This window comes from Carcharhinus amblyrhynchos, chromosome 18 (assembly GCF_965287045.1).
Source record: "Carcharhinus amblyrhynchos chromosome 18, sCarAmb.v2.hapA, whole genome shotgun sequence".
In the NCBI taxonomy this organism is placed as follows: Eukaryota; Metazoa; Chordata; class Chondrichthyes; order Carcharhiniformes; family Carcharhinidae; genus Carcharhinus; species Carcharhinus amblyrhynchos.
Genome location: NC_137341.1, coordinates 20,190,278 through 20,334,456, shown reverse-complemented (window position 1 = coordinate 20,334,456; position 144,179 = coordinate 20,190,278). Strand labels below are relative to the sequence as shown.

At 41.7% G+C, this 144,179-nt stretch overlaps 4 protein-coding genes across 9 annotated transcripts in view; 2 read left to right on the top strand and 2 right to left on the bottom strand.

Moving 5' to 3' along the window:
- The window catches only part of tom1l2b (target of myb1 like 2 membrane trafficking protein b), a 79,970-nt gene extending 68,022 nt beyond the window's left edge, over positions 1-11,948 (top strand). For 3 of the 5 annotated variants that reach the window (XM_080206487.1, XM_080206484.1, XM_080206483.1), the window contains 3 exons: positions 1,770-1,826; positions 7,416-7,452; positions 7,929-11,948. In XM_080206487.1, the coding sequence (XP_080062613.1) occupies positions 1,770-1,826; positions 7,416-7,452; positions 7,929-8,080 (246 nt within the window). In that variant the 3' untranslated portion in view covers positions 8,081-11,948. Of the gene's footprint in view, positions 1-1,769; positions 1,827-7,415; positions 7,453-7,587; positions 7,665-7,928 lie in introns of those variants that run through there. The other 2 variants (XM_080206485.1, XM_080206486.1) reach the window with 2 other exon arrangements.
- Positions 11,949-35,485: 23,537 nt separating this feature from the next.
- Positions 35,486-80,352, top strand: srebf1 (sterol regulatory element binding transcription factor 1). 2 transcript variants are annotated; one of them, XM_080206480.1, is made up of 19 exons: positions 35,486-35,755; positions 38,090-38,488; positions 45,869-46,038; positions 50,421-50,576; positions 54,178-54,396; positions 55,228-55,342; positions 57,117-57,301; positions 60,612-60,804; positions 63,703-63,884; positions 64,950-65,211; positions 66,440-66,606; positions 68,449-68,617; positions 69,125-69,233; positions 70,348-70,457; positions 70,953-71,085; positions 72,222-72,384; positions 74,881-75,066; positions 79,003-79,117; positions 79,758-80,352. In XM_080206480.1, exons 1-19 carry the CDS (start codon positions 35,623-35,625, stop codon positions 79,976-79,978), a joined length of 3,387 nt encoding a protein of 1,128 aa, XP_080062606.1. In that variant the 5' UTR covers positions 35,486-35,622; the 3' UTR covers positions 79,979-80,352. The 2 variants fall into 2 exon arrangements, with proteins under 2 accessions (XP_080062606.1, XP_080062607.1); XM_080206481.1 differs by lacking the exon at positions 35,486-35,755 and adding an exon at positions 37,247-37,459.
- A 3,503-nt stretch (positions 80,353-83,855) lies between these two features.
- rai1 (retinoic acid induced 1) lies at positions 83,856-101,961 on the bottom strand. The gene is made up of 4 exons (XM_080206092.1): positions 96,655-101,961; positions 92,732-92,825; positions 85,429-85,478; positions 83,856-84,065 (listed from the first exon to the last, which is right to left on the bottom strand). The coding sequence occupies exons 1-4, from the start codon at positions 101,959-101,961 to the stop codon at positions 84,042-84,044; spliced, it is 5,475 nt and encodes a 1,824-aa protein (XP_080062218.1). The 3' UTR covers positions 83,856-84,041.
- Positions 101,962-142,967: 41,006 nt separating this feature from the next.
- The window catches only part of LOC145355182 (IQ domain-containing protein E-like), a 38,581-nt gene continuing 37,369 nt past the window's right edge, over positions 142,968-144,179 (bottom strand). The window contains exon 15 of the mRNA XM_080207095.1: positions 142,968-144,179. This exon is cut by the window's right edge and continues 2,036 nt beyond it. The gene's annotated coding sequence lies outside the window, so the exon portion shown is untranslated.

Here is a 144,179-nt window from a genome sequence, read left to right as displayed (position 1 = left end):
GCAGGGACGCAAGGAGGAGAGCTGGAATGGAGAGGTGAAAAAATGGAAGTGAGAAGGAAGGATGATAAAAATGGATGAATGAGTTGAAAAGAAACAAAATGAAATAAAATAAATGGAAATGGAGTAAAGGTGGAGGGGAGAATTTATGCTCTGAGGTTGTTGAACTCCATGTTCCACCTGGAAGGCTGTGAAGTGCCCAATCAGATGATGAGATGCTGTTCCTCCAGCTTACATTGGGGTTCACTAGAACATTGCAAAAGGCCAAGGATGAACATGCGGACAGGAATACAGGTGTGTTGAAGTGGCAAGCAGCAGGAAGGTCTGGATCCTCCTTGTGGATGAACTGAAGGTGTTCAGCAAAGCGGTCACCCAGTCTGTATTTGGTCAATTTGGATGCAGTTGAGTGCCCTGTCAACCACCCCTCTCCTCGCCCTCTCACCCCCGCCCTCCCATAGCAATCCCCGATCTGTTTACTGGGACACACACACACACACACACACACACCCCCCGAACATTGGACCCTGCATCGGCAGCATGTTTCCCCAGCCCCTTCCTGACATAGATTTCTGGCACTGGGACCCTGACATGTCCCCCTCAGGCCCTTTGGCACTGCCCTAGCACACCAGCACTGCCAGGTTGGCAATGCCCATTTGACAATGTATGAAGAGGCCACTGCCTGATGGGTACTGCCCGGCCGTATCCCTGACCATCAATGGCTTCTAAGCCCCCTAGTGTGGCCACCCGCTAATGGAGACCAGGAGTGATTCTCGTCCATTTCACATCACACGCAAAGATTGGAAGGTCCTAGAGAATCCAATGTTGAACAGGCTATGCATATTTAAATGCTACTTTAACTCTGCCAATCGGTCTCATACCCTGATCCAGTTTGTGTCATTAGAGGGGGACTGGAATGATTGCAAACTGTTTGGCACGGGCACAAAGCCAATTTTTAGCCCAGCACTCTGTTCTCCGGGACTTGTGCCTAGTGTGGCAAGGTCAGAAAATCTCCTAATTTGTTGCTTTTTAGAAATCAGCAACACACCATTTCTATGGGGAAATGCCTTCCTGCGCCATCATGCCTCACCTAACATCATGGGTCACATTAAAAACTCACTATATGGGGATCTCAAAGTGCATACCATACACTCTCTGGCTCACTGCTTGAACCCTAAAATGCTGTATCACCCATATTTTCTTAATACAGCACCTCTGAGTAACGTTATAATACAAATGCCACCTGCAACTCAGTATCAGGCAGCCACGAACACATACCAATGCTATGTTCTGGAAAAAGATACAAGCAGTGATACAACTGTGCAAAGCCCATCAAAATGGAGGCAGGAAACTTGATATCCCTCAACATAGCTAAACCCCATGGATTGTTGACAAAACAATCCCATTCAGTATGCTGTTTCCAATTTGATGGTAACCGTATAAATAGAGTAGCTTTTCAAAATACATGTACCATTCTTTATTGTTTTGAAGAAAACTTTTTAAAAAAGTGGCCATGCAGTGTTTTCTCCGGTGTATTCCTCATTGAGGGTCATCTTTGTTTCTCTCCACAGTTGTGCCCTCAGTTGGTTCATGTACCCATTTTCATTGTTAAATCTTGATTTTTTTTTTTAAATTATGAATTCTATCATTGCTGTTTTATATTTCCGTGAATTATCTTTTTTGTGGATCTTGAATTTTTGCATTCCCATTTATAAGTTTCTTTCTTTATATGTTATGTTTACTTTGTCTGGTTTGGTTTTCCCGTCACTGTGTAGATTCCTGTCGCACAGTCTATCATGGATGACGTTGAAGAATGGCTCAGCACTGATGTGGTGAGGGGCTTTTTGTTTTTTGTTTTGCTTTGGTTTGAAATTCTCTCAGTACTACTTTTTTTTTCTCTCTCTGTTCCTGCTCCCACCCCCCAAATTGTTATATAGGAATGATTACATATGAACGGTACTTCTACCTAACCCTGTATTTAAACAAAGAACTGGACCATGCTAGAACGTGCAATACATAGACTTATGGTTTGAATTACATTCTGTTCTTTAGATATTGATTTGCAAAAGAATATCCAGCCATCTGCTGGAATTTCTGCCTGTTAGTGTGTATATCTTGCTCATGCACAAGTCGCTTGTATAGAATTAGACATTCAAAAACCACCCACGAGTCTTGCTGTGTACCTTCTCGACATTAAAACATGCTGTGACATAAATTGAATCTGCTGTCATTGTGAGAGAGAAAGAAATTATAACACTTCTGTTCCAAACCAAGATCCAGGTGAAAATCTCTTTCTCCTCATGGCATGAACTGTTCACAGACTGTTTTTGACTAATTTTAGACATAATTAAATACATTTTCCAAAATTGCTGCCAATATGTTTATAACCCATTACGTTGAAAGTTTCAAAAATAAGAGATTTGTTGATTTTGTTTTTAAAATAGTTCCACCACCCGGTGGAAGAGAAAGATTGACAGTGATTGAAGCACAAAAACAGCATGCCAGAACAATTTTTTTGCACTTTGTATGTTCCCACTTGGTTTTATTGTATAGATCAAACCACTCTGCAAACTTTCAAATTCATTATTTTCTAAATAAAGGTCCTGTTTATAGATAAAGTCCTTTTAAAGATGGTGATATATTGCCAAATCATTATTGTACCAAAAAGATCAACAGAGGCTTAAGGTGCTGGCATAATCTAATTGGAGCGACTTTATCTGATGTGAGGTATATTTTGCTTGCATACTTTTAGAACTGGAGTCAGTAAAATCAGAAAATAGATTCAGATTTTAACTGTTGGAGCTGTCAGGAGCTAGTGTTGACTAGCACCCCAGGGTCGGGGATCGGATGGGGCTTCTGCTTCTGACTCCTAACCATCAACCCCTAGAAAGGGCATTCTTTTGCCAGTTTATTGAAAACAGGATCAAGTTCAGGTCTAATGCACTCCATGATGAAGGGGAGGTGAAGGCTTGATGGTATTGTTGCTAGAATATTAATCCAGAAACTCCTCAAATTTTCTGAAGACCTGGATTTAAATCCCACCACGGCAGATGGTGCAATTTGAATTCAATTTTTTTTTAAATCTGTAACTAAGAATCTACTGATGAACATTAAGCCATTGTCGATTGTCAGAAAAGCCAATTTGGTTTACTAATGTCCTTCAGGGAAGGAAATCTGCAGTCCTTAACTACATGTAACTTCAGACTCACATTTATGAAATAAGGGACATTTATGTGGATGGACTGAAGAAGCTGGCATTGTTCTTGGAGCAGGGAAGGCTAAGGGAGACTTGATGGAGCTACTGAAGTCCTGATGGGTTTAAATAAAGGAATATTTGAAGGGCTGATAATTGAATGGCAAAAGAACAATGGTAATGTGAGGAAAAAACATTTTTATGTGACGAGTAGTCAGGATTCAGAATGCACTACCTGATGTGGGTGGTTGGATAAGTATTTGAAAGAGAAGCAATTGCAGGGATATGGAGGAAGTGCAGCACAGCGGGAGTTAATTGAATTGCTTTTTAAGAGCACTGACAGAGACTCAATGGACCGAGTGATAATTATTATAGCTATAATTATGCCGAAGACCTAGAACTGTGGCTTGGGAATGGACAGCCTATCTGCTGTCTTGCCCACAGGAACTACTTAGCCTGGCATGAAATATTAAGGGAGCAAAAAAGGGCAATACGTCCACCAATCTTAGACAAATGTGAAATAATTAATGGCAGAACTAAACGATGGAATTCAAGTTGATAAAATTGTATTTGTTTTGAATCAGTTTTGTTTCTGGAATATCTTTGCTCATTCTTGTATTTCTTCATTGAATTCATTGAATGAATCCTTGTGCATGAGTCGCAAAAACCCAGCTTGCAGGTGCAGCAGGTGGTCAGGAAGGCGAATGGGATGCTGGCCTTCATAGCGAAGGGGATTGAATATAAAAGTAGGGAGGTCTTGCTGCAGCTGTATAGGGCATTGGTGAGGCAGGCTCGAGGGGCTACTCCTGCTCCTATTTCTTATGTTCTTATTATGTTTGTGTATCAAGATTTGATTTGTTAGTTCCCATTGGTGCCCTGATTTATTTGCATCCCAATTTCCTTTTCCATTTAATTCACTCTCACCATTTCATGGTTACTTTTTTTTAAACAAATCATTCTAATCTTATCACTATCTCAGCTTTGAACATATTTAATGACATATAGTTTGACATTCAAAAAAACATCAAATATTGTTGCTGTGTATTCCCTAGATTTCAATAATTGTGATATGAATTGTATCTGACATTGTCTGTGCATGAGGAAAATATTAGAACCACTCACTTCAAGCTGAAATCCAAGTGAAAACCTTTCTCCTTATTACATCAGTCGTTCATAGACTGAAGGTAATTAATCATTGACATAATTAGACTGACGTCCTAAAACTATTGCCAAGGTATTCCATTCTGTTAAAAGTTTCTAATATAACAAGGATATATTGATTTATTTTTGGAGGGATGGTGTGGTGAAAAAGAGACTCACGATTGACAATGGGCGAGGCTTTATGTCCTTGCTCATCCCAAAATCATAAAATCCCGCCCGAGGTCAACAGACCTTTCCATTTTCTGCCCCTTGCCTGCTACAATTCCCGTGGCAGCAGGTCAGTAAAATTCCATTCCAATGAATGAGGCACAGAAATAGCCTATGTTGCTGCTTGTAACCCCACTGGCACAGAGCACAAATAAACACTTAAATATTTAACCTGCCCTGGAGTGAAAAAGTCATTTGGAATAGTTTATGCATAGTTTGGTTTAAAATAAGTTCTCAATATAGATCTGAACAAAATACAGCGTTTAACCAAATTTCTGATCTTATCTCCCTTAAAGTCATAGAGGTTTACAGTGTGGAAACAGGCCCTTCGTCCCAAATTGTCCATGCTGCCCAGTTTTTATCATTACACTAGTCCTAATTGCTCGTGTTTGGCCCATATCCTCCTTCACCAATCTTATCCATGTAACTGTCCAAATGCTTTTTAAAAGACAAAATTATACCCGCCTCTACTACTACCTCTGGCAGCTTGCTCCAGACGCTCACCACCCTCTGTGTGAAAAAATTGCCCCCTGGACACTTTTATATCTCTCCCCTCTCACCTTAAACCTATACCTTCTAATTTAGACTCCGCCACCTTTGGGAAAAGATGTTGACTATCTATCTTGACTATGCCCCTGATTATTTTATAGACCTCTATATGATCACTCCACACCTCCTACATTCCAAGCAAAAAGCCCCAGTTTATCCAGCCTCTCCTTATAACTCAAACTGTCAAGTCCTGGTAGCACCCTAGTAAATCTTCTCTGCACGTTTTCTAGTTCAGTAATATCCTTTTTATGATAGGGTGACCAGAATTGCCCACAGTATTCCAAGTGTGGCCTTAGCAATGTCTTGTACAACTTCAACAAGATGTCGCAACTCCTGTATTCAGTGTTCTGACTAATGAAACCAAGCATGCCAAATACCTTCTTCACCACCCTGTCCACCTGTGACTCCACTTTCAAGGAGCTATGAATCTGTACCCCTAGATCTCTGTTCTATAGCTCTCCCCAGCGCCCTATCGTTAACTGAGTAAGTTCTGCCCTGGTTTGATCTACCAAAATGCATCACCTCGCATCTATATAAACTCCATCTGCCATTCATCGGCCCACTGGCCCAATTGATCAAGATCCCATTGCGATCCTAGATAACCTTCTTCACTATCCACTATGCTACCAATCTTGGTGTCATCTGCAAACTTACTAACTATGCCCCATAAATTCTCATCCAAATCATTAATATAAATAACAAATAACAGTGGACCCAGCACTGACCCCTGTCTTCTGTTATCAAGCCAATCTTGTATCCAATTGGCTGTCTCACACTGGATCCCATGAGATTTAATCTTATGCAATAATCTACAATGCAATACCTTGTCAGTGGCTTTGCTGAAGTCCATGTAGACAATGTTGATTGCACTGCCCTCATCTATCTTCTTGGTGACCCCTTCAAAAAACTTAGTCAAATTCGTGAGACATGATTTTCCATTCACAAAGCCATGCTGACTGTCCCTAATCCGTCTTTACCTCTCCAAATGCCTGGAGATTCTGTCTCTCAGAATACCTTCTAACAACTGGGCGACACAGTGGCACATAATAGCACTGCTGCATTACAGCGTCAACAACTTGGGTTCGATTCCCACCTTAGGTTACTGTCTGTGTGGAGTTTGCATGTTCTCCCTGGGTTTCCTTCAGGTGCTCCAGTTTCCTCCCACAGTCCTAAGATGTGCATGGGCTATGCTAAATTGACCCTTAGTCCTGGGACGCGTAGGTTAGAAGAATTAGCGGGGTGACTACATGGGGTTACGGGGATAGGGCCTGGGTGGGATTATTGGTGCACGCTTGATAGGCCAAACGGCTGCCTTCTGCACTGTAGGATTCTATGATTCTAACTTACCCACTACAGACTTTAAACTCACTGGCTTGTAGTTCTCAGGCTTTTCCCTGCAGCCCTTCTTAAATAAAGGCACTACATTTGCCACCTTCCAATCTTCAAGCATGTCATGGAAATATCAAGAGTCAGATTTCTCCAATCTCCACAAGTTTTGCCTCATGCTCTTATTCAATGGGGATTGGGCAGGACTGTGGTACAGATTTTTTTTTGTGTATTAATTTGTGAAACATGGGCATTGCTGGCTGGCAAGCACTTATTGCCCATCCCTAGTTCTCCTTGGAGGGCAGTTGAAAGTCAGCCACATTGCTGTGGCTCTGGAGTCACATGTAAGCCAGACCATATTTCCTTTCCTAAAGGGCTTTAGTGAACCAGATGGGTTTTTCCAACAATCAGCAATGGTTGCATGATCATCAGTAGATTCTTAATTCCAGATTTTTTTAAATTGGATTTAATCTCCACCATCTGCCCAGAACATTAGCTGACTTTCTGGATTAATAGTCTCACGATAATACCACTAGGCCATTGCCTCCCAATTGTACTCTCAACAACATTGCTTTGTCCTTTTGGGCGGAAGAAAATAACAGATTGTAAATTACATTTGGATTTACCCTCTGGTTTCCAAAAGCAGTAGCTTTCATCTTTTGAGTGGCTACACATTTCAGTGTTGTCTCTTAATCTCTTGAATCTGCTTGCATTGAATCTCTTGGTATTGCATTGTTTTGTTACACATTTTCTAAATAATCAGAGAATTCTCTAAATAATCGAGAGAGTGAGAGTAATAGGAGGTAATCTTCTGAAATATTAAAAAGATAACTCAAATTGCTATGGATTTTTTTCCAGCAAATGTAATTGTTCTGTTTCAGCTTTTTTGAGGAAAGATTAATAGAATAATTTTATTATCCGTGAGATATGCTTGAGCTGTAGAGATCCAAGCCACAGGTGTCATAAAGACTTTTTTTAATTTCAGAAAGGAGATGATGCAGAAGAAGGAGTAACAAGTGAAGGTAAGGTGCTTATCTGGTATCTTCATAAACTGTAGTTTGCAGTATGTTTTAGATAAGCTTTTAATATGCTAACCTCATATAGTGTTAGTGTAACGTTCAGGATTTCTTATCATATTATCTGTTCATAAACCCTAGAAATAATCAGTGAGGGCAGAGAGATTGGAGCACCAACATGCTGTTCTGGTGATTCTCCATAGAGGTGAGTTCACAGGCTTGGCTGTGCCATTGGCAAAGAGGCTAAACAGAGTCAACACATTCCCAAAGGGAAGAAAAACTGACAAGTGAGTCTCACTGGGTGACTCTCCCATGCTCACTTGCAGCTGCTTTGAGGGGCAGTGGTATAGGAGCAGGTCAGCTGCCCACGTTCTCACCAAGGGTTGATGCATGGCTACAGGTTGAACCAAAACAAAACCCAACTGTCTTTAAGAATACACTAAATCTTACATTGAATTTAAATGTGTACTTTTTTTTTCCAGAATTTGATAAATTTTTGGAAGAAAGAGCAAAAGCAGCAGAGAGAGTCCCAAATCTACCTTCCCCTCCCTCCAGTAACTCTACTCCTTTGGCAGTGCTTGCTGAAAGCGTAAAGAAACCAGACCGTTCCAAGGATACGCTGTTTGCTTTATAACTGACGTGTGTAATTTTGGGTGTGTGTATGTGCGTGCTGTTAATCTGTTAATGAGCAGGTTGCTGCTGTACAGTTTGCTATGGCTTCTCAACACATGGCTGGTGATGCACTTGCATTTTGTGCATTTCCTTTCATTCTCTTCCTGCCCCTCCCCCCCACTAAATAATTCATAAACTGGTGTGCACTCTTCAGTTTGAAACTGACATTTTTTTAAACTATTGGCTTTTAGCGTTCTCCACATAATGCATAATGATGTATTGTGCACATATATCATTGGACTTGTAACACGTCTCTGCAGTTCATAACTAAATAATGGTTTAGAGCCACTACCTCCGAGAACAGTACTAGCTCAAAGGACCCTACTTCTTGATTAACATGTATCTTGCCAAAGGGAATTGAAATAACTACCTGTTCTGGCATTATTACAAAGTGTTAATTATTAAAATTTCAGCAAAAGTACTTTCTTATTTAAAAAAAACCTAAATTTCCAAGTGAGCTGATTTCTCTGGCCAGAGCTCAGTTCTGTTAGGACATAGCACCTTATATAATGCAATAAGCATCATATAAGTTTTCTGTATGATAAGGGACATTAGAGAAATTCACAAGTTTATTCTAAACTATATTTTAGTGCTGAACTATACTAATTGTATTTCATGTATAACACTAAAACGCAATGCATTTCAGCTAGAAATGCATTGGAAATGTGCATTAAATGCAGGATGAACCCTGATGTAGCCAAGAGAAGATGATGATTGCTGCACAAGCATCCACTTGTGCATGCTTTTGCAAAGTGGTTAAATGAGAATTTCTGAAGTAATTGTGTATGTGTGTGTAGTCTTATTTTGTTTTAGTTAAGTCCTGCTTTGTTGGTGTTGGGAAATTTTTCCCCACTTAGGAGCAGTGTTTTTCCTGGAACCATTATTGAAACAATTCATCAACCGCTCAGAAACATATCTGTTGTCTGTGAGATTGTGTAGATGGTTATCCTATGAGGATTCACTGAGATATAATCCCATTTCCTGTAGTCAGGTCTATGTAAATCCTGATGTTTACTTTGAGTTTGTTGGTAGGGGAGGAAACAGATTATAGGTTTTGTACTTTTCACCTGCAAGCTTGGGTTATATACAAGTTAACGGAGGCCTTTTATTCTATCCAGTTCATTCTTCCACAGAAATCTAAACCCTAATGCTGAAGCATTTAACCGTCTCCTCATTTATGATTCCAGAGTTTCATCCTCCATTTTCCTATCTGCAAGGCTATTCCAAACATTAAACCCTTCAACTGATTCCAAACCCTGTCTTTACCATTACCATCTTGTGTCCATGGGTGTGATCTTATCTGCAGTTCACGCCATGCTCCTGCTTTAGCAAGGTCGGAGAATTTGGTGGCCAGCCAAACCTCCATTCACTGCAGCAGGATGGAAAAATCCCGCCGGTGTGAATGGTGATAAAATGAGGGTGGCACAGTGGTTAGCACTGTTGCCTCATAGCGCCAGGGACTGGGGTTCAATTCTGGCCTTGGGTGACTGTGTGGATCTTGCATGTTCTCCCTGTGGCTGCATGGGTTTCCTCTGTGTGCTCTGGTTTCCACCCAAAGTCTAAAGATGTGCAGGTTTGGTTGAGTAGTTATGTTGTCTCTTAGTGTCAAGGGGTATGTATGTGGGGTTACGGGGATACGGCTTGAGTGGGATTGTTGTTGGCACAGGCTCAGTGAGCCAAATGGCTTCCTTCTAAACTGTAGGGATTCTATGATTCTAAGATTCCAGCACTTGTCATTGTCCAATAGTTGTGCTCCAAATTTGCCTTCTCTGTTTTTGCCTTTCTGAAAGGCTGGTGAGTCTGTTCTTTCGGTACTTGAATCAGACCATTTGTCTGGAATTTTTTTGGTCAATGCTTTGGCTATTCCAGCTGCACATTTGTTCCTTGGATGAGTTAGAACATAAGAACTATGAGCAGGATTAGGCCATCTGGCCCATTGAGCCTGTTCCACCATTCAAAAAGATCCTGGCTGATCTTTTCGTGGGTGCAGCTCCACTTATCCGCCCGCTCACCATAACCCTTAATTCCTTTACTGTTCAAAAATTTATCTAATCTTGCCAATTGACTGGCATGGTAATTAGAGCTGCAGGTGCTGTAGATGGAAGGTCAGAGCACTCATCACGTTATTTTACTACTGACACTGGCTAGTTTTCCATTTTCATTTTTTAGCAGTAACAATACCTGTGCTGCGAAAAGCTGGTGATTAGAGATTTGTCTTATTGGTAATACTTGGTAAAACTTAAGGATTGTTATGATTTATTTCTAATGTTCCCCTCAGAACTATGGGTAAAAGACCTACAGTGCATTTAGAAATTTTATCCTTTCCAAACTTGTACTGCCTCTACTGAGTTTTTTTGAACTGTAAAGCAACAGGGTAGAATTGTTTTCATTAATAATGAGATGAAAATGTATTAGCTGATATAGACAACCCCCCGCCCCCAAGCCATGTCTTGGTAGCAGTGCCCTACGTGAAACAATTTATAACATTGGATGTTTCCATTAGTGGTTGAGATCTACAAACACCTCAGCCATAAACTCTGGAATTCTCTTCCTAAGCCTGTCTGCTTCTCTCTACTTTAAGAATCTCCTTGAAACTTGTCAAACTATTAAGTCACCTGACTGGATATGTTATCCTCTAGCTTGGTTTTTTTTATCTTATTACACAATAATGTATGTTTTCCTACATTGAAAGAGCTATGAAAATCCAAACTACTGTTATTCTTTTTCTAATGAATAACATTGCCTCAGCCTTTTGAATATCTGTATTTTCTGAAAAATCCACGGAATTTTTATTCTACATTCTTTATCTAAAGCATTATGAACTGTTTTAACACCTACCCACCTCCTGCTCCACAATACATCCAGGTTTTAAGTATAGAAAATCACTTAACATCCATTGGTGCTTTTACATTTGGTGTTTCTGTAGTTCAAGTTGTGGGTAAATGATATTCATGTCATGAATAATTCAACAGTGCAACTTTACAAGTATATCTCCATGTCAACTGCATGTGCTAGATCTGTTTTTGCATTCTGTTTGTTCGTAGTAGAATACTGACTTGACCCATTCCACTGTCATTTTTTTTTGTCCTGGCATGTGGGTAAAGAGTAGACCATGGTTTTTCTCTCATTAAATAGTGCTGCATCTATTGTGATGTAACTAATTTTTAGCCTATAGCCAGGCTGGCTAAATACTTCATCAAGATGATGAGCTGTGGGAACGTTAAAAGCCCAACTTATCAGTGTTATTTTGAAAAGTTGACTTCTCCATAAACCTCTCAATAATTTTAAATCCAAGGTGGAAAACAGCAGCTGTCTGATATCCAAAGTAAAAGCTCTCATCAGCAGATCAGACAACATCTGCTAAGAGAAAGAGTTAACATTTCTGCTGAAAGGTCATTAAAACATTATTTCTTACAGATGTAGCTTGTCCAACTGAAGCTTTCCAGCATTTTTTAGTTTTTATTTGAATTATTTCAATTGTTATGTTCATTATTTTTACATATTCTCAAACTCTAAATATTCTACTGTGGAAAAATATTTCAAACACCTAACATTATAAAGTAAAACAAAAATAATTGAGTCTCATCTGTTGAGTTTGCACCCTAATACCAGGGATGCACAAATACATACGGTTTTGTGATGAATATGTGTATGGCTTGCACTACAATTCAAGTAAATGTATCTATGTATGGTTAGGGTTAGCATCTGTATGTCATACATGGTTAGGTAGTAGTAATGTCCTTTTTTATAAAGGAATATGAATCTGTGGATCTTATTTTTCACAACACAATTGCTAAATTTAGTAATAAAAATAAATTCTTTTTCCTCTCGATCAGTGCTCTGACCCATAAAGAACTGTTGTAAGACTGACAAAATGTAGTTATGTCCAACTCACTGGTCATTTTGTTTTCCACAGCTGAGATACCAGTATTTCGGGTACTGGTCTGTTAGACACTATGGCTGTTAACTTAGCTTTGTGTTAAGTTTTCAGATCTATTTTACCATAGAAATACGAACTCTAAGGTGGGATATGTGGTTACTTATATTAAGCACCTTTTATAATATGTAAGGGAAGTTTTAAGATTTCTTTCCAGAGCTGTTCCCAATTAAACTGCCAAAGTAACTTCAACGGGCTTTGCTGGTAGAAGCTTTGTTTGTTGCTTTCCAGACCCAATAGATCTACTTTGCTCCGCATTTGTACATTCCCATTAATGCCTGATTTAACATCTTGAATAGGAGTCAAAGCTAATAAAACAGAAGGAGGAATCCCCTTTGTGATGTGTGAATATCCATATCTATTAAACTGAGGATTTGGGCATGTTCTAATCAGTGCAGTTTCTTATCTCCTATTTATCTACAGGTTTGTTCCATCTCTCGGTTTTGCTGAGGGATAATTTAAAAACTTTGTTGCTTCTCCCTTTCCAGGTTAGTGGAATAGATTAAACTGGCTTGGTTTGTGAACTAAGTACTGAGTCACTTGAAACTGCCAGGAGTTTAAAAATAAATCTAGTTCCTTCTTATAACATTATATCACTATTGTAGCAAGGAAAAAACTGGAAAAACAGCCCTGCAGATATAGATAAAGAGTATTATACCATCCTGGAGGAACTTTGTTCAAATGTGTACAAAAGGGTTAGCATCTGTTAATATGAATATTAATGTACAGTTCAATGGATTTATTGTAAAAAGATACTTTCAGTAACAGAAATTCTGATACTTTGATAAATAGACAATGTGTTGGTAGTATAAGGAATGTGTAATTTAATAAACCTGCCAAACATGTTAATGTAACAAAAATTAAAGTAATATGTACATGCAATTAGCAGCAATAGAATTGAAATGTAATATTTCTCATTGTTGAGTAGCATGGTGTGTAATAATGACATTAGCATTAAGATCCTTTTGATCAGCGGTGTTTAATACCAATCTGATCATCATCTCAAATGGTGTAGTAATTAATGACCCCAATTAACGTTGCCTCCTTAACTGTAGACCTTCTAGGTGTTGCCACTTGCGTAGTAGCAGAAAAGTCCTCCTGATTTGCAAATCACTTCAACCGTGTGCTTGTTAAAAGAATGGGTCGGAAGTGTGTGTATTTTGTAACAATGAAATTGTACTTTCACAGATTCTTATGAGTGTGCAGTGGTGAGTTTTCTATACCACCAGTGTTTCGGCTTGGAAAACTGGTTAGATGTTTTGACCTGTTGAGACACATATTTTGAGTTGGTACCCTTTATCCATTATTAAATCTATTGTAAATTTGCAGATACTATTAAGATGGAAGGATTATGGATGCTGCAAATAATGATTGGATATCTATTACTAAAAAGTGGTATCAAAAAATATTTTAAATATAATGAACAGATAATGTGGGATAAACATTGTAAATTGTTCACTCATGTTTTCTTACAAACATTCACCAATATCAGAAATTATTTTTACTGTTCTTTTACAACCTTGGAAATGCTGCCCAATGGAGAATGTTGTCCTGTGAATGAGCTTGGAATGAAAAGTTCTGTTCCACATTGGATTTTTGGGAGGAGGAGCACTGTAGGACAGGAGGTGGGTGAATTGAAAATGAGTGCTATAAGGAAAAGAAATATGGATACCTTTTTCAAAATAGTCACGACCACAACAGCACCTTTTCACTATACTGTTAACCCACCCCTATCCCACTGCCAGTAAAATAATAACATCACTTGAATTCTAGGTGAGGCAGTTAGAAATGTTAGCTGATATGGGGCTGTTTTTTCTGAATTTGAGGTTAGTTGGGCAGTGCAATGTTAAAGGAGTTCTAAACTTGACTGGGTCCATTGAGAGTACTTGAGGGATAGTACAGAATTTCCAGGGAGAATGAGGTTCTGAGATGATTTAAGAACAACGCTTTCCCTCCTGTCACATGATGAACCGCTTTGGATGTTACATCTAATTATACTTTTTATTGAGCAAAATGTTGTCCAACTACAGACTTTCCTTTGTCAGGCTATGTAAAACAATTTAAGATTTTTAAAAGTAGAGTAGCAAATATAAAATGCTGCAATATTTAATGAATAAAAATGTATAAATGCACAGTACCTAAGCTAATGTTCTGATATGTTCTTTCACTTGTTTGGATATATTAGGACAGCATAATGGCAGTGCTTAGCACTGCTGCCTCACAGCACCAGGGACTTGGGTGCGATTCACGGCTTGAGTCACTGTCTGTGCAGAGTCTGCACTTCCTTCTCGTGTCTGCGCAGGTTTCCTCTAGATGCTCTGGTTTTCTCCCACAGTCCGAAAAACGTGCTGGTTAGGCATTGGCCATGCTAAAATTAATCCTCAACATACCTAATCATGTGTCGGAGTGTGGTGACTGGAGGATTTTCATAGTAACTTCATTGCAGTGTTAATGTAAGCCTCCTTGTGACACAAATAAATAAACTTTAGAAGAGGATGAGAAGTAACTATACACTACAATGTACAATTACCTCCCCAATCCCATTTTCCCCTTCCCCTAAAAAGCTGACGCATCTCTCTCCTCGCCACAATGTATCAAAATTATTTTGGCCACTATAAGATCAGTCATGATCTTATGAAATGGCAGGGCAGGCTTCGGGGGCCAAACGGTCTATTCTCACTCCTATTTCTTGTTCTTAACTTCTCCCCATGGCACTTAGTGCACACTCACTGCCTCCAAGTGTGTAATCCTGATTTTTATGATTCAGCTTAAAATTGTATATGGATTTTTGTGTGCATTTTCCCCATTTTAAGAGGATGTTCTTTCTAATCCTGGCTTAATTCAGACTGGCATATAAAACCTATTCTAGTACAGGGTGTACATGCGGAAAGGTCTGGGGTCTCGGTGGTTGACATGTGCAAGGGGTGTCAAACTATCAATGTCAAAAAAAATCAAGAAGGTTAAATATCGTTTTTGAGTTTCTACTTTTAGTAAATGGAAAGGGGATGAATTAAAGAATGAATCCAATCTTTAGATCCAGGACCTAGTTTGTTACAAGTAAGATACATGATTATAATTGCAATTCAGTGTTGGGTTGGTACTGCAGAGAAGTGATTACTTTGTAAAAGCTTGTTAAACATATAACCAACTCAAAATTATGGAGCTTAACAGTGTGACCTCAATCACATTCATATAACACAATGCATAACCTTGTAGGCTGTAAGAGCTAAACCCTTGTATGTTAGTCAATCAGCACAGGAATGTAGTTTAATATTTATTTATAAACATTTTGGCTTTTTTGGGTTTTGTTTCCACATAATGAGAATATACTTCATATATATTTGTCTATAACCTGGTATTTCACTAATTTGTGTTTCTGCACAGACTTGTGAATTATGTCACATTGTGTAAAAAAATTGTATGAATGTGTGGTTTGTACTGAACTGTTACTACTGTTTAAATTCTGTAGTGCTTGATTCTTGCATGTAATGTTACAAATAAACACTATTGGTGCGTGTACGTGCTTTTTTTTTGCTTTGGCATTCTGTTCATTGCTTAATTGTGGGTACTCATGATTAGAGCTAGTTCATTGTATTCTGAAGGCACTTACAGGTGAGTCAAAAGCCTTCATGAACTGGAAGTGGTTTCACTCAATAACTGTGCATATCATTTGTGACCACAAGACATAGATCCTGTGAGTCTGTGCCCATGTCATGCGTACATCCTGTGACACAGGCCATGCCAAGGCTCCTTGTTGCTTTTCCTACTTTGGAAGGATGGCTTCTGGGTGACAAGGGCTATCCCTTGAAAAGGTGGATCAGGACCCTACTCTGTCACCCAAGAACAGAGGAAGAGAGATATAAAAGTAGTCATGTCTCCACAAGGATGATAGAGGGAACTATTGGCCTGCTAAAGATGCATTCAGAGGTCTGGACTGATCAAGGGAGTACTGCTGTATCCTCCAGAGCATGCATCCCCAATAGTCGTTGTCCTCTGCACAATCTGGCTCTGGCAAAGGGGGTGGGGGGGGGGGGGGGGGTCACTGGTTGCTGAGGATTGGGGGGCAGTTCCGGATGCTGGAGTGGATGAATCTACTGATGGGTCTGAGGAATTTTGGCAGACATGGGGTGAGGTCATGGAAGCAGATGTCAGGAACCTTCAGGAAGGTAGGGACTTCAGGAAGGCCTTGATAATGTGCACCTTCAACTAAGCTGCCATGGCATTGATTCCAGCTCATACCAAGGGTGCTGCCACCATAAAAGACACTTATGATTTGCAAACCCAGAAACCCAAATTCCAACCACAGTTTATACAATAAAGTTCAAAGCCCCTGCCATCGCCACCTATTTTTTAAAAAAAATTACACATACTCTGGTCATCAAAAGAGTTTTGAAATATGAACAGAAATAATGACACCCATGAGAAGCCTCTGTTATGCTCAAGGTAGGTCAAATTTACAGGTGCTGTGTTTTTGTTTCCCACTCTTGCCAGCAGTGGCATTGGAAGGAGCCTGTTGTCTTTGTTGTGGTTGGCAATTGTTTTGCTGGCTGAGCATGTGCAGACATTACTTGGAAAGAAGTTGCAGTGTCACAGTTGGACATTCAACTGTCATGGCCCTTTCAGATGCAGCAGTCATTGGCAGAAAAGCTGCTGCCCTCTGGAGTAACCTGAGAGGAAACTGCCAGGTGACATTCAGTTCATCTGCCAGTATGAGGTTCAAACCTCCCTTTTTCACCATTAATCAACAGGCATTTAGCATGGAGACTAGATGCGTCATCCATCAGCTGAGGACATTGTCTATGTAAGGGCTGCAGGTCCAAGCATAACCCCTGAAATCCCAATTCTGTTTGGAAACTGCCTCTCTGTGAGAGTCACCACTGTCTCATTGAAGGAGGCAGTATGCTCAATGCTCAGAGTAAACACATTGCTCATGTTCCCCATGGACTCCTCCGTGACAGAGACCATAGCACACAGCCCTTGGTCTCCAGCAGATCTTCCCACACATCCCACTGGACATCCAGCATCTGGCATCCCGTTGACTCCAGAAGCTCATCATCTGCCTCAGACTCAGCATTGCCTTGGTATCCATCCCTCCGCCATGCATGGAGTACTCTCTTCCTCTGCCAGCTCCTTGCGCAAATGTGGCATGCCCTACCTACAGTGCACTACCATCTCGGCCAACAATGAATGCCCTCTGATGTGTTTGTATCTACACTGGTCTGGAAAGGGTGTGATGCAGATGCATCTGTCTGTGTGTCCTCCTTAATAGTTAAAGGGGACTTCTCTCTGGAGCCTCTTGAAGATGTTGCATCTAAGTGAGGAATATGTCAGTGCATTCAATCATCACACAGTCAACTATCATGCTAGTGGGCTGGTGATAAAATGGGGAGCTGCATCATGGTGCCGTTGTGATTGGAGAATTAATGGGTATTCTTGCTTTGACAATTCCATTTCAGATGACAACACTGTTTTCACTCCCTGCCAATCTCATATCTGTGCACTGCACTCTTGCCTTCGTCCGAGATGCCTGCCTCTCCATGACCAGTGGAGCAAGCTCAAGGACATTCATCTATTAACCCAAACCTCTCCACCTTTATTTCCTTCTTTAAGATACTCCTCAAAGCTGACCTCATCTGATCCATTCTTACATGGCTTAACATCATTTTGTTTTATACTGTTCCCACACAATGCCTTAAGATGTTTTATTACATTGAAGATGCCATATAAATTGATGTTTGAGTAACAACAGCGACCATTGTAGTGATTTTATATATTGAAATTATTAACAAATGATTCATGATTTTATTTCAAATTATTCCTTGTTCCAGCACCTTTTTGGTTTCATAATGAGTCACTGAACATCTGCCCCACATCCATTCTGTAACAAATTAGGTATCGAAACAAATTCACTTCTCTTTCATCCCTCTGCCATCCTTTATACTTGTAGTAAATAGGAAGTAACCATTTTGGGAACAGCAACTTGATTTACAGTATGCAGTGACACTTTCTTAAGGAGCACTTCTGGTCATTATTTGTGTGGCAAGATCCTGACCAAAGCCTAGCACAATACTATTATTGTGATGTTAGTTTTGTAATGAATAGTCTATGCCACACATTCCAGGACTATTTGCCCTAACTGCAGCTTCCTCCACCAAATGAATTTTGAAAGAGCACTCAATTAACATACCAATGTCTTTCTCCCTTTCATACCATAGTTTGTAACTTAAAGTTGCTGTATAGAAATGATGTCAACATTTATTTGTGTGTAATAACAGCATGGCATATAACGTGTGTGTATAATTCCACACCAAACTGAGTCAAAGGCCTTTTGTAGATAGTTTGGGTCATGTTGAGATCAAAAAGGAGATGGTATTCTGGATCTTGAGAAACATTAAGGTAGACAAGTCCCCAGGGCCTGATGGGGTATAAGCATAATCCCATTCGGCCCTGGAATCTAAAGTCAAAAGAGAAAATGCTGGAAAATCTCAGCAGTCTGGTAGCATCTGTAAGGAGAGAAAAGAGCTGATGTTTCAAGTCCAGATGACCCTTTGTCAAATGTCTGCAGAGGATGAAATGAAACTGCGGACAGGGACAGCTTTGAGAGAGAGAGTAAGACGATGTTGTTGGACAATCATGTGCTTTGACAAAGGGTCAGCTGGACTCAACATCAGCTCTTTTCTCCTTACAATGCTGCCAGACCTGCTGAGATTTTCCAACATTTTCTCTTTTGGTTCCTGATGGGAGATACCCCAGAATACTGAGAGAGGCAAGGGAGGAAATTGCTGGGGCCTAGAGAGAAATCTTTGTATCCTCACTGGCGACAGGGGAGTTCACACAGTAAGAAGTCTCCCAACATCAGGTTAATGTCCAATCAATTTATTTGATAGTAAGCCCACAAGCTTTCAGGAACACTGTTCCTTTGTCAGGCGTGTGGAAAGTTCTGATCAGAGAAGGGCATATAAAGGCACACACAGTTTACAGAATACTGATCAGAATGCGAGTCTTTACAATTAACCTGCTATTAAGACTTGAATAGCAGGTTAGCTGTAAAGACTCATTCTAATCAGTATTCTGTAAATTGCATGTGCCTTTATATAGTACGAAGTCTGACGACACCAGGTTTAAGTCCAACAGGTTTATTTGATAATAAACTCACAAGCTTGAGGTTAAGCTCTACTTCAGGTGAATGGAGAGTTCTGTCCTCAGAGCATATAAAGCACAGACAGTTTACAGATTACTGATTAGAATGCGAATCTTTACACCTAATCTGTGATTCAAGACTTAAAGTGGCTGACAATGTGAGTGGATGGAGCACTGATCACAGGTTAAAGAGACGTGTACTGTCTCCAGACAGTGCAGTAAGTGATGTTTTGCAAACCCAGGCAAGTCACTGGTTACAGATAGTGCGACATGAACCCAAGATCCCTGTTGAGACCGTCCTCATGTGTGCAGAACTTGGCTATCAGTCTCTGCTCAGCGACTCTGCGTTGTGTGTTGTGAAGGCCACCTTGGAGAACGCTGACCCGACGATCAGAGGCCAAGTGTCCATGACTGCTGAAGTGTTCCCCAAAAGAAAGAGAACACGCTTGCCTGGTGATTGTCTAACAGTGTTCATTCATCCATTGTCATAGGGTCTGCATGGTGTCCCCCAATGTACCATACTTTGGGACATCCTTTCCTGCACAGTATCAGGTAGACAACATTGGCTGAGTTGCAAGAGTATGTACCTGGTGATGAGATGATGGCATCCATGCCAATGATCTGGCACATCTTGCAGAGATTGTTGTGGCAGGGTTGTGTGGTGTTGTGGTCACTGTTCTCCTGAAGGCTGGATAGTTTGCTGCAGACAATGGTCTGTTTGAGGTTGTGTGGTTGTTTGAAGGCAAGAAGTGGGGGTGTGGCGAAGGCCTTGGTGAGATGTTCGTCTTCATCAACATTCCGCAACATTGTCATCAAACCAGCAAAGGAGGGGTCATCGTCATACTAAACAGATCAGATTACTGCAAAGAAGTGTACTGATAACTGAACAACGGGGAACACTACGGATAGTTACCCGCAGATCCGACCAAAGAACCTGTCACTATCTGTAACCTGACATCTGTCAACTCAACAGACCGATCAAGACATTTGATCTGGATCTTCAGAGCACACTCCGTGCTTGCATTCCACGTACTCCCCGCATTGAAGATCTCTACTGCCTCCCGAAGATACACAAGGCAAACACACCCAGCCGTACCATCATATCGGGCAATGGGAACCTGTGTGAGAACCTCTCCTGCTACATCGAGGGCATCCTGAAACCCATTGTACAAAGCAACTTTTGTCATGAGACTATGGACTTCCTACAGAAACTCAGCACACATGGAGCAGTTGAACCAGGAGCACTCCTCGTCACAATGGATGTCTCGGCACTCTACACCAGCATCCCGCACGACGATAGCATTGCTGTAACTGCCTCAGTATTCAATGCTGACAACTGCCATTTTCTAGGTGCAATTTTAGAACTCATTCGTTTCATCCTGGACCACAATGTCTTCACCTTCAATAACTCATTCTTCTTCCAGGCATGTGGAACAGCCATGGGGACCACATTTGCACCTCAATATGCCAACGTCTTCATGCACAGGTTTGAACAAGACCTCTTCACCACACAGAACCTTCAACCAATGCTATACACTAGATACATTGATGACATTTTCTTCCTTTGGACCCATGATGACATCAACAAGTTCCATCCCACCATCAGACTTACCATGGACTACTCCCCGGAATCGGTCGCATTCTCGGACACACGCATCTCCATAAAGGAAGGTCACCTCCACCACTCTACTGTACCGCAAGCCCACGGTTAACCTCACAATGCTCCACTTCTCTAATTTCTACCCTAAACACGTTAAAAAAGCCATCACCTATGGACAAGCCCTCCATATACACAGAATCTGCTCAGATGAGGAGGATTGCAACAGACACCTCCAGACGCTGAAAGATGCTCTCAGGACATGGCACTCGACTCATCGATCAACAATTCTGAAACGCCACAGATAAAAACTGCACCGACCTCCTTAGAAGACAAACACGGGACATGATGGACAGAGTACCCTTCCTTGTCAGTACTTCCCTGAAGCAGAGAAGCTATGACATCTTTTCTGGAGCCTTCATCACATCATTGAAGATGAACATTTCACCAACGCCATCCCCACACCCCTTCAACTGCACAATCTCAAACAGACCATTGTCCGCCGCAAACTACCCAGCTTCAGGAGAACAGTGACCACGATACCACACAACCCTGCCACAGAAAACTCTGCAAGATGTGCCGGATCATTGACACGGATACCATCATCTCACATGAGAACGCCATCGACCAAATACACAGTACATACTCTTGCAACTCGGCCAATGTTGTCTACCTGATACGCTGCAGGACAGAATATTCTGAGGCATGATACATTGGGGAGACCATGAAGACGCTACAACAACGGATGAATGAACACCGCTCAACAATTACCAGGCAAGAGTGTTCTCTTCCTGTTGAGGAACACTTCAGTGGTCATGGGCATTCGGCCTCTGAATTTCAGATAAGCGTTCTCCAAGGTGGCCTTCATGACATGACAATGCAGAGTCGTTGTGCAGAGACTGATAGCCAAGTTCCACACATGAGGCCTCAGCCAGGATCTTGGGTTCATGTCACACTATCTGTAACCCCCATGACTTGCCTGGGCTTGCAAAATCTCACTAACTGTCCTGCCTGGAGACAATACACATCTTTTTGACCTGTGCATAATGCTCTCTCCATTAACATTGTCTGTACCTTTTAAGACTTGATTACCTATAAAGACTCGCATTCCAACCAATATTTTGTAAATTGAGTTTGTGTCTTTATATGCCCTGTTTGTGAACAGAACTCCCATTCACCTGATGAAGGGGCAGTGCTCTGAAAGCTAGTGGCTTTTGCTACCAAATAAACTATTGGACTTTAACCTGGTATTGTGAGACTTCTTACTGTGTTTACCCCAGTCCAACGCCGGTATCTCCACATCAGTCGTAGAAGACAGAGGATAGTAGTGGAAGGGTGAGTTTCTGAATGAAAGGCTGTGACTAGTGGTGTTCCTCAGGGATCAGTGCTGGGATCTTTGTTATTTGTTATATATAGGGAAATGTAACAGGTTTGATTAGTAAGTTTGCAGATGACACAAAAGTTGACGGAATTGTGGATAGTGATAAGGACTGTCAGAGGATACAGATCAGTTGCAGACTTGGCCAGGGAGATGGCAGTTGGAGTTTAATCTGGCCAAATGTGAGGCAATGCATTTGAAAAATCTAATACAAATGGGAAATATACAGTAAATGGCAGAGTCCTGAGGAGTATTGATAGGCAGAGGGAGCTGGGTGTACAGGTACACAGAGCACTGAAAGTGGAAACGAATGTGGAGAAGATAGTCAAGAAGGCATATGGCATACTTGCCTTCATTGGCCGGGGCATTGAGTTCAAAAATTGGCAAGTCATGTTGCAGCTTTATAGAACCTGAGGGCACATTTGGAATACAGTGTTCAATTCTGGTCACCACACTACCAGAAGGATGTGGAGACTTGAAAGGGTACAGAAAAGATTTACCATGATGTTGTCTGATATGGAGGGCATTAGCTATATGGAGAGGTTGGAGAAACTTGGTTTGTTTGTTGGAGATGTCTGAGGCAAGCTTTTTCACACAGATGGTGGTGGGTGCCTGTAACTCTCTGCCAGGGGAGGTAGTGGAAGCAGCTACAGTAGTGACTTTTTAAGGAGCATCTTGACAAATACATGAATTGAATGAGAATAGAGGGATATGGTCCCCAGAAGCATAGGGGTTTTTAGTTCAGCAGGACAGCATGGTCAACGCAGGCTTGAAGGGCCAAAGGACCTGTTTCGGTGCTGTAATTTTGTCAAACTTGGACACATTTTTCCCCCAATCTATCCACACGCTGGCACAGTGGTTAGCACTGCTGACTCACAGGGGCCTGGGTTCAATTCCTAGCTTGGGTCACTGTGGAGCCTGCACGTTCTCCTTGTGTCTGTGTGGGTTTCCTCCAGGTGCTCCGAATTCCTCCCGCAGTCCAAGAAGATAAGCTGGTTAGGTTTATCCCCAGAAATGGAGACAGAAGTCAAGCAAAGGAAGTCACAGCGAAAGACCATGTAAGAGGAATGGAAATTAGAAGCAAAATTAATCATTTTTTCCAGTTTTAGGTAAGAGCAGGAAATGGCACCAATACAATCATCAATAGACCAGCAAAAGAAATGTGGGAGGCAACCCCTAGGAAGACTAGAACAAGAAATGTTCCAAAGACCCCAGAAAAAGATATGCATAACTAGGGCCCATGCTGGTACATATAACCACACCTTTTATTTGGAGGAAATGAGACAAGTTAGAAGAGAAATTGTCAATGAGAGAAGAATTCTTGTTCCTGGTAGCCTTATACCCATAATTCTTCTTCTTGTTTTTTGGGATTCTCTTCCTGTTCATCATTTGGTTCCATTGACAGCACCCAACCTACTGTTTCCTTACAATTACTTCAGGATCTTATGTATATCATGAAATCCTAATTTGCGTCCAATAATGAGGCATTCCCTTAAATCAGCCATTCAGCAAAAGATTCGGTAATTATGAACAACAACTTTTATTAGCATTTATATAGCATCTTTAACATAATAAGGACTCATCCCAAGGTGTTTTACGGGGAAGTAACTGAACAAAATTTGATAGCAAAACACAGATATTAGAACAGGTGATTAAAAAAAATTGGTCAAAGGTAAGAAGCATCTTAAAAAAGGAGAGAGGGGTGGAGAGGTTTAAGGACGGAACTGCAGAGAATAGTGCTTAGACAATGGAACAATGGAAATTGGAGATGGACAAGAGGGCAGAACTGGAGGAATGTAGGTATCTCACAGATTTGTAGGACTAGCGTGTTCATCCAGCAGTAAGGATATTTCAGTTGCAAGCAACAAAATAATTAACTTCACAAAGTAAACCAAAGAAAAAAGGTTTAATAAAGAAACTATATTTCACCAACACTCAGGCCACAACCTTAGCCCCAAATGTTCCCGAGAATCATACTATGCAAAAGAAGCCCTTTGGCGCATCAAGTCTGCACCAACACATTACAAACACCTGAACTCCCACCTAATCCATTTACCAGCACTTGGCCCATAGCCCTGAATGTTATGATGTGCCAAGTGCTCATCCAGGTACTTTTTAAAGGATGTGAGGCATCTCACCTCTAACACCCTCCCAAGCAACGCATTTCAGATTATCACCACCCTCTGGATAAAAACATTTTTCCTTCACACTCCCCTTCAAACCTCCTGCTCCTCACCTTGAACCTGTGTTCCCTTGTGACTAACACTTCAATTAAGGAGAACAGCTGCTCCTGATCTATTCTGTCCATGGCCCTCATGATCTTGCACACCTCAATCAGGCTGTTCCCCAGTCTTCTCTGCTCCAACAAAAACAACACAAGCCAACTTCTCTTCATAATTTAAATGTTCCATCCCAGGCAGCATCCTGGTGAATCTCCTCGACACCCCCTCCAGTGCAATCACATCCTTCCTATAATGTGGTCACCAGACTGCATACAGTACTCTAGCTCTGGCCTCACCAAAGTTCTATGCGAGCCATTTTCCAATTTTACAGTCAATTAGATATTTCAGAAACACAAATTAGATGATGCAATCTATGAGACAGATTAGCAAACTAATTTGTTCTGTGCTGGATGACAGCTGCGTCAAAACAGTTGCACAAATGATCATTGCTGGACATTTAGGCAAGCACAGAAGGTCAAAACAAGCAGCTGGACTTTATACAGTTATTGGTGTCACTATAGGTGAACAGTCACATAAAATGAAAAATTCTGTGAATATTAAAAATCTGATCTACTTTAAAAGTGCAATATAATGCTGCTGATGTTTGAGCAGTTTGAAGCTTATAAATAAATGGAATAGTTGCAACATAGAAGGAGGCCATTTAGCCAATCATCTTTGTGTTAGCTCTCCAGAAAAACCACTCAGCCTGTGTCACTCCCTTTGCATTTCTCTGTAAACTTCTAATTTCTTTTCTATTCACAAAATAACCTGCAGCCAATCTCCAATGTTAGCAGCCTCTGGCATGTTGGAACAATCTATTGAAAATCATGATTGAATTTGCCTCCACCAAATTCTTGGGCTATGCATTCCAGATTGTAATTTCTCACCGTGGAAAATATTTTTCTTCATATCACCATTGGTTTTTTTACCATTCACCTTAAATGTCCCCTAGTTTTCAACCATTTAACCCATTGGTGACAGTTTCTCCTTTCCTACTCTATCCAAATCCCTTATGATTATGAACGTTGACATCAAATTGCCTGTCAATCTTCTATTCTCTAAGGAGAACACACCCAGTTTGTCCAATCTGTCCTCATAACTGAAGTCCCTCATCCCTGAAATCATTCTTGTAAATCTTTCCTACATCTTCTCTAATGCCTTCATGCTCTTCTTGGCCCCAATGCTCCGGTTGAAGCCAAACCAGCGTTTTACAAAGATTTACCAAACCTTTCTTGTTTTTGTACTGTACTGAATACCTTTTTTATAAAGCCCAGGATTTCATTTGCTTTCTGAAACACTTTCTCGACCTATCCTGATTTACCACCCAGGTTCCTCTGATCTTGTACCCCTTTTTGGCTTGTATCCTTTATTTGATATTGTCTGTCTTTGTTCCTCCTACCAAAGTATAATCACCTCTCATTTCTCTGGGTTAGATTTCATCTGCCACATGTTTGCCATTCCACCAGCCTGTCAATGTCCCCTTAAAATCTATAACTGTCCTCCTCACAGTTTTTCCAAATTTTGTGTCATTTGCAAATTTCTAAATTGTGCCCTATATACCCAACTTGAGGTCATTAATATAAATCGAGAAATCAGTGGTCCTAATACCAATCCCAAATATCCCACTATATATCTTCTTCCAGTCTAAAAAGCAACTGTTTGCCACTACTCCCTGTTTTCTGTCACTCAGCCAATATCGTACTTATGCTGTCACCGCTCCTTTAATTTCATAATCTTCGACTTTGCTGACAAGTGTGTTATTTGCACTTTATCCAACAGCTTTCAGAAATTCATGTACACCATATCAAAAACATTATCTCATTTATCATCTCTTATCTCATAAAAATCACTACCAGGTTAGTTAAAATATGATTTGTTTTTAACAAATCCTTGCTGGCTTTCCTTAATTCATATCCATTTGTACATTATGTTGTACAATCCCACGTTTTGTCCTCGGATTATTGTTTTAAATATTTTTTCCATTATCAAGGTTAACGCCCTGTTTTGGTCTCAAATTGGACTCACTCCTTTTACCACATTTTTATTGTTCATATGCATAGTGAAGTTTGTTTAATCCTCTTCGATCTTAGCTATGAAACTTTTCCCATACTCTCTCTGAACTTTCTATATTCAGCCTGGTTCTGCACTGTATTATCAACCAGGCACAACCGTTTCCTGCTTCATCTTACTATTTCTTTTTTCACCAGGGATTTTGGCTTTGTTTATCTCACCTTTTCCCTTTGTGGGAAAGTTCCTTAACTATACCTGAACCATCTGCTGTTTAAAGGCAGCCCATTGTTCTGTTTCAGGTGCCTGCCAGTCTTTGCAATTTACTTGGACCAGACTTGTTCACACCCCACTGAAATTAGTCCTTCCACAATTGATTACTGTTACTCTGGATTGCTCCTTGCCCTTTTCCATAGCTAACCTAAACCTTAGGATACTATGATCACTGTCCCTAAATGTTCCCCTGCTAACACTTGTTTCATTTGCCTTATCTCATTTCTCAGAACCAGATCCAGCAATGCCTCCTTTCTCATTTGGCTGGAATCATATTAATCTAGAAAACTCTCCTGAACACAGTATTAAAACTCTCCAGTCTCTTTGCCCTGTACAGTATTATTACCTAAACCTTATTTGTTTAATTAAAGTTCCATGTCAACAAAGCATATGTAGGAGTGTTTTTCAGAGACTGAGTATTAAGTTGGCTTTCATGTGAGGGATTTCCCTTCTTAGTTATGGCTCAGCTAATACAAAGATTCGCGGAGACAAGTATTCTGGTTAAAGATGTATCTTTATTTTCCAGGCCTGGAAAAGGAGAGAGATTTGGGGCAGTTCCAAATCACCCTAAAGTTACATAACTCTCAGTATTACAATTATACAATTTTCAAGTCATTTGCCTACCCCTCTGCTCAACCCTGCCAAGTATGAGCTAATCATTATTAATATGGATTATCTACCTTGGCCAATAACATGCTCTAAGGCATGATGGGATGTAGTCAAGTGAAATGAACGACATTCTTTGGAACAATCCAGCTATTGAGTGAAGGGAGAAAGCAATTATGATCAGTATCTCTACACGGTCCTCATGAATAGAATATTCACCAGCGAAGGACGATACTAGAGATCTCAGACAGGTCAATGAATAGATCATACATTACGCCAGATAAGGAGATCAAGGAAATATTAGAGACTGAGAAAGACTTTCAAAGTCCATAAATTCACATATTCCCATACTGTCAGAGGGTAAATGTTATTGACCAAGGTAAACAATCCATACTAATAATGATTGGCTCATACCTGGTTGGGGTGAGCCGAGGGTCGGACAAATGACTTTTGAAAATTGTATAATTATAACACTGAGAGTGATGTAATTTTAGAGTGATTTGGAATTGCCTCAAATCTCTTTGGTAAGTTGACCAGGCCTGGAAAATAAAGAAATGCCTTTAACCAGAATACAATCTCCATGAGTCTGTATGTTATTTGAGTCATAATTAAGTGAAAACCAGCTTATTACTTAGCCTCTGAAAAAAGCTCCAACATCATAGGTTTGCACCTCTGTGTAATTTCCTGTCAATGTTTTTTCTTTACTAGAATCCCTAAGGTGCAGAAGGAGGCTATTTGGCCCATCCAGCCTGCACCGACAACAATCACACCTCGGTCCTATCCCCATAGCCCCATGTATTTGCCCTGCTAATTTCCCTGACACTAAGGGGAAATTTTAGCATGGCCAATCAACCCAACCTACACATTTTCGGACTGTGGGAGGACACCAGAGAACCCGGAGGAAACCCATGCAAACAGAGGAAGAACGTACAAACTCCACAACACAGGCAGTCACCCAAGGCCAGAATTAAACCCATGTCCCTAGGGAGATGAGGCAGTGGTGCTAATCACTGCGCCACTAGTTAAAGTGGACTAGTTAGTGGCCTGTAGAATACACCCAGAATTGTAATAGAACTGTTCGTTTCTTAGCTCTACTCAAATAGATTCTGCCCTTGACTCTTTTAGGACTTTGTCTCTCTCCAGCACTGCAATATTTTTCTCTTAATCAATATGGGCACACCTCATTTCTTTCCTTCCCTATCTTGCCTGAGTTGCCTGAACACTTTGTATCCAATAATATTTAGTACCTAGCCCTGCTCTTCTTTTGAGCCAGGTCTCCATTATCTCATATCAGAAATGTCCTACTTGGCTTTCTGTGCCTATAGCTCACCAACCTTTTATTTAAATTAAGTTAAGAAGGCTGAGTTTGGCCAAGTAGTGGATAGTGTAGAGGGTAACAGTCTCCAAAACAATATAGATGGGTTGGTGGCGTGGATGGTAAAGTGGTAGGTGGATTTTAACATAGAGAAGTGTGAGGTAATGCATTTAGGGAGATCTAACAGTTATAAGGAATACACAATAAATGGGAATACACTAAGATGAAAATCTTAGTATACAAATTCACAGGTTCCTAAAGAACATAAGAACATAAGAAATAGGAGCAGGAGTAGGCCATCCAGCCCTTCGAGCCTGCCCCGCCATTCAATAAGATCATGGCTGATCTGTCGCTGCTCAGTTCCACATTCCCGCCCTCTCCCCATAACCCTTAATCCCCTCTCCTATCAAAAACCCATCAACCCGCGTCTTAAAAATATTTAGCGAGGCAGCCTCCACCACTTCAACGGGCAGAGAATTCCAGAGATTCACCACCCTTTGAGTGAAGAAGTTCCTCCTCAACTCCGTTCTAAACCGCCCCCCTTTTATCTTGAGGCTGTGCCCCCTAGTCCTATTGTCTTCTTTGAGCTGGAAGAGTCTTTCCACCTCTATCCTATCCATCCCATTCATCATCTTATACGTCTCAATGAGATCTCCTCTCATTCTTCTAAACTCTAACGAGTACAAGCCCAGTTTATTCAGCCTCTCCTCATAGCTCAACCCCCTCAACTCCGGTATCAGCCTAGTAAACCTCCTCTGCACTCCCTCCAAGGCCAAAATATCTTTGCGCAGGTGCGGCGCCCAAAAATGCACACAGTACTCCAGTTGCGGCCTCACCAATGCCCTATACAGCTGCAGCAAGACCTCTCTACTTTTATATTCAATCCCCCTCGCTATGAAGGCCAGCATCCCATACGCCTTCCTGACCACCTGCTGCACCTGCAAGCTGGGTTTTTGCGACTCATGCACAAGGACCCCGAGGTCCCTCTGCACCGTCGCCTGCTGCAGTTTTTCGCCACGTAAGTAATAGTCCTTCCTACCATTTTTCCTACCAAAGTGGACCACCTCACACTTGCCAACATTAAATTCCATTTGCCATTTCCTGGCCCATTCACCCAGCCTATCTAGATCCTTCTGCAGACTCTCCATACCCTCCGCACAATTTGCCGTTCCCCCAATCTTGGTGTCATCAGCAAATTTCGACACTCTACATTCGGTTCCCTCCTCCAGATCATCTATATAAATGGTAAAAAGCTGAGGCCCCAGCACCGACCCCTGGGGCACTCCACTAGTCACCATCCGCCAATCCGAATAGCACCCGTTGACCCCCACTCTCTGCCTCCTATTTGACAACCAATCCTCTATCCACGCTAACACCCTACCCCCAATTCCATGTCCCTCGACCTTCTGCAATAACCTCTTGTGAGGCACTTTGTCAAACGCCTTCTGAAAATCTAGAAAGACCACATCCACCGGCTCTCCTCTATCCACCGCCCTAGACACATCCTCATAGAACTCCAGTAAATTTGTCAGACACGACTTCCCTTTAACGAAACCGTGCTGCGTCTGCTCTATCAAGCAATTCCCTTCAAGATGCCTCGCAATTTCCTCCTTAATGACAGATTCTAACATTTTACCTACCACAGATGTTAAACTAACCGGTCTATAATTCCCCGCCTTTTGCCTGGCACCCTTCTTAAACAACGGCGTAACATTAGCCGTTTTCCAATCATCCGGCACTTCCCTGGAATCCAGCGACGTTTGGAAAATAACCACCAAGGCATCCACTATCACCTCCGCCAAAAAAAGGCAGCGGTTCAAGTAGACAAGATTGTAAAAAATACATATGGAATGCTCTCCTTCAATGGCAGTGGTACAAAGTATAAAAGTAAGGAATGTTGGGATTGTATAAAACACTGCTGAGGCCACAACTGGAGTATTGTGCGCAGTTCTGGTCACCACATTACAGGAAAGGCGTAATCACTGTGGAGAGAGTGCAGAGGAGGTTTACAAAAACTTTGCCAGGCCAGAAAAGTGTAGCTATAAGGAGAGATTGGTGTTATTTTCCTTGGAACAAAGAAGGCTGAGGAGTGATTTGATTGAGGTGGACAAAATTATGAGGGGAAGAGAAAGGGTGGGCAGGATAGAATTGTTTCCCTGAGTGGAGAATTCTAGAGGTAGGCTTACATTAACACTGCAATGAAGTTACTGTGAAAATCCTCTAATTGCCACACTCCAACACCTGTTCGGATACATGAGGGAGAATTTAGCATGGCCAAAAGATTTATACAGCACATCTTTGAACTATGGGAGGAAACCGGAGCACCCAGAGGAAACCCTCACAGACACAGGAATCGAACCTGGGTCCCTGGTGCTGTGAGGCAGCAGTGCTAACCACTGTGCCACCCTATAGCATCTATAGAACATAAATCCAAGATAAGTGGCAGAAGATGTAGAGGGAACATGAGCAAGATTTTCTTTATGCAGAGGGTAGTGGAATTCACAGTCTGAATTGGTGGTTGAGGCAGAGACCCTAAACTCTTCTTAAAAAGTACATGAACCTGAACCTTTAGTAGTGTAAGCTACAGGGCTATGGGCTGGATGCAGGAAGGTGGGATTAAAAAGGGCATTGAGCTGGCATGAATAAGATGGGCTGTAACTTTTCTATGGTTTTATGGTTAAGAGGTGGCCCAGTAGGTGTGTTCAAGGGTTTTGAAACAAACACAGCAGTGAAAGATTGTTTCCTCTAGTCTGTGAGACAGTAATAAGGGGGCACAAATTTAAAGTAATTATGGAAAATAATTGAAGGGTTGGGATGTTAGAAAATGCATCTTTCCACAAAGTGTAGTTAGGCGATGAAATTCTCAACCACAAATGTTGGTGAGATAAATTCCACACATTCTTTCAAATCAGAATTAAATAGCTGCTTGAAAACAAAAGTAATTTATAGGACATGAACACAACTCAATGGCAAAAGTGCAAAAGAGATGTATCCAGACTTGATGAGCCAAGTATCAGGATAAATTGAATAGATAGGGTTGCTAATCATCCGGGATTGGCCTGGAGTCTCCAGGAACATAAGAACATAAGAACATAAGAAATAAGAGCAGGAGTAGGCCATCCAGCCCTTCGAGCCTGCCCCGCCATTCAATAAGATCATGGCTGATCTGTCGTGGCTCAGTTCCACATTCCCGCCCTCTCCCCATAACCCTTAATCCCCTCGCTTATCAAAAACCCATCAACCCGCGTCTTAAAAATATTTAGCGAGGCAGCCTCCACCACTTCAACGGGCAGAGAATTCCAGAGATTCACCACCCTTTGAGTGAAGAAGTTCCTCCTCAACTCCATTCTAAACTGCCCCCCCTTTATCTTGAGGCTGTGCCCCCTAGTCCTACTGTCCTTTCTGAGAGGGAAGAGTCTCTCCACCTCTATCCTATCCATCCCATTCATCAGCTTATACGTCTCAATGAGATCTCCCCTCATTCTTCTAAACTCTAACGAGTACAAGCCTAGTTTATTCAGCCTCTTCTCATAGCTCAACCCCCTCAACTCCGGTATCAGCCTAGTAAACCTCCTCTGCACTCCCTCCAAGGCCAAAATATCCTTGCATAAGTGCGGCGACCAAAACTGCACACAGTACTCCAGCTGCGGCCTCACCAATGCCCTATACTGAACTGAAGAGCAATCTCCAGGACATTGCAGTGTGCAACTCTTAGAAAAATAACTGGGATATTTTTGTCATTTGTATTGCACAATTCTCTTTACCATAGTTACACCATGAAACCTCCAAGAATACATTCACTTGCAGTTGACAACTCTATGAACAGACTAGACTTTTTCTTCTTTGTTTTTTCATGGGTGTGACTGTTCCTGGTAAGGTCAGGATTTGTTGCCCATCCCTAATTTCCCCTTGAACTGAGTGACTCACAAGGTCATTTCAGAGATGCAGTTAAGAGTCAACCACATTGCTGTGGATCTGAAATCACATGTAGGCCAAACCAAGTAAGGACAGCAGATTTTCTTCCTTGAAGAGCATTACTGAACCCTATGGATTATTGCAATAGTTGATTATCTTATAACGGCAGTGATTATATTTTAGACTCTCTTTTTCAATTTAAGGTAAAATGGAGTAACAAAGAGAGTCCTGTGATCTGCTACATGTTCTGCTGGACAACAAGTCTGCGTGGCTTGGTTATCATGGAGATCAGAGGGGGAGGGTATAGGCTGAGTACTGTTGAAATGCAAGTCCTATGTCTAACACCTGAAAACAAAGGCAAAAGCAGATGTTCTTATTATTGCAAACTTTCTGTCTTGGAGACTTTGGACAGAGAGGCCAGGTGAGGTCAGGTCTGGGTAGAGAGAGACCATAGTGGCTGCTAGCAGCAAAGAAAAGGCTATTCTATGTTAGCTACCACGTGGAATGCTGATGGCAGCTGGTTCTCATATCAAGGAGGAGAGAGACCAGCGGGAATTTAAAAACTCTGAAAGACTCAGTCTGGTGTTCCTGGAGAAGGAATCATTGGAGGAAGCTATGCTGCTGATGGTTAATTCAGTACTTCTTGGAAGCCGAGGGAAGTGGAATTGAAGCATTATCAATGGACTTTACAACTTAGCAAAATGAGAAGAAGTGAATCCATTGGAAGCTGGGAATGCCTTTGGACTGTTTCATGAAGACTGCATTTCTGTGGACAGCATGCTGCAAAGTAAATGTGACATGATTATTCATTATGGTAAGAGATGTCTTTTCTGTTGCTCACTAAGTAATGTTTAGTTAATGTTGATTTCAGTTTGTTACAGTAAAAGTCTTGGGCGGCACAATGGTTAGCATTGCTGTCTTACAGCACCAGGGATCCAGGTTTGATTCCTGGCTTGGGTCACTATCTGTGCAGAGCCTGCATATTCTCCCTATGTTGCGTGGGTTCCCACCAGGTGTTCCAGTTTCCTCCCACAGTCCAAATGACAGGCTGGTTAGGTGCGTTGGTTGGGCTAAATTCTCCCTCAGTGTACCCAAACAGGTGCTGAGTGTGGCGACTAGGGGATTTTTACAGGAACTTCATTGCAGTGTTAATGTAAGCCTACTTGTGATACTAATAAACTTTAAACCTGAAATATCGTGTGCGATCCCTTCACGATGCAAGTTACTTGGGAAGTCAAATATATTTTTAAAAGTTTTTGATCTCTATGGGGATTGTAACAGCACTGCATTTCACTTCCTCGATGGTAGTGAAAATATGGAACTCACTGTGCATTGGAATAGTTGACAGGAGCCTAGATAAACATGTAGGGAAGTAAAAGAAGGATACAGAATCATAGAATGGTTACAGAGCAAAAGGAGGCTTTTCAACCATGTAAAAACATAAGAGCTCGGAGCAGAAGTAGGCCATCTGGCCCTTCAAGCCTGCTCTGCCATTCAATAAGATCATGGCTGATCTTTTTACTCACCTGCCCATCATAACCCTTAATTACTTTATTGTTAAAAATGTATCTATCCTTGCCTTAAAAATATTCAATGAGGTAACCTCAACTGCTTCACTGGGCAGACAGTTTCACAGATTCACAAGCCTTTGGGTGAAGAAGTTCCTCCTCAATTCAGTCTTAAATCTGCTCCCCGTTATTATGAGGCTATGTCCCCTAGTTCTAGTTTCACCCACCAATGGAAACAACATTCATGCTTCTATTTTGTATGTTTCTATAACATTCCCCCCATTTATCTGAATTCCAATTCTAAATTTCCAAATTTACTTTCCGGAAGGGTAGGGGGTTTTAATTCAATTGGGCAGCATGGTTAGTGCAGCCTTGGATGGCCGAAGGGCCTGTTCCAGTGTTGTAATTTTCTTTGTTCAATGATAATAGCCCCAGTCTACTCAGTCTGTCCTCATAAGCCAAACCTCTCAACTCTGGAATCAACCTAGTGAATCCCCTCTGCAGCCCTTCCAGTGCCAGTTGATCCATTCTCAAGTAAGGAGACCAAAACTGTACACAGTACTCCAGGTGTGGCCTCACCAACACTTTATACAGCTGCAACGTAATGTTCCTGTTTTCAAACTCCATCCCTCCACCAATATGGGACAAAATTCCATTTGCTTTTTTGATTACCTGGTGCACCTGCAAACTAACCTTTTCCAATTCATGCACAAGGACACCCAGGTCCCTCTGCACAGCAGCAAGCTGCATTTTTTTAAACCATTTCAATAATATTCCATTTTGCTGTTATTCCTACCAAAATGGATGGCCTCACATTCACATGTAGCCCTGCACATTTTTCTCTGCAGGTCCTTAACCAATTCCAAGCTGTGTTATGCCTCTCTTATGTTTTTGAATGCGTTCATCATGAATATTTTAAAACAACTTGTAATAACAATATCCTGCACAAATTCACAAACATACATCAATATGGTGCGATAACGGAGGAGGCCAAATCGGAGATTTGGAACAGTTGATCGAATGTCATTTCTGTACAAAGACAACACTTCATCGCTCTCCAGTCATCTTGACAAATACAAATATCTGCGCCCTCCCACTTTAGAGGCTTATAAAAATCACTAACTGTTAAACATAGAATCAATGAATGCCAGAAACCACGTGGGCTGGTAATCTTGTGCGATGATGTAATCAGCACCCACAGGGGGCGTGGTCCCGGACGGATGACGACAGATCACCCCACGTCGCACTCCGCGCTCTGATTGGCTATGTCGCGCTGGTTCTAGAGGCACGCGGCCCAGTACCGCGCTGGTGCCCACTCAACCGAACTTGGAGTAAGCTGGCGGCTGATTGGTGAGATTTGCCTGCTGACGCGGGCCGCGCCCACCTCATCCCTGATCTCTAAATGGTTTGCTTCGCTGTCAATCAAACAGGTGGGTTGAAGGTACCCGCCCACTTTGTTTCCGCCAGCAAGTTAGGTTTTGTCGTGCCGTTTATTGACATGGTTGTACGGCAAGTGAGCTCGGTGTAAACACCAAATCAGCACCCCCCAACCCGGGTCGCTTTTCCCCTCTCCCCACTTGCATTCTGTGCCTTCGGACTATTTAATATGAATAACGGTGGGCAGCCGTACCCTGCTGCCGACCCGGCCTTGATGTTCGAGGACTCGACGCTGGACAATCTGAACCCGTCTCTGACCGAGAGCAGTGAGATCGATAACGCGCTGCTCAATGATATTGATGGTGAGTGATGGGTAGGGCCTGGATGGGCAGGATCCTGAGGGCATTTGGGGTTGGCTGGGGAGGATCCACGAGAGTGTTAGGCAGAGCCTGGCTCCTGGGGGCATTACAAGGCATCCATGGGGATAGCCTGGCAGGTATATTAATGTTAACTGGCGCCTTGTCATGCAGAACAGGACACTGCCTAATGGGCTTTTTGGAGCATCTAAGGGGTTGAGCTTGGCATCTCTGGAGTTTGGCCTCTTGTACAACGATAGTTGTGGGTAGAATTAGGAATGTGTGGCATTTCTTAGCAAAACAATTGAACGTATTTCTTCTGGTATCAAAGTTAAGAGTGGTGGTAATGATGTTATGTGGCTTATTATTTCGGGTACATATACACGTACGTAGAATTGTGTTCCGCTTGCTTATAAACTTTGAGCAAAATTTTAATTCCTTGTACGTGTGAATGGATTTATCAGTATACAGTCGTAAATGACTCAGATCCAAGGCAGTACTGGCAGCTTTACCCATTTTCTGATTTTTTTTTTAGTAAATCTTTCTTCCCAGGCTACTTCTACTATAACTTCAATAAACGTCTAAATGATGAAACCAATAGGTTTAGGAAAAACTTAGAACTGAATTCCACCCTGAATTCTGATGGGGTATTGATAAAAGAAGAAAGTAACTGTATTGGCATTGAATTAAGATCTTAGTCATGTTAACTTTTCGAATTTGTATGTGAAGTGGAGAGTGAACATGCTGTTTTGCCTGAATTAACAGATTAATCGTGTTAAATGTTTGAATTTGTTATGTATGTATTTTTATAGAATTGGAGAGTGAGCATGCTGTTTCGCTTGGTGCCCAATAGCATTGACTGCAAGGTTGCTGAGTTGTGAGTTCAGTTCCAGGCAGACCGCTTCCAGCCTCTCGGGCAATGACGTCAGGCCGGGGTTACTAGCGGTTATTGCCTTCTGGTGCTGGGGAATTCTCAAGTTCATCTATGCATTGATCTACTCTGAAACACGTACAGCATTTGGGAACTTTGAATTTGTGCAAAGCAACAGGGGCAGATTGCTGTACTAGCTTGTAATCCTTGATAAAATTTCAATTCCAAGAAGTCTTTTCTAATTTTTTTAACATGTTAAGTTTCAGTATTTTAAATGGGATATTTTGAATTAAAAAAAAACTTTCTTCTGGAGATCAAATTGTGTTAAGTACGAGAATATGATTTTAAATGTTTCCAGTGAGTTTGAAGGCTGTTTGTTATGTTAGAATGAGCTGTGGGAGCAAGTGTCCTATAGTAACCTCTGGTTATTCACCTTTCTGAATTAATCAGTGTCCCTGGAAGTATAGACTGTTAAAACAAATCCTTTCTGTCATGTCTGAATGGTTAGCCAAACATAGCGAGCGACTGGGGCACTTCAGCGATTGGTTCAACCAGATCACCTCATGGTAAAAAAAACAGATTTCGAAATCCGCCCCTCAATTTGAATACAGTCGGTGGAATTTTTTTCTTAGGAGGAGGAGTAGACAAGAAGTAAAACTGTTCTGTTTGCCTACTGCTCTGCAATGTGGTTTTGTGCATGCACTGTTCCGAGAGGTTAAGCAGATAAGATCCTGAGGTGTTCTAGTGCATTACCGAAAATATTGCTCTTAATGTAGCAAGATAATTTTTGTAGAAAGTTTTGAACAGATAAGGTGTGGCGATGGACTGCACATTTGAAGGTAATAATGTAGTTTTACCGTGAAGATTTGAGGTGTGTTGGTGCAAATGACCTAAATTATCTTTACTTCAACTTATGCAGGGTAATATATTTTAATGCTCTTTTAAACAGAGTAAATTTCTGTTCTCTCACAGTTTATAAGGTTTGTATTTGATTGTATATGTTTTTATTTCAATTTCAGTATGTAGCATTGAATGACATCAAAATATAATTGTTTATTTTGAAAACAAGCCTTAAAACATTTAGGCACGTGGACAGAATTAATTTTAATGAAAGTATTTGTGTGATTTGTTTATAGTTGCAAAACAACTAATAATACTCATTCAAGATTTGAAATAGGCAAGGTAAAGTCGCCATAGTTTTAAATGATATAATAGCCTATTGGCTACTATCACAACTTCAAGATATCCTAAAACACATTGCATTTAATTAGTTTTGAACTCCAGTCACCATTGTTACACTTGGATACTTTGTTTTAGTGGAGCACACCTGCAATTTAGAGAATACACGCTTTCATCTGACTGCAGTAACTAACTGTCCCATCAGCCCCCTTTCGTTTTTACTATGCATTCTGTAAAGATAACTACTTATTTATCCAATTATGTAATTTTGTGTTCTGCTTGCTTTTCAGATATGTTACAGCTGATTAGCAATCAGGATGGAGAGTTTCCTGATTTATTTGACAACCACTTTACTAGCAGTCCTCTGCAGGATAGCAGTTCACCTGTCCCACCTAACCAGGGGTCACTGAACTTGTCCCTCGACAGCCTTTTGGGGAATAGCAGCAAGAGTCAAATTCCTGTAAAAATGTACCAAGGGCCTGTGCCCCAACAGCAGCTTCAGCATCCACAGCAGCCGCAGCTCCTTCGGGGCCCCTCTCCACAACATGTCAAACAAGAAACTGCTTCAAGCCAACAGCAGCAACAGCCTCTCATGATGTCACAGAGTTTTACACCTTCAGCACAATTGCAGCCACAATTTGTGCAGCAGCAGCAGTCACTGGGTTTTCAGAATGCCAATGGATTTGCAGGTAACAGATATCATTAGCACAGCTTCGAATAAAGCTTGAGATTATTTTATGGTCCAAGACTTTCGACAGTTAAATAGAAATCTTATAAATAGACATGTAATCATCTTTGTGTTCATAAAAGTTTATTTTCATTCTTCTAATCCTATTTCAAGGTACAGTAATCAATGATAAACTATAGATATGGGACTTTGAGCCTTTTAAACTGGGCTGATACTGGTATTTGCTAGTTCTTATCTGATGGGCAGTTCGCAGGAAGGAAAAAGCAAACATTCAGCTTCCGATAGGTTTATCATAGGTGATAAGGAGCAAAGAAATGTTGATTAAGTAAAGATTCTTTAGGTATTGAGTGTAACATAGCACTGTATTAAATTGCAAGTAAAGTCCTTCTCGTTTTCTTTCTTTCTCTTTAAAAACATTGAATAGTGCTGGCATTGTATCTGTGGGCATATTTTAGCCTCTAGAATGGCACCCAAATAGTTATTCATCTCTGAGCTGCTGCCAGGGAATTTGACAGTTGGAGGAGTGGCTTGGAAGGCATTACAGCCAAGTACAATCTTTCCTGCCCTGACACCCCTATTTGACGTTTCCGGCATTGGCTACTAGATGTGATCACTGGAAGATGAGACTGCCTGTCTTTCCATTATTTTAATCATCTCCCTGGGCTGAGATGTTACACTGCCCCCTACTGGCATCAACGAATTCAGCACAAATCAGGGTTGAACCTGGAGCCCTCTGGTCTGTGTTCATTTTCGCAATAGGCAATGTATTTACCAAAGAGGTAAGGTTCAATCTCATAAATCATTAATTGGACCAAAATTAGAATATTTAGACAATTTTAGGTCCTGTTCTTTTAGGAAAGGTGTCAAGGATGTGGAAATAGTAGGATGAGATTTGTTAGGATCATTGAAAGAATAAGGGGTTTTAGTTATGAAGAGATGAGAGAAACAAGGTGGGATTTTCGAGTCCTCCTGTGGCATGTTTTTCAGCAGTGGCTCGCCATTGGCTGCCAGTGGGATCTTCTGGTCCTGCCGATGTCTACGGTGTTTTGTATGCCTTGCCTGTCCAGTCACTGAGGAACCTGGCATGGAGGATCACCTTCACTGGGTCTGGAAGATCCCACTGACCAAAAGGGCTGGAAAATCCTGCCCAAGGACTCTGCCCATTAGAATTTAATGGGAGATATGAGGATAAATTAGGAAGTTCTGTGGTGTTGCTTGATATTTAGTTTATTATTGCCACAAGTAGGCTTACATTAACACTGCAGTGAAGTTACTGTGTAAATCCCCTAGTCGCCACACTCCGGCATCTGTTAGGGTACACTGAGGGAGAATGTTTAGCATAGCCAATGCACCTCAAGATTGTCAATTGAATGAATGGAGAAGATAGGAGAATTTTTCAAAACAGTTATTCCACCAAGAGCAATAGTGGGAGCAGAATCTATGATGGCTTTCAAAGGAAAGTGGATAATTATTTTAAGAACAGTTTTTTTTTCTACCCCAAGAGTGTAGGAGAAAGCTAATCAAATAAGATCAGGTGAGAACTGAATGATTTTGTTTTTTGCTCATAATCAATCTGCAACTGAGACATCAGGATTCTCCAGATAGCATCATGTGTTGAATTGCCTGGAGTGGAAAATTCCACAACTTTGAGGACTCTTGCCTTCAGAATGTAATTCACTAAGTCTTACAGTGCCAGTATTCAGCCACTCAGAGGGTCCCCAGATTCAGAAACTGTCTTTGCATTACTCACAGATGAATGCAATTGCATTTGGCAATACATGTCAACCTGTTTGACAGTGCAGAAAGTCACAGCAGGGCTGGTTTCTGTTTACACTTGCCTGCTTTCCAACAGTAGTTTCTGTGTGAAGCAAAGCTCATGTTAGATTTTTTTTAAACTGCACCTGTCCCCTTATTGAGTGCTTTTGAAGTTGATTGTGGCAGGAATTATAGGCCGGTTAGTTTAACGTCTGTTGTAGGTAAAATGTTAGAATCCGTCATCAAGGAGGAAATAGCGAGGCATCTTGAGGGGAATTGCTTGATAGAGCAGACACAGCACGGTTTCATTAAGGGGAAGTCGTGTCTGACAAATTTATTGGAGTTCTATGAGGATGTGTCTAGGGCGGTGGATGGAGGAGAGCCGGTGGATGTGGTATTTCTTGATTTTCAGAAGGTGTTTGACAAGATACCTCACAAGAGGTTATTGCAGAAGGTAAGGGGGCATGGAGTTGGGGGTAGGGTGTTAGTGTGGATAGAGGATTGGTTGTCAAATAGGAGGCAGAGAGTGGGGGTTAATGGGTGCTATTCGGATTGGCGGTTGGTGACTAGTGGAGTGCCCCAGGGGTCGGTGCTGGGGCCTCAGCTATTTACCATTTATATAGATGATCTGGAGGAGGGAACCGAGTGTATGGTGTTGAAATTTGCTGATGACACCAAGATTGGTGGAACAGCAAATTGCGCGGAGGGTGTGGAGAGTCTGCAGAAGGATCTAGATAGGCTGGGTGAATGGGCCAGGAATTGGCAAATGGAATTTAATGTTGGCAAGTGCAAGGTGGTCCACTTTGGTAGGAAGAATGGTAGGAAGGACTATTACTTACGGGGCGAAAAACTGCAGCAGACGACGGTGCAGAGGGACCTCGGGGTCCTTGTGCATGAGTCGCAAAAACCCAGCCTGCAGGTGCAGCAGTTGGTCAGGAAGGCTAATGGGATGTTGGCCTTCATAGCGAGGGGGATTGAATATAAAAGTAGGGAGGTCTTGCTGCAGCTGTATAGGGCATTGGTGAGGCCGCAGCTGGAGTACTGTGTGCAGTTTTGGTCGCCGCACTTACGCAAGGATATTTTGTCCTTGGAGGGAGTGCAGAGGAGGTTTACTAGGCTGATACCGGAGTTGAGGGGGTTGAGCTATGAGGAGAGGCTGAATAAACTAGGCTTGTACTCGTTAGAGTTTAGAAGAATGAGGGGAGATCTCATTGAGACATATAAAATGATGAATGGGATGGATAGGATAGAGGTGGAGAGGCTCTTCCAGCTCAGAAAGGACAGTAGGACTAGGGGGCACAGCCTCAAGATAAAGGGGGGGGCGGTTTAGAACGGAGTTGAGGAGGAACTTCTTCACTCAAAGGTTGGTGAATCTCTGGAATTCTCTGCCCGTTGAGGTGGTGGAGGCTGCCTCGCTAAATATTTTTAAGATGCGGGTTGATGGGTTTTTGATAAGCGAAGGGATTAAGGGTTATGGGGAGAGGGCGGGAATGTGGAACTGAGACACGACAGATCAGCTATGATCTTATTGAATGGCGGGGCAGGCTCGAAGGGCTGGATGGCCTACTCCTGCTCCTATTTCTTATGTTCTTATCCTTGCCTCCAAGATCAATTAAGAATGATGATTGAACCTTGGGCCTTCCCACAATGTTAGGGTCCCATTTCACAATGAGCAAGTGCATACCAACTGAGCTATGGGAACAGTACTTAAGCTGAATGTTTAGGTGAGAGTGTCTTGTATTTCTTTGCATGTCCAGCATTCAATAAGGTGCCACGTAAAAGGCTGCCAAACAATATACAAACTTATGGAAATGGTGATTATATTAACACAAATGAAGAACTACCTAACAGGAAAAGGGTAGTCAAAATAAATGAGTCATTTTTGGGATGGCAAACTAACTAGTGTGGTACAACAGGGATCAATGGTGGGGCCTCAGCAATTTACGATCTTTGTTAATGATTTGGATGACGAAACTGACTTGTATGGAAGTCAGATTTGCAATGTTACAAATATAGATAGGAAAGCAAGTTGTGAGGAGGATATAAATAGAATAGAAAATTATTATATCCCAGAATGTGGCCATTTAACTTTTTATGTCTGCCTGGGCTCACTGAAGGGGCAGTTCACCTATTGCCATGCCCCTGTTTTGCTCCAGTGGCATGCAATTTGTTTCCTTTTCAAATAATGATTCAACACCTTTTTGAAAGCCTCAATTGACCCTGGCTTCACCACACTCCATGTATTTTAGATCCTTATTCGCACTCTGCACCCTTTTGAATACCTCTATCATATCTCCTCTCAATCTTCTCTTGTCCAAGGAGAACAGTCCCAACTTCTGCAAAGGGTTAAGTGAATGGGCAAAAATTTAGCAGATGGACTATAATGTGGGCAAATGTGAGATTATCCCCTTTGGCAGGAAGAATAGAAAAGCAGAATATCATTTAAATGGAGAGAGCAGTAGAGGCAAGGTCATTGCATCTATTCAAGGTTGTGTTAGATGAATTTTTGATTGATAAGGGAATCATGAGTTATTTAAAGTTAGGTAGGAAAGTGGAGCTAAGGCCACAATTAGATCGGCCAAGTTTTTCTTGAATGGTGCAGTAAGGTCAAAGGACTGAATGGCTTGCCTTTGCTCTTTTTATTTGTTCTTGCATATAACCATCTATAAAAATGCTAGTGTAGATAATTTCTGACATATAGAACTCTAATGTAACCATGCTGCATTGATTTAAATCTGGCTGCTTGGAAGATCTTTTCTCTTACCTTGTCATCCTGGCAGCCCTTCTCACTGTAAGTGCCACTGCATATACAATCTATCCTCTCTAGAATTGTCAGTTGAACCTGCTTTCTAAAGTCAACGTTAAGCAGCTTAAAACATATTAGAAAGTTACGGCTGAATGTTATAAGTTTTCAGAGTGAGATGCCTCCAAGTGAGATTAAGATCACTGTTTCGGTCAGTACGGTCTGTACTCGTTAGAGTTTAGAAGGCTGAGGGGGGATCTTATGGAGACATATAAGATAATGAAGGGGACAGATAGGGTAGAGGTAGAGAGATTCTTCCCGCTTAGAAAGGATAGCAGAACCAGAGGGCATAGCCTCAAAATAAGGGTGGGGGGGCGCAGTTTAGATCGGAGTTGAGGAGGAACTTCTTCACTCAAAGGGTGGTGAGTCTCTGGAATTCTCTGCCCATTAAAGTGGTGGAGGCTACCTCACTGAATATATTTAAGTCACGGGTAGATAGGTTTCTGATAGACAAGGAAATTAATGGTTATGGGGAGAAAGCGGGAAAGTGGAACTGATCCACTTCAGATCAGCCATGATCTTGTTGAATGGTGGGACAGGCTCGAGGGGCTAGATGGCCTACTCCTGCTCCTATTTCTTATGTTCTTATGTTTCAATAACCCCACTATGCATTAACGGTAAACTTAAGAAATGCAAGTTTTAGTTGCAGTATCGTTGAACATAATATAGGAATAGTCCTGATGTGAGGATCTGCTATGTTGGATGAAGGGCCTTTTCATTTCAGTGACATTCATTTATGAAATGTGGGTGTTGCTGGTTAGGCCAGCATTTATTGCCCATCCCTAGTTGCCCTTAAGAAAGTGTGTGAGCTGTGTCTTGAACCGCTACAGTCCCTGAGATGTAGATGTACCAGTGGCAGTGAAAGAATGGTGGTATAATTCCAAGTGAGGATGGGTGAATAACTTGGAAGGGAACTTCCTGGTGGTGCAGTTCCCACGTTTCTGCTCTTGTTGCTCAAGATGGTAGTGAGCATGGGTTTGGACCAAGGTGCTACCTAAAGAACCTTGGTTAGTTCCTGAAGCATATCTTGTAGATGGTGCGCAATGCTGCTGCCGTTCATCGGTGGTGAGGGATTGAGTGTTTATGGGGTAGTCATCTAGTGGGCTGCTTTGACCTGGTTGGTGTCATGTTCCTTGAGCGTTACTGAAGTTGTATTCATCCAGGCAAGTGGAGAATATTCCATCATATTCCTGACTTGTGCCTTGTAGATGGTGGACAGGCATTGAGGAGCCTCTTATTGCAGGCTTCCTAACCTTTGACCTACTCTAGTAGTATTTATGTGGCTAGTCTAGTTCAGTTTCTGGTCATTGGTAAACCCTGTGTTACACAAATGTTTGTGGTTTATTTGAGTAGAATTGTTTGTAAAATGAAAATAATTCTTGAGTTGTGTGAAAGGTAGAGATAGAATGTGTATTTGGTCTGGGGTTCACCAACAGCTGAATCCTCCCTACCAGTTTCAGAATCAAGCTAACTTAAATGGGAAAGTAAGGGAGAAAATTGATACTTTTTCACACATGTATGGTAAGCCTGAGACTTCAAGGGAAAATAATGAAACTTAAAAGTTGAATTTCATGCAGACTAACATTTATGTATGAGAAAGCAATTTCCTGAGTTTTCCTTTGCCTTTAAGTTATCTTGATAGAATAGCTGAGGAAAAGCTGTTTCCACTGGCAGATGTGTCAATAACCAGGGGTCACCAATTTAAGATGATTTGGAAAAGGATAATGCAATAAGTTATGATCTGGAGTGTGCTCCATTAAAATATGATAAAAGCAGATTTAAGATAACTTTGAATAGCAAATTACAAATACATTTAGAAAGGAAAAATGCAAGGCTTTAGGGAAAGAGCATGAAGTAGGACTAATTGGATAATTCATTCAGAGAGACAGCAAAGGCACTATGTGCTGAATAGTTTCTGTGCCTTGAGACCTTTTACAGTTCAGACTTCATTTAGCAGCATTTTAGAGCCTGTCAGCATAAAAGGCATAGAGTAGTGCGCAACTTTACATCAATCAGGCCTCAAGGAGGGCCAGTTCTGTCGGAATGGTGAAAGGCTACTTGAGGTTAAGAAAGTGTTCTGATATACAGAATTTTTAAACTAGGGTAAAGAACTTGGGGGAAGAAACAGTAGAAGATTTATTGCTGGCAAGGTTAAACTGCATGAGGTCATTGCAAATAAGAGGCTTGTGAGGTGTAAACTTATTGCATTGTTACATTGCCTGGCATGAAGTTGCTGTATTGGAAGCTTGTTATAATACACTGACTAATTTCAATTGCTTTCAGTTACATTGCTGATTTCAATCTGTAGCTGTGTTTTCCAGAAAGTTGATTTCCCAAAAGCAATATTTCTTTGTAGAAGAAATATAATTTTGGTTTTTAATTTAAAAATCATGTTTTTAGTATGTTGTGAAATTTCTTTTAAAACTGCTGTGAAAAGAGCTTACGCTTTCACAACCAGACTTCCCAATCCCAAAGCACTGCACGTCCAAAATATTGTCACCATTATAACATGTTGTGCACAGCAATACCCTACAAATATCTGCATAATCTTCTGTTTCACTAACGGTGGATGTGGAATTAATGTTGACCAGGAGAAGTCCCCAACTCTTTGACCAGCACTATGAGATCTTTCTATGAGATCCCTTTCGAAGATGCAGCAATCCCTCATTACTGCACTAGCATTGTGCGCTGAAGTCTTAGAGTGGGGCTTAATCTCAATCACTGACAAAAGTACTACCACAGAGCCAAAGCTGACACCTAAATAAGATGTTTAACCCTCCAGCAAATTGAAGTTTAACTTTCTTTTGGCTTTATTTTGTGCAGCACCACTACAGGGTATGGCCACCCAGCAGTTCCAGAGCCTGGCAGTTCCACAGCAGATTCAGCCCATGACCATTCAGGCCCAGGTCCAGAGTATTTCCCCTCAGCACCTTTTAACCACTGCACCAGCTATTTCTACCCCAACTGTCTCATCACCGCTGCAGCAACTACCTGTAAGTGATTTCATTTACTGGGAATAAAGGGGGTGGGTGCGAGTGAAAAAAAGATTGGTATGTTGCAGACCCACATTCTGATTTCTGACTTAATATATTCTGTCAGTGTAGAGAATTTTAGAGTGAGGGTGACATTTGTATGTCTATTCCTGTGTGAACACCCGAGGGTTGCAATAGTTATCCCTGGCAAATTTCTGAGTGTTGATCTCATACACCTCTGTCTTCTGTACAGTATACCAGCTCTACTCTGCTTCAGTTTAGTTGACATTGGGAGCACTTCAGTAACAAGATCCCCTTATTGCATTTTTATTTCAGGAAACGAAGACATCCTGGTATTATTCAAGTGCATAATTCTGTTCCAGACAAGGAATTGGCAGGGTGGTATAAGGACACACTGGCACAGGGCCTGGTTCTAGGAATAGCTGACAGTTTACCTTTCATGAATTCGCTGGAAATACTGAAAGGAATATTGTATAAAAGCTGGGTTGTCGACTAAACCGCAGTTACAAACATGGAAAGTGAATGAATTAAACTGTGGGTTGGTGGTGTTAAATCCACAAATAAAACCTGTTGTTTTTAATTCTCAATTTGATCAGCAGCCCAGTCACAATTCAATAATTTAAATTATGATGACTTCAGAAAAACAAAGCTGTTTTCAACCAGCTGTAGATCTGAGTCTCCCTTGTATAAATATTGAGTGAATGATAGAACATAGAACATTACAGCGCAGAACAGGCCCTTCGGCCCACGATGTTGCGCCAACCAATTAAAAAGCAATGACCCCCTAACCTAAACCAATCCCTTTCCATCCATAAACCTATCCATGGATCTATTAAACGTCCCCAAACTAGGCGCATTTACAACTGCAGCAGGCAGGGCATTCCAATCCCTCACCACCCTCTGGGTAAAGAACCTACCTCTGACATCCGTCCTATAACTACCACCCCATAATTTAAAGCTATGCCCCCTCGTGCTAGCTTTCTCCATCTGAGGAAAAAGGCTATCACTGTCCACCCTATCTAAACCTCTAATCATCTTATATGTTTCAATAAGGTCCCCTCTTAGCCGCCTTCTTTCTAACGAAAACAACCTCAAATCCCTCAGTCTCTCCTCATAGGACCTCCCCTCCATACCAGGCAACATCCTGGTAAACCTCCTCTGCACCCTCTCCAATGCCTCCACATCCTTCCTACAATGTGGGGACCAGAACTGCACACAATACTCCAAGTGCGGCCGCACCAGAGTTTTGTACAGTTGCAACATGACGCTGCGGCTCCTAAATTCAATCCCCCTACCAATAAACGCCAAGACACCATATGCCTTCCTAACAACCTTATCTACTTGATTCCCAACTTTCAGGGATCTATGTACACATACACCTAGATCCCTCTGTTCATCAACACTGTTCAGAATCCTACCGTTAGCCCTATACTCTACACATCTGTTATTCCTGCCAAAGTGAATTACCTCACACTTTTCCGCATTAAACTCCATCCGCCACCTCTCGGCCCAGCTCTGCAACTTGTCCAAGTCTCTCTGTAAACTATGACACCCCTCCTCACTATCTACCACACCTCCGACTTTGGTGTCATCAGCAAATTTACTAATCCACCCAACTATACCCTCATCCAGATCATTTATAAAAATTACAAACAGCAGTGGCCCCAAAACAAATCCCTGAGGCACACCACTTGTAACCGAACTCCATGACGAATACTTACCATCAACCACCACCCTCTGTCTCCTATCTGCTAGCCAATTCCTGATCCAATTAACTAAATCACCCTCAATCCCATACATCTGCATTTTCTGCAGAAGCCTTCCATGGTGAACCTTATCAAACGCCTTACTAAAGTCCATGTATACCACGTCAACTGCCTTACCCCCATCCACCCCTTTGGTCACTTTCTCAAAAAACTCAATAAGGTTAGTAAGGTACAACCTACCCTCCACAAAACCATGCTGACTATCTCCAATCAATTCATTACTCTCTAAATAACTATAAATCCTATCCCTAATAATTTTTTCTAAAACCTTGCCCACAACAGAAGTAAGACTCACCGGTCTATAATTCCCGGGGAAGTCTCTGTTCCCCTTCTTAAACAACAGGACGACATTCGCTATCCTCCAATCTTCTGGCACTATACCTGTGACCAACGACGACCTGAAGATCAGAGCCAGAGGCTCTGCAATTGCCTCTCTTGCCTCCCAGAGAATCCTAGGGTAAATCCTGTCCGGCCCAGGGGACTTATCTATTTTCAAACCCTCAAGAACATCTAGCACATCCTCCTTATCAACTGCAATACTATCCAGTTTACAACCCTGTAACCCAGTGTTCTCCACAGCTACATTTATGTCTCCCTGCGTGAATACCGAAGAGAAATATTGGTTCAATGCCTCTCCAATCCCTTCCGGTTCCACACATAACTTCCCGCAGCTGTCTCTAACTGGCCCTAATCTTGCCCTAACCAATCTTCTGTTCTTAACGTATCTATAGAACGCCTTAGGATTTGCCTTAATCCTATCAGCCAAAGTCTTCTCATGTCCTCTTTTAGCCCTTCTTAACTGACTCTTTAACTCCCTCCTAGCCAATCTAAAGCTTTCCAGTGCACTACCTGAGCCCTCAAGTCTCATCCTGACATAAGCCTCCTTTTTCCTTTTAACCAGCGAATCAGCTTTTTTAGTGCACCACGGTTCCCTAGCTCGACCATTTCCTCCTTGCCTGACAGGGACATACATATCAAGGACTCGCAGTAGCTGCTCCTTGAAAAAACTCCACATTTCGGACGTTCCCAGACCTTGTAGTCTCCTAGTCCAACCTATGCTTCCTAATTCTCTCCTAATAGCCTCATAATTACCCTTCCCCCAGCTAAAACTACTGACCCGAGGTTCATGCCTATCCCTTTCCATCACTAAGGTGAACGTAACCGAATTGTGGTCACTGTCACCAAAATGCACACCAACTTCCAAGTCTAACACCTGGTCTGGCTCATTTCCCAGCACCAAATCCAATATAGCTTCACCTCTAGTTGGCCTATCTACATACTGAGTCAAAAAACCTTCCTGCACGCTTTGTGCAAAAACTGACCCCTCTAATGAGCTAGAGCTATAGCTATTGCAATCAATATTAGTAAAGTTAAAGTCCCCCATAACAATTACCCTATTACTTTCACTCCTATCCAGAATCGTCTCCGCAATCCTTTCCTCAACCTCTCTAGAACTTTTAGGAGGTCTATAAAAGACTCCCAACAGGGTGACCTCTCCTCTCCTATTTCTAATCTCAGCCCATACTACCTCAACAGACAAGTCCTCATCAAACTTCCTCTCTGACACTGTGTTACAATCCTTGACTAATAATGCTACCCCTCCCCCCCTTCTACCTCCTTCTCTACTCCGACTGAAGCATTTGAACCCCGGAACCTGCAACAACCATTCCATGTCTCTGAAATGGCCACAACATCAAAGTTCCAGGTACTGATCCACGCTGCAAGTTCATCCACTTTATTGCGAATACTCCTCGCATTAAATTGTACGCATTTCAAACCCTGCTCTGCTCCACCCCCACGATGCCGTGCATTGCAGTCCCTATCTATGTCCTCCTCACTTTCATCCCTGCTACTCAGGATCCCATCCCCCCTCTGAATCAGTTTAAACCCCCCTGCATAGCCTTAGCAAATTTTCCCCCCAAGATATTGGTTCCTCTCTGATTCAGGTGTAGACCATCATTCTTGTAGAGGTCCCACCATATATGCTGCTACTTGTTGGCTGTCACGCCAAGTTAGAGACTGATGAAGCAAGAGAGGATCTTTGTTTGACACAGGGAACTGCAGCATGTCAGACAGAAAAACCTGAAGTAGTTGTTCTTGGGGCAGTAATTTGGGAGTCACAATTTGCCTGAGTGCCCTTGAGCAAGAGAGGGGAGAAAAGCAGCAATGTTTCTTACTCTTGATCACTGTCCAGTGTGGATCTTGATTTGAGGACAAAATTGAGTCATGATTCTTTCTAAAGTCAAATGCCCTACTGACACTTGCTATATAGGCTCACACATGAATGCGTGCAATTTGCAGATACAGGACAATACCCAAAGTTTGCAGAATCCAACTCCAGGAGATAATGAGGGGAGGAAATTTGCAAAAATTATTGAAAGATGTTGAGAATCTTTCATGCTTCTCTCATGAAAATAGAACTGCTCAAATAACATGCCATGGATCATGGAATATGACTCTAGAAAAAAGTTTTGCAATGGCAAAGTAGAGATTGAGCAGGAATTTAAAAATATGGGTTGTCTTGATTTTCATAGTAACTTTGTTGCAGTGTTAATGTAAGCCTTCTTGTGACACTAATAAATGAATTTTACATTTTCCTATTGCTGTTCTTCGCAGGTACTTCTCCAGCCCCAATTCATTAAGGCTGACTCATTACTTCTGACAGCTCTGAAGCCAGATGGAAGCACTGTTGTCACATCAGTGAAATCTCCTACCATATCAACTCTCGCAACCAGCACTACTCCCATTCAAACTACATCGCTGCAGATGCCGGTAGGTAAATTATGGCCATCGTTATCATTGTGTAACATTGGGAGAAAAAGGTGGTTTTGGTTGTTTTTTTTTTATTTTGTCGCTGGCTAGGGCCAGCATTTATTGCTCATCCTTAGTTACCTCCAGAAGTTAATGGTGAACCAATATGTAAAGAGTCTAACTAGGGAAGGGGCTATACCAGACCTGGTATTGGGAATGAGCCTGGACAGGTGATCGAAATGGGGGGGCATTTCGCAAAAAGTTCCCATAAGTAAGTTTTAAGTTCCTTATGGATAAGGATATGAGCAGTCCCTGAGTGAAAGTACTAAAATGGGAAAAGGCTAATTATGAAAATATTAGGCAGAAACTGGGGAATGTAGACTTGGGGGGAGGGGGGGGGCAGCTGTTTGAGTATAAATCCACACCTGTCATTTGGAAATCTACTAAAAGCCAGTTGGTTAGAGTTCAGCACAAGCATGTTCCTGTGAAAATGAAGGATAAGAATGGCAAGATTTGAGAACTTTGGATGACAAGAAAAGCTGTGAGCTTAGTCAAAAAAAAAAGGAGGCATACGTAACATTTAGGAAACTGAAGGTAGACAGAGTCCTTGAAGAATATAAAGAAAGCAGGAAAGAACAGATAGGAGAGCTAAAAGGGGCCATGAATTGTCATTGGAAAGCAGGATTAAGGAAAATCTCAAGGTATTTTGTATAAGGAACAAGGGGATAACTAGGGAAAGGATAGGTCCACTGAAGGACAAATAAGGGAATTTTATGCATGGGGCAACAAGAAGTGGGTGAGGTTCTTAACAAATACTTTGATTTGATATCCACAAAGGAGAATGACATGGTGGATGGTGAGTCTGGAGAGGGGTATTTTGATATTTTAGGGCCTGTTGATATTTTTTAAAAAAAAGATGGGGTTGAGTGTTTTGAAAAGATTAAGGTAAACAAGCGCCCTGGTCCTGATGGGATATATCCCAGAATACTAAGTGAGACAATTGTTGGGGCCTTGTTTGAAATCTTTGTATCCTATTTAGTCACCGGAGAGGTTCCAAAGGACTGGATAATAGCCAATGTTGCTCTTTTGTTTAAGAAGGGCAACAGGGATAATCCAGGAAATTACTGGCCTTTGAACCTAATGTCAGTGGTAGGGAAGTTATTGGAGAAGTTTGAACTTACTAACGAAAAGCAGCATGGCTTTATGCGGGAGAGGTCATGTCTCATAAACTTGATTTCTTTGAGGAAGTGACAAAGATGATTGAGAGCAGGGCAGTTTATGTTGCCTATGTGGACCATAGCAAGGCTTTTGACAAGATCTCTCATGGCAGGCTGAAACAGAAGGTGAAGTCACATGAGATTAGTGGTGAGCTGGCAAGATGGATACAGAACTGGCTTGGTCATAATAGACAAAGTAGCAGTGGAAAGGTGCTTTTCTGACTGGAGATCTGAGATCAGTAATGTTACCAGAAGGATGTAGAGACTGTGGGGAAGGTAGAGAAAAAGTTTACCAGGATGCTGCCTGATTTGGAAGGTATTAGCTATGAGGAGAAATTGGACAAATCAATCAAGCTGGCTGCTTTGCCCTGGATGGTGTTGAGATTCTCGGGTGTTGTTGGAGCTGTACTCATCCAGGGAAGTGATGAGTATTTCACTACACTCCTGGCTTGTGCCTTGTAGGTGGTGGACAATCTTTGAAGAGTCAGGAGGTGAGTTACTCATCACAGGTTTCCTAGCTTTTGACCTGCTGTGGTAGCTGCAGTACTTATATGGCTAGTGCAGTTCAACTTCTAGTCAATGGTAACCTCCAGAATGTTATTAGTGGGGGATTCAGTAATGATAATGCCATTGAAGGTCATGGGGTTAGATCCTCTCTAGTTATTGCCTGGTGATGCAATTGTTTTTTATCGCTGTCAGCCCAAGTTTAGATATTGTCCAGGTCTTGGTATATTTGGCTGTTGGCTATTTGCTAGTCAAAGTAGAGAAACTACAAGCTACTAATTCCTTTGAATTATTCCATGCAAATGATGGTTTTGAACCTTTAAAATAAGATAACTGTTCATTGCCAAAATGTGGTCCAAGACTGAATTATTGTCTTTACTGAGATTTTCTACTATCTGTATGTGAAAGTAGTGCTATATATGGTTTGATGTGGTGGAGTGGAGTCTTGATTATTGCACATTGAACACATGTCAATGTATGCTTGGTTTTTACTTTTATATATTGAAATGTTTGAACCAATTAGGTACAAGTGTGATGCATAGTGTACAGGCAGTAATAATTTCAAGAATGTGTTTATAATCCTGATCTTACACTTTGTACCAAACAAATCACTAGTAATGATCCCTAAATAATACTGAGTGGCAGAGAGCCAATCATTTCCTGATAGACTTTCTGAAGCTTGGGGAAAAAAACTGATTTCTTCTCATGGAAAATAGCAATGTAGCGCAAAAGCTAAAGAAACACTCAAACAGAAGAAGCTTTGCCCTGCCCAATCTGAGAGTCTATTTATATCACTGCTCCCCACAGGAGAGCAGTCATCTTAAAGGAGTAGACCGATTTGACCAATAAATATCACAGACTGAGCTCTAGAACATGTTATCAGTCGGCATCATCACAAGAGATCCATTAGCATTTAATTTAAATTGGGAAAGCTGTGTAAAGGGCCAAAATATGTTTGCTGCACTACCTAAAGTTGCAGTTGATTTCAGTACATGACATGCATTTTGAGTTTAGGAGGACTGAGGAAGCCAAAAAGTTCTCATTTCATTCCCTTTTATACCTTTTTACTTCAGTAATTTCTCCTATGACTATTTACTTCAGTAATTTGTTCCTGTTTATTAATTATACATGAGTGAGTTTTAGCAAGCTGTTTAACTCAAATTCATCAAGTCCAATCCTGATTCTATGCTAACTTAACTGTTACCAGCAAGGGGCCACAAATAACAATTGGGGAAATTACCTGGCATGCTTATTCCCTATCTCACCAGCTCACCGATGTGAAGGTCATGTGGAGCACCCTTATTACCTCTATTGAGGTTGGCTCGTGGCAGGTTTTAGGAATTAAGCCATGACCTTATTTAGGGTGACACGGTGGCACAGTGATTAGCACTGCTGCCTCACAATGCAAGCGACCTGTGTTTAACTCTGGCCTTGGATGACTGTGTGGAGTTTGCACATTCTCCACATCTGCGTGGGTTTCCTCTGGGTGCTCCAGTTTCCTCCCACAGTCCAGAGATATGCAGGTTAGATGGATTGGCCATGCTAAATTGACCCTTAGTTTCCCAAGATATATAGATCAGATGGATTAGTGATGGGAAATGTTTGGGGCTACAGGGATAGGGTGAGATGCTCTTTGGACTCTGAGCCAAATGCCCTCATTCTGTATTGTAGGGATTCTGTGATCTTCCACATTTCTGTGTATTGCTACTGTTTATTCTCATTTCTGAGTCCTAACAACAAGGAAAGTTCGGAGGAACAATGACTTTGGTATTATATAATGCAACCTGTAGTTTGCAATTTAATAAAAGCTGACCTATTGATTTTAAACAAATATTAGTGTGAACTTGTTTTCTTTATCAGAATCCACTCAAACTTTTGTTTTTAAATTTTCTATTTTTCAGACTCTTGTCAGTGGAAACACAATTTTGACAACAGTTCCTCTCATGGTAGATGCAGACAAACTTCCTATCAACCGTATGCCAGTGAATGGCAAACCCTGCAATGCACCAAACAAGGGGGAAAAACGTACAGCACATAATGCTATTGAGAAACGCTACAGGTCATCCATCAATGACAAGATTGTGGAGCTAAAAGACCTTGTTGTTGGCACTGAAAGCAAGGTAAAATACTCCTGTTAGCTGAAAAAGTGCAGTAATCACATGTTCGTACTTAATAACATGACCCTTTTTGATGTACTTTTTTTTAACAAAATGAGAACAGTTTCCTAGTGCCTTGCTGGGCACCAGGTATGGCAATTCTGAACTATGCCCATCACTACAGTCTAAGTCAGATTGCTGGACTGTGAAATCTGCTGCAATAAGTTAACCCATGAAAAGATAAGCAAATATTTTAATTTATGATCATTATCCTCTGATCCATGTTGGAAAGTATGCAATTGTCATCTGAGGTCTAGTTCAGCTGTGATGCATCTTCAGTCAGCTATTCTGCTGACACTTGTCGAGCTTTGTGCATTAAGAATGATCGCTGAATTATCAGAGAGGAGCTGACACAGACAGAATTGAATAATAATGTGAACCAAGGCCTTTAGGAGAGGAAGGAAAAAGTGGTAAAACGCAAAGAAAATATCTTCCACTCCCTTTTTGACCTTGCTGTAGCTTTCCTTCCAAACCCAACTTGCGCCCAACCCTGAATAAAGCAGGCATTCTGCAGCTACTTCCCCACTGATGCTGCAAATAATGTCTATTTGCTATTTGTTGCAAAATAATACTCTGGACCAAAGCGTTTTCCAAGTTTTCCTTCCTTTCAGGGAAGCATACTGCCTTGTAATGAACAACTCGAAATCAAAACCACACCACCCCATGTGATGAGTGATACAGGTACATTAATGTATTTAAAGAAACTGCAGAACAGCTCACTGAATGTACTGTCTGCTTCTTAACGAATTTGTGGTATTTTGTTAACCTTTTTGTTTTCCTTCTTTGCCTGGACAGTTGAACAAGTCAGCAATTCTGAGGAAAGCTGTTGATTATATCCGCTTCCTGCAACAAACCAATCAGAAGTTGAAACAGGAGAACATGGTGTTGAGAATGGCTGCCCAGAAAAATCGTAAGTGCTCAGCGCATGGTACACATTTCAGATGGTGCTGATTGAGGGGAAAGTAGGAATCTCAGCTATTTGTGTCACTTAGTCCAAATATGATGTACCTACTTTTATTTGATGTGGTTTAGGAACTATCTCCTGAGCATGCTGGTCACATGCACTGGTGTTTGTACTGCTGCTTTGGTGTTCGCAGCTCAATATCGTAGCATGACTCCCCTAATTTTATACTCATACCCCATGCAATAAAGGTCAACATTCCATTTGCCTTCCTGAATAATTTATGTACCTGTGAGTGTGAACTTCTTGTGATTCATATTTGAGGATGCTCAGATCCTTCTCCGCTGCAGCATTCTGCAGTATCTCTCCACTTAATCATATTTTGCTTTTCTGTTCTTTTCACCAAAGTAGACAACCTCACATTTTCCCACTTTATACTTCATCTGCCAAATTTGTGCCCACTTTTTTAATCTATCAATATCCCTTTTCAGGTCCTCCTCACCTATCTCTGTACCGTCATCAAATTTGGCTACAACACATCCAAACCATTCATATAGATTACAAATATTTGAGGCCTTAGCACTGATCTCTGTGGTACTCCACTGATTACCATTTGTAACCTGAAAATGACTTACTTATCCTTATTCTCTGGTTACCGTTCGTTAGTCAATCCTCTATCAAGATAATATATTATCCCCAATGTTATGCCTTCTTATCTGAGAACATAGAACACTACAGCACAAACAGGCCCTTCGGCCCACAAGTTGCGGCGATCATATCCGTACCTACCAGGCCATAGAACTATCTATAACTCCCAATCCCATTAAATCCCATGTACTCATCCAGAAGTCTTTTAAAAGACCCCAGCGAGTCCGCCTCCACCACCACCAACGGCAGCCGATTCCCCTCACTCACCGCCCTCTGATAACAGGCTATCACATAAGACAGCACCCTGATAACAGGCTATCACATAAGACAGCACCCTGATAACAGGCTATCACATAAGACAGCACCCTGATAACAGGCTATCACATAAGACATGTGATGTCCAATATGTAATAAGTTTATCTTGTGTGATAGCCTGTTATTTGGCACCTAATTAAGTGCCTTTTGGAAATTGCCAAATTACAATGGCTTTGGAATGCTTAGCATATCCATTTACTGAATGACACCAAAGTAGGGGAAATCAATTGCAGAACCTGAAATCGTGACAATAAAATGGATGTTATCTTAATTGAATTTTGATTAGAAAGTGCATCTTGACCATCTATATTGTATGTGATACTTTTGTATCTAGTATGCTGTTTCGAAGTATATTTACTACAAATTATCAACATAGCAGATATTATACTAATCTCCAGTGGGGTTGCACACTGTCTTCAGGTTAGGTAGGAGTGGTTAAGAGCTGGTGGGGTAGACCTAATGTAATCACCCCCTTTCTTGGAGTGGCAGGTTTTGTCCTCATTTTCATATTTCTGTTATAAATTCCAATGTCCACACTTGTAATAGCAGCTGTTTATATAAACTTGTCCTACATGTGCTGTGATATGAAATATGAATATGAAAATTTGCTATGGAGAAAATTTGACAGCAAGTACAGCAAGACATTTCTAAAAAAAATATTGGTTAGTGACCTTTACATTGAACTAGTTTCAATTTTTTAATCTACTCTAATTTTTCTTCTTTTGAGAAATGGTGTTTTGAATTAATAGTTTTGTACTTTAGAGTTGGATATTATTGATATAATAAGTCCCATTTATATCATGTATTGTTCTAATTTCAGAATCTCTGAAAGACATTGTGGCTTCTAGTGGAATAAATCTGGATGGAACAACAAATGGCTTCAAGCAGGATCCTGACCTGCTCACCCCACCACCATCTGATGTTGGCTCACCGCCTCAGAACAGCCCATTCTCCATGAGCAGCAGTGATTCTGAGCCTGATAGCTTATTTTTTGATGATACCAAGGTACCTATTATTCTGTTAGGAGGCTGCTATTTTCACATTCTCCATTCAGCCAAAATAAAATGCTGTCAGTTTTTCTTCTTGTGTTTTTAGTTTTGTATTTCTTTTACCTCACTTTATTTCTTTCCCCACTGCTTGCTGGACTTGAATTTTGTGACTAACCATTATACTAAAAGGCAATGGCCAAATAGCCATTGTCCACATTCAAGCCTTGCCAGTAAGTACTGGCAGGCCATTTGATTATCAGACAAAGCCAGAAGTAGTGCATTCAGCACATGGCATTTCACCAGTTTATTGTCCATTTCAACTTTTCTCCTCATCCCTCAATACTTCCACTTCATAAATAAAATTTCACATTTACAGACCTCCGTTCACTGCATGTGTGGCATCCTGGACCTATGTAGTTCACATTGGTCTACTCCTGTTCATGCATACATTCTCCTGTCCCTACATGTGAAGTCATTTCTCAATTGGAAATAATGGATAGCGATCGGGAGGGAAGTTTGACTGCGATATAGCTTCCTTTTGGCTTAGAAACGTAGTGGGCAGTTGCAGCTCTAAAATGCCCCAGCTGAAATCAGTTAGCCCAAGACCAGCTATGGATTGATTAACTTTAAAGAAAAATGTTCTAATTTCTTCTAAACCTGTGATCAGTACATCTATAGTAGGGAGGTCTTGCTGCAGCTGTATAGGGCATTGGTGAGGCCGCAGCTGGAGTACTGTGTGCAGTTTTGGGCGCCGCACCTGCGCAAGGATATTTTGGCCCTGGAGGGAGTGCAGAGGAGGTTTACTAGGCTGATACCGGAGTTGAGGGGATTGAGCTATGAGGAGAGGCTGAATAAACTAGGCTTGTACTCGTTAGAGTTTAGAAGAATGAGGGGAGATCTCATTGAGACGTATAAGATGATGAATGGGATGGATAGGATAGAGGTGGAGAGACTCTTCCCGCTCAAAAAAGACAGTAGGACTAGGGGGCACAGCCTCAAGATAAAGGGGAGGCGGTTTAGAACGGAGTTGAGGAGGAACTTCTTCACTCAAAGGGTGGTGAATCTCTGGAATTCTCTGCCCGTTGAAGTGGTGGAGGCTGCCTCGCTAAATATTTTTAAGAAGCGGGTTGATGGGTTCTTGATAAGAGAGGGGATTAAGGGTTATGGGGAGAGGGCGGGAAAGTGGAACTGAGCCACAACAGATCAGCCATGATCTTATTGAATGGCGGGGCAGGCTCGAAGGGCTAGATGGCCTACTCCTGCTCCTATTTCTTAGGTTCCTTTTGAGCTATAAGAACATAAGTGTTAGATGCCTTCAAAACTAGTCTCACTTTCCTGTAGTGAATCAATGTACTTTTGCTACTTCTGGCAGCCCATCCAGTACCTTAATTGACAAGAAACAAAACTTCCTCCTAAAGAATCCCAAATACTCTGCTGGTCAGAAAATACAGTAAAAATCCATTGAGCCCACGTCATTATGGTAAAGGGAGAAGGGCTAGAACTAGTCCTGCTTAATCTATAATACCACAGTGATTTTCCAAAACAGCTATGGTTTGGTTATAGCATTTAGGTTTCTGAGTCAGAGGCATATGGGTTCAAGCCTCATTGCAGTGTCTGGCATGTAATCTGTCCAAACTGAGATCTGCCAGTTCAGTGCAGAACTGGACGTGTGCTTTTTTTCTTGGATGTGCTTATTTTGCATTATTTAGGTAACAGGGCTGACTCTGATCAGGTGGGATCTAAATAATCTCACGGCATTATTCGAAGAAAAGCAGGGACATTCAGGCCCACGTTTATTCCTCAATCAATATAATCAAAAGAAAATTGTCACTTGCTAGTACAGAACTTGAATATTGCTGAAGAGAGAGACATATCACCAAAATTTTTCATCTTATCAGGACAAAAACAAGAATGCCAAATTTCAAACTATCACAACAATTTATAATACAGGGGAAAACAGTACTGATTTGCCAAAGTGCATCATGGAGAAAGCAGTGGGGAACTATAGGCTTCCCATGCTTCTGGGTAATTAAAAAAAATGGTGCGAGGCTTGAAACATTTCTTCCAGAATATGGAAATTAATCAGTGCAAAGATGATGGGCTGAATGACCTTCTTCTGCACTGCAACAATTCTGTGAACTTGTGATATATTTCATTGATGTTTCTGGGACTTAGTGGTGAACAAAATGCCTGCAGCATTTGACTACATAACAGCAGTGACTACACTTCAAAAGTAATTCATTGGCTGTGAAACGCTTTGGGATCTCTGAGGGGATGTGCAAAATTCTGTCGAGATGAGAGAATGTCTGCTCAGAGTCTGACTTAAAAGGCCTGAGAACAGACCAACAGCATCCTGTCAACTGGTAGTGAATACTATAATCATGATCTCTTTAGATGGTTGTTATAGCTAGAGAGTACTTTTTTGTGCCATTGTTCAGCCATCTTGGGCATTGTGCGAAATTGTATAACCATTTTGATTCATTTATTCAGAGGCTATTGGAAAACTTGGCTCTTTCAAAAGCCAAGAAATATGAACTATTTTAGTCAGTTTATTCACAAAACAGTGATTATTTGCGTAGCTGTAAAGTATAAGCCTGACTACCTTGAACCTATACAACATGACATACAAATGTTACCAGGAAGGTACTGAACTGGTTAGTGACATAATGAATGTTCTTAATATTTTTTAGATATCTCTTCTTGCTGAGGGTTATTCTAAATTTGTCTGTACTGGCTAGCAGATCACAGCTGATTAATGAAAATGGATGATATTTCTAGTTTGCTTGATAACTTTTGGGATTTGGGACTATTTGTATTGGAGATTATCATAGAATTCCTACAGTGCAGAAGAGGCCATTTGGCCCATTGAGCCTGTGCTGACTCTCTGACAGAGCATCTTATCCAGGCCTCCACTCTATCCCCATAACTGCTCACATTTACCATGGCTAATCTATATCTTGGGCCATTAAGGGATAAGTTAGTGTGGCCGATTCACCTAACCCGCACATCTTTGGACTGTGAGAGGAAACAGAAACATGCAGAAGAAACCCATGCAGACAAGGGGAAAACGTGCAAACTCCAGACAGATAGTCATCCAAGGCCGGAATTGAAACCAGGTCCCTGAAGATGTGAGGCAATTATAATTGCATACAGCATGGTCCATTATAGTGTGGATTGTACAGGGTCTGTGGAATATGGGAGTTTAATAATCAAAAGACCTTTTCTTGCTCTGAACTTTTATCTTGGAATGCTATCTTGATAGTGTGCATCAGAGAAATTTAGTCTGATTTGCATTTTGAACTGACAGTGCAACCTATTGACCCTAGGTGTCCGTTAAACAAGAGCAGCCACTGCCAACCAGTGTTGGCATGTTGGATCGATCCAGGATGGTGCTGTGTACCTTTATGTTCCTTTGCCTTTCCTTTAACCCTCTGGCATTCTTGATGGACATCAGTAATTCTGTGGAGGGTCAAGAATATCACGGGGCTGGCAGAAGCATGTTGGGGATTTCTACAGAAGGTAGGTATCTAAATGAGAAAATGAAGTAATGAAAATATGAAAGGATCTATTCCGAGGTTTTGTACAGTTTCACAGTCTAAGCTTGCATGTTTTTGAAAAAAATGGCCAGGCAAAGCAGCAAAGTTCAAATAGAACCTGTGGATCCAAACGCAAGCCGTAAAATGAGAAATTGGTGGTCTTGTTATATTCAGAGCTATGGCTAATTTGCAGTACAGTATCTGAGAAAACACACACTTGCATCTGAATCAAAGCAGTAAATATGGTTTGTGTGTGTGGGTATTTATTTTGGAATCAAGCTGACAATAATTTGTACCTCACCTTACAAAGTAAACTTCCTGAACTAAAGGTGCTGAGATTCCATTTAACTCAGAAATGGGAAGACAAGTGAATGTGAGGCCAGATGTGCTGGGAATATGAGTGAAAAATTAGATGAATGAAGTCAGTGAGTGGTTCCAGATGCACCAAACAGGGATTTTTAAGAGATCATAGGGGACAGTTGGAGATCAAGTTGTACCCAGAATCATCTACAATCCCACTTCCAGTAGGTAAGATAAACAGTTCGTCTCTATATTGTTAATCAGCTGTGGCTTTGCATACTCTATCTTGGGACTATGTTTTCTGAAAACTATTTTAGAGAAGCTGTGAACACTGACCATTTTGAGGTCTGTCTGATCTGATGTCTGTTCTACTTGCCTTATAAATAGCCTCATCAAAAAGGAAACCATGTAATTAGTGTTAGAACAATTTGTTTTTGGCAGTGGAATTCCTCCAGCCAAGACACAGCATCATAAATAGAATGGCTTCTCTCAACATCTCCAATCAGACAAGGCCCCAAAATTGTCTTGGTGATTGTTAAACCTATCCGAGGATATCGCTGCAGGAATTCCCCCGGTAGTGTCCTCAACCCAACCATCTTCAGCTGCTTTGTCAATGACGATCTCTCCATCATAAAGGTCATAAGTGGGGATGTTCGCCAGTGATTGCATGATTTTCGGCATCATTCATTACTCCTCACATACTGAAGCAGTCCACTTGCAGCTTCTCTTGGACTGACTGATAGGTGGCAAGTAACGCTCATGCCACACAAGTGCAAGGCAGTGACCATCTCCAACTAGAGAGAAGCTAACCGTCATAACATTCCTCACTATCACTGTTAACCAGAAACTGAAGTAGACAAGCTATATAAATACTGTGGCCACAAGAGAAAGTGAGAGGTAAGAATTCTGCGACTAGTAACTTGCCTTCTGACTCCCCAAAGCCTGTCCACCATCTACAAGACACAAGTCAGAAGTGTGATGGAATACTCTACACTTGCCTGGCTTAGTGTGGCTCCGACAACACTAAATAAATTTGATGACATCCAGGACCAAGTAGTCTGCTGCTTTGGCAGCCCATCCGTCAGCTTAAGTATTTACACCTTCCACCACCAGCGCACAAGATGCACAGAAGCAATTTCCTGTAGCTCCTTCAGCATCACCCTCCAAACCTGTGACTGCTATCATCTAGAAGGACAAGAGCAGCAGATATTTAGGGACATCACCATCTGCAAGTTCCCCTCAGAATCACACATCATCCTGATTTGAAACTATATTGCCATTCCTTCACTGTCACTGGAGGAAAATCTTGGAACTTCCTTCCATACAGCACTGTGGGTGTACCTACACAATGTGGACTGCAGTAATTCGAGAAGGGAGCTCACCACCAACTTCTCCATAATAATTAGGATTGGGCAATAAATGCTGGCCTACCCAGCATGGTCTGCATCCATGAAAGAATAAATTTTAAATGAAATGTAGGTGAAGAACCTGCACAGTTACGAATACAGCACTGATATGAGGCTTGTATTTTGCTTTGGTGGCTGTTTATTTCTGGAGATTGTAAGAAAATAAATAGAGAGCTATATGTATCCAAGGGAACATTTCTAAATAAAGGAATTACACACATATGAACATGCAAATTAGAAGTAGGAGTAAGGGCATTCAGTCCATCGAGCCTGCTCCGCCACTCATTAAGATCATGGCTGATCTGAATGTGGCCATAACTCTTCCCATCTATCCCTTACATCCGTTGACTCTTGTCAATCAAGAATTAATCTAACTTCGTTGATTATGTCTCCACTGCCCTCAAGAGAAGAACATTCCTCTTGAGAGAAAATTTCTCCTAGTCTCCTTCTTAAACAGAAGGGCCCTTATTTTTAATTGTGTCCTCTTGTTCTAGTTGCTCACAAGGGAAGCTTCCCCTCAGCTCCAACCTGTCCAGTCTTTTCAGGATCCTATATTGATAAATTTTATTATTGTCATATGTATTAGCATATAGTGAGAAGTATTGTTTCTTGAGCACTATACAAACAAAGCATACTGTTCATAGAGAAGGAAATGAGAGAGTGCAGAATGTAGTGCTGTAGTCAGAGCTAGGGTATAACGAAAGATCATATTAATGCAAGGTTCAAAAGCTGATGGCAGCAGGGAAGAAGCTATTCTTGTGTTGGTTGGTATGTGACCTCAGACTTGAGTTTCAATAAGTTCAACTATCATTCTGAACTACAATGGAAACAATCTGTTCAACCTTTCTTCATAAGATGACCCCTTCATCCCTGGAATCAGTTGAGTGAACTTCTCTGAACTGCTTCAATGCAATTGTATCCTTCCTTAAGTAAAGAGATCAAGACTGTACACAGTATTCAGGATGTGGTTTTACCAACTGGAGCAAAACTATTTTTATATTCCATCCCCTTTACAATAAAGAAAGTGATGGGATACATTCTCCTTCATCAAAGCAGTTGCTTTATTCGGCTAAATGATCCTTTGTTTTGTTGTTGAGTGACTCCTTATGTTACTACTCTTGGAAGTAACCTCACTGCCCAGCAAATCATTTTTTCTGTTCTTTTCTTTCTGGCAGACACCTTGAGCTGGTTTGGTTGGATCTGGCCAACATTGATCCTCTGGTTAATTAATGGGCTAATTGTCCTGCTCATATTTGTTAAGATCTTTGTGTACGGTGAACCCGTTACTCGGCTGCACTCAGAATCATCTGTCTTGTTTTGGAGGCATCGCAAGCAGGCTGATCTGGACCTGGCAAGGGTAAGAATGATTTACTCTGGATAAATAATTTTGGTTTAATATGACCTTTTCTGGTGAAACCGCTTAATCACAGTGTACAGATTTGGCATTGACTAAACGCAGCACTACTTTCTTTTCTCCGGAGCAAGGTTGTGATTTTTAGTTAAATTCACAATATTGACATATGTCAAAAAGAATAATGTTTTCAAGTGTGGTTCTCCAAAGCTCCACACCAAGGTAATCCTGCTATTCCCATTTGCTTTATTAGGTTATTGGCCTTGCTCCAACATACAGCTTTATCATTGCTTAATTGCCACCAGCAGTTTAATGAAGAATGGTTGTCTTGAATCATTTCCCAAATTTTCAGCAGATACTTTTGCTCTATGGATGCACATCAGACCAAACACATAGCCTGTGATGGCAATAGTATCTCTCTCCTACACTGTGGCTTTAGGCAGATCTGAGGAAATTTGTGGGCATTATATAAACTTGATATGCTAATCATGTATTCCTATCCATATTTTGCTTCAAAAGAACTCAATATGTTGCTTTCATTAGAAGCATTCCTTATCCAAGGATTCGTGACTCGTAGATAACTCCTATGCAGTTGCAAACTTCATTGTGATTGCTCATCTATTTTGTTGTGTTTTCTAAAGTCGCTAAGGTTGATTGCCTTTATGTTTAAGTCGCAATGTAAAGTAAGTGCAGTTAGCTGTTTCATATATCACCCAGTAAGAAAGGTTTAAAAGTTGCAACAGTGAGCCTCTGCACCTCTAGTTTGCAGAGAGAAAATCAGCTCTCCTTTCTGCTCCTGATTGCAGTGCAGAGTTTCATGTGCTGGAAAGGGTGTGTACAAGTTCTGCATGAGGCTTGAATCCACCACTGCCATGATCCCATCGATAGGTGACTAGCCTGCATACTAGATGTATTTGCTCAACTGTGAGGAATGTTTATTCCAGCATCTGTGAAACTGCGGGTCAGTGGAGATGAGGAGAAAATTATAGATTTTCTTCTTCAAAGGGGAAAGTTAATGTTTTGCAATCTCAATGGAAAGTATGTTTTCCTCATTTATTTTCTTTTTATCAGGGAGATTTTGCTCAAGCTTCCCAGAACCTCTGGACCTGTTTGAAGGCGTTGGGGCGCCCTTTGCCAACATCTAACTTGGACTTTGCCTGCAGCCTGATGTGGAATGTCATCCGGCACATCCTACAGCGGCTGTGGGTCGGCCGCTGGTTTGCAGCAAGGGCTGGAGGCTTCAGGCAGAACAAGGAACTGAAGGATGACATGAGGAAGAGCACCCGGGATGCAGCGCTGGTCTATCACAAGCTGCAGCAGCTCCATATGACCGGTGTGTGTTCTCTGTCAAATTGAAAGCCTTTTGAAGCAGCAATGTTTGCATCTTGTGCACTGTAATAAAAAAAAAAGTGTTGCTCTTGGTTAGTCTGTGCAATTCGTGTTGCAATCAGTTAACAACCAGACAGCTTCAGTAGTTCAGCACAACACGAGAGAGTGGAATTGACAACTAGTTTGCTTCACTTTGTGCTGCATCCATTCACAAAGGTTTTAGATAACGTCCACATTAGTTGGGTAATAGCACTATTCCAGCACCACAGAGTCCTGAAGGAACAATGATACAAACTGTCTCCTGATGTTGGTGGCACTAGAAAAGGTTGCAAGGTAATCTAAAATTCCTCCTCCTCCTCCTCCTCCTCCTCCTCCTCCTCCTCCTCCTCCTTTTTGTAGTGAAGCTACCCTGGATTGCAATAGAATTGATTCTATAATTGCTGTCGTTGGAATCACTGGGCAGGAGGGATATGCCTACATCTGGTCTGATAGTTCAGTGGGTTGATGAAGTATCAAGTGTGTTGTTAAATTGCAAAGGATGAAAATATCAGCCTGGGTACGGTTCTTGGTGGATGTATCCCCAGTGTTGGAGAGGCCAAGATCAAGTTCACTCAAAGATAAATAGCCTGTTAGGGCTCACTCACTTGCACCTAGAATGAGTGAATGTATCAGAGCACTTTGTCGAACCATGCCCCAAACATGAACTACTTTCTTTAAGAGTCGAGAAATAAAATTCTTTGATCAATTTACAATGAAACTATATTAACTGATAGCCTGTAGAGGGTTACAAAATTTCGAAAGGGATAATGATGTCCATGTTGCAACAGTAATTTTCACTGTTTAAAAAAAGTGGAACATAGCCACATGGCTAAAGCATAGCTGGGACAAGGGCGTAATTCATTTAAGTGAGTTTTTGCCATTGAAAAGATGAATTACGAATGGATTATCTGCTCCCTTTCCATATGTAACAGCAGAGTCTAAAGAAGCAAGTGATTGCCAGCTACTATTGGCTGTATTGGTCAGAGATGAGGTGACTGAAGCAGACTGATGATTAGCCTCCAGAGTAAAGCATTGTATTGGAGGGCCTGTCTGATCACCCTGGCCCATCTGCCTAAATTACACTGGAACTTGTTTTTTTTATTTGTGATCTCTTTTAGTTGTTCCTTCTGTACTACTTCATTCACAAACATAGATATCTTATTGATGGCTGTTTTCTCCCCTATAATTCATAGGCAAACTGGGTGGTAGCCACTTGTCTGCAATTAACATGGCTCTGAGTGCAGTGAACCTTGCTGAATGTGCAGGAGATACTGTCTCTGTTGCTACCATGGCAGAGATGTATGTGGCAGCAGCAATCCGGATCAAAACCAGCTTGCACAGGAGACTTCACTTCATGACGGTGAGTAAATAATAATTGTGTTTTTCTTGTCTCTAAAGCAAGCCTGTTGGGATTGAAATAAAGGTTTATGTTGGGGGAGTAAAATCCCAGGCTTGATTCCCATTAGTTAGCTGGATTGAGGGAGGAAACTCTGGCCTAGATGGAAGGGAACACCAGCCACAGTTCCTGTATACGTATGCGTGTATGTATGCATGTCAGACCTACCTTCCAACGGAGCGCTGAAGAAGGGGAGGTGGGAAAAGCTGCATTATGGAAGATCTGTAGTGAGGGAATGCTATTATTTACTATTCATAATCTTTCTTAAAATGCTGTAGTTAAATGTGATATTCGGCTGAATATTAGGTACTTACCTCAATGACAATGCAAGAAAAGACCCAGTGATCTTTCTGTGGCTAATGTATTTTTTTTAAAGGTTCCAGCCAAACTTAGCCTACCTTTTTTCTTTCAAATGCTAAACAACCTGCAAGTGGCATTTAAAAAAATGTGTAATGGAATCCAGAATGCAGAATATGGATATGACAACTCAAGTTTAAATCAGTATCACTACTCAAAATGCTTGCCACATATACATATGCACATGCAGCCACTGCACTTCAGATTAATCCATTCAAAGTGGAATGTTTTGAACAGGAATGATGTGACACATGGGTTCTCCTACATGCACTGCAAAGCAGCGAATGTGAAGAAAGTATGAGCTACAGTTGGAGAATAGCAGTAGAGCAACAAATCGGGAAAATAAACCAAAATGCTAGCAAGGAAGCATGAATAACCTTGTCTTCGTCCATCAGATACAGCTGTCAGTGCATGTGTACACTTCACAACGTGGATTGTGATGGTGGAGGTTCTATTCTATTTGCAGAGTAATGGTTGAGATTTCCTATCTATTAGTTAATATTTCTGACAAGCATTGTGGGTTTTCTGTTAAAAGTAGAAGCTCTTATTTTTCCATGATATCTATTTAATGTTTTAGAAGACGTTTATGTTAATTATCTGCCATTCTGTCAGGTGCACAGCCGTTTCTTCCTCGCCACAACCCCATTTGTTAAGTAAGTGACGGAGAGACTTGATTCCAGACCCTAACCAATCCTGATCAATGGATAAATGCCATGGGACTTAAAAGGTGGAGTAAGGATGCCTATCTAATTCCACTCTTCTGAACATGTTTCCCAATTCCTCCCCTCTGCTCTGGGTCTCCCTGGCTGCTCCAGCTTTCCCTGGCTGATGTTAGGAACTTAGCAGTAGGTGAGAAATTTAGCAAAGATATCGTTCTGCTTTTCAAAAAGTGGTTCTGTGACAGGAATGCAGCAAATGGTTCCCTGTAGAGTCCTTCAGTAAACTGTTAAAGAAATAATCATAATTACAAAGAGATTGGAAGGTTTCACTCCTCATTAAATGCTTCCTGCTGGTTTAGTGTTGTGAAGTCTAATATGGAGAGATATATTTGGTACACAACAGTTTCTTGTGTAGCTCAACACTTCAAATTTTCTTGTGTCCCCATTTCGGACACTGACCCCTAATGGGCTGTGCACTTCTAAAGACACAAACATTTAATGAATCAGCCCAAATAGGAAGTGCCGAGAGGCTACTCCATGGGGTGGTGAAGCAGCACTTGGCAGCTCTCAGCTATTGTATTCAAATAAAGTCACCTTGCAGTTGATTTTACTGGATGGTGATCAGGAGAGAGAAGCTTGATTTTTTTTTCCCTCTTGTCACTGTCTGGCAGAAACCAGCTAACTCAGCATTTTATTCAAACTTAACTGGTGTTGAGGGACATTATCTTCTGTTTTGCTGATTAATTATTCTTACCGTTATTTAAAGTTTGTATTTACCATTCCATTGCAGCGCTTCTTCCTGAGCAGTGCCAGACAAATCTGCCTGTCCCAAAGTGGTACCATACCTCCTGCAATGAAGTGGCTGTGCCACCCTCTAGGCCATAGATTCTTTGTTGACGAAGACTGGATTGTAAAAAGCAGTCCTAAAGACAGCATTTACAGTATTGCTGGAAACTCAGGTAATCCTTTTGTTAACTAAAAACAGAAAATGCTGGAAATACTCAAATCAGGCAGTATCTTTGCAGAGGGAGAGACAGGAGTTAATGTTTCTGATCTAACCTTGCACCAGGCTTCATAGATGCTGCCTGGCCTGCTTAATAAATCCAGCATTTTGTGTTTTATAAAACACACTGATATCATGTTTAATTTGGTATCAAAGACAAGAAAGGAACATCAGAATTAAAACTGTTAAAGAAGTGAGGACAAATATTAAGCTCTGGAAATGTTAGATTTGAATTAGTAACAACAGCAATCATACAGTGCCATTAACCTACAGAATAACCCAAAGCCCGTTGTAGAGAAAATATAATACAAAAGGAATTACTGTCTGGGGGACGGTGATTACAAAGGGTGATTGAAGGTTCTGTCCATGATGAGCAAAAGTTTGCTACTGACAATCCTTTGAAGTATCAGCCATTGGTTATTGTGTTCTTAAATGTGAAAAGTTATTTATTTTTCTCTTCTAGTTGATCCGTTGGCTCAGGTGACTCAGGCTTTCCGTGAGCATCTGCTGGAGAAAGCATTGTATTGCATTGCCAAACCAGAGAACAGCAAGCCGGTGACGGGGGAGGGAGGGTGAGCAACCTTATGTAATTTTTTTTCAATGTGCATCTCATTAATCTCTTATATTTAATAAGCTGCAGTAGAGTTTAGTAAATGGATTTATGGCCAAATTGCCTATCAATGTGCATTGATTTAGCCCATGCATGGGGAATGGACAAGGTAGCAGAGAGCTGCTAGCAGTATTGGAACTATTTACTAAACAAAGTCAGTGCCTTCGTACATCTGCTGGGAGGTTGAGTACCTGGACACCTCCATAGGAGTGTTCCTAACCTTGGGGTGCAGAGGCCTATTCTAGTCCTCTTTATCTGCCTTATCAGTCTAGCTGAGATCAGCAAATTCAACGCAGCAATTCCTGTTCACTGTGGCTTAACTCCCATTTCTCTAACTGCTGAGATATGGGGGAGGTTTGTACCTCCAAGTAAACATTGTCTGTTTTATGTCTGTACATTCTGTTTCATTTTGGTATAAACCCTTTTGGAGTTTTGCTGTCAGAGTTTGAATCTTGTTGCAGATACAATATGGACACTGAGACTTTGTAGCATGTGCAGGCAAAGAAAAGGATGTTGTCATCTTGTCCACTTAGTCAGGGAGACAATAAATAACAGATAGTAATACGCTGGTTTAGTGATGTGAAATTCCTTGTACCCATTAGATAATTGCAATGTTGCTAAGGGTTATACAGTGGTATTAACACTGCTGCCTCATGGGCATGTGTTTAATTTCGGTCTTGGGTGACTGTGTGGAGTTTGCACATTCTCCCTGTGTCTGCATGGGTCTCCTCCTGGTACTCCAATTTCCTCCCACCTCCAAAGATATGCAGGTTGGATGGATTGGACATGCTAAATTGCCCTTCAGTGGCTAAAGATTTATAGATTGGGTAGATTAGCCATGGCAAATGGGCAGGGTGGGCCTAGGCAAGGTGCTCTTTCGGGTACTCGGTGCAGACTTGATGGGCTGAATCGCCTCCCTCTGCACTGTAGGGATTCTAAGATTCTGATCTACTCGGTTTTATATATATCTATGTCAAATCTTTGTTACCCAGTAATATAATCTTGTGTATATTAAGGTAAATGTTATTGCAAAATACAGAAAGATGTTTATCGTTTTCTCCCCAACTCTGTCACAGTGAATTCTCAGATGCTCTCGAATACTTACAGCTACTGAACGACTGCTCTGATGCTGCTGCAATTACAACGCAGACCTGTGCTATCAGCTCCAGCATGACAACTGTCACAGGTCAGACTACACACCTTCTAAATCATATGTTGCATCTTTGAATGTCACCAGACTGATTAAAATTCCATTTCACCTCGTGCAGTACCAAACCATACGCGTCAGGATAGTGTCATTCCAGTTACACTGCTGCTTTGTCTGACAGGCTGTGGCTCATGTGTGAATCTGGATGGTTAGTATTAGCAGCCTCTTTAACATTGAACAGCACCAAAGCCTGTGCCTCATCTTGGCCTTGCGCATAGCCTGTACATGTTACATCTTCCAGCGGGAGAAGGCATTGGACAATGCTTGAATTTATTTTCTGGCCACATTCCAAGACTGTGTATTGATGACAGTTGTTGCATCCCTGCTATTGCTGGCCTGAGATTAGATAACTCCATGCAGAATTATATTAAACCATGGTATCCTTTGGTTTCTATGGCATAGTGCCACACCACACCAGATTCTGCTGTGCTGGTTGTGAATGATTTTAATGCTGTTTCTTCATTGCATGTGTAGGCACCGATCCAGTAGCTAAGTGGTGGGCTTCCATGATTGTTGTTGCTATCAACTGGCTGCAGGGTGATGATGAGGCAGCAGAACGACTTTACCCAGTGGTGGAATATATGCCGAAGACCCTGCATTCGACAGAGTGAGTGTCACTGCCTAAAATCTCTCCATATAATTCTTCTTAAATTACATCCACCCTAATGATCTTAAAGCATGTTGTTTTAACTAAGGGTATTACTAAGTAAGCTAAACTGATGCATTTAATGCTTCACTGTCCCACAAGTTTAAAGATCTAGGCCCCGAAATGGGTCCGATTCAGCTCAAACTATGCTGCACCAAAGGCACTTAATTAAGTTTGTATATTGAAACCTGTAGTACTAGGTTTCTACCACCGAGTGGATCTCCAACATTATAGCTGTAGAAATGTCCTCACGTGTCAGAAATTCACTATTATTGAGTGGAATTGCCTGTTCTCTCAAATTAGTTGAGAGTGGGAAGAAAATACTCACCCATGATCTGTTTGGAATATGGACTAACTTCTAGCAAATCATCACCAGATTTACAATTAAACTGCCAACCAACAATGATAATTATCTTTAAAACTGCTTCTGTTTCATTCTTGAAGCCACTTGATAACTATATGGACATTTTTGTTCAATATATTAGTTGTCCAGCTTTATAACACAAGATATACCATGGTATAAATGGAGAAAGGAAATTTATTGATTGCAATTATTTCCCACACAATTAGAAACCACCATTTCACTCCTGGGACTGTCATCTTATTTGTGTAGCTAAGTTTCCTTTCAAAGTTTTTGCACTTGCAGTCCATTAATGCTGTCGCTTTCACAAGGGACACTTGCGTCCTTTTAAATGACTAAACCAGTGGTTGAAATAAAAGGGGCAGACTCCATTTCCTAGCAACTGGAGCACATCACATTAGAGAATCTTATTTTAACTTGATTTGTTAAGTTTTCTTTGAAAGCTTTACATTTTTTTCATTAGTTTATTACTGGTGTCCCTTTCAAAAGTGGGATATGTATCACCTTTTAATTGACGAAGGCCCTAATTGACTGCAGATGAGATAGCAACCATCATGTTAATCTTGTCCAAGGCATGTAGCTAGTAACTGTGTATATACTGTGTACTTTTCATAGGTTAGCCACTCAAGCTGGACAGACATATATTGTGCTACCTCCAGTATGCACCCATCTGCATTATTAGTCACTGGCTCCTTTGGAGAATGTTGCCTGATTCTTAAGTGCTAATATCTTGCAGGAGCCAGTTGCCAAAAGCAGCATTGTTTGCATTCAAGGGCATTCGTGCCATGCTGAGTAAACAGGACAGCAGTCAGATGAGCCTTGTGCACTGTGAGAAAGCCAGTGGATACCTGAGGGACAGTCTAAATATGGCATCTCCCAGCAGCAACAGTATCGACAAGGTAAGGATAGTCTTGGAATCTTGGTGTGCTTGACGTAGGTGATTACGATAACGACGGAAAAATTTCTAATATTTACATTCTTCATTCTGATGAACAGAAAAAATATGAGGTAGAACCTTGTTGTATCTTTTCTGTATGCTACCTAACATCCTCTTGACATTGTGATATACTTACCAATTTTCTCTTTAATTAACACCTCAACCCAAAAAATAAACTGATTTCTTCAAGCAACCTAATAAATGATTAACATTTTTGTTTTTTTTAAAGTGTTATTCATTGGGAGTTATTTGGAATAAGCTGCCTTCTACCTGTCTGTATATACTTTTCCCTGTACAGGCTGCTACCAAGCTGGCTGCCAAGTAGTATTGGAGATTGCTTACGTGTGACTCAGCATAGCAATCTTCCCTCCTTCCTGCTGGTAGATACTGTAACCTTTAAACAGCTTACAGTTGTCATGAGAGAGTGAGTGTTCTTTGTCTACTGATGAGTTTAGGCAGGAAAGTGTTAAAGAATATTTAGTGTGGGAGTAGTGCAGCGTAACACATTTATTCCGAAATATCTTGTGCAATTTTTTGTAAAGCTGTCTTCACTTTCCTCTGAAGTATTTCTGCAGTCTGTATGATTAGAACACATTTTATCTGAGTTTGGATGGAACAAAGACATTGGACAGGAAAAGGGGGAGGAAATTGAATCTCAACAGGAGATGTCTGCCTAGAAATATTGATGCAGTATATCCATGCCACCCAGGAACTGAGGTTCTGTGCTTTCTGAAGCCATGCCAGGATGCCTATAGTAAGCCAGAAATGCCGTGACAGCCACAAGAGCACTCCATTGGAAATGAAGTCTCTTAATTCAATGTTTGTAGATAACTGCCTTTCCATTCCCCTCCTTTCCCATCCTCAGTTTAATGTTTTTGTTGCAACTAAACATTATCTGGGCTCAAATAAAAATTCTGACAGAGATTCAAGAGGCAGTGTGTTTTATATATAGGATGAGGAAGCTCGGCAGTTGCTTGCATTCATTGGAATATAGTATGCTTTGGATTCTATTTTTGTATATTTGGAGTCAGTGGTTTTCAGGCAAGTGTGTTGTTCAACTTTCCGATGTGCCATGTGCTATTTTTTTCTGGCTAAAGATCCTGGCATATGCTGAATTTGATTCCACAGGTACTTTTGCCTTCTTAATGCATAGCCCAGGTGTAAGCAAAGACAAGTAGCAACAGGCTGTTCAAGTATAGTGGGACGTCACAATACACCTCTCATCCTGTCCTCACCATGACATCCATACATATAACCAGCAGAGAATATGATCAAAGTTGAACATAGCACCACACCTCCCTGCCCCCACCCCCAACCAAATGCTTTTGCAGCTCAGATCAGCTAACTTGGCCAGAGTATGAACCTGAGACTTTGCTAATCCATAGAGCTCAATACTGAACGGATGGTTATGGTTCCTTTCAGTTCATCTGAAGTGTGGGAGAGGGAAGTAAGTTTTGTTTTAAATACTTCCACTTGTATTGCTGTCTGTTGGAATGTAATCCAGATCAACTGTGCTTTTTCCACTGACTAGGAAAAGCTCTGCCCCTTAGGATAGAAAGTAACTATAAACACGAGAGAATCAAAATGGCCGAGGTGTGCAGTCAAAACCAGTAGACATTTACAATCACATTTATGTATCTTGCATTCTGTGGTAATAATGCAGCTTTCTTCCTCCCAAATATTTTGAACAAAGGGAGAGAGAAGGAAAACGCCAAGATGTAGAATCCATTTAACAATGGTCAAAATGCTCAGTGCGTTTTATTTTGCTTCATCGATACACGACTGGATGATTGGCTGCAGCTGTGGTGCATTGTAGTTGCATTGCATGTGTCCTTGATGTGCAATGCACCTGCAATGCAATACAGAGCCAGACCCTGACACCTGTTCCACACAGCGTCTGAGAGGAAAAGCAGCAAACCTTAAATCTGGGCTGAACCGTGTGCGGTGATTGAGATGTATTGACTTGAGTGGTTTTCTTCTACAGTTATTAAGCGTGCTCTCTTTCTCTTTCTCTCTTCCACCCCCTCTGTTCACCCCATGAGCTTCTCTCTTCCTCCCAATCTCCCATCCTGTTAAAGTGTGTCTCTTTCTCTCTCTTTTACTATGTTCTTTCATCTCTTTTCTGTGCCCATTTTGTTGGTGATTGACTAACTGAAATAGCTTGCATGTGGAGAATTATAGCTGCAACTTTGTGTCCTCACTACCCTGTGATGTGCCCCTAACTCAACAGCTTCTTTGACCTGTTGGGCTTTGGGATCCTGCTGAAAATGGTCACATTCATTGACTAAAAGAAGTTTTGAGTAAAACAGCTGTAAACTAAAATGTTGCGCAAACATATGGCGCTGATTATCTAGGAACCATAACTAAATAATTACGGAGCATTAAGATAGTTTTGTTGCTTCGGATATCGGAGCTGCAAAGAGATTGTGTGACTGAGATTATTTATTCCCTTTTACAGGCAGTACAGCTCTTGCTGTGTGATCTATTGCTCATCACCAGAACGAGTATGTGGCAGCAACAGATCAACATGAGTCAACCTGTGAACTGCATGCACCAGGCATCCCCCTTAGAGCTGAGAGGCTTTCAGCAGGATCTTAGCAGCCTCAGGAAGCTGTCCCAGACTTTCAGACCGGCCCTCCGAAGAGTAAGTAGGTTTTGAGGTTGGGACTGGAGTGATTGATTTTTGAGGGGCTTTTGTAAATGAAAAGGAGTGGAGCTGGATTCTTTCATGCAGTTATGGACTGTGAGCAATGATTTTACACTGCATGAGTTAATGATCTTCGTTGTGGTAATTAGGAGAGAAATACTTGGTGAAAGTGAAATGTAGTGTAACACATTTATTCCGAAATATCTTGTGCAATTTTTTGTAAAGCTGCCTTCACTTTCCTCTGAAGTATTTCTGCAGTCTGTATGATTAGAACACATTTTATTTGAGTTTGGATGGAACAAAGACATTGGACAGGAAAAGGGGAGGAAATTGAATCTCAACAGGAGATGTCTGCCTAGAAATATTGATGCAGTATATCCATGCCACCCAGGAGCTGAGGTTCTGTGCTTTCTGAAGCCATGCCAGGATGCCTATAGTAAGCCAGAAATGCCGTGACAGCCACAAGAGCACTCCATTGGAAATGAAGTTTCTTAATTCAGTGTTTGTAGATAACTGCCTTTCCACTTATGGACTGGAGGAAATTCCACGGGAGAGGCATCCTAAGAAGCCTATTCCAGAGTACCAGTGGCAATGCTCAGTAGGTTAATGTCCCACTGGAAAGGAAAATATCTTGGTAACATTTCATTGAGAATGCTACATTGTCAAAGCTGCCATCTTCTGGATGAGATGTTAAACTGCGGCCTCATCTATCTGTTCAGGTTGATGTCAAAGGTGTTTTGACGGTGAAGGAGAGGGGAATTCTCCCAGTGTCCTGGCACACTCCTCTTTAAGCCAAAACAGCCATCTCTCATTTCCATTGCAGATTGTGAGATCTTGCTGTTCATAAAATTGCTATCAAATTTGTTTACCTTTGCTGAACAATAACTACATTTTGAAAGTAATGTAATATGAAATACTTAGAGGCTTTGAGATCAGCTCCTATTTATATAGCATCTTTAACAAAAGAAGACATACAACGTGCTTCACAGGAGCATTTTATAGCAAAATTTGAAACTGACCATATAAGGCTCAGACAGCCAACAACAGATCAGAGGTAGATTTTAAGGAGCTTCCTAAAGGAGAAAAGGGGCTGAGTGGTTTAGGGAGGGATTCCAGAGCTTAGGGCTGAGGAAAGTGGAGCAGTTAAAATTGGAGATGCTTGGAAGGCCAGAATTAAATGAGTGCAGATAGCTATGAGAATTGTGAAGTGGGTGAAGATTGCAAAAATGGGTTGGACAAGGCTGTGGAGGGATTTGAAAACAAAGATGCAGATCTAGTTGCTTGACGAGCAGATAATGTAGATCATTGCTCACAAGGGTGATAGGTGAATGAGATTTGGTGTGAGTAAAGACAAGGGAAGCAGAATTTATTAATGCACTCTTGTACGAAAGTAGAATGTGGGAAGCCAATCAGGAGTGCATTGGAATAGAAGTAACAGAGGCATAATTGAGGATTTGAACAGAAGATGAGCTGAGTCAGGAAATATTAGGGGTGGAACTGTTATGTGGTCACAAGCTCATCCTGGGGATGTATACAGCAAAGGTTGCAAACAGTTTTATTCAGCTTCAGACAGTTGTCAGGTAGTGAGATGGAGGCAGTGGTTAGGCCCATACCATCTGCTGGGAGGGAAGTATGTAAATAATGTTGAGGGAAAACTTGGCATCTCTTTTCTCTCTCGAACCCATTTTAAAAATTGAGCAAATTCCTTATTAAAAATAATTTTGTGCCTTAATACTCAAATATTTTCCATTATAGCAAAGACATAATTTCTAAAGAATTAACGAAATAATTCTGAAAATAGGTTGCCTTTTAAGGGAGCAGCAATGAAGACCTTCTGCACCAACTCTCTGAGCATTAACTTAGCCTCTTTCTCCTGCCTTTTTCCCCATGTCCCTGCATATTGTTTCTAGTAAAATAACTATCTAATGCCCACTAGGATGCTTTGGTTAAATCTGTTTCCACCACACTTCCAGGCAGTGCATTCCAAACCCAAACCACACACTATATGAAGAAAGTTTTTTTTTCACATCACATTTATTTCTTTTGCAAATCACGTCAAATCTGTGCACTCTTGTTCTTGATCCTTTTATGAGGGGAACAGTTTCTCCCTATCTATTCTGTCCAGCCCCCTCATGCTTTTGATCAAATCTCTTCTTAGCCTCCTTGTCTCCAAGGAGAATGGCCCCAACTTCTCCAATCTATTCTCATAACTAGGTTGAGGGAGCTAGGTCTCTTCTCCCTGGAGAGACGAAGGTTGAGAGGCGACCTGATAGAGGTTTATAAAATGTTGAGAGGAATAGATAGGGTGGATTCTCGGAGGCTATTTCCCAGTGCTGAAATGGTCGCTACGAGAGGACACAGGTTTAAGGTACTGGGAAGCAAGTACAGAGGAGATGTTAGGGGTAAGTTTTTCACTCAGAGGGTGGTGAGTGAGTGGAATCGGCTGCCGTCGGTGGTGGTAGAGGCAAACTCGCTGGGGTCTTTTAAAAGACTTCTGGATGAGTATGTGGGATCTAATGGGATTGGGAGTTACAGATAGTTCTATGGCTTGGTAGGTATAGATGTGATCGGCGCAACTTGAGGGCTGACGGGCCTGTTTGTGCTGTAGTGTTCTATGTTCTAACTGAATTTTCTCACCCCTGGATCAATGCTTGTAAACCTTTTCTGCACTCTCTCCAATGTGTTCACATCTTCCTCAAAGTGTGGTGCCCAGAACTGTCCACAATACTCCAGGTGAGGTCTAACTAGTGTCTTGTACAAGTGCTCTGGCTCTTGCACTCTGTAACAATAACTTTGATCTAACTATAAATTATAATTAAACTGAAGGAGCACTTGAATAAGACACTAGTTAGACCTCACCTGGAGTATTGTCTACAATGCTGGGCACCACACTTTAAGGAAGATGTGAACACATTGGAGAGAATGCAGAAAAGGTTTACAAGCATTGATCCAGGAATGAAAAACTTCAGTTATGAGAATAGATTGGAGAAGTTGGGGCCATTCTCCTTGGAGACAAGGAGGCTAAGAGGAGATTTTATAAAGGTATTCAAAAGCATGAGAGGGCTGGTCAGAGTAGATAGGGAGAAACTGTTCCTCTCGTAAAAGGATCAAGAACAAGAGGGCACAGATTTGAAGTGATTTGCAAAGGAAGCAAATGGTGATTAAACTGAATGTGAGTAGCAAACAATACTGTTGTTCTGGCAACCTCCCTTTACTACATTTCCCTTTTACAATTTGGTTGCTGTAGCTTGTCATTTTAAACCTGTCTTTGGCCTCTTAATTTGAATAACATTGCTTATTAATTGTATCTTGTGTGGAAGAAATCAGTCTGCAAACAAGGTCTAGAAAGACAGGGCAGGAATAGTTTGAGTAGACACTGCAGTATGGTCCCACCAAAGAAAAACCAAGATGAAAAAAAAGAAAAATTTGTATTATTTATACACTGCCTTTCAAACCATCTCAGGCTGTCTGAAAGTGGTTTTCAACCAGTTCGGCACTTGTTTTCTATAATGTTTTAAAGTAGGAAAGACAGCATCAATTTACACATACAAAACTCCTAGACAGTGATGTGCTAATGACCAGCTGCTTGTTTTAGTGAAGTCAGAACATCTGCTGTTCTCTGGATAATGCCTTGGAAATGTTTCATGTGGAATAGGAATCTGAAAAGCAGTACTTCTGACAACTGCAGAGTTCCTTCCTCTCTCAAATTATTTACTCGAGGAAGCTCTGCACTGAGATTTGCCGGAGGGGGAGTGGGGGGCTGCTAAAATCAAAAGTGGTGTTAGAAGTCATCATTTCAATCCAATGGTGAGACGAGGAGGCAAAAGGAAAGTTACCTGGAGCTGAGGAGGACCAGAATGGTGATGTTCAAAGGAGCGTGAGTTATAACAATTTGGACTAAAACATAATGTTTTAGTTTAATTTATTTTTCAGGTGTTTCTACACGAAGCAACAGCCAGGTTAATGGCAGGTGCCAGTCCAACCCGTACTCATCAGCTATTGGACCGCAGCCTCAGGAGGCGTGTCACAACCCCAGCACCCAAAGGCGGTAAGTAACAGTAATTAGAGAGCAGTCGTTCTGGGGTAATCTTCTGATACAATTTATTACAACTGTCTTCAAAAAAATTAATTTCCATCTTTGAAATCAGCAAACCATAAACAGATGAATGTTGGGGCTCAGAACAAAATATCATAAAACATGATTTTTTTTTGGGACTAGATATTGGGCCTCTTGAATTATTGGGCTATCAAATATTCAGAAATGGGTCTTAAGGGTGAGGGTCTCAGCATTTGCAGTCTGGGAATCTGTCTTCTTCACTCTTTGCCAGTCTGTACACTGCATCACAAATGTTTTTTAATGGGCGAGGTTGGACACAAATATTGGAAAATGTTGAAATATTGGGGTAGCACAGTTTCACTAGAGGTCCAGGTGGATGGTGACCAGTGGCAGGAAACCTTGCTGACTTCCCATTTTCTGTCTGTACTGTAGTTAAGAAACACCGAGGAAAATGAAATCCATTACTTCTGATGTTATCTAATTGGGCTTATAATGGGAATTGAAGGTGGAATTTTATTGCTCTCCCTGGCTCAGCAAAATGCATGGCTCATTTGTCTATCATGAAAACTTTATGATCTCCCACCAAGTTTGACTATTGGCTCAGTTCTGTACTTCCTTTTCTGTTTGACAGGTGAGGCTGAGACACACCCAGGTCGGCGGGAGCATGCCGAAGCTCTCCTGCTAGCATGTCGTTACTTGCCCCCGAGCTTCCTGTCAGCACCAGGCCAGCGTGTTGGCATGCTGGCTGAGGCAGCCCGCACACTGGAAAAGATTGGCGACAAACGGACTCTCCACGACTGCCAGCAAATGATCATGAAACTGGGAAGCGGCACCACAGTCACCACGAGTTGAAATGTTTCTATTTTGTTTTTAATTCCACCCCCCCCACCTCAGAAGCATTGTGACTGTATATAGAATGTGTGCATCCCCCAGGTGAAGCAGCACAGCCCTTTTTATTTCATATTAAAATAATGACTTGGTCAAAATAAAAATCATATTTTCATAGTTTAAAACTGTACATATAAAAATATTTATAATTTTTTTAAAAAGACAAGTTGGAATGCAGCAAATTCATTTTTGTAGAATTAAAAGCACTTGTCTCTAGAAGCTTAGCTTCCCTTGTAATACTGCACCAACAATAAAGCCATTCTGGGCTATATTCTGTGCAATATACTTTTATATGATTAAAGTAACACAAATGAAAGAATTAAATGAACAAAATATAACCTTGTGTTTTTTTTAAACTAAAATTTTGCAAGCACTTCCACAATTCTCTACAATTGCAAGCACTTCCACAATTTTTGTCACCTCCTTAAAAAATTCTACCAGATTCATTAGGCAAGACTTCCCCTTTACAAAGCTATGCTGCATATCCCTAATCAGATCACAACGCTCTAAGTGCTCATACATCCTATCCCTAAGAATCCTCTCCAGCAGCTTGCCGACTACTGACGTCAAACTCACTGGCCTATAGTTACTAGGGTTATCCCTCCTACCCTTTTTAAACAACAGTACCACGTTCGCTATCCTCCAGTCCTCTGGGACCTCACCTGTGTCCAAAGAAGAGACAAAGATTTGCGTCAGAGGCCCAGCAATTTCATCTGTCGCCTCCCTAAACAGCCTAGGATAAATGCCATCGGGCCCTGGAGATTTATCAGTTTTAATGCTACCTAAAAGCCCTAACACTTCTTCCTTTGTAATGGATAGTTCCTTCAATTGGTCTACAGCTCCCTCAAAGACTGTACCAGACATCAAGCCCCCTCTCCTTCGTGAATACCGACGCAAAGTATTCATTCAGGATCTCCCCCATTCTCTTGGGCTGTAAGCACAATTCCCCTTCTCTGTCCCTGAGATGACCGATTTTTCCCCAAGCCACCCTTTTGTTCTTAACATAGGAGTAAAACACCTTTGGATTTTCCTTAATCCTACCTGCCAAAGCTATTTCATGCCCCTTTTTGCCCTCCTAACTTCCCTTTTGAGACCCCTCCTACTGTCGCTGTATTCCTCCACCGCTCTCTCCATTCCCAATTACTTAGACCCAACATACACCTCTCGTTCCTTCCTGACCAAGTCCTCAACATCGCTAATAATCCACGGCTCTCTAATCCTACTTTTCCCATCCTTCCTCTTAACCGGCACATGCCTTTCCTGCATCCATTTCAGTTTTCCCTTGAAAGACTCCCACATGCCTAACATGGACTTGCCCTCCAACAGCCTCTCCCAGTCTGTATCCCTAAGCTCCTGCCTAATCCGGCTGTATCTAGCCTGCCCCCAATTTAGCACCCTCCTTTTAGGACAGCACTCATCTTTTTCCATTAGTATCTTAAAATAGACAGAGTTGTGATCACTGTTAGCCATGTGTTCACCTACTGCAACCTCAACCACCTGACCCGGCTCAGTGCCTAGAACTCATAAGCAATGAGCAGAGTTCATTGCTTGGGGAAATGCTATATTAGTGGAACTGCAGTCCTTTGGATGAGGTATTAAACTGAGGTTCTGTCTGGAGATACAATAAAGAAGATGTTAAATCACTATTTACAACATTATGACAACATTCTTACATGTGGTGGTCTCCTAGGTGGGCTATATGGCTACTGTGTTTTGGTTGCTTGGGGGGGGGGGGGGGGGGGGCGCGGGGGGCAGGGGGAGTGCAAAAATATATATCCTGTTGAAGACCTTATTTTTGCTACATATAGTCAAATAAGCTGTCTAATGTTAGGTCACTAAAAATCAGTTTGTAAGCCAAGGCAAAGTTGTGTTTGCTCCTCTTCAATTAAAATCATCTGTAACAGTTACCTCAGTGGAGCAATCTAGAGGAAAGACTGGTATGATGGGCCTAATTGCCTTCCATACTGTATCATTCTGCAATGATAGCCATCTGAATAGAAAATATTATTTTAACTTGTTATTTTAAAAGCAAAGGTTTATTTAATGTGGGCTTGAGAATACTGAATGTACTAGTCTCAAATTCCTGTCCCTTTTCACGATCTCAGCGTCCTGGCTTCTCTTAATTTTGAACAATGTCTATATAGTAATTCCCTTCAATATTTTGAAAAGTTGCATCATGTCTATCCTTAATTTACCTCTCTAAAGAAACTGGACAGAGCCTTTCTTCATTGCTGAATAATCAAATGCTACAACTGCCTTTGCTACTTCTCTTTAGCTCTTTTCTACATCTCCTCTATCTTTCTGTTCACATCCTTTTCAAGGGCTACAAAGAGTTAGTGCTACCCAAAATGCCTTGCAAGATTTATGTGCTCAAGGGAATGGAATAGCTGTGCTGTTGTTTTGGATTTTAATTTCAGTTGGGAACTGGTGTGCCATTTGTGCACTGATGTTTGCCACTGACAAAATGAAAGCGTCAGAAGAAACATGCTGCTGTTCACCACCATGTTCAATATAGCACAGCTATTACTGCTTCTGCTCTGCCAAGTTGGAACCTATTCTTCTGTTCTATTCCTTTAGCACTCCTTTCATCCCCAAGTACTTTACTATGGTGCCACTGGAGACAGCAGCCTCCCTTCAAAGTCTATTAGGACAATAGACTATTCCAAACCTATTCTCACTTGCACCCCGCACTCATACTCATTCATTCCCAACAGTAATCGCTGAATTGAAATCAAGGCAATTTGGAACATAAAGAAGCTCCATAAGCTGCTCCCACTATTCAAATAGAGCTCTCAGATGTGTACATCTGGAACAAAAAAGTTGCATACCTTTCCCTAGTAAAAATCCATTGATCTCCATCACAAATATTTAACTGATTTCTCCAACCAGCCTTTTGGGAGCTAAAACTTCAAACTTCCAATAAAAAGCAAGATTGTCTCTTGTACCAGTCTGTGCTATTCCTTAATCCAGCAACGCAAAACATACAGGAGAAAAGCAATTACAAATACCTGTTCAATTATCCCAGTAGGCTAGATTGCTTTTTATTCCTAAAAAGTGGCATTGCATTACAGGTACATGTACAGTACATTACATTACACATTGAAAGAAGGAGCTTAAAAGTTGTGGGTCTCTTTTCCGTAGATATCAGACTATCTAGACACCTCTGGTTCCATTAATTTGCAATAATCATCTTTTATCACACTTGGGTGCACTGATAATTGCAGGAAAAAAATAATTCCTCTTTTCACCTCTAGGGTTGACATAGGCAAGTGTCTCTATGGTGATGTCTGATGGCCTCCTTATGTTTGTTTATTGTTTAAAAAAAATTTACAAAAATTAATTTTGCAAACTCAAAATAATCAAACACTGCCAAATGTGATAAAGGGAATACTCACTGTGTCAGTCAATCTCCTGCAGTACTTTGGAGACACTGGAGTATCCCCCTTTTTCTACTGTATAAAATGAAACTTTAAAAAAAAACCCATGTCAAGGCAGTCAGCTGTGTCTTTGTTTCAAAACATATTTCATTACCTATTTTACCAAATTAGATTTTCCTCATCCATGAAGTTTTCCATTATCAATTAATAGCAGACTGCAGGTTGGTATCATTGCCCCATCCTCTTGAGTTCCCTTGCAAAAGACCCTGGATCCCACTGCGAAAGATTATCTACACAGCAACATTAAGACAATTGATGGTTTGGAGCTTAAATTATCAGTGTTTATACAGGCTTCTTGCAGTTCAGAAAAACTCAGAACCTATTAATATTTACCCGCCCCCCCCCCCCCCCCCCCCGCCCTTCCCCCACCAGCCCAGCCCCCAGGAAAGAAAATGCAGCAAGGATTCAATGGGGGAGAAAATACATTGACAAACAGAGTCAATCTGTTGATGTCCTCTTCGTATTTCAGGTATCTTGATATCTTTCCATTCTTTTAACTGCACTATTCCACAATACATTCATTGACTGTTCTCGGTTTGCAGTCTGTATTTAACACCTTGCGTGTCACTTGGCACAGTGGAATTTTCCTGTTATAGTATTTTAGGCAATATGCTCTAAAAGGAAAGAGAAGCAAGAAATCAGTTATATGAATGACATAAAAGCAGGAGTATTATATGGTGGGCTATGTGTGTACAAGAGAATTGTACTTCACTATTGTGTATTGCATGTAGGAACATTATATCCCAACAAAGTATAGCATGTTAGTGAATTATGTTTCTAGGATTTGTTTCTCTTCCAAAATCTTAGACTTGCAGGGCCTCAGATTTCAGTGTCAATTTTGAAAATAGTTCAATTTGGATTTTCCTAACTATAAGCTTAATTCCACATATAAACACCCAGTCCAGCTATCTTCTGATTTGACATGACAGTCTAACGTACAAAGGCATGCCAATAGCATACTGAATGGATGTCATTGTATTACTAAAGGGGGAGCAGGGAAGTTCTCCCAATGACGTGGCCAATATTTAACCCACAACCAACACAAACATTTTAACCGATCATTGCTGTTTGCTGGGTGAAATTTAGCAGTTGTGTTTCTTCAATGTGGACACCCAACAGCAGCTCCAAAGACACAAAGGGAAGAAGAGCTCAATATTCCAGTCAACAGTCCACCTGCAATGTGAAAGGACCCCCAACCATTAAAAACTCCAGTCACTTAAGCTCTGAGAGAGGCTGGCTGCTGCTATTTCACTGTTACTTCACCAATGAAACATAAACAAGGCTAGGAAAAGCTAAAGGTGATGCAGTAGCTGCTGATTTGGAACACTGAATTTGTCAATGAAAGCATTCAGCTTTATTAACTCTGATGCTAGCTACGACGATTAACGACGAACAAACAGAAAAAAAAGACCCAACACCTGTAAGTGGCAACATGCAATTACTTTTTTCCACATACAGTACATAAAAATTTTGTCACCTATTGGTGAACTTTCCAGTCTATTTGTGTTAGTATTAAACGAAGTATTACACTGAGCAAAAACAGAAAATGTTGGAAAATCTCAGCAGATCTGTCTGCACCTGTAAAGAAAGTGGTCCAAAATGTCGGCTCCATAATCTCACCACAGATGCTGTCAGACCTGCTGAGATTTTCCAGCATTTTCTATTTTTGTTTCAGATTCCAGCATCTGCAAGATTTTGCCTTTATTAAACTGAGCGGTGGTGAGGTAGGCTAGCAGTTTTAATTTTAAAGACATCTCGATAACAAGTTCCCCTTTTTGCTTTACAACTTAGCCTTAATAAATCTATATGCATTTCGCGGTAATACTTAAATGTTGGATGTTTACTTCCTCTCCTGCAGTTCGGTGCTATAAGGTCACCTTATGTTTACATTGTAATTTTCACTGCGGAGAGTGGTGGAGATTGGTGGAAATTCTGCTACTTGTAAAATGCAACTCCCCAAACACATTTCTTTCCTACCTTATGCTTTGAGCACTTCATTGAAAAATTCTCCTCACTTAATTGGCAACCTGCGGGGAGAAGGGATGAGTGAAAGTGAATAGAACAATATCCCAGATCCAGCAGCGTTTACAAAGTAACAGGAAGAGATACAATAGCTTTCGTGTAAAATACCAAGTGTGTGTCCTCAGTTGGTATCACTTGTGCTTCAAGAGGCCTAAGATTGTTTGGTTCAAACCTTCACTCCAGTAAATTAAGTACAGAATGGAGGCTAATATAACCAGCCCAGAACTGGGAAAGAGTGCAATATTGTCAGAGATGTCACCCTTCAGATGAGAAATTGAATTAAAGTCCCAACTGTTCTCTCGCGTGGATCAGAAAAATCCCGTGACGCTATTATGAAGAGGAGCATGGGAATTCCATGTCCTAGCCAGTGTCCCCCTTTAAAGAAAATCTGCATGGGCAGTTCCTTCAATATATAGTCCTTTTAAAGCTTTTGCAGGGCTACCTGCATAATGGGTGGTAGGTCAGATAATAGATCAGTACATAAAGAATGGCAGAATGCTAAAAGCTTAATCAGAAAAATTAATTAGAGTATGAGAGGAAGCCAGCTAGGAATGTAAAGATAGCGAAAGCTTCTATAGGTATCTAAAAAAGAAAAGTAAAGTGAGTGTTGGTCCATTAGAGAGTGAGAGTGGGAGTTAATAATAGATAATAAGGAAATGGCGGATGAAATTAACAAATATTTTGATTCTGTCTTCACTATAAAGGATCTAAAAACATTCCAGTAATAGCTGTAAATCAGGAGGTAGAGGGGAGAGAGAAATTGGGTGAAATTATGTTCACAAGTGAAGCTGTACTGAGCAAACTGATGAAGCTGCAATCTGAAAAATGTCCAGATGGACTTCATCCTAGAGCCTTAAACAATAGGTCTAAGAGGTAGTAGATGCATTGGTGTTAAGTGTCCCAAATTCACTAAATTCTGAAAGATTCCATCAGACAGGAATATAGCAAATATAACCCCTCTATTCAAGAAGAGGGGGAAGCAGAAAGCAGGAAACTGTAGGCTAGTCACCATGACATCTGTTCGGCATAAGGTGGTAAAATTGATTATTAAGGGGTTATAACTGGGCACTTAAGAGAAACTCAAGGTAATTGGGAAGAGTCAGTATGTTTTTAATGAAAGGGAAATCATGTTTAACCAATTTAATGAATTTCTTTGAAGGAGTAACATGCACTGGATATAAAGGGGAGCCTGTAGATGTGCTGTACTTGGATTTTCAAAAGGCAATTGATAGGATGTCACAAAGATTATTGTGGAAAACAAAAGATCATGGAATGGGGTAATGAAATAGCATGAATAGAATATTGGTTGGTTGGCAGAAAACAAAGTAAGCATAAATGGGTCATTTTCTGATTGGCAGAATATGGTGAGTGGAGTCTGGTAGGGGTCAGTGCTGGGGCTTCAACTCTTTAATAAGAACATAAGAACTAGGAGCAGGAGTAGGCTATCTGGCCCCTCAAGCCTGCTCCATCATTCAATAAGATTGTGGCTGATCTTTTTTGTGGACTTGACACTTACCCTCCTGCTCACCATAACTCTTAATTTCTTTACTGTTCAAAAATGTATCTAACCTTGCCTTAAAAGCATTTAATGAAGTAGCCTCAACTGCTTCACTGGGCAGGGAATTCCACAGATTCACAACACTTTGTGTGAAGAAGTTCCTTGCAACTCAGTCCTAAATTTGCTTCTCCTCATTTTAAGGCTATGTCCCCTAGTTCTTGTTTAACCTGGCAGTGGAAACAGTGGAATCAACCTTTTGAATCTCCTCTGCACCCCCTCCAGTGCCAGTATATCCTTTCTCAAGTAAGGAGGCCAAAACTGTACACAGTACTCCAGGCGTGGCCTCACCAGCACCTTATACAGCTGCAACATAATCTCGTGTTTTTAAACTCCATCCTTTTAGTAATGAAGGACAAAATTCCATTTGCCTTCTTAATTACGTGCTGCACTTGCGAACCAACTCTTTGAGATTCCTGCACGAGGACACTCTCCGCACAGCGGCATGTTACAATTTTTTACCATTTAAGTAATAGTCCATTTTGCTGTTACTCCTACCAAAATGGATGATCTCACATTTACCATAAGAAGTCTTACAACACCAGGTTAAAGTCCAACAAAATATTCACCAAGAGGAAATGGTGAATATTTTGTTGGACTTTAACCTGCTGTTGTGAGACTTCTTAATGTGTTTACCCCAGTGCAACGCTGGCATCTCCACATCATGACTCACATTTACCAACATTGTACTCCATCTGCCAGACCCTTGCCCACTTACTTAGATTATCTATATCCCTTTGCAGACTTTCAGCAGCCTCTGCACACTTTGCTCTTCCACCCATCTTAGTGTCATCTGCAAATTTTGACACATTACACTTGGTCCCCAACTCCAAATCATCAATGTAAATCATAAACAATTGCAGTCCCAACACTGATCCCTGAGGCACACCACTAGTCACTGATCACCAACCAGGAAAACACCCATTTACCCCTACTCTTTGCTTTCTGTTAGTTAACCAATTCTTTATCCATACTAACACATAACCTGTAACACTGTGCACCTTTATGTTATATAGCAGTCTTTGGCGCGGCATCTTGTCAAATGCCTTCTGGAAATCCAGACACATCATATCCACAGGTTCCCCATTATCCACTGCACGTGTAATGTTCTCAAAGAATTCCACCAAATTAGTCAAACATGACTGCCCTTTATGAACCCATGCCGTGTCTTACCAGTGGAACAATTTATATCCAGATGTCTCACTACTTCCTTGATGATAGATTCAAGCATTTTCCCTACTACAGAAGTAGTAGAATTTAGAATTTACATCAATGATTTAGATGAGGGGAGTGAAGACACAATAGCTGAATTCACAGCTGACACAAAGATAGGTAGGAAAGAAAATATATTGTGAAGAAAACACAAATAATCCTCCAGAATTCTAGGGGACAGAGGGTCCAGCATGAAGGAGGAATTTATTAATCAGGAAATTTTACTGCGGAAATTGCTGAGATTAAAACCCGATAAGATTCCAGGGCCTAATGTTCTGCATCCCAGAGTACTTAAGGAAGTGGTCCTAGAAATAGTGGACGCTTTAGTGATCATTTTCCAGCGTTCTATAGACTCTGGAAGAGTCCCATTGGACTGGACAGTAGCTAAATGTAACCCCAATTTAAAAAAAGAAAGAAGAGAGAAACAGGGAATTATAGACCAATTAGCCTGACATTGGTGATGGGGAAAATGCTGGAGTCAATTATTAAAGATGTAATAACTCAGCATTTGAACATAAGAACATAAGAACATAAGAAATAGGAGCAGGAGTAGGCCATCTAGCCCTTCGAGCCTGCCCCGCCATTCAATAAGATCATGGCTGATCTGTTGTAGCTCAGTTCCACTTTCCCGCCCTCTCCCCATAACCCTTAATCCCCTCTCTTATCAAGAACCCATCAACCCGCTTCTTAAAAATATTTAGCGAGGCAGCCTCCACCACTTCAACGGGCAGAGAATTCCAGAGATTCACCACCCTTTGAGTGAAGAAGTTCCTCCTCAACTCCGTTCTAAACCGCCTCCCCTTTATCTTGAGGCTGTGCCCCCTAGTCCTACTGTCTTTTTTGAGCGGGAAGAGTCTCTCCACCTCTATCCTATCCATCCCATTCATCATCTTATACGTCTCAATGAGATCTCCCCTCATTCTTCTAAACTCTAACGAGTACAAGCCCAGTTTATTCAGCCTCTCCTCATAGCTCAATCCCCTCAACTCCGGTATCAGCCTAGTAAACCTCCTCTGCGCTCCCTCCAGGGCCAAAATATCCTTGCGCAGGTGCGGCGCCCAAAACTGCACACAGTACTCCAGCTGCGGCCTCACCAATGCCCTATACAGCTGCAGCAAGACCTCCCTACTTTTATATTCAATCCCCCTCGCTATGAAGGCCAGCATCCCATTCGCCTTCCTGACCACCTGCTGCACCTGCAAGCCGGGTTTTTGCGACTCATGCACAAGGACCCCGAGGTCCCTCTGCACCGTCGCCTGCTGCAGTTTTTCGCCACGTAAGTAATAGTCCTTCCTACCATTCTTCCTACCAAAGTGGACCACCTCACACTTGCCAACATTAAATTCCATTTGCCATTTCCTGGCCCATTCACCCAGCCTATCTAGATCCTTCTGCAGACTCTCCACACCCTCCGCACAATTTGCCTTTCCCCCAATCTTGGTGTCATCAGCAAATTTCGACACCCTGCACTCGGTTCCCTCCTCCAGATCATCTATATAAATGGTAAATAGCTGAGGCCCCAGCACCGATCCCTGGGGCACCCCACTAGTCACCAACCGCCAATCCGAATAGCACCCATTGACCCCCACTCGCTGCCTCCTATTTGACAACCAATCCTCTATCCACGCTAACACCCTACCCCCAACTCCATGTCCCCTGACCTTCTGCAATAACCTCTTGTGGGGTACCTTGTCAAACGCCTTCTGAAAATCCAGATAGAATTGGTCCAAGGCAGCATGGAATTACTAACGAGAAGTCATGCTTGACAAATCTTCTGAAATTTTTTGAGGATATGACCAGTGAAGTGGACAAAGATGAACCAGTGGATGTTGTGTATCACGACAGGTTTTTGACAGGGTCCCACACAAGAGATTAGTGAGCAAATTCAAAGCTCATGATATTGGGGATAATGCATTGATGTGAATGGAGAACTGGTTGGCAGACAGAAAGCACAGAGTGGGAATAAATGGGTCCTTTTCAGAGGGATAGGCAGTGACTAGTGGGGTACCACAGGGTTCAGTACTTAGACCCCAGCTATTCACAATATACATTAATGACTTGGGTGAAGGAATCAAATGCAAAATCTCCAAATTTGCAGATGACACAATGCTGGGTGGCAGTGTGTGCTCTGAGGAGGATGTTAAGAGACTACAGTTTGACTTGGACAAGCCAGCTGAGTTGGTAAATACTTGACAAATGCAATACAATAATATGGATAAATGTGAGGTTATTCACATTGGTGATAAAAACAAGAAGGAAGATTATTATCTGAATGGTGGCAGTTTAGGAAAAGGGGAAGTGCATTGTGACCCGGGTATCATGATGGAACAGTCACTAAAGGTTGGCATGCATGTACAGCAGATAGTGAGGAAAGCTAATGGCATGTTGGTCTTCATAGCAAAAGGATTTGAGTATAGGAGCAAAGATGTCTTGCTGCAGTTATACAGAGACCTGGTGAGGCCACACCTTGAGTATTGCGTGCAGTTTTGCTCTTCTAGTCTGAGGGAGGACATTCTTGCCATTAGGGAGTCCAGCGAAGGTTTACCGGACTGATTCCCGGAATAGCAGAGACTGGATCAACTGGGCTTGTATTCACTGGAATTCAGAAGAAAGACAGGGATCTCATAGAAACATATGAAATCCTGATGGGACTGGACAGGGTAGATGCGGGAAGTATGTTCCCCTTGTTGGGAAGCCCCAAACTCGGGGTCACAGTCCAAGAATAAGGGGTAAGCCATTCAGGACTGAGATGAGGAAGAACTTCTTCACTCAGGGTTGTGAACTTGCAGAATTCTCTTAACACAGAAAGCTATGGGGGTCAGTTCATTAGATGCATTCAAAAGGGAGCTAAACGGGGCCGTTGTGGCTAAAGGGATCAAGGGGTATGGAGAAAAAGTGGGAATGGAATACTGAAACAGCACAATCAGCCATGATCATACTGAATGTGGTGCAGGCTCGAAGGGCCAAATAGCTTACTCCTGCATTGTCCTATGATATGAAGAGGTTGCAGACAGATTTAGATAGGTTGAGTGAGTAGACAAAAATCTGGCAGATGGAATTTAATTTGGGAAAAATGTGACGTTCACTTTGGCAGGAAGAATAAAAAAGCAAAGTATTACTTAAATGGAGAGCAGCTGCAGAATTCCGAGGTGCAGAGGGATCTAGGTGTACTAGTGCATGAGTCACAAGAGGTTAGTGTGCAGGTACTGAAAATGATTAAGAAGGCTAATGGAATGCTATCCTTTATTATGAGGGGAATTTAGCATTAAAGTAAGGATGTTACACTTCAATTATAAAGATCATTGGTGAGATCACATCTCAAATATTATGTGCAGTTTTGGTCTCCTTGTTTAAGGAAGGCTACAAATGCATTGGAGGTGATTCAGAGGAGGTTTACTAGACTGATACCTGGAATGATGGGGTTATCTTATGAGGAAAGAGTAGAAACTGAGTGGACTTGTTTATACTGGAGTTTAGAAGTGTGATGGAAGACTCAATTGAAGAAAATAAGATCCTGAATGATCTTCACAAGATGGATGTGAAAAGGATGCTTCCTCTTGTAATTGACTCCAGAACTAGGGGGTCACTGTTTTAAAATTAGGGGGTTGCTTTTTAGGACAGAGATGAGGAGAAACCTTTTCTCTTGGAGAGTTGTGAGACCTTGGGACATTTTACCTCAGGAGCTGAAGTAGGGTCATCATTATTTTTAAAGTGGAGGTAGCTTGAATTCCTTTCCCAGCAAGAATCTAACGTTATTAGGAGTAGATGGGAATGTAGAGCTTGAACTACCAACAAATCAGGTCGAGCAAACTCGAGGGACCAAATAGCCTACTTCTGCTCCTACTTTGTACCTTCCAGGCTGCTGCACAGCCATACATGTGCACCACAAAGTGCGAAAACAGGGAACACATTCTCAACCAACAGCACTAATAAAACAGATATTTAGTTATTGCGGTATAATTGGTTACCCTAATTCTTAATGATTACATTTCCAGGAAGTATCTCAGTGGCTGTAAAGTGAAATGTACCAGGATGTTAAATATATTATTTCTATTCTCATATGGTTGGGTCCCAAAGATGCCCAGAAAGTATGTTATTGTGGGTTAGAATGTGTTACCATAGTTAGATACAGATAACTTTCTCTATGAACAATGTGTAATCCAATGCAGGTTGGGCAGACATCAGTAAAGACACAGGTAATATCTGCAGGATAAGGCTTTTAGTTCTGGAGTTAATTTAAAATAGAACTTTTTTTTACTATTTATCAATCATATAACAGAAGTATCTGAAGAAAATATCCATCGTGTCTGTGTGGGATATTGAAAATTAAACCTTAATACTTTAATCTTAAATCTGTGTCCTATGGTTACTGAATCTCCTGCCAGTGGAAATAGTTACTTCCTATATTACTATTCTGTCAGAACTCTTCTAGTTTAGTTAACAAAGCATGGTGAGACTGACCAGGTTTGACAGTTACTATAATTTCCTTACCTGACTCAATGGCACAGATGTAATGGTATTTCTGATTGCACCCCTTGGTGTAGCAGCCCAGAGTGGCACCTGTCTGTTCACATATGGAACACCTCTGCAAAGGAAGAATAAATACCAGCCTGTAAAATGAGTGAATTCCAGAATTGTCTCCAATTAATCTTTCTTTTTTAAACAGGAGCGGATGAAGCTACATTTCACTTTCCAAAAAAATAAATTCACGAGTTAGCAGCCTTATCCTCCAGCCTGTGCTAAGTTGTTCACATGTTGGCCTTGCCAACGACACCCACATCCCGTGAACAAATGAAACAAAGATTTGCAGCCATTCAGCAGTCTAGTTGCTAACACACAAATCTTGTCCCGTGGCCCAACAGAAATATTTAGAGACGTTGAGGCGAAAAAAACTGGTCAGGTAGAAGAAAGATAGAAAGGGAAATTGTGTATAACCCTTCAAGAAGATTGTATTCTTCCAACTCTGACGTCTTGAGCGTACCCCACTCCTTTTGTCCCACCATTGGTGGTTATATCTTTAGTGGTTTAAACTCGCAGCTCTAGAATTTCTTTTCTAAACCTTTAAGCTTCTCTCTCCTCCATTAAGATACCACAGTGTCTTGTCACCTGTCTCAATTGCTCCTTGTGGGGTTCTGTACCAAATTCTGTTTGACAATTTGATTTGATTTATTATCATCATGTGTTTGGATACAGTGAAAAGTATTGTTTCTTGCACACTATACAGAAAAAACATGTATCATAGAGTACATAGGGGAGAAAGAAAAGGATAGAGTGTAGAATATAGTGTTGCAGTTACAGGTGGGGTAAATAGAAAGATCAACTTAATATAAGTCTGATGGCAGCAGGGAAAAAGCTCTTTTTGAGTCAGTTGCTATGTGATCTCAGACTTTTATATCACTTTTGCTCCACTTTGGGGCATTTTATTACATTAAAGCTCCAGTAGCAATACAGGTTGTTGCTGCTGCTGTCCCATGACCCACCTCTAAATGCTAATCGATTTCATCCTTCTGCTTGGCATCCAGTTTCTGTCCGATTACACCTGTGAAGAATTGCGGGACATTTCTCCACTCAAAATGGGCTGTACAAAGTTGTTTCCAACTCGCAGGGTGTTGCTGCTGGTGGCTGCCCAGCTATGTTGGTTATTGTTAGTAATTATGATAAGCATGCAGTATGATGTGAGCTGGGAACATCACTGTGGGAAGCTCTGGCGATTCAAAAGCAGCGATGAAGGAGAAAGATGTACTTGCCATCCAGCAGAGCGATTGCCTGTGTGGCTTTGAGCACATTTCCGCAGTGCGGGGACAGAGAAAAATGTTTAATAGAATCCGTTCAGTTCAGAAGGAGGCCATTTGGCCCATCGAGTCTTCATCAACCACAATCCTACCCAGGCCCTATCCCACCCTTAATCCCACATAAATACCCTGCTAATCCCCCGACACTAGGGTTAATTTAGCATGGCCAATCAACCTAACCCGCACATCTTTGGAGTGTGGGAGGAAACCGGAGCACCCAAAGGAAACCCATGCAGACACAGGGAGAATGTGCAAATTCCACTCAGGCAGTGACCCAAGGCCGGAATTGAACCTGGGTGCCAGGCACTGTGAGGTAGCAGTGCTGACCACTGTGCCACGTATCATCTATTATTGAAGGAAACGTTTTTGTGATGCCAAATGCCCAAACTTATTAATATCATATCAGGAATTTCATCTCCCAGCCCACTGCTTTTATCATAAATACTCAAATCAAAAAATAAAAGTCCAGTAAATGTGACAAGTTAATGAATCGGTGTTGATGGAATATCAACTTGCTAAAAGTCTTGGGGTAAATATTTGGATGTTCCTAGAAATTAATAACAATGGCTCCAAATAAAACTACTTTTCCCCAGCAGGAAGTATAACACCTCAGAGAGAGCGAGAGGGGGCTGTGAAAAACAACCTGTGATAAATCAATTTGGAATTCAATAGCAACCTTCTAAAGGGAATTGGATAAATATTTGAAGGGGGAATTTGCATGACCATGGGGAATGAACAGGGAAGTGACACTAATCGGATATGCTGTTCACAAAGCTGGTAAAGGCACAATGAACCAAATGGCTTTTTCTGAGCTATTTGATGCTCTGATTCCAGCAGGTGGAACAAAAACTGCCTTTTCCAGACAAGATGAAGACACATCATTCTGAAACTGAGAAACTGTTAAGACTTAATGAACTAGCATAGAGATAAATTACCTTTGCATACTCAGTGGGTAAGAGGATTGTAATTTAAGAAATTCATTAGAATTCCAGATTTATGGAGAACAGATTGGTAAGTCTTTGCAGAGGAAATAAACTTGCTACAAGTGTTAAAGAGGAAAGGGAAAAATTATACATTCGATTCTAAATGAATTGACTCAATTTTACAATCCCAGCACAGAAGGAGGCCATTGGGCTCATTGTGCTTGTGAGTGCTCTTACAAAGAACTATTCAATTCGACCCACTGCCCTGATTTTTCCTGTAGACCTGCGTTTTTTTCTCTCAAGTATGTTAAAAGACGCTCCTTAAACCCTACATCGGTGCCTCCTCACATACTTCTTTTTGTAGTTACTGTAATGAAGGGTTGTGTGCTGAGGTACCTGAGTAATCCATTCCCCCAACTACACCAATCCTTCCTCAGCAGTCTGCATCAGTTAAAAACCCAAAAGTATCCACTGACCCCAAACATTAGATGAATTGTATCGGAAGCGCTTTTCCTCTTTTTATTCCCTCACTCCAAGCAATCTTGTTGTCTCCCTCACTGGATGACATTAGCTAACAAAGAATTCTCTTCAGCCCTGTTGTTGTCTGCAGATGAAGAATTGAGAGAGGACTGAGAGTCAAACTTGCAATCATTCGGGGCCCTCACATTAAAGCCAAACGAAGAGATTTCACCCCTCAAGCAGGACTCAGAGCTCAGATCTCACAAGACAAAGGGGCAATGCTATAACAAAAACAGAAAATGCTGGAAAATCTCAGCAGGTCTAACAACAGCTGTGGAGAGAGAATAGAGTTCTGACCAAGAGTCATCCAGACTTGAAATGTTGGTTATATTCTCTCTCCACAGATGCTGTCAGACCTGCTGAGATTTTCTGGCATTTTCTGTTTTTGTTTCAGATTCCAACACCTACAGCATTTTGCTTTTATCTTAAGATGATGTTCCTGAACAAGTTTACCACTCAAAAAATAACTTAAAAGAATTGCATTAAAACTGAATCAATATCTGCTTGGGAAATATAAACTGAAAGCAAGTTGGAGTTGGGATGTCTTGTTGAAGTTGTACAAGACATTGGTAAGGCCACACTTAGAATACTATTTCTGGTCACCCTATTATAGAAAGGATTTTATTAAGCTAGAAAGAGTGCAGAAAAGATTTATCAGGATGCTACTGGGACTTGATGGTTTGAGTTATTAGGAGAGGCCAAATAGGCTGGGACTTTTTCCTCTGGAGCATAGAAGGCTAAAGGATGATCTTATAGGGATCTGTAAAATAATGAGGGACGTAGATCAGCTAGATAGTCCATACCTTTTCCCAAAGATAGAGGAGTCTAAAACTAGAGGGCATAGGTTTATGGTGAGAAGGAAGGGATATAAAAGTGTCCAAAGGGACATTTTTTTCCACACAGAGGGTGCTGAGTGTCTGGAACAAGCAGCTAGAGGTAGTAATAGAGGCAGATACAATTTTGTCTTTTAAAAAGCATTTAGACAGTTACATAGGTAAGATGGGTATAGAGGGATATGGGCCAAATGTGACCAACTGGGACTAGCTTAGGGGTTTAAAAAAAGAGTGGCATGGGCAAGTTGGGCCAAAGGGCCTGTTTCCTTGCTGTAAACCTCTATGACTCTAAGTTGGTTTCCGGCAGCATTTGCCCAACCTATAATGATTTGGATTTGATATCTCACCATCTCGCCGGCCATTTCCACTGCTTCCTGCAGCCCGTACAGCTTCCCTGCAGCCAGATACACTCCACTGGTCCACACAGCACAGGCACCATGTAACCAGTGCTCATGGGGGTCAAGAGGCAGTTCAGGAGGCTGCGGCTCCTCTTCCAAGCCAGCCTTCTTCTTCATTTTCTTGGGCTCGATGTCTTCGGCTGTCCTCTCGCAGCAATAGCAGCTCAGCTTTTTGCATTTTTCCCTAGAGCTAGTCCGGAGCGGGTTCTGATCTTCCACCTCAGTTGCCTTCTCTGGACTAACAGGAACCTTCTCCAGACTGGGTGGAATCTCTGCTGTAATACTGACAGTACTCTCATTGTCCGACTCAGCAACTTTCGATTCAACAGAGAGTCTTTCCTGCTTCACTTTGATTCCATTCTTTATCTCCAATTTCCCTTTGACGTGCTGGTTTTTTGTCACAGGTGGTATATAATCCTCGGGATAATATGGCCCAAAAAGATCTCCAAGCTCCTTGTGATTCTTTGGTCTTCCACATAAGCAGCAGACCAGGTGGCCTTGCTTAGTGGAGTCTAACACTACTGGTCCTGGTAACATAGCTGAGGATGTTGGCAATGTCTTGCTGACTGATACAGGGGGCTGTGAAAATGAAGACCTTTTCTTCATCTTTTGAAACTTGGACTGTTCCTCCGGTAATGTGTTGATGATTGTACAGATAGATGATACCTCATTACTCTTCTCAACATGAATATAAGGGGAAAAGCTCTTAGCTTTGTTCTCTGCTCTTGGCATCTTGTATGACACATATTTTAACCGGATCACCGGCTCTTTGGTTTCCACAAGAGGCGGGTTTCTTCTCTTCAACTGGTTTTTGCGCCTATGGGCAGCTTTTGTACTCTTGCTCCCTTTGAGGTGCTTTCTTCTCCTCCTCCCCCCTCGCCCATTGGGCCTCTTCACTTTAGGATTATTCTTGGTTTGTTTCCCTTTTTGATTTCCCGGTGGGTGACTGCGCCTCTTGGGAGGGGGCAGAGCACATTTTGGGGGGGTTTGCCTCTTCAGCTCCAAGGCATCCTGAGGAATCTCCGGCTCTTCATTTGGAGCGGGTTCTGAGACAGAGGACAGCACCGAGGAAGGGGAGGCAAGCTGGGGGATTTCCTCAGTGTTAGCTCCAAGCTCTCCCTCTTTCTCATCCACGGTCCTTTCCTTGGGAGAAAGCTTCAAACTGAGCCTGTCTTCCACCTCAATATCTTCCGGCTCTGCGGTTAGACTGACATTAGTCTTCACATGAATGCTGCTCGCCTCTTGTGGCCTTGAATCGTTTTCCTCCTTCAATCTCTTAGATGTGACAAGGCATTTTTTATTCAACTCCACCAGGGCAACCTTTGAAGAAGTATCTTTGGCCGCCACTTTATTTTGTCCCATCAGCGCCTCATGGATCTCATTGTTGGTGTTTTCAGTCAGTTTCTCTTCCTTTAGGGACAGTATCTCATCCAGAGTCAAACATGTCACATTGCTATCTGAATAATTACTGCAGGCAAATGATTTTGAGTTTGGGGAGGTGATCTTTTGCACAATGGCCTCTAGTTTAAGGCCTCTGCCTTTCCGAGGGGGAAGGATCTTTGTCTTGGGAGGGGTTTTCAGGGAAATAGCGGGCTGGGCATTGCCATCAGTGTTTGATGTTTCCTTATTCAGAGCCCGTTCTGAAATTCCTTCAGCACTCTCTCCATGGCTAGGTTCAGCTAACATTGATTGGGTTGTTGGGTTAGTGTCTGATGGAGCTGGGCCAGGGAGTGGTTTCTGTTTTTCTGGCCTTGCATCGCTCCCCTTGGACATCTGGTGCTGTCTTTTGGCCGGAATGAGCGGCATGGAACAGTAACCTTTCCTCTTTAAAGTTTGCGATGCGGTGAATCTTTGTTCTTCCTGCCCCCCGAGTCTTAAAGCCGAGTTTCGGGCCTTCAATTTCTCGGCCGTCATCTCCACCTCGACATGATCCAGCGCCTCATGTCTGGCGGTCGGTTGCCTTTGAGATTTTGCCACTGAGGAGTTATTTCTGGTGGTCAAACATCGGCCGGAGGCAGGGCTGGCACCCTTGCGCTGTTTGCCATCTTTCTGCACAGCCATTCCCTGAGCCCTGGTTCTGGCTCGGAGCACAAGCGGTTTGTAGGAGTTGGACTCTTGGCTCTTTAGCTGCTCTGGGTGCACAGTGTAAGGAGGCATCCTGTTGTGAGGGAGGTGGTTACTTCTGCTTAGGTGTGCTCTGAGGTTTGGGTTGGGAGCTTGCCTTGGGATCAGACACTTATCTGGGTCTGAGTTCAGCTTGTGCCTGGAGCCACAGCTCAGGTCCCTTGCAGCATCGTCCCGGTGGGTGAACACTCCCTTCCTGAGCAGAGGCCGGGGCTCAGTGTCCAGCAGGGCGCTGGAGGATCGGGTGCACATCCTGCTGGGTTCCGGGGCCGCCAAGCTCTCCTGGCAGCCTTTCCCTTTAACTCGCTCTCTCTGTGATCCCAGACACTTCACCTTGAGGTTCTCCTCTACTTTGGGCGCTGAGTGCTCTTTAGCTCCTGGAGACCCTCTGGCTGACAGTCTCCGGAGCCTTGGAGCTTTGCTCTTGGAGGGAGCGTTTTCTAATTCGCTCAGAGCCGAGCTGATGAGCTCGGAGGAAAGAGTTGGTAAGTTCAGAGTGGCTGTGCCCTCGGGAACTTGTTCCTCTTCCTTGTCTTCACATTTCACACCGTCTCCAGCGGCTCCTGGAGGCTCCCCGTGTCCAGTGAGTATTGCTGGACCCACATGGATAACTGAGTGTCCCAGCAGGCGGGGAGCAGCGCCCGGAGCCGTTCTGTCCTCTCTTTTTAGCTTTTCCTCTGCACATTTCTCTTCTGGAGGCTCTTTAACACAGAGGCGGGTGGGGGAGACATCACAGATAACAGATTTCCTCTCAGTCATCCCAGCAATCGCATCCTGCAGCACTGCGTTTGCCTTGGACTCCAGGGCCAACTCTTCCTCTTCTGCCGGTGTGATCCTGGAGTTCTCCTCCCGTGCCCCGGGGGGAAAACCCAATTCCGAGCCGCTGTTCCTCCTCTGATCTGCATCTCCCTCCTGGCCGTCTCCCTTCACCTCCTCCACCTTCTCTTCCAGCCCCTGGACCGAGCCCGCTGGAGGCGAGTCCTTGGGCAGAGGGCTCTCTTCCTGCTTGTAGCTGTCCTGCAGTTTTTGGAGGTATTTTTTCTGAACGTCACACTGTGACAGGTTGGCCTCCAGCTCCTGCCACTCCAGCGAGGGCTCCTTCCCGTTTTTATCCGGCAAATCGACAAGTTTCAGCTTTTCCAGGTCCTGTGCGGGGGCTGGAATCTGTGCGGAAAAGCACTCGTGGTTACTGTTGGAGAGAGGGGCCAGGCTGTCTCTGTAATCTCCTTCCAGGGGCTGCAGTGTGTTACTGGGGAAGGATTGGGCTTGGCTGAAAGTCACATCACCAAACGCCTTGGGCAGCAGTGGGCAGTCAGCCTTGGCGGTGTCCTGCCTACAGTCAGTGAGGAAAGGTTGTCCTTGGCCAGGTCTCTTGGGGCGGATTAAGTGGCTGAGCAGGTTCTCGGCGCTGTACACATTGAAATGAACCCCTTTGCTCTCCTGCTCCCCGGGGAAATGGTTAAAGCGGAGCTCTGGCTCCAACCTCTCCTTGGAGGAGTCTTTCAGGATGATAACACTGGAGGGTTTGGTTTCCTCCTTGGGAAGCAGGAGAGGTTGTCTGTCAGCGGCCAGTTTCTCGAAGTCTGCCGCAGTTTGGTAACTTTCTGCTCCCTGCGGGGGTTTGGAGTCTGCGGCCAGCTGCTCGGATGAAGGCACCGAGCAGGACAGGATACTGTCCAGATTCTTCCGCAAAGCATCCAGGTTTGCGGAGTTCCTGCAGTGGAAGAAGTGGATTTTGTCCAGCTGCTCCTCGGGGCTGCTGGAATATTCTCCTTCCTGCGAGGTGTCCAGAGCCTCAGGCTGAGCTGTCCCCAGCGCTTCCTCCGGGTACAGGTTTTCCTCGGAGCTTTTAAACATTTCCGACTTCTTCAGCAGCCGTTTGCCCATTTTCCGGTGTGGGGCCAGAGTGTTAGAAAGCAGCAGTTGCTGCACAGTTCTCGGGATGTTTTCCACCTGGGAGCTGAGCGCGACCAGGCTGCTGAAAGCTCCATCTGACAGCAATTTCTCCGCGTTTTTATCTTTGAGGGGGACTTTGCAGCTTCCAGCCTGAGTCTTGTTGGGACTCTGCGCTGTGCAGGTCGCTGCCGGTGCCATCAGATGGGACACGCTGCTTTTGATGTCGCCCTCGGTTTGCTGGGCATATTGCAGAGGGTCAGGGTTGGGCATAAGCGGGGATGGGGTTGAGCTGTAAGAAGGGGACCTTACCACAGTGGAGACAGGAGAGTGACTGGATGTGGGGCTAAAGGTTTGAAAGAACTGTTCAGGAGATTTGACTGGAGCATCCGCCTGGTAATAGATCTGGGCCGGCTGGTTGATGAGGTGTAATTTGGCCTGGCTGTGATACTGGAGGTTGTGTTGCTTGACCTGAGCCACCTTGGTCTGCTCATAGCCCCCGGACTTGGCGATGGCCGCTTTGTATCCGTAGCCAGTTTGGGTGGGATAGTCTGGAGTGGCCGCGCTTTGCCTGTCATACTGGGAACCTGCCGGCACTTGGCCGTAGCCCTCGTACGAGCGGGAAGGGTGGCTGTAATCCTGGACGGTGGGGTAGGAGGTGGGAGAGGACTGAAAGGTCTGGTTGAACTGTGCTGACCTGGCGATGTAGGGGGAGGCCTGCTGTATCATGGTCTTGTGGTGAGGCTGGTGCATGAAGTGGGTCTGTTGGGTGGAGAGGGTAGGCGGGTTCCTGGTGGCGTTGGCATGCAAGCCATGCTGCTGGTAGGCAGAGACACTGACAGTGGAAGGAACAGAGCCTTTAAAAGAATCCTGTCCGTACTGGGACAGAGCTCCCACAGAGGAGCCCTGAGACACCCATTTCGGAGCCTGTCCTTCGCTCTGATACTGTCTGGAGTACACACTGCTTTGGTAAGTCGATGCAACACTCAAAGGTCGGCCCTGTGGCTGCTGGGCAGAGAGCTGTTTAACGCCGCTATAGTAAGTTCCCGCAGTGTTGTTCCCGTAGCCCTGGTAAGATTGCTGGTTGTAATATTCCTTTGAGGCGATCCCATGGGCATCATAATTTTGGGCGACCGGGTTCTGCTGCCTGTAACTTTCCAAACGCGAGGAGTCAGCTCGGACCTGCTGGAAGTTTTGCTGGTTGCCTTGAAAACCCCCGGGATCTCGGAAGGACTGCATGGTCTTTCAGCTAGTGTCACTGAGCTCTGTGAAGAAACAATAATACAATCATTTCCATCGCCACAAACACAACGGCCAACTTCAACCAAGAACAGCAAAGTCGCATCTAATGGTTCTGACATGGGATTGATGCAAATAACTCGAACGGTTTTCAATTCAATCCTGTGCCTGAGCTGGCTTTAGTTTTAATGTAAAATATTCTCTGGAGTACACCTGCAGCGTCGGCTAACAGCGAGGCCGTATCCATTATCCCCTTCACTGTCAGAGACCACCTGAATTTGATCGGGATATGATTTGGAGGGGCTGGCTGGAGAGTGAATGTGCCAAAAACTGAAAGGAACACGTAGCCATGGTGCAACAGAAACTGGTAATGTGGGAGCGATTCTCCCTCTCTCCACTGCAGGCAAAAACCTGGCCATCAAGTGTCAGGTGCTCTCAGTGTTACTCTTTGTGGAACAGGTCTGACCCATACCCTACCCCAGCGCCACAGTGGTCATTTGAGAGATCTTCTGCTTCATCTGGAGATGATGTGTCCAAATCTCCCGAGATGGAATGCAAATATATAGCGTGAGTATAACCTGTAAGTGTAGGGAGGTGTGTCATGTCCTGCATTGAAAACAATCTTTACTGTACTCTGTCATGTCAAATTTTAAATCTCTGTAATGAACTTTCACAAATGCTATGAAAAAGGTATTTTTTTGGAAAAAAAAGAATAATATGGAATCTCGGTCTTTGTTAATCTCATCTCACAGGGATCTGCAGGGTTTGTTAATCTCAGACATACACAGGGTCTACAGTTTCTGATATTCAATACTATATAAACACACACCTACAATCTCTGCTATTCTTCAGAAAGACTTGTATTTATATATAGCCTTCCAGGATTAAATCGCCTTGCAGCTAATGAAGCACTTTTGAAGTGTTATCACTGTTGCATTGCAGGAAGTGTGGCAGCCAATTTGTGCACAGCAAACTCCCACAAACAGCAATGTGATAATGACATTGATAAACTATCCTTATGATGTTTTCTGAGGGATAAATATTTGCCAGGACACTAAGGATAACTTCCCTGCAATTCTTAAAACATGCAATCTTTTACATCTGCCTGAGCAGCCAGACAGCGCCTCTGTTTAACCTCTCATCTGAAAAACAACACCTCCAGCATGTGCAACATTCCCTGAGTATTGTACTGGGGAGTTAGCCTTAATTTTATGCTTAACCCAGTACCTTGTGAAGCAAGTGTATTATCAGCTGAACCACAGCTGACACAGACCTGCAGACTGAGATATTCTCTATAATATACACAGGAACGTGTCATCTCTGCTATTCTCTACAATACACACAGGGAAGTGTCATCTCTGCTATTCTCTATAACATAGTAAAAAGTCTGACAACACCAGGTTTTAGTCCAACCGATTTATTTGATAATAGACTCACAAGCTTTCGGGGTTAGTCCCTTCGTCAGGTGAATGGAGAGTTCTGGCCTCAGACAGAGCATATAGAGCACAGACAGTTTAGAGATTACTGATTAGAATGCGAATCCTTACACCTAACCTGCTGTTCTCTATAATATACATTCTCTAAATAATAATTCTCTATAACATACACAGGGAACTGCTATTCTTGATCATACACACAATATCTAACTGTCCGGTATCTGTTCATTCTCTGTAATATACAAAGGATCTGCTGTCTCTGCAAGTGAGCAGAGTCTTGTAAAAAGTGCCCCTTGTAGAGACAAAGCTCTGTATCTATTACTGAAGAATAACATGCCCTCTCTCATGGAGAAGCAGCAGATGCCTTTTCTGTGATTGCCAAGCCTGGATATTCTGATATCACAGATTGGCTGAGTCTGATTTCCAGTCATCTGCCTTTCTGCTTCTTGAAAGCTGATACCAGGGACACATCACCATGTTCACTGCCTTGTCATTATATGGCTGCCTGTGTGTATCATTAGCATTTTAATCTTTCCAAAATACATTAATGTGTGTGCTCAGAGAGAAGGAATTGTGCTGCTGATGATAACCATCCACAGGCAAAGAAGGAGGCAGTTAGGAGTAAAGCTTCTGCCTACACTCATTTTCACCTCACAGCCAGAGATTTCAACCAGAATTGAAGGACAATTTTTTTTTATTCTTCAATCATATTTTTCTTTATATTGTCGTGTATTGTGTGTCCTGTTAGTTAGCAAAGAGAAATGGGGGAGAAGAAATGGAGCAGTGGTATCAAGCATTCCCTGTCAGCATTGAACAGGATAAAACACAGAATAAAGCTACGGTTCTATTCAGTAGCCTCCACAAACAGGACATTATTTCAATGTGTTGGACTCCCTGGAGTCACACACAAGCTCACGTCATGAACAGAATTTTGCAATCCATCCAATTGGCCCCACAATTCAACAACTAACAAATAATCCTTAATGTGTCAGCCATGGCTCATTTGGTAGCATTTGCACCTTCACCAGAAGGCTGTGGGTTCAGTTACATGATGTGGGTATGCCGGCGTTGGACTGGCGTAAACACAGTAAAAAGTCTGACAACACCAGGTTTTAGTCCAACCTATTAGGTTGGACTAAAACCTGGTGTTGTCAGACTTTTTACTGGGTTCAGTTACACTCCAGAGACTTAAGCGCATAATCCAGGTTGACACTTCAATGTTCTTCTGATGAAACATTAAACTGAAGCCCTACCTGTCCTTTCAGGAATATAAGAGCCAACAGTACTATTCAGTAGAACAACAAGAAGTTCTGTCTGGTCTCCTGGCTAATATTTATTGCTCAGCCAATATCACTAAAAATAAATGATCACATTGATGTTCATGGGAGTTGTGTGTGTGTAAATAGTTGCCATGATTCCTACATTACTATAGGTTCTACACTTCAAGAGCAAACCATTAGCTGAAATGTGCTTTGGGATATCCAGAGATGGTGAAAGGTGCCATAAAAATGCAAATTCTTTCTCCGTCTTCATTCTTCTCTATTATTAGATGAAATTGTCAGCATAATGATAGTAGTATTTAAATGGTGCCATTACATCAAAAAATATCCATTAACTAGTAACATAATTAGGCAAAAATGGATACCAAGCACCCAACGTTGTTAGGGTAGGTGTCCAAAAGCTTAATTAAAGAGCAGGGTTTTAAGAAGGTCTTAAAGGGGGACAAAGAGATGGACAGATAGAGAGAACTGCAGAACATGTGCTCTGAAGAGTTAATGTCATATTGGCAGTCATACTGAAGAGGTGTTGCACTTCTCAATGATTGAGTTATTGACATTTTTGCCTTGGAGTTAAAAAATTGTTTGCTCAACTATCATTCCAGAGACTAAGCTGCTGTAGAATACTGAAGGAGTGCTGCCCTGTCAGAATGCTGTTAGGGATAATTTATTAGCTTGGATAGGTGACTGGCTGATGGACAGAAGACAGGGAGTTGGGATAAATGTTTTTTTTTCTGCGTGGCAAAAAGTAACTAGTGGGGTGCCACAGGGTTCAGTCCTTGGGCCCCAGCTATTTATAGCCTATATTATTGAGTTGGATACAGGGATGGAAGGCTCTATAGCCAAATATCCAGCTGACACAAAAATAGGCAGGACTGTAAGTTGCAATGAGAAAATAAAACCCTACAAATGGATATAGATAAGTTAGAGGAGTGGGCCAAAATGTGGCAGATGGAGTTTAATGTGGATAAGTGTGAGGTCACACGTTTTGGTCAGAAAAATGGGAAGGTAACTTATTATTTAAATGGGGAGAGCCTTGGGGGGGTGCTGTGGTGCAGAGGGATCAGGGTGTCCTTGTTCATGAGTCACAGAAAACTAATATGCAGGTACAGCAGATAATAAAGAAAGCAAATAGAATGTTAGCATTTATAGCTAAAGGAATAGAATATAAAAGGTAAGGAAGTATTGTTACAACTATACAAGGCATTGGTGAGGTCACACCTGAAATATTGTGCACAGTTTTGGTCCCTGTATTTGAGGAAAGCTGTAGTGCATTGTAGACAGTTCAGAGGAGGTTCACTAGTTTGATTCCAGAGATGAGGGGTTTGTTGCATGAAGGGGGATTGAACAGTTTATGCCGATATTCTCTGGAATTTAGAAGAATGAGGGGAGATCAAATTGAGGTATACAAGGATAAAGTAGATGTGGAGTGGATGCATCTTCTTGTGGGGCATTCTAGAGTGAGAAGTCATATTCTTAGGATGAGGTAGAAAATTTAAAACAGAGTTGAGGAGAAACCACTTCTCCCAAAAGGGTTGTGAATCCATGGAATTTGCTACCCCAAAGTGCAGTGGATGCTGAAACAGTGGGTAAATTTAAAGAGGAATTAGACAGATTTTTAACTAGTAACGGGCTGAAGGATTATGGGGAGAAGGCAGGAAAATGGGGATGAGGAGCATATCAACCATGATCGAATGGCAGAACAGGCTCAATGGACCAAATGGCCTAATTCTGCTCCTACATCTTATGAACTTTTCAATGAGACCTAAACTGCTTTTCTCATGGACAAGTAAAAGATCCTAGGGTACTATTCAAGGTACTCTAGGGAAATTCTCCCTTGTGTCTTAGCAGTATCTATCCCCATGTATCATTGAAAACAAATCATATTGCTGTTTGTGGGACCTTACAATATGCAAATTATTTCATTGATGTAAAACACTTTGGGGTATCATGAGGTTTTGAATATTACTGCAAATCCTTTCTTCTTGATGAGGCTACACAATCAGTCCCATCTCTCTATTCTTTCTATTCAACATTGAGTAGCAGAACAGATTCCAAGGAGCTAAATCGCACACTCCTGTATCTGTTCTACCATCCATTCAGGCAGCCTATTACAGATCATAGTATTACATAGCATTAAATGTCCTCATGCTGCCTTTGATTCTTTTGCCAGTTAGCTTAACTCTATGTCCTCTGGTTACCAAACCATCTTCTATAGAAAGCAGTTTCTCCTTACATGCTCTCTCAAAACCTTTGTGATTTTGAACACTCCAATAAATCTCCCCTTAATCTTCTCTCCTCTCAGATCAACATCAACATTGTGCTAGTCTCTGAGATATAACCTGGTACCATTGTAGCAAATCTCCTCTTCACCCTACATATACTCCCTCTGTACACACAGCTGCCAGTGTGGCAGATACAAATACCCTCACCAGCAACTGTGTTGAGGTAAATTGCACCTGGCTGCCTGCTAGATTAAAATGGTGGAGGGAATGCTAGTAGATTTTATTCCCTAAGGAGACCTTTTAATAAAATGCAGTCTGATTATTAAAAGTCGTGTCACAGAGGAGTTGCATGCAGACCACTTAACTCGACTGAGCAACACATGTAGCTAGACTGGTGTCAGACCCATGCAGATAATGGACACAGTGTGGGGTCAAGGTCAGCATTAGCACTTTACCCGAAGCAGATGAAAACATTCATTCAGTCCTGGAGGCTGGCAGCAAAATTGCCTGCACACATATAGAATACACAATGATCATCAACATACTGAAAGGATTTCTCTCCAGGTCCTGTTCATTGGCTAGACAGAAAAAAATCAAGAAAGAAAAACAGGCAGAAAGAGTTAGATGCAGATAGAGAGAGAGGAAGAAAGAAGAGGGGCGAAAGAAGAAAGATAGAAGAGAGAGAGAGAGAAAGACTGTGTTTCATTGATATTGAGTGGCAGGAGGTTGAATGCAACAACTCACAATCTGGATACAGATGAAGAAGCCTTGACAATTCTGCATCCCCTTGGCCCACTAATTTAGCACAAAATCTCTGATTTGTGTCCCTGCTCATTTGTCCTTTCTTCTCTGTTGAGTTAGGCAAGTTGTTTGGAGCCCTACCCAAGAGGGCTTTGTTGCCCATGTTAAGCTCCATTAAAAGATTCCCTGTAAAACATTTGACCTTCCCTGGAAGATAAATGGCAGGAAGTTAGTGCAGTACAAACGTGGAAACGCTTGACAGCAAGGCTGTGAATGTAATCAGCATAAACCCATTGGAACTTTAAAAAATTACTGTTATTTTTAACTCTCAACATCTGAACAGAATGTAATTCATAATCTCAATACAGAAACGTTCACTAAATGGAAGCAGACTGTCCCCCACAGAGAATCAGCAGCCCTAATAAACTTACTTCAAAAAGGGTCTTGAAAAATTCTTAGTTGGGGGATGAGTGTGGATCAACTTGTGGGACAGGGAATTAAGCTGCTGGAAAGAAAAAACATCAGCCAGGGTACAACCCAATAATGAAATGGCCAGTTTGGGTGGGTGGCGAGGCAGAGAGGAGGACAGGGAGAAAGGAGCTGGGGGAAAAGGACAGAGAGTAAGTAATGCAAGAGTTCACTTCAAAGCCGACATCCAACAAGCTGGGAGTAAAAATTAATGATGTGGATATGCCGGCGTTGGACTAGGGTAAACACAGTAAAAAGTTTGACAACACCAGGTTTAAGTCCAACCGATTTATTTGATAGTAAACTCACAAGCTTTCGAGGTTAAGTTCATCTTCAGGTGAATGGAGAGTTCTGGCCACAGACAGAGCATATAAAGCACAAACAGTTTACAGGTTACTGATTAGAATGCGAATCTTTACACCTAACCTTCTGTTCAAGTCCTAAAGTGGCCAACAATGTGAGTGGACGGAGCACTGATCACAGGTTAAAGAGATGTGTATTGTTTCCAGACAGTACAGTAAGTGAGGTTTTGCAAATCCAGGCAAGTCATGGGGGTTACAGTTAGTGCGACATGAACCCAAGATCCCTGTTGAGACCGTCCTCATGTGTGCGGAACTTGGCTATCAGTCTCTGCTCAGCGACTCTGCGCTGTCGTGTGTTGTGAAGGCCACCTTGGAGAATGCTTACCCGAAGATCAGAGGCCGAATGCCCGTGACCACTGATGTGTTCGCCAACAGGAAGGGAACAGTCTTGCCTGGTGATTGTCGAGCGATGTTCATTCATCCGTTGTCGTAGCGTCTGCATGGTCTCCCCAACGTCCCAAAGCATGGTACACTGGGGAGACCATGCAGACGTTACGACAATAGATGAACGAACATCGCTCGACAATCACCAGGCAAGACTGTTCCCTTCCTGTTGGCGAACGCTTCAGTGGTCACGGGCATTCAGCCTCTGACCTTCGGGTAAGCATTCTCCAAGGTGGCCTTCACAACACACGACAGCGCAGAGTCGCTGAGCAGAGACTGATAGCCAAGTTCCGCACGCATGAGGACGGTCTCAACAGGGATCTTGGGTTCATGTCGCACTAACTGTAACCCCCGTGACTTGCCTGGGTTTGCAAAACCTCACTTACTGTACTGCCTGGAGACAATACACATCTCTTTAACCTGTGATCAGTGCTCCTTCCACTCACATTGTCAGCCACTTCAGGTCTTGAACAGCAGGTTAGATGTAAAGATTCGCATTCTAGTCAGTAATCTGTAAACTGTCTGTGCTTCATATGCTCTGTCTGAGGCCAGAACTCTCCATTCACCTGAAGAAGAGCTTAATCTCGAAAGCTTGTGAGTTTACTATCAAATAAATTGGTTGGATTAAGCCTGGTGTTGTCAGACTTTTTACAGTAAAAATTAAAGCAGGGCAATCTTGTAGGTTGATCTTGGGACTTTCTGGCAGCAATTTACAGGGCTCACTGCCAATGCTCAAGGAGAACTGGCCCAAAGTGTCAATCAAGCAATGTAATTAAAACAATTAGCTGGAGACCTGGGCTGAAAGATGGCAGATGGAATATAACCTGGACAAAATGTAAGGTGATGTGATTTAGAAGTATATAGTAAATGGTAGAGCCCTTAGAAATATTTGCATACAGAGGGATCTAGGCATGCAGATCCACAGTTCCCTGAAGTTGGCAATTCAGATGGACAAGGTGATCAAAAAGGTGTATGGCATGTTGACCTTCATGGGTTGGGGTGTTAGTATAGGAATTGGAAAATCATGTTGCAGTTGTGTCAGACTTCGGTTAGGCCGCATTTGTAGTATTGTGTACAATTCTGGTCAACACACTGCCGGAAGGATGTTGATGCATTGGAAAGGGTGCAGAAGAGATTTACCACGATGTTGCCCAGTTTGGAGGACATGGAGCATGAAGAAAGGTTGAACAAACTTGGATTGTTTTCATTAGAGTGTCAGAGGATGAGGAGAGATCTGATAAAGGTTTACATGATTACAAGAGGCTTGGTTAGAGTGGATAGTCAGAGTCTTTTTCCCAGGGTTGAAGGATCAATTACTCAGGGACATATGTTGAAAATGAAAGGGGGAAAGTTTAAAAGAGATGTAAGGGGCAAGTTTTTCACATAGAGGGTGGGGCAATGTTCAAGAGGCATTTGGTTAGATGCATGGATAGGCAGGGAATAGAGGGATTGGACCATATAGAGGCAAAAAAATTAGATAAGAGAGGCATCTGTATCGGCACAGACTTGGTGGGCTGAAGAGCCTGTTACTGTGCTGTACTGCTCTTTGTTCTTCGTGACTGCAGAATACAGTGGGCCACGTGCTTAGACATGTGGATCAGTGGGAGCTCAACTGGAGGAGAATAGGCCCCCTTTGGTGACTGCCTGTGAAAAATACATGTGAACATAGAATCATAGAACTCTACAGTGCAGAAAAAGGCCCTTCGGCCCATCAGGTCTGCACCAAACACAATCCCACCCAGGCCCTACCCCCATATCCCTACATATTATACCCACTAATCCCTCTAACCTACGCATCCCTGGACACTAAGGGCAATTTTCTTAGCATGGCCAATCAACCTAACCCACACATCTTTGGACTGTGGGAGGAAACCGGAGTACCCGGAGGAAACCTACGCAGACACGAGGAGAACATAGACAAGAGTGCTCCCCATGGCCCACCCATCCTTGTTTGGGCTCACACACAAATATTTGGGTGGCATGATGGCACAGTGATTAGCACTGTTGTCTCACAGCTCCAGAGACCCGGGTTCAATTCCCAGCTTGGGTCACTGTCTGTGTGGAGTTTGCACATTCTCCCCATGTCTACGTGGGTTTCCTCCAGGTGCTCTGGTTTCCTCCCACAGTCCAAAGATGTGGAGGTTAGATGCATTGGCCATGCTAAATTGCCCCTTAGTGTCCCAGGATGCGTAGCTTAGAGGGATTAGTAGGGTAAATATGCGGTATTATGGGGATAGAGCCAGGGTGGGATTGATGTTGATGCAGATTCCAATGGCATTCTTCTGCACTGTAGGGATCCTATGATTTTTCCATGATAAAATGTCCACTTTGTTGAGATGCAGATTGACATTTTGGCTAATGGAAGCCATGGTGAAGGGTTGTGCCAGGAGAGGTAACGGTGATGGGGGAGGAGAGGGCAACAGGCAGAGGTACAGGGTGGAGTTCACCTGATGCCTTCTCTCAAAATATTCATTGCCCAGTGAAGAACAAGGCACTCTAATGAGGCACTGGAGGGTGCGGAAATAGCAAACATCAAGGTTACAGGATGGATAGAAAACAACTCTCTCCAGTAAAGTGACGGCAACAGAGTGACGGGTGGACACGGAGAGGGGAAGTCAGTAAGGAAAAGGAGCTGACATGGAAGGGAGGGACGTAGGGAGAGGTGGGCTGGAAGGAGGGGCAGGGAGACAAGGAGCAGGGTGTTGGGGGCAAAAGGACAGCACAGAGGGTTGGCAGCAGGAAGGCGGAGGTTGAGAGCGGGATGGGCAGGGGGGAGAGGAGGGCCGGGAGGAAGAGGAGGGGTCGAGGGCGGGGTCGGAAAATCGGGGTGGGGGTCAGCTGGAGAGATAGGGTGGGGGGGGGAGGGCGAGAATGAAAGTCACGTTTCACTGGTCACTAAGTATTTCTGGGTTGGTGACAAAAGGCTGGATAGATGGCAGCGAGTGCTCGGGCTCACGGAAGCTCTAATGTGCTATAAATAAGAGCGTCTGCAACAAATGAATTTTACAGCCCACACTGCAGGAGAGCGAGGCCAGTCATTAGACTGTTCCGAGTAGAGTCGCTGCCGCAGACTTGGCTCATTCCCCAATACTCCGAGTCTAATCACATCACAAGTAGTGGCAGCCTTAAAGGGGCAGTCACGTCCCCCAAGCCACTTTCTGATGCACGTATTTATATGTTTTAAGCAGTTGGGGTCAGTACAACATGTCTCAGTGGGTCAGGGAAGAGGAGAGGTTCAATGTGTTTACCTCTTGATCCACTGTTAAGTGTGTAGAGGAGAGTTTGCCTTTAAGCCAGAACGGGGATTGTTTATTGAGGTGATTGGGACTCAGCTTTTTCAGGCGTGGTGTTTGAGGTTCAGTTCAGGTCGAGACTAAAGATCCCCAAATGAGAGAAAAGGTAATCTGGTTACCAACACGTCCCACCAATGAAAAAGTTTCAACCCTTTAAAGAATAATACAGCACACGAACAGGCCTTTCTGCCCACCAAGTATGCCCCAATTCCTAATCCTTATTTGGACTCACTGCTTGTTGCCCATGTATGCAGTTTCTATCCATCTGTTTTGTTCATGTGTCTGTCAAGATACGTCTTGAATATTGCTCACGTGCCTGCTTCCACCACCTCCACAGGCAGCGCGGCAGTGTGTTCCAGGCGCCCACCCTCTCTGTGTGAAAAGCTTTCCCTGCACATCACCCCGAAACTTTCCCACTCTCACCTGGAACCTGCGCCCTCTCACTTTGAATCTGTGACCTTTCCACTCTGGGAAAAAGCCTCTGACTATCCGCCCTATTCAGGGTGAATAAACAGTAGAGATCCCAGGTTACTGATTTGATCCTCAATCTGTCCAATATTAATTGGATGGAAGTTTGGCACTGAAAATCAAGACAGGGTTGGAATGGGGATGAAAACAAAGTGATTGGGTGTTAAGTTTGGGTTTGATGCCCAATCAGTTCACTGTGAATTGGAAAAAGACATTCTCTACACCTCAGGATGAATCAACAGTGGTGGCTGAACCGGAATAAGGAGGAATACATTGCAATACCAGCAATTCCCTGTTTAAAATCGTATTTCTTCAAGTAAATCAAACAAGGTTTGTTTTAGACCAGTGAGGGTTAAAAGCCTCGAACAATTCTAAATGCTACCAACTAAACACCAGTTAATCCAAGCCAGGAATCACAATACAAGAGAATATAATCCTCTGCATGTCTGCTAGGGTAACCTGGTTGCTAGGAGCCCAATTTTTAAGTGCATTTTTTTGGCTTGGATTTTTTTCATATTCTTTGCTGATCCTCCCCCTTCCTTTTGTAAATTGGAGATGATATTGGTGTAAATCTCCATCTGATGGTACAGTGAAAATCACCAAGTACTATCGAGGAAACCATCTTCACACGAATGGAACAGACAGTCCTCTGGGAGTGCTTTATAAATAGTCGTACATACCGATCTTATTGATTCTGAATACTTCAGCAACAAAGCACAGGTATCCCAGTTTCACAGTTAAAAAAGCAGAAAATCTACTGCCCTGTGTGATACTGAGGCAAATAGACAAGAAAGGTCGCAGGTTCAAACCAGCAATCAGTGCTGAGAAAGGAACATGTAAAATATAAGCTTTTAACCCTTCATGGTCTAAAACTCACCATCTGCACCCTAAGTATGAATTAACATCAACTTGGTATTATATAGCACTTTTAACATAGTAAAATGTCATAAGGTGCTTCACAGGAATGTAAGTCAAATGAAAATAACTGAGCCAAAGGAGGAGCCAAATGGGGTGGTGAACAAAAGCTCACTCAGAGATAAACTTTTAAGGAGTGTCGTCAACAGAGGAGAAATGGAGGAGTCAGATGGATTAGGCAGGGTAGAATTTAGAATCGAGGTAGCTGAAGACACAGTCATCATTGCTGAAGTGAAGGAAGTCATGGGTGTACAACCGGGCAGAATGGGAAGAATACAAGGTGTAGTATTGCGGAGGATTGTAAGAGGCTACAGAGATATGCATGGCGTGGGGGTGGAGTATGCAGAGATTTAAACACAAAGATTAGAATTTTTAATTTGAAGCATCAGTGCAACAGCAAACAATGTAGATCTGGGAGCACTGGCTGATGGATGAATGGAACTTGGTTCAATTCAGGACAAAGCCAGCAGATTTCTGGATGAGTTCAAGAATATGGAGAGTAGAGACTGTTCAGGAGACCAGTCAAATCTGAAGGCAACAATCGCATGGATGAGAATTTTAGCAGCAGATTAGCTGAGGCAGTGTTTCAAGCAGGTAATATTATAAAGGTGTTAGTAATGGATAAAACAGGAATCATTCGGCACTGAATAGGAGCATGGAACATTTATGGCAATACCCATCACATTCATGTTGGCTGAAAAACGTTATCCAGCCAAATGCTATTTTCTAGTTCTTGGTCCATTGTCTTGGACATTTCAAATGTTTATGTAAGTTTTTTAAAAAGCTGTAACAGTTTTGCTTACCAGTATTTCTGTGATTTCCAGATCCAACCAGCCTCAGGATGAAAACATTTCTCAACTCCCCTGTAATCCTTCTAACAGTTACTTTGAAGCCATGCTCCCTAGCTTCTGATTTCTCTACATAGGGAAATAGATCCTTCTTTTCCATTCGTCCATCAACCCATCTTGGCTGCTTAGAATTTTATACACCTTAATTAAATCTCTTCTCAGTCTCCTCTGTTCCAAAGAAAACAAACCCAGCCTTTCTCAATCTTTCCTCTGACTAAAATTCTCCACTCCTGGCAACATCCTCATAAATCACCTCCTTCCTATAATAAACAAAGAACAACCCAGCACGGGAAACAGGCCCTTCGGCCCAACGAGCCCACGCCACCGCATCCTCCTACACCTACCCTGCCCTGTGTGTATGTGAGTGGAACCCCTAATTTAGCCAGATTCAGGGGAGAATAGTGTCAATTTGGTATGCCAATCAGCCTAAGAGCACATCTTTGGGGTGTGGGAGGAAACCGGAGCGCCCGGAGTGTAGTGAGTGACCAGACTGTAAACATTACTTTAGCTCTGGGTTAGCTAGTGTTTTATACAATTCTGGCACAACTTCCCAGCTCTTATATGTGATGCACCAGCTAATAAATGTATATATTACATACGCTTCCTTAATCATCTGATCTACCAGTGCTACTACTTTCAAGGATTCCTGTACATGCACTCCAAATTCCCTCTATTCCACAATACTTCTCAATATCCCACCATTTATTGTGTAGTTCCTTGCTTTGTTCACCGTCTCCAAATGCACTGCCTCTCATTTCTCTAGACCGAATTTCATTTGCCAGTTTTTCACCCAATGATCACCAATATCTTCCTGCAGCTTACAGCGCTCTACCATACTATCAACCACATGCCTTTCTTTTGTATAATTTGCAAACTTCTTAATCACCCATCACATTAAAGTCTAAACCATTGATGCACCATGAAAAGCAAGGGACCTGATACTGAATCCTGTGGAACCCCACTGGAAACAATTTTCCAGTCGCAAAAGCACCCAATGATTGTTTGCTTCTAGCCACTGAGCCAATTTTGGATCCACTTTGGCACTTTCCCTTGAATCCTGTGGGCTTTTACTTTGCTGACCAATCCGCTATGTGGGGCGTGGCCAAAAGCCTTGCTAAAATCTTTGTTAGCTCCTTAAATAATTTCAAAAAATTAGACAGACAAATTTTTAACAAATCTACACTGACTGACCCAGATTATTCTGTGCTTTTCTAATGAAAATTTATACACACCACCAAATTGCATAATCTGCAATGGTGATTAAATTCCCACTCCTTTTTCCTCATTTACCCTTGTGATTCTTTGTACTTAAGTATTTTTGAGTATTCCTTGATTTTACTCGACAATATATTTTTATGCCCTCGCTTTCCTTTTAATTTCACTTCTCTATTTTTTATTTTCTACAGTTTTGAGCTTTTAGTGTCTGGCACTATGCTTCTCATTTTTGTCATATCCCATTCCCTATGCTTTTTGACATCTGGAGTGGCTAAATTTGAGAGTCTCACCATTTTTCTTTGTGAAAATATATTTGTTCTGAACTCTATTTCCTCCATGAATGCTTCCCACTGCTGTGACACAGATGTACTTTTAAGTAGTTATTTGTAGTCACTTTTGTCAAATCACCTTTCAAATAAACAGAATGAGCCTTTCTCCAATTTAAATCGTTTATTCCTGGTTTATTTTGTCCTTTTCCATAACTACATTAAATCTAACTTGATTATGCTCACTACCGGAAATGGCAGTCCAGAGAAGATTGATCTAGGTTGATCCTGGGTATGGAAGGATTTTCTTATGAGTAGAGGTTGAGTAGGTTGAGACTGTACTCATTAGAGTTTAGAAGGAGAGGCAACCTTTTTGAGACATATAGGATTCCCATGGGGCTTCAGAGGGTAGATGTTGAGAGGTTGTTCCCCTTGTAGGAGGGTCTAGGACCAGAGGGCATAATCTCAGAGTAAATGGTTGCCCCTTTAAGACTGAGATGAGAAGGGATTTCTTCTTTAGAGAGTAATGAATCTGTGGAATTATTTATGCAGAAGGCTGTAGAGGCTGGGTGGTTAGGTATGTTCAAAACTGAGATTGATTTTTAATCAGTCAGGGAATCAAGAGTTATGGGGAAAAGGTGGGAAAGGTGGAGTTGAGGATTATCATTTCAGATCAGTCATGACCTAATTGAATGGCAAAGCAGGCTTGATGGGCCAAATAGCCCACTTCTGCTCCTACATTTTACAACTCCCCGCCCCACCTCCCCATTCACCTTGACCTGCCAAAAGTTAAATCGAGAATTGGCTCATTTCTTGTTGGACTTGCTACTTACTGGCTCAACAAGTTATCCTGAATACATTTTAAGAATTCTACACTCTCTATACCTCTGCTGATTTTATTCTGGTTAATGTTAGGGTAGTTGAAATTCCTACTTCTACTACCCAATTGTTTTGAAACTTCAGCAATTAGATATTTGCTCTCAATCTCTCTCTGGCCATTTTGGCATCTACCAACAGTGAGGGTTCCTCTTTTCTGTCCTCAGTTCAACTCATATGACCAAAATTTTGACCTCTCCAATTTTATTCTCTTTGCCATCTGAAAGCCCTGTAATCAGAAATGTCGAGCTGCTGTTCCTGCTCTTCTTTAAGCTACATTTCAGTAATAGTTATAATTTCATAATTTGTGTCTTCAGTTCATCTTCTGCTCATTTATTGACCCTTCAATTGAAGTATACACTATTAATCCACTGATTTTGTTCTCCATTTTCTAACCTTTGTTTCCTTTGCCTTCCATGATCGCTTACTAATTTTCTGCCTTCTACTTCTACTTTATTGATCTTCTTTGTGATACTCAGGTTCTCATCATTCTGCCAAGCTATGCGAAACCCTACAAACAGCACAATTGTTGGTCCAGCCCAGTTTTTTAGAAAAATGATTTCATTTTGAGTTAGAAAATGTGGACAGGGCAAGCCCTTAATCCGTCTCCTTGCTTACTCCAAAAAAAATCCAAATTGAATCCAATTCATGGTCCCACAAAAGATACAGATGAGATCCAAGCTTAAAAGAACAGACATTGCACCTGATCTCATGCTTAATCTTACACTTATCTTAGCCAAAAGGGTCCCAGCCCAGTTGAAGTGCAACTCATCCATCATGTATAGATCCCACCTACATCAGGAATCCAAAGCCTTCCCTGCTGCACCATCTTGCCAGCCACACATTCAGGTGCACTATCCTCCTATTTCTGTACTCATTAGCACATAGTACAGGAATAATTCAGACATTACAATCTGTTTTTTAATTTATTTCCATCCTTCCTAAAGTCTACCTGCAGAACCTCATTCCTCTTTGTTGTTAATACTAATATGGACTACAGCTATTCACCCTTGCCTCTCACAAATGTTTTGCAGTCATTCAATGACATCCTTATTCAGGCAGCAGGGACGCAACATACCATCCGACAAACACTTTTGTGGTTGCAGAAACACCTGTCTGCCTCTCTAATTATTGAATCCTTATTACTATTTGTTTTTTGACCTTCTTCTCACTCACCTCACCAACCCACCCACCGTACAGCTGAACCACCCTTGAACTTAGTCTGGAATTCCCCAGGGGAATCATTGTACTCATTTATAGTTAGACAGTAAAATGCATTCAGAGAACTCCTGCACTACCTGCCTGGTTCTCTTTGTTCAGTGGTCATCCATTCCCTCTCTACCAGCTCATTCTTAAATTGCTGGGTGATCACCTTCTGAAATGTCATATCCACAAATCTCTGAGTCTGCTCCCTTGATACACTCCAGTGGAGCCAGCTGCTATTGAAACTGTAACATTCAGAGCACAAGCTTTTCCAGCTGAAGACAATTCCTGCATAAATGGTTGCCTAGGACATGAGAAGCGTCCTGGAGTTCCCACATTCCACAACATGTGCATTCCATGAGATACCCTGTCGTGGCTTTATTTATTAGACTACCATCTAAACTTACCAGAAATAAAACTTAAGATTTAACAACTTAAGGTTTAAACTCTGTTACTTCCTAAACCTGGTTCATTTTCACTAGTTCTTTATTTTAGATCCTTACCTCAATACATACCCTCAATCAAGACCTTAGATTCCTCAGATTCTTCTGCTCTCTGCACTGATGTTGACCTTACTCTTTCAATTTCTGTCTGAGCTGCTTCAGCTCCCACTCCCCTTCGCATTGGGTGCCTTCTTTGTGCCATACTTTATTTCTTAGTCTGCTCTTATTCATCCACTTGTAGTCTCTACTGGAGGGAAATGAGGACTGATCGCCCATCTGTGGATGGAGGAGGGTTTACCCATCAATGGTTGGAAGAGAGATTGACCATCAGTGGATGGAGGAGGAATTGCCAATTATGCACATGGGATGCTTCAATGGTGTATCCCAAATCATATCAGAAACAGTAAAATCTTCACAATAATTAACGTTGGTCAAACAAACTGCACCAGCACCATGCAGAGGTCACATCTTTTTTTCATTGATTTTCAGCCTATTTTTCTTTTATGAATTTCCCTCTCTTCCTTTGGTTACATTACTCCCAGCTCATCTCTATATTAGAGCTCTAATAGTGTCATTCTATGCCTGTATCGCTATCACTCTCTCTGGCCTCAATAAATCTGTCTACAGCTCACACTTCCCTCAACAAACTTCCTCCTTCACACTCATTCTTTGCATTTGTCTCCCTCCTTTATTGCTTCCATCAATATACCACCCTTTCATTCTCTCACTTTCATGTTCCGTCTTTCTCACATTCTTCCTGCCTGCCTTTCTGTTTTACCCTGTCTCTTTTTTCTCTCTCCCATACTCTTGATTGTCTGTCTCTGATTTTGTCATTATCTTATACTCTCACTGTCTGTTGTTCTCCCTCACTCTTCCTCTCTCTGTCCCTCTATTTCATATTGTTGTAGCTGAACTACTCTTGTATCCTGTAGATGCTCCAGGAATCACGTCCTTTTCTCATTATCCTGCGGTGTGTCAGAATGGAGCCATCTGTTGCACGTAATCAAATCAGCAACACAGACATAAACAGGCTCACTCACTCATGAGAGTATGCATCTCCCTCAACTGAAATTTTATCACATACAGACTTACTTTCGTTTTTCATCTCTCAAGGTACTTGAAACTTGTTACAGTTCACAACCCACCCTTCACTACTCTCAACCAATTCCTAGTTAGTGATCATGGCCAGGCTATTTGATATCAATGTTGAGTGTAATCCAGTATTTTGGTGGCCATATGCACATACACCTTTTCCAGAAGTGAAATATAAACAGCCATCGTGGTTTACTTCTCTATAGCCCAGGGGCATTACAGCCAACTGTGATACTCATCCCTCTGTCCTAGCTAAGTTAGCTAACTCAACTGGTGACCAAATCAGTAGGGTCTTTGTGGACGATATGGTTCTGCACTTCTAAGCACCAAAACACTGAGATTTTATTCTTTGTCATTCAACGTAGCTTAAAAATATAATGGAGAATTGGCAAAATCATGGCCCAAATTTCCCCAAGGATTTCCCTGGACTGCGATAAGTTTACAAGAGATAAGTTTAACCTTTCCTCCACCATTGCTTGACACAGACCATTTGCGGTTTCCGTATCAGCGTATAATAGCCATATATTTAACATGATGGCCTCAGGTTTCCTCCTCCACTCAGGTAAATTGTTAATCACTTGACTTTGGTGTAAGAGTCCATAACATGGAAGCAAACAGGATAGAAGGCAGCCATTCAATCCATCATGCTTGTGCTGGCTCTTTGAAAAAATTATTCGATTAGTCTCACTTTCTTGCAAATATTTCCTTTTCAAATATTTATCCAATTTTCTTTTGAAAGTTACAGTTGAATCTGCCTCAACCACTTTTTCAGACAGTTTGTAACAATTCTGTGTTAAGGAGCACGTAGTCCCTATTTTAAATTTCTCCCTATCTCTGAAATTTCCTCCAGCTTTCAGAGATATCTACATTCATCCAATTCTGGTCTTGAGTATTCCCAGTTTTAATGACTCCATCATAGGCAACAATAACAACAACCACTTAGCTCTAAACTCTGAAATTCCACCCCCCCCCCATCCCTCTAAATCATTTTTCTTCTTTAACGGGCATCTTACTATCTTTCCTGAGGTCAATAAAGTTAAATGAATGTCACAGGTTGCAACTTAAGGTGTCGTGTTTGGAACACCCCAAAGATTTCCAAACTCCTGGATAATCCTGGAGATTCTAGGAACTGAAGTTTAATCTTGAGGACACTGCTTTGAGCAATACCTTGGAAAAAAAATCAGAGACATTTCAAAAATATGGTGTTTTTCCGTTTTCTTCAAATAATTTTGTTTATTAATTCTAAAAACTTCAAAAATGAGGAAAAATGGCTGTGCAACTACTAACCAATGGCAGGAGTGTGGAGGCAGGGCAGATGAAAGCGAGAGGTGATGAGATGACACCTTCATTTTTGACCCTCTGTGAACCAGAGATCATTCCAAACTCTGCTGCCTGTGTCCTAACCTGCATCAAGTCTTGTTCACTGACTTATATTCTTTATGTTAAGCAAAGCCTCTATTTTAAATTTCTCATCTTTGTTTTAAAATCCATCAACCCACCCCTTCCTATCTCTGTAATTTCCTCCAGCCTTCAGGGATATCTGTATTCATCCAACTCTGGTCTCAAGTATCCTTGATTTTAATGACTCCATCATTGGCAACAATCACTTAGCCCTAAGCTCTGAAATTCCCCCCTCCTCTGTCCTTCTACGTCTTTTTTCTCCTTTAAGAGGCTCCTTAAAACCTACCTCTTTGAATAAGCTTTTGATCATCCGCCCTAATACTTCCAAATGTGGCTCGGTGTCAGATCTTGTTCCTTTGAAGCATCCTGGGATGTTTTATCATATTAGAGCCCTATATGAATACAAGTTCACTGACCTGAAATGTTAATTCTTTTTCTCTCTCCTGACATGGTGACTATTCCTATTTTTATTTCACATTTTCAGCATGAAGGGTATTTTGCTTTTGTACAAGTTGTTGTTGAACGCATTCAGAGTTGCCAACTCTCATCACACCTTTGTTTCTGGTTTTATTGGCAATATATATTTTGGAACAAAGTTAAGGCCCGATGAATATCCAGAACAAATGGACAATTTGGCCACTGCTAACAAAATCCAACCATTAATAATTTACCTGAAGAAAAGCAAATACAACCATAATAAATGATGTGGCTGTTTCCATGGTGATAAGTCTTCAGGGAAATATCAAATTGTCTGTCAAGGAAAGGGATGGATATGGGACATGTCCAGATATTCCACTAAAAACTAGTGCCAATATAAACACACACACTTCGAAAAACACAGGAGCATGTTCTACATGCAGTTACATAAGGGTTGCCAACCTGCCAGGATTGTCCAGGAATTAAAGATTATTTTGATTATTTAATATTACTGTGAGCAACCCAAGTGAAAAATCAAAAGGGGATTTAAAAATGGTATGTTTTGTTCCAGTGTTCTTTGAACAACTAATTTTTTACAATAAAATTGCAGCACTCTGGAACAAAACAGCAAAGACCAGGAACGTAATCAAAATGGGAGAGGAGAGAATAGAGGCTTCAGATAGATATGGGTTCACTTCAGATTGGTCTGCTAAACTGAAACCAATGCCTGCCCTTTCCAGTGGGAAGACAAGGTCTCATGACACTATTGCAAAAAGTGTCCTGGTATCCTGGGTGAAGGGGCCTCCATTACCCATTGATAAGAATAAGTGCTTCCTGATTTCACTTAAGGAGTTTGGTACTTAATTTTAAGATTTTTCTGACTTGTTCCTAATTCCCCTACCAGGGGAAATACTTTCTCTGTATGGGCCCTATGGAATCCTTTTAATATCTCAAGCATTACAAACAAATCATCTTTCTATACTCAGGGGAATGCAAGACAAGTTTCTGCAACCTGTCCTCATAATTTAATCATCCAAGGCTATCATTCTGGGTTTAGATATCACTTTCACTGTTTCCTTTTTGCAACCTTATCATCTTATAGTGCTCCTATTCCTCCCTCCTCTGGTTGTGGTGTTGTCTTTTTTTTTGTGATGAATAGATTCTAATTTGCTATTTATCTGCCACTCAGTTCCTTATTCTCTTGTAATGTCTTTACATTGATACAAGGGATATCTCAAAACTGTTTCTATGGTAACTTGCTGATCATTAAAATTAGTTCTGTTTTCTTCTCTGGACTTGAGAGTTCCTTGCAACGTGCATTTGTTTTATTTATAAAAGCTAGAAGTTGTTGTGGTTCTTTTGCTAGTTCTGTGTATGCCGGGATAATTCTGTTCCCTGCTTCTTCTCATTGGATAGCAAGAGGTAAGGGAATAGAGGCGAGTCTCACCTCTGACAACACTTCCCCATCTGTAATGTAGTTCACAGAGACATGGAATAGGAGGCATGCCAAGAGCAGTGGTGAACAATGACAAGGGTGAGAGGTGAAATGAAGGAAAGTAAGAAGCAGTGGCAGACCAAAGAGCATCCCTGAACATGAGACAGAAAATTGATCCTTTCAGGTTGGGGGCTTTGGATTTGGGCTGTTGGCATCCTTCGCCTCAATCGCGGGGCTGGAGCTGTTGGGAGGCTCCTGAAAATATCACGGTCTTGTGTAGGTCTGTAATCTTGTTTTAATTAAGGGGACGTTCTCAAGTCCAACATTCTGACAAAGAAACATTGCAGAAATGTAGAGTTTCCAAGTTCTTTAATGATTGCCACCTCACATCAGGAAGTTGATGGCATAGCGTAATGTCATTGGACTAATGATTGAGAGACCCAGGTTAATGCTCTGGGGACATGGGTTCAAACTCCATCATGACAGCGGCTGGAATTTCAATTCAATTAATTGATAAAACTGATCTAATGGTGACTATGAAATTATCATTGATTGTTACACAAATCCATCTAGTTTACTAATGACCCTGTAGGGAAGGAAATCTGCCATCCTTTTCCAGTCTGGTCTTTATGTGACTCTAGACCCAGAACAATGTGGTTGATTCATAGCTGCCCTTTGAAATGACTGATCAATCCCCTCAGTTCAAGAATGGGCAATACATGTTGACCTTGTCAGTGATGCCTACATCCCATGAAAATAAATTTTTAAAACACCACATTAACACTTTTAGGCAGAAATTTGTTTTGTACCAGAGTTTATTATGGTGAAAACTTTAGGAATCTTGATCTGTGCCTCTTTTTCTTCACCTCTTCCCTCTCTCACCAGCTCTGAGGTGACCAGTGGTAAAATCATATGTGCAGTGCTTAGGAGGGGTAGGAGCAAGGCAAGGAGTGATGAAGACAATGGCATCTGTGCAGTGTGCATGGACTTCCAAAAGGTATTTGATAAAGCATCATGTAATAGGTTTGTCAGCAAAGTTGAAGCCCATGGAAGAAAAGGGACAGAGGGAACATGAAAACAAAATTAGCTGAGTGACAGAAAAGAGAGAGCAGCGGGGAATGTTATTTTCAGGACTGGAGGTGGCAAAAGAGTGAGGTTTGCCAGGGTTCAGTATTAGGATCACTGTTTTTCTTGGTCAATATTAATAACTTGGACTTAGACGTTCAAGGCACAATTTCAAAATTTGCAAATGAGAGAACAAGTACTGTGAACAGTGAGAATGAGAGATAGACTTCAAGGGAATGCAGACTAGCTAGTGGTGTATGTGGACATACGGCAGATGAAACAATGCACAGAAGTATAAAGTAATAGATTTTGGTAGGAAGGATGAGGAAAGATAAGGATACAATTCTAAAAGGGGTGCAAGTACAGGGGGATATGGGAGTGTACGTACACAAATTGAAGATGGCAGTGCAAGTTGAGAAAGTGATTAATAGGGTACACATGATCCTGGATTTTATAAGGAGCATCAGAGCAATGTAACCTATTACAAAATACTGAATCAGCCTCAGCCAGAATTGGATTGTATCCAATTCTGAGCACCAAGCTTGAGGAAGGATGGAAAGGCAGAGGAAAGTGTGCAGAATGATTCTTGGGATGACAGACTTCAATAATGGGAATAGATTGGTGAAGCTTGGAGAATAGGGCTGGACAGACCAGATGGAGGGAGGATATTTTCCCTGGTTGGGACATCTAGGACCAGGGGAACAGTATCGGGATATGGGTAAACCATTTAAGACTGAGCTGAGGAAACACTTCTTTATTCAAAGACTAGTGAAACTTTGGAATTCTCTACCACAGGAAGCTGTGGAGGCCAAGGCACAATGTAGTCAAGAAATAAATAGTTTTTTTTTTAAGATTTCAATGGCTTCAAGGGGTATGGGAATAAAGTAAACATTTGGCAATGAGATAGAGGATCAGCCATGAACATACTGAATGGCAGAGCAGGCTTGAAGGGCTGAATGGCCTATTCTTGCTCCTAGTTTCTATGTTTCTAACAGAACATTATGAGGAGATTTGACAGAGATGTTCAGAATCACAATGGATCTAGACAGAGTATTTAGGGAGAAACTGTTCCCATTAACAGAAACGTTAAGAACCAGAAAACACCAATTTAAGGTGATTGGCAAAAGAAGCAGTGAGGATAACTTTTTTTTAAAACACACCGGTTAGAATTTGGAATGCACTGCCTTAAGAGTGTAGTAGAGGCAGATTTAGTTGTAGTTTTCAAAAATGAGTTAAATAATTATTGAGGAGAAGAACATTTGCAGAGCTATCGAGAGAAGATAAGAGAGTAGACCAACTGAGTTGTTCTTACAGGGAGCTGGCATGAACCCAATGGGCAAAATGGCCTCCTTCTGTGCTGTAAACATTTTATGATTTACATTACTCCTTGTGGTAACAAGTTCCACCTTTTCACTACTCTCTGGATAAAGAAGTTTCTTCTGAATTTCTTATTTGATTTCTTGCTGACAATCTCATTTTGATGGCATTTAGTTTTGCTTTCCTTCAAGTGGAAATTTCTAATTACTTTCTCAAAATCTATTAAGTCATCCTTCAGCCTTCTCTCAAGAGAAATGAAATTCAAGGTGGGTTCCCTCCCTCCCCTTCTGATCTCCCACTGATATCTATGGTGTCCTAAAGACAAAATGCTGGAAAAACATCTGCTGCCAGACCTGCTGAGATTTTCCAGCATCTGCAGCAATTTGCTTTTATCTGACGTCTACAGTGTTTTGCATGGCTCACATTATCTCACTGCTGGGGAAACCACCATGAGGGATCGCCTAGTGGGACCAGATGATCCCACTGACAGGGAGGGCCGGAAAATCCAACCTCTGTTGTGCATAAGGCAGGAATAAATGTATTCATTTGAACCTCTTGATCATTACATTGTAGTGCTGAGGCATACAGATCAGGAACATCTTTGGTTTTATCCAACATGTCAGTGTTGAGTTTGCTGGTCTTAATCAACAAAAGGGATACTGCATTTTTTCACTGTGACCCTCAGTTTAGATGGGTTGGCTGGGAAAGAGTGGGGGCAGAGATTAGCTGAGGTTCTGTGACCCCCAGATCAGGTTTGGCTAAAATTTCTCCCATCCTCAGTTAGCCTGCTGACCCACTCTGTCTATGATGTGGAGATGCCAGCATTGGACTGGGGTGGGCACAGTAAGAAATCTCACAACTACAGGTTAAAGTCCAACTAGTTTATTTGGAATCACAGTTGAGCGCTGTCTCAACTGATGAAGGAGCAGCGCTCTGAAAGCTCATGATTCCAAATAAACCTATTGGACTTTAACCAGGTGTTGAGAGACCTTAGTGTGCACACTCTGTCTAGGTCAAGCATTTGAATAATGACAACAAGGTCTGTGAAACTTTGGAACTCTCTAGTTCAGAGGGCTGAGGATGATCAAATGAAAAGTATATTCAGGACCGAGAGCAATAGATTTTTTTACACACCAAGGAAATCAAGAGACCTGAAGATAAAGCAGGATAATTAAGTTAATACAGAAGTATGATCTTATTGAATGGTAGTGAAGGCTTGCAGGTCTATATGCTTTACTCCTATTTTTTATATTCTATAATAGTTATTAAGTGTGGATAGTCAGTGCCCTCCACCCCCTTCAAGACTGATTAAAGCAGATGTGAGTTTTGTATTGGAGGATTCCCTTACCATGAGGACCTTGAAAACCAAAATACAACCTTTCATTCTGATTTTGAGTGGGGAGGGCGGGGGGGGGGGGGAAGGCAGGTATGGCTGACAAAATGGGTCACAGGAACTTTGAATTCTGTCCCAATGCTCACAGGCTTTCATATAAAATTCCTACGCTTGAGTCTGGCTAAAGGTTAAAAAAAATCTGTCATGACCTCAGGATGTCCCAAAGCACCTTACAACCAACCTTTTTGAAGAAAAGTCATTGGTGTTGTGTGGGAAACATGGCAACCAATTTGCGCACATCTAATTCCCACAAACTCAATCTGTGATAACTAGACTTTTTGTTTTTTTTTACTGATGACGTTTGAAGTACAAGTTTTGCCCAGGAGATTGCAGAAAATTCTTTGAATGAGTGGCTGTGGAATCTTTCACATTTACCTAAGAGGGTAGTTGGGGCCTTGAGTTATCATCTCATCTGAAAAGCAGCACCACCATCAGAGCAGCGTTCCCTCTGTACTGGCATTGGAGTGTACTTGAATAAGAAACCTGCTGATTCCTAGGTAAGAGTGCTAGCACAATCTTTCATGCACTCTCTGGGAGTTTTTAAGCTTTGCTACCTTGAAGGTCTCTGCCTGAGGCAATCCATTGAAAGTCGACAGCCTTGACATTTCTCCCCAATGCACTGTTTGCACTTCATCACCTGCTAATTTTTAAGGAAAAGAAGTTGGGGCCCTTATTCTTCCAAACCCCACTAGTGAGCGTGGCAAAGATAAGCTCCTGGGTTGTGCATTGGCAAGCCCTATGTAACATGTTTCCCTCATGTTTCGGTCTGTCAGGTTAATAAACGACTCTGTATTTCTTCAACCTGGTGCACTGTTCCAAAAAGCAATATATAATATTAATATATACATGCACATACAGACTCATATCTGTAAATGATTGTTTACATTAAATTCCTCTTCCCCTCCATATCTCTGCCAATGTCTCCCAAGACAGACAGCCTTGCACTTAAACCGGATTGGGGGCGGGGGGGGGGGGAATAAACATCTGTGGGCTGCAATTTGCATTGCCAGCCCTCTAGATGCTAGCAGACAGGCCACCCTATAACAGCTTGTCCGTAAACACAGCAGTAGAGACTGCATCAACCAACAGCAGTCAGCAAAGGGGCCTCTGCCGTTCAAAGACACGCCAGGGAGAGAAGCATTGCAGAAAAAAAAATCACAAGCCAAACAGACTTACATCGGATGTTGTCCCTCTCTGCAGTTTTTAAAACAATATTTTTCCCTTCACACAATCCTGCTTTCTAATTCTTAAATTACACTGGGTTCTGAGATTAACAATATCGGAGGTTGAAACGAACTGCTGATCCCCTTCAGTTTCCCTGTTGCAAGAAGAAATCGAATATCGAAAGCATGCGTTAGAAGGGAAAAAAAACAGCTACCACTGGGCACTCAAGAAATGGTCTCTGAGACGCCGATCCAGATTAGGATCGGTTGCGATCCCCCGCCACCCCTTCCCCAGACGCATTAATTCATTTCAATCCTTCCCCCACCCCGGTAGGTGCTTTTTTTGTTGTTTGTTGCGGGCACTGCTCATAGCTTGCAAGATTTACCTGCAGTCATTTTCTGCTTCCTAGGTCTTCTTTATCTGTTCCATAGGGAATGTGTGTGTGACAGAGAGAGGGGAAAAAGACAGGGGGGAGGGGAGTTGGTGGTAGAATCCAAAAAAACACAATCCAGATCCTTCAGAAATCCAGAGAGAGAGAAATGCAGAATTTTTATTAACTCTTCATTCTTTCTGCGCAATCTCAGCAGCCATGTTGTTCCAACTCACAGGGAGAGAGAGAAAAAAACAATTAAAGACCAGTAGCACCTGAATGGATGGGGACTAATCACTCAGGTCCACCCAGTGCTGTCTTTTCACATGGCTAAGTCCCAGATACCTCGCATCTTGGGCAGGGGAGGGAGGGAGGTCCTTGTGTGAAGTGGTACTTCCTCTTGTCAGGTAGACTCTCGCTCTCTCTGAGATGCAGTTCAGCTTGTGCCTTGCGTCCTGTGAGCAGGATGCCCCACTCTCCGCTGTGTGTGACTGTGCTGGGAATGTGATAATAGAGAGGAGGAGCTCAAGTCGGACTTGCTCCAAAAGCTGGTGACCAGCTCTCCATCCTAATGCGCCTTCTTTCTTAATGAATTATAGATGATCTAATTAGAAGTGCAAGCCCCGTTAAATTAATTCACCATTAATCCACTATAGCTGCATTTGTTTAAAATGCCAATGGATGCCCTTAAGGGGAGAGAAAGGGGGGATTTATTCTGAGTAAAAAGGGTGTCCTGTCAATTTTCCAAAAAAAAATTCTCTTTACTGAGTAATGAATTAATTTATTGGAAGGGGGCAGATCCAACTGATGTCCATAAAATATTCCAGTTTAAAACAAAATGTCAAAGGATAAAACTGTCCTTCTAAAATTGTTCTTTTACACAATTAGAATAGTCAAAAAAAAATTCCTGTTCAGTATATAATTCAAAATGGATCAATCCCCCTCCTAATTGCTCTTTGTTCAAAAAGGGTGTAAAGATATGCCCAGTCAGTGTAACCTCAGTGGTGGAGGAAACTTCTAGAAACTTTGATTTTGAACAGAATTAATAGCCATTTGGGCAAATGCAAGGTAATTAAGGAACATCTTTTTGTGTTCAACCAAATAAACAAACAACTTAATTTGGGGACAACTCAAAAAGGGCAGCTCCCTAACAGGAAAGGAACTGACTGAAACAAAAAAAAATCAAAGCAGAAAGGAAACTTAAAACATCAAATTAAAATGTGACTAAAGGGGTCAATAATACACTCTAGTCCCTGTGGTGTCCAGTGGGCATGGAAGGCATAAACTGTGTCCTTGGACACCACATGCTTCCTCTCCACGGACACCCAGCCGCGAATATAGCTGCGGTAGAGGAGCAGACAGTTGGATTGGATGATCCCCTCGATCGTTCGCTGCCTGGATTTGTAAAGTTAATGAAGGAAAGCCAACATGAATTCGTTACAGAGAAATTATGTTTAGCTACTTTGTGTTTTTTGAGTTGAGGATTGATGAGGGTGATAGTGTTAATGTGCAGGGAGTTTTAAAAGACATTTGATAAAGTGTCATACAATGGACTTGTGAGCAAAGTTAAAGCTCATGAAATAAAAGGGACAATTAACAACATGGATACGAAACTGGCTGACCAACAGGAAATAGAGTCATGGTCAAGATTGTTTTTCAGACTGGGGATACATTTGTAGTGGAGTTCCCCAGAAGTTGTTAGGACTCCAGCACTTCCTGATATTTATTAATAACTTACACCTTGGTGTATAGGACACAGTTTGCTGTTACAGATAACCATTGAGGTATTGTGAACTGAGGAGAATAACATAGAACTTCAAAAGGACGTTGGTGGAAAGGGTGAGCAAGTGGTAGATGAAATTTAATGTGAAGAACTGTGAAGTAATTCATTTTTGTGGGAAGAATGTGGAGACACAACAACATAAAAAGGGGGTACAATTCTAAAGGAGATGCAGAAGCAGACTGACCTGGGCATATATGTATATATATATACACACACATAAAGCTCACCTGACAAAGGAGCAGTGCTCTGAAAGCTCATGATACCAAATAAACCTGTTGGATTTTAATTTGGTGTTGTGAGGCTTCTTACTATATATGCTTAATTCATTGAAAGTGGCAAGGCAGGTGGAGACCATGTTAAATAAAGCATACAGCATGCTGGATTTATCAGTACGGACATAAAAGTTCATTCAATCTGTGTTAAACACTGTTTCAACTTGAACTGGAACTGGAGTATTGTATCCAGTTCTGGACATCCCAATCTCCACTGGAGAGGATGCAGAAATGATTTGTGAGAATGTTCCAAAGATGTGAAACTTGAGTTACATAGATTGGTGAAGATAAGAATGTTCTCCTTGGAGAAGAAAAAGTTGAAAAGGGATTTGATTTGATCAAAATCATGAGGGGTTTGGAAAGGATAGATAGAGAAAGCTGTTTCTATTAGTAGAAGTACCATGAACTAGAGGGCATAGATTTAAGATAATTAGCAAAAGAGGCAATGACAATATGAGGAAAAGTTTTTTTTTAAATGCAGCAAGTGGTTAGGATCTGGAAGGCACTGAGTGTGTACAATTCAATTGAATCAAATGTCTTCCCAAACACATCTATTATGTACAATACAAAAAGATTAATTCCCTGACAATTCACTCAGTATACAGTTCAAATTGATTAAATTCCTGCCCATTCTTCATAAAATCCCAACAGTGCAGAAGAAGGCTATTCAGTCCCTCAAGCCTTCATCAACAACAATTCCACCCCAGGTCCTATTTCCATAACCCCACATATTTAATCTGCCAATTCCCTGACACTAAGGGACAACTTAGCAGTCCAATGAACCTAAGACACATCTTTGGAGTTTGAGAGGAAACTAGAGCACCTAGAGAAAACTCATACAGACACGGAAAGAACATACAAACTCCACAATTCCTATTGTATACAATTCCAATGGACCAAACCCAATTGACTCAGAATCATCAGCAAAGCAATGGATGGGGTTGTTAACAGTGCTGTCAAGCTGCACTTACTCACCAGTAACATTCTCATTGATTCTTAGTTCAGATTCCATTAGGTCCTTTTGGCTCCAAACCCAACTGTAGCTTTGGTCCAAATGTGAACAAAATGCTTGATTTCCAAAAGTGAAGTGAAAATGACCTCAACATCAATGCAGTATTTTATCAAATGTGACATTAAAGAATTCTTGTAAAGCCGAAGAACTGAGGTCAATATGGATTGAGGGGGTTATAATTTTGACTGATTGGAGTCAAATCTAGAATAAAGGAAGATGGTTACACAGAAGCAGGAGTAGGCTGTTCTGCCCTTCAAGCCTTCTTCACCATTCATCGTAAACATGGCTGATCATCAAATTCAATATCCTGATCCCATTAGCTCAAAGAGTTTTGTCTAATGGTTGTAATTGTTGGAGGTCAACCATCTCAATCCCAGGACATTGCTGCAGGAATTCTTCAGGGTAGTGTCCTAAGCACATCATCTTCCAATTGCTTCATCAATTATCTTCCGTTCAGCACAAGGTCAGAAATGGGGACATTCACAGACAGTTGCACAGTGTTAAGTTTCATCTGCAACTTCTCCACAAGTAGCAAAACTGGACAAAATGAGATGGTTCAAGCTCCTTCCTGTTCACTCCCACTTCATATAATTCTAGTGTAGCACAGCCAATCAACCTAAGCCACATCTTTGGAGTTTCAGTCTCATTACATAGGGTTTCAATACACAAAACTCCTTCACATCTGCAGAAGAGGAAGAGGACCAGGAGATTGGCAACAATACCTAAAAGAGCAGGACAGAGGACTTAGAGACGGGCAACAGAACCTAAGAGAGATGGAGAAAGTAGAGCCCAATGATATATAGACTGGGCAAACCTAATTAGCACTGATGATACAGAGGACAAATTCCTGGAATGTACATGAGATAGTTTTCTAGAATAGTACATTGAGCAGGGAACAGGCTATTTTAGGTCCAGTATTGTGCAATGAGAAAAGGCTAATTAATAATCTCACTGTAAACGAGCCTGTAGGGAAGAAAAGCCATAATATAATATAGTTCAGTTTGAAACTAGGGTCTTAAATCTAAACAAAGGGAATTACAAAGGTCTGAGGAGCAAATTGACTATGGTAGATTGGGAAACCTTATTCAAAGGTATGGTGGAAGACAGGAAATGGTTAGAACATAAAGAATTAAAACATGGTTTACAAGGAATCTGCATTCCTTTGAGGCAGAAAAGGTGATTCAACCATTGCTAACAGACAAGTTAAAGATTGGATTAGATCAAAAGAAGAGACTTATAAAGATGCCAAAAATGTAGTAAGTTTGAGGATTGAGGGCAAATTAGAATTCAGCAATGGAGGACCAAGAAACTGAAAGAAAGAAAAAAAAAGTGAAAATATACTAATGCAAAACATAAAAATGAACTGTAAAAGTTCTTCTTGGTGTGCAAAAAGGAAAAGATTAGCAAAGACAAATGTGGGCCTACTACAAGCAGAGACAAAGAAACAAAACACATATTTTGAGTGGAACCTTATGGTCATGCTGAAGTCATTGGACTTTTGGCTGGCTCACAGAGAGATCTGCTGTAGTGAGGCTAGGAATTCCTAGCCTTTCATAGAAGAAATTAAAGAATGTGGCAGATGGAATATAAGTTGGAAAAATGTGAAGTTTCCACTTTGCTGGGATAAACAAATGCAGAATATTTCTTAAATTGAGAGTGATTGGCAAGTGCTGACATCCAAAGGGATCATAAGTCTCCTTATTCATAGTCATTGAAATCTAACATGCAGGTGCAGCAAGCAATTAGGAAGGCAAATGGTTAGTCATCCTTTCTTGCAACAGCATTTGAGAACAGGAGTAAAGACTTACTGGAATTATACTGCGGCCAAATGGCCAACAACCACAAACAACTAGGCACAACATAAAACTGAACATTTTAAATTAATATACAGCTAAACAGCTTCTACAAGCAAGGCCTGACAGACTGTGGACAAGACTACTACAGGTGAAAAGCCAACATGGATCAGCCCAGATTTGTTGTGCATATTGAACAGAGGTGCTCAACTTTAACAATGGGAGAGTCATTATGACCTGAAACCCATCAAGAGGCACTCACCCAGAGCAATAGAAAAATACATAGTGTTTGTGTATTCCCCAGACATTAACCACATCCTGAAAGGGGATATGTACGCCAAGAACATCTAGGATGACCTGGCCCCAGCTCTGTGGCCCCATTCGCTGAAAGCCAGATAACATTCCAGAAGGGGTTAGAGAGGCAGATAAAAACAGACACCTGGATATAATCCCCACGAAGACTTAACCAGCTTGCTGCAACCATGGAAGAGGATATGCAAGATCCACTTTGCACCAAGAAGACCCTGAGTTCATCTGTTGATGCAAGCTCATGGAATTGAATCCAACAACTCATTCAAATCATCAGAATGGGTAGTAGATGTGATTTTCAGGCAATCAGCCTAGTTTGGGAAAAAGTTAACTTAATTTATTGTGTAAGAGTTGTTTCTTTAACTTGCAATTGTTTTAACAAAACAAAGTTTGTACCACAGTCCTTTGTTTGCCTTATAAAGTAAGAGTACCTGGGTAAACATATTTTTTGAGTAATAAACTGGTCAAAGTGTCTGTATAGAATATTTCATGTATATTTCAACAGTGGCCTTGCTGAGACCACAGCTGGAGTATTGTGTGCAGTTTTGGTCTCCTTACCTAAGGAGAGATATACTTACTTTAGAGGAAACACAACTAAGATTTAACAGACTGATCCATGGCACAGTGGGATTGTCCTATGAGGAGAGTTTGAGGAGATTGAGTCTTTATCCTCGAAAGTTCAAAAGAATTAAAAATAATCTGACTGCAGCATACAAAATTCTTACACTAGCTCGACAGGTTGTTTTCCTTGTTGGCTCTGTCTCAGGATGAAAGGTTGTCCATTTAGTACCAAGATGAGGAGGAATTTCTTTAGTTAGAGAATGATGAATCTTCACAATTCTCTACCTCAGAGGAGGCTCAATCATTGTGTATATTCAGGACAAATTGATAATTTCTAGATATTAAAGCATATGGGGATCATATAGGAAAGTTGAGATAGGTGACCACCAGGATCTAGTTGAATGGCAGAGAAGGCTTGGTGGGCTCGATGGCTTATTCTTGTTCCCATGCTCCTGGGCTAGAAAGAGACCATACGAATCATATCTGATTATTATCTGATAGTGTATTATTCAAAGACTTGCACTGATTTGAACTACCTGCCCACAAATACTTGATGTTGCACATCACATGAGACAGGAAACTAAAGCCAGATAAGCCTGTTTCAATAGTTCACGTTTACGTTAAAGGTCAAAGGCTTTCTTAGAAGAAGAATTGGAAGGTTGCCCAGTGAAATAAACCAAATTTTAAATTAACTACCATCAGAAACAATTTAACTAAGAATGCATCTCGCTCTGGCATAGACACAATGGGCCAAATGGCCTCCTTCTGTTCAGCAAATCTCACCGTGGCATTATAGGTATCTTGCTGCCATTTAAATTACTGCCACATTTTCTATTATACTACTTAAAGGAGAAATATAAAATGAGTTGGGGAGGCAGTGAGATGTAGTTCTGGACACTGAAGTGATCCAAAGGTTCCAGTCCCACATTCATGGTTTGAACAGGTATTGAGTTAGGTACTGAAGGAGAATGGACTATCAGGTGCTGTTTGTCAGAACAGACGTTAAACTGTCTTTTCTCACTATTTTGAAAATGAGCAGTTCTCCCTGGTGTTCTGATCAATATTTATTCCTCACAAGAACACTAAAATAGTTTCAGGTCATTATCACATTGCTGTTTGTGGTAAATTGTTGTGTGTAAATTGGCTACCACACTTCCTACATTATAATAGTCTATACATAACATACTTAATTGACTGTGATGCCTTTGGGCTGTACTGAGCTGGTGAAAGTTGCAAATGTTTTTTTTCTTTTTGTACTCCTGCATTTGAATCTGAGACTATATAATGTCCAACCAAAGTTTATGACCAAAACAAAGTTGCAATTTAGCTGTTTACAACTTTCCAGAAACATGCTGTGATACCCAAGTGGAATTTAACCCTGTGTCATGATTTTAGCTATATAATTAGAGCAGCTCAATCAGAATTAAAAGCCTGCAAATGTCAAGTTCATATTTTGTGAATTGTAAGGCTTAAAGTGCAGATTAATTCAGTGGAGAGTTGCCCAGACAGTTGCCTTAACTACAGCACTTTGAGTTTTTAGTTGGTTGTTTTCCCAGTGATCAACTCTTAAACAATTGGGATCCTGCTTCATACCCAATATTCAGTGAAGAACTTGGTGACTTTGGATTGAGATGCAACTATCTGATGGAAGTATAGGATGCCCAAAGGGAACTGGACAATGCTGTGCTTGTACTGCCTTGCTCTGGGTGTGCTATCTGCCAACTGGCTTGTTTGAATCAAGTATGTTGGTTCCCTATGGATCCATCTAAGTATGCACCATAACAGAAACTTGGAGAAGGTTAGTGAGGTGAGTTTTACCAAAATATTTAGAGAATAATGGACACCCATGAGGCAAATCTTACAGCATTGGACAGGGTTGCTTAGTCTATCATGTCTGTGTTGGGTCTTTATAAGAGCTAACTGATCCATTCCACTCCTTACACTCTTTCCCCATAGTCCAGAAAATCAAAGGAGTGAAGGTTGAGCAGTCAACCAATGTCACTTGCAAGTTCCAATGAATATTGAATATCCTTGCCCATTGCTCAGACAGACGGGACCTAGAATTGGTTGTGGTTGTTGGAGGCCAATCAATTCAGTCACAGGACTTCACTGCTGGAATTCCTCAGACCCAACCATCTTTAGCCATTTCATCAATAGCCCTTCTTCCAACATAAGGTTAGAAGTGGAGATATTCACTTTTTTACTGTAGAATAATAAGTACCATTTGTGACTTTTCAGGTAATTAAGAAGTTTGTGCCTGCATGTAGCAACAGCTTAAACACATTCAGGTTTGGGATGATAAATGGCAAGTAACATTTGCACCACATTAGTGTCAAGCAGTGACACTCCATAAAAAAATCTAAACACCTCCCCATTCAACAGCATTCTCCTGTGGGGAAGAAGGACATATGGCGTGCTGGTGGAATACAATATTGGACTTGGACTATATTGTCTACAATATAATCCTGTCTGTACTGATACATGATTAATGGGTGTCTTGGACAAGGCTGCCAATGCCCAAGGAACTATATCCAAACAAAAGACTGTGCCTTCACAAGAGCAATGTAGAAAAAATGTTCTATACGTAATGTAGGAAACACAGAAGCCAATATGTGTTCAACAAGCTCCCCCAGATAGTAATGTGGTAATGTCTTGATCTTTTGTTATGATATTGGTTGAGGGATAAATATTAGCCAGGAACCTGGGGAGAGCTCAGCTGCTCTTTTCTGACTAGTGCCACAGGATCTTTTACAACTATCTGAGAAGGCAACTAAGTCTTTATTTTAACATCTCATCGAAAAAGCAGCAACTCTCCCTCAGTACTGCATGGAAAGATCAGATTGCAATTTGTGATCAAGTCTCTGAAGTGGGGCTTGAATCCATGATCTTTTGACTTGGATGGAACAGAACTACTGATGATGTGCCACAACTAATACCTTCTGTCTGGATGACAGTTTTTAAAATTTATTTTAATGGCCAAGCTGGCTTCTTATGGTAATATCATTTTCAGCCTTCAAAGTAATGCCGAAGCCTCATTAAATGCCTATAACACAATTGTCAAAATGAAAAAAAGAAGCCCTTGAACAATCTGAAACAGAATAACCCTGAATGTGGCATTTACACGGGAACCCCATTTCCCTACTGCTCTGTGTGTGTGTTCCTCAGTTCTCATTTCACTGAGGTTGCACATTACCATAGAAACTTCCGGTTGGAACTAGGCAACAGCAGGCAGATCACACGCTGCTAACAATACATCAGAGACTTCTGATTAAAAGCCAAGCCACTGCTGCCTGCAGACATGACACTGGTGAAAAATAAATATGCCATCTAGTAGAGCTTTATTTCCATTTTAGTTTCTTTGTCCCATCCGAAATTAGAGAAATTACAGCACTGAAACAGGTAATTCAGCCTTAATAGTCTATGCTGGTGTTTGTGCTATGCATGAGCCTTGTCTCCCTCTGCTGTACTTCATTTTCTCTTTGTAAATAAGCTCATTTATTCTAAGACAGTGATTCTCAATCTTTTTGCTTTACAAGTTCCTTCCTGTGTTCCAAAAATTCGAGAGGCCCCGGTAACATAATACAAAACACATTTTCTGCATAAAAATCAGTTATATAATTGAACATTATTTTTGTTTTATTTTTACTTAATGTGAAACTTGTCAGTGATGCTGAATAACAACTCTGAAACTCTTTCTGCTCTATTTACCAGATCTACACTCAAACAATAGACAGGTTTCAGGCAATTAAAGGGAACTTCTTCCCATGAAGAAGACTCCATATAAAAGCAAACCATAATCGAGTAATCAGGCAGGAGAATAAATCCTATAGTGAGATACTTGACAAGAGCCAGGTAATTCTGGGTTCAAGTGCCACTCCAGGACCTGCTGGTCATAGAATGCAGCATTCATGATGTGGCGATATAACAGTAGCATGAAAGAAATGTTCAGAACTCCATGACTGTAAATCCCAATGTTCTGTTTGTTGTAGGTATTTACAGTAGAGACAAAAACTATCAAATGTGACATCCAGGCGCATAATACAAGCGCATAAATCTAAGTTATGATTTATCTGATTCTCCTAGTTCACTAGATCTAATTATATAGGCCCCAAATTAAAGAAGATTGTGGTTTTCTATTGGTGTAGTTTAGGGCTAGAAAAAGATGAGGACACTTAAAGTGAAGAAACCAAAGTCTACAACTATGCTGACTGAGATCTTTATACTGCAATTCCCAAGGTGGCAATACTACTGTGTTGGATCACTGCTATCAAGGAATGTAAGCTTTAATTAGTGTAAGCCATGTTTTAATGGATCCTTAAACTTATTGTAGACCACTCAAACTTTGTGGAACTGGAGTATGGTTTCACTGGCACCAGAAGCTCCTTCTTCCCGCCAATACCTAATCCCATATGGCTATTCCCCAGATGAGCCATGATGGGAATATTGAAACAGGAGCAGGTCATGTAGTCTCTCATCCTGTCCTACCATTTATTTAAACCAAGGATGATTTGTATCATCTATCCATCTACCCACATTGGTTCCGGTTCTGTAAGTCTTCATATCCTAATTTTTAAATTTCTAATTGACTACCAGCCTCAATAGCTTTTTGAGGTAGAGAATTCTAAATTCCAACTATTCTTTGAGTGAAGTAAATACATATAATACATGGCATAGAAACAGGTCATTTAGTCCAATCAGTCCAGGTTAGTAACATCTAAATTCTTCAGCTACCACAGCAGAATTTGAACTCTTATCTCTTGATCATTAGTCCAAATATCAGGATTACCAGTGCAGTGCAATAATTATGCTATAAGAGCCCTGAATTCTCATATTTAATGCAAAAGGCCAGTGTGTCAAGTCGGATCTTAAAAATAACTTACATGGATTTATTATTATTGTTAATTTAAGCATTACTGAGAAATCTGTTTGGCTTCGGATTTTCCCCTTAAGTGGACGCCACAACCCTTATGATCAGGAGTTAGCTGACATTGCCCAAGATTCAATCATACAATACCACATCCCTGCAACAATAGAACCTTGTGTAAAAAACTGGACTCATCAATTCCCACATGTCACCACACGTGCTTCTCCAGTCTTCCAGTAGGGAGACTAATAATGAGAAGTTGACTCTTCAGTATCAGTACTAAAGGAGTGTTGCACTATCGAAGTTGCTGCCTTTTGGATGAAATGCTAATCCAAGGTTTCATCTGTTCTTAATCCACCTAGCTGTTTGTAAAGCACTTTGGAAGATCCCCACATTATAAGTATCACAAAGAAATGCAAGACTTTTATTTTGCCCTCAGTCACATTTTCTGTCAATACCACAAAATAGCTATAATAATAGAATCAGAGAGTGCATCATGGATAGGATTTCCCATTTCGGGTTGAGACCTTATGTTGCTATAATTTCCAATCCCATTCTGAGGGAGAAGCAGTCACAGGTTTTAGTTTTTCCAAAGGTTGGCCTAATTGGCTGCAGGAAGGAATATGATGGCTGATTAGAAGCAGAAGGTATTGGAAGGAGATAGGAAGCTTAAAGTGTGGTTCAAATTTAAAGGAATAACAGCAGTCAATATTATGCTAGGGTGAAATGAAGAACAAGAAAGGCAGAGGTGAGGAACTGATGGCAGGGTAGCGTCAAGCTTTGGTATTGTTGCCTTTGTGGTGATGTTGGAGGTGGTACAAAAAAGGTAAGTTGTCCCATCTGTATTAAATTCTCATGGGCACCTAATCCCTAATTTTAGCATGGTTAATGCTGGACTCATTTCATGATCACTTTGAGCAGAAGCAGATAATGTTTATTTCCTGAGGGAGGACAGCAGATTTATATTTCACAAAACTACTGCCACTTCCCCAGGAAGCCACTTCAGTAAATCAAGAAATCCATTGGAAGACCCTGTGAGCCCCTTTGCAAACTGCAATCCACAGTTATGATGATATCAGTCTGAGTTTCTATTGCAGTTCAGACATTTGTTACGATTTTGTGCCTGTGTTTCCCACAAGCGCAAATGACAACATGGGCACAAACTCTTGTGAAACTTGGCACTTCTTTGGCTTTGGGTCCACATGTTTTTCAATGGTGTTGGCCACCTCTTCCATGCTAGAAAGAAAGGGTCATTGGAATGTAGAAAAATGAGAGATGACCTTATTAAGACATATATGATTCTAAGGGGGCTTGGCTAGGTGGATGCTGAAAGGTCGTTTCTTCTTGTGGGGGAGTCTAGGACGAGAGACGAGAATCTGAGTAAGGGGTCATCCATTTAAGAAAAGACAAAGAGGACTTTCTTCTCAGAGGGTAGTGAATCTGTGGGTCGTTAAGAAAATTCACAGCTGAGATAGACAAATTTTTAATTAGTAATGGAATTGACAGTTATGAGGCAAGGTGGGAAAGTGAAGTTGAGGATTATCATGTCAGATCAATCATGATCTAATTGAATGATGGGGCAGACTGGAGAGGTGAATGGCCTGCTTCTGCTCCTATGTCTTATAGTCTTTTAGCTTTAATCTCTACAATTAACCCAGTACCAAATTGGTGCAGGACTCCTCCTTAATCCTTGATATTGACTGTTTTTGATAGAACTCCCAATGCACCAATTATTTTGTTATGCGTATCGATCAATGTTCTTCTATATGCTGCTCACTCAAAGTCCTTATGCGAGTCCTCTGCAGTGGGACCCATTTACGATTTTACCTATTGGCAAATTACCCTTTACCCTGGCTATGGGCCAACTGTGCTCAGTGAATCATCATCTACAGCTCTAATCTATCCTCTAAGACACGCACACTGTCAGTATCTGAGCTGGTGTGTATTTGTGTGGAATCAAGCAATCGTGCATCATAACTCTCTTGGTCGGTATCCACTGCTTGGCCAGATTGTAACTCCTGGATATTAAAGGGAAAGTACACAGGAGTGATGTTGTGGTGCAGAAAATAAGAGGTGCATATCTGCATCATCTTTAAATTGTACATCAGAAGAGAATGCAGGATGAGGAGGGAGTGGGATGTGAAGAGGTTTGATTTATTATTGTCATACGTATTGGTATTCAGTGAAAAGTATTGTTTCTTATGTGCGATACAAAGCATACCGTTCACAGAAAAGAAAAGAGTACAAAATGTAGTGTTATAGTCATAGTAGAGAAAGCTGAACTCAATGCAAAGTAGGTCCATTCAAACGTCTGATGGCAGCAGGGAAGAAGCTGTTCTTGAGTCATTTGGTACATGACCTCAGACTTTTATATCTTCTTGGTGGAAGAAAGTATGTCCGGGGTGCATGGGGTCCTTAATTATATTGGTTCCTTTCCTTATATTGGTTTCCTTTCCAGCAGGAAGTGTAGATGTCAATGGATGGGAGGCTGGTTTGTATGATGGATTGGACTACATTCACGACCTTTTGTACTTTCTTGTGGTCTTGAGCAGAGCAGGAGCCATATACAACCAGAAAGAATGCTTTCTATGGTGCATTTGTAAAAATTGGTGAGAGTCATAACTGACATGACAAATTTTCATAGCCTTCTGAGAAAGTAGAGGCATTGGTGGGCTTTCTTAACTATAGTGTCGGCATGGGGGGGGGGACACTAAAAACTTGAAGCTCTTGACCTTTTCTACTTCATCACCATTGATGTAGACAGGGGCACATTCTCTACTAAGCTTCCAGAAGTCCATGACAATCTTCATTTTGTTGACATTGAGGGAGAAATTATTGTCATTGTACCAGTTCAGGAGAATTAGGTAGGAGGATACGGTCATCTTTGATTTCAGCCAGCTGTTGGTTACAGTCTCATCAATACCAGACCCAATAATGGCTAGCATGGTCCCCACCAAGGACGTTAGGACGTTCTGGCATGTCTGACCCCTCTAGTTAGCTTCTCCTGGTTGCAGTTATTGCGCCTTCTCCTTCAAGAGTGTGTATGTCAGTGAGTCATGCAATGTTTCACTAATGTACCTGTTATGTTGGAATATGTTGGGTGGCATGGTGGCACAATGGTTAGCACTGTTGCCTCACAGCCCCAGGGACCTGGGTTTAATTACAGTCTCAGGTGACTGTCTGCGTGCAGTTTGCATGTTCTCCCCTGTCAGTGTGGGTTTCCTCCAGGTGCTCCAGTTTCCTCCCACAGTCCAAAGATGTGCAGGTTAGGTGGACTGCCCATGCTAAATTGTCCCTTAGTGTCAGAGGGATTAGCGAGGTAAATACATGGGGTTACGGGGATAGCGCCTGGGTAGGTTTCTTATCGGTGCAGGCTTGATGGGCTCCTTCCATACTGTAGGGATTCTATGAATAATTGGCAGTGTGCAAGCTATGAGATATAGTTATAAAGTTTTCAGCAGTACTAAGTATGTGATTTGCTGCAGCACTGCATTTAGATGCTTGGGATGTATCTCTTGGCATTGACTTCCATGGCTACCTGCTCACATTGCCTTTTTAATGTGTGCATGAAGAGCCTCCTTCCTCTGCTGCAGATGCAGGACATCCCTCCTCCAAACCAGCTCCTCCACCAACACTTCCAGTGAAGCGTCCAAAAACTTTGATGTCCATCTCCCTTGTTTTCCTATCCCTCATGTTTTCCCAGGTCAAATTCTCTTCCGTCATGACTTCCAGCACCTTCTCAAGCCATAATACACATCCCCTTTTAAGATATGCGGGCTAGCTTTAAGTTGCACTGCACACTCACAATACTGATCCACTGATGACATGAACAGCTAATGATCAGCTCTGTTAATGTTGTTTGGGTGCTGAGATTATCTACAAAGTTCATGTGTTGCCTGCATTGCAACCAGTGGATGGGGGTTAGTCAAGCATCATATTCCCTGTGTCCATTTTTCATTTGAATACCAATAAATATAGGGGAGAACATGCAAATTCCACACAGATAGTCACATGAGGCTGGAATTGAACCCAGGTCCCTGCTGTGAGGCAACAGTGCTAACCACTAGGCCTCCATGCTGCCCAACATATTCCAACAGAACAGGCACATTAGTGAAACACTGCATGACTCACTGACACACACAGTCTTGCAGGAGAAGGAGCAATAATTGCAACCAGGAGCAGCTAACTAGAGGAGACAGGCATGCCAGAATGTCCTAATTTTTCATTTGAATACACAATGAAACTTTTTAAACAGTATATAAATACTTAAAATATGAAAAGGAAGTTTATTTAAAGTTTCTATTTATAATAAAAATTACAAATAAATTGTATGTTACAAAAATACATTACAAATTGTGCAACATAAATATAACAATTAAGAGTCTGAAAATTCCATATTTCCTTCTCTATAAATCACAAGGCACAGATGATTATAAAACGTAATAAAACTTACAAGTAGGACATATTCTAAAGATGCAAAGTAACTTTTTAATCCAATTTTCTCATTGCAAATCCAGCCAAAATACCAATATACAGACTTACGCATTATCCAAGTCTTGCCACTACCTACAAGGTATAAGCCAGAAATACGATGAGATACTCTTCTCTTGACTGAATGGGTGCATTTCCAACCACACTCAACACAATCGGCTCGATCAACAGCCACCACCTTAAACATCCCTCCACAACCAGTGCACTGTGGCTCGAGGGTGTGCTACCTACAAGATACACTTCAGAAACTCAACCAGGCTTCTTTGCAGCTCTTCCCAAACTCATGATCTCCACTAACTAGAAGGACAAGGACAGGAGATGCATAGGAACATCATCACCTCCATGTTCTCCTCCAAGTCAAATACCATTCCAACTTGCAACAGGTATGGTTCCTTCATTGTTATTCGATCAAAATGTTAAAATTTCCTATCTAACAGTGTCGAAGTAGCACCTTCGCTACAGAGAGCAACAGATGAAGACGACGACATACCACCACCTCCTCAAAGGAAATTAGCAATGGGCAAGAAACACTATATACACCAGTTCCAAAACATACAGAAAAAATGTCACCAAGCACAAAAATAAGAAAGGTATTGAGTTCTTTATATGAAATTATTTATCCTTGAAAGATAGGCATGTAAGCCTTTTCTCTCCAGCACATTTTCAAATCCTGCACACGCCCATTTTAGTTACCATCGTGAGGTATTAAATGACCATCTCGTATGGCATCACAATTTAATAATCTCCCATACAGGGAGCTAGCTGGTGTCCATGCTCTGTGTGGCTCACATGGAACATGTATATATCCTGCTGCATGATAACACTGCATGTCACTGCTGCATGACATTTCCTAGTGGCAAGTATTCAAACCAAGTGCATGAAGTTTTAAATCGGATGCCACTTTTCCAAATAATATTCTGAGTCTGTAGGATTTGTGTCATATTGCAGTTTATAAATTAAACTTTGGAATCTGTTCAAAGGCTGCAGACTGCGACAACAGTATTCCCAGCCATCATAGAGATAATTGGATAATTTCCTGATCAATCACATTTGGAGACC

Excerpts from the sequence above, each read along its gene's own strand:
- srebf1 (XM_080206480.1), top strand. The coding sequence starts at position 35,623 with ATGAATAACGGTGGGCAGCCGTACCCTGCTGCCGACCCGGCCTTGATG. Across the intron at positions 63,885-64,949 it reads CTGATCTGGACCTGGCAAGG|GGAGATTTTGCTCAAGCTTC; the intron begins GTAAGAATGATT and ends TCTTTTTATCAG. Across the intron at positions 75,067-79,002 it reads TCAGACCGGCCCTCCGAAGA|GTGTTTCTACACGAAGCAAC; the intron begins GTAAGTAGGTTT and ends TTTATTTTTCAG.
- rai1 (XM_080206092.1), bottom strand. The coding sequence starts at position 101,961 with ATGCAGTCCTTCCGAGATCCCGGGGGTTTTCAAGGCAACCAGCAAAAC. Across the intron at positions 92,826-96,654 it reads TGGAAATGGCCGGCGAGATG|AGGTGTTCCATATGTGAACA; the intron begins GTGAGATATCAA and ends CTTCCTTTGCAG. Across the intron at positions 84,066-85,428 it reads TGAAGTGCTCAAAGCATAAG|AGCATATTGCCTAAAATACT; the intron begins GTAGGAAAGAAA and ends CTTTCCTTTTAG.